The sequence below is a fragment of the Dermochelys coriacea genome, chromosome 8, assembly GCF_009764565.3.
Source record: "Dermochelys coriacea isolate rDerCor1 chromosome 8, rDerCor1.pri.v4, whole genome shotgun sequence".
NCBI lineage: Eukaryota > Metazoa > Chordata > Testudines > Dermochelyidae > Dermochelys > Dermochelys coriacea.
This window is the reverse complement of record NC_050075.1, coordinates 19,162,652-19,301,587: the sequence shown is the minus strand read 5'-3', so window position 1 is coordinate 19,301,587 and position 138,936 is coordinate 19,162,652. Positions and strand designations below refer to the sequence as shown.

Genomic DNA, 138,936 nt, shown 5'->3' with positions numbered 1-138,936 from the left:
ATTGTGTTTGTGTAACTGCTGCATATATTTGTATTGGTTTCAGAGTAGCAGCCGTGTTAGTCTGTATTCGCAAAAAGAAGTACTTGTGGCACCTTAGAGACTAACAAATTTATTTGAGCATAAGCTTTCATTAGCTAAAGCTTACTTCATCGGAAGCTCACGAAAGCTTATGCTCAAATAAATTTGTTAGTCTCTAAGGTGCCACAAGTACTTCTTTTTGCATATATTTGTATTGCAGATAGTGCCTAGAGCAGAGGTGGGCAAACTACAGCCTGCGGGCTGCTTCCAGCCAGTCAGATGTTTTTATCTGGCTTTTGAGCTCCCGCCAGGGAGCGGGATCAGGGGCTGCCTCACTCTGCCCACCCAGCACTGCCCAACCCCTGACTCACAATTCAACCATCTTCCGGCACGCCAAGAGCCACACTGTTCAGGCACGACTTCACCGCATTGTTTTCGGGATTGCAACCCCACCCCTACACGGCAGCAGGCCCAATCCCCTCCCAGTCTCCTACGGCCCCACCCTTGAAAGCCTCGAAACAGCCCAGGGGCCGCACCTGTCCCAGCTAGAGTGCCTCCACCCATGGCTATGCCTGGTATGACCACCTTGGTGTCACTGCCAGCAGGACCCCTAGTAGTCCCCAGTAGTGCCCGCCCCCCCTCCACACCACACCCCATGAGTCCTCTCTCACTGCACCTTGGTAACATTCCTTATAGAGCCCCTCCATTCCCCCCGCTATATCCCATAGAGTCCCACTTCCTCACCTGGCATTCATGGCCTGGCATACAATTTCCATATCCAGAGGTGGCCCTCAGGCCAAAAAATTTGCCCACCCCAGGCCTAGAGGCACCCCATCAGGGATAAGAGCCTCTCTGCTGTAGGCACTGTAATATACACACACAAAAACACTATCCCTGCCCCAAATGTTTACAATCTAAATAAATCCTTAATCATAGAAGCTACCATGGAAGAAAACTCACTCATCAGATCATCAAGTCTGACCCTCTGCCAGTGACAGATATTCTGTATGATGCATGTATTGTTTGTGTGTAAACAGTGGCTATATATGAGACAATCAAGTTTAATTTCAAATCTCTGGTAATCTTGTGTTCATATAAGGGTAAACTGTGGCTTTTGTTCCCCTTCATTTTGAAAATGTCTATCCCCTGAAGCTTTTCATAGGCAAAGAGTGGTCTTTTGCATAACTTTGTAAAATCAAATCTACACTGTGTGTGGGTGCTCCTCATAAAACAAATTTGCCAGTTATCCCATTTATTCAAGGATTTTAGAAATCATTTGTGTTGGGAGATGCAACTGATGAAATAAAAGTTTTTAAAATAGCACGTGGAAAGAATCAAAAAATAATTTAGCAGTAACGATCCAGCAGTGAAGCATTAAGAAGAGATAACTAAAAAGACTTCCTATGGGCCATTTGTGCTAGAAGGCCCATTCTTACCCATATATATCTGTGAATATTTTAGACTTTCAGACAACATAGCAGTACCATTTCAATGGACAAGTTGAGCCATTTTTAGAGTAATTTCAATTCATTGAAGTGAATTTGTTCCCTGGTAAACATTCAGTTAAACAGACATGTCATACTATTAGGATACCAGTTGAATGGATCGTGCAGTGCTTTAAATACAACATACTCCATTTAATCAGGACATCTACCAGGGAACCTGCTTAGTGAGAGTAAATAGCAATGACTGGTGCTTAACTGAGAGAGTACTTTTCAAAAAAAATTCATGTTGGATGCATTTGGCTTGTGCTAAAAGATTAAGTGATACTTAACCATGTGTTGGAGAGGTGTGAAATTGTAGGCTTTTGTACTACAGAGGTTTCCAAAGATAACTCACAAGAGGCAGTACTGGTAATAAATATTCACTGCATTCAATATTTTCTGTCATTTTATTTGGTCCGGTTATTTATTTCCTTCAGTTCTTTCAGCTTTTTTTAACAAAATAATCTCTTCTCTTTTAGAGACAAGTGAATAATAGGCCTGTCCAGATACCTGATGTGTCCTAATTAAATAAATTCTGCTGTGCCATCTAGAAGAGACTGCATGAAAACTAACTTGTGTTCCTTCATTAACAGCAAGTGATCTGAACATACTCTGTTAGGGCAAATGTAGGATATGATCTGCCACTTACTTGTAAGCTTTATACATAGGTTTTTTGAAAATTTTTTCTTTCCTTTGCCAGAATTTATTCAGCTTTGTATCTCGGTTACTAAGATACTAGAAAAATCAGAACCCACCTAGATATATGAGCGGTTAAGTAGAGCCCCTTTCGTTGATCACTTGGAAATGCTAAAATGGAGGGACTAAATTATATCTCTTTCAGGACTAGTGGTTGATTACTTGGTTTTGGATTTTTCTCTCTCTGGCCCCGTTAGCAGTGCAATTATAACTAAGATAGATGACCCATTTACAACAGTTGTCTCTTGACATGGTTACACAGTTACATTGAAAGGTTGATGGAATCTAACCTGTCTCTCTTCAAGATTCAAATCTTGTCCTGTTGAAGCCTTTAGCTCAGTTAAATATATGTGGTTGAACATTATCAACACGACAACTTTTAACTGGGACTTCTGACTTGCTTATAGTTTTATAAAGGGGGCCTTTCTCTCATTTGTGTATTTGATGCAATGCATTCTTTTATTCTGGACCTCTACATTTTCTTTTTTGTTGTATCTATCTATATATAGAGAGAGATTATATTTATATATATATATAATATATAAAAACTGGAAAAAATTCAAATCTATATTCACATTACATGTATTTTGCAGCTATTATTATGCTGAATATTGTACATTCAATGAACACCTCCATTTACGCTTAATAGAGACAGGCTGAAAGAAAATCAACATAACTCCCCTATTCGGAACATGAACTGTGCCATTGCAGTTAGCACATAATGCTAAAGTGGAGTTAAAGCAACATGTGCTCTTAATGTTTACATGACATGATATATGAGTATCATAAATAGTTCTTTTTTAAAAATTACAGTGGGTATAACAGAGTAAGCATTCACATTTACCCTCTGGACATTTGACTCAAATGCTTGATTGGGTCACATAGGAATTAATAATCAAACTCCTTTCTATTCTCATGTCACAAAACTACCACCCAGGGCGGGAACAGAAAAATCTTGCTCACTCCTGGCTGAGTTGTATTGGAGGTCAGGATTGAGATGTGTTGGCAGAGCTCTTTGGGGGCAATATTTGTCCTGTGCCTGACGGCAGACAGACACCACAGTGATGGTTAGCAATAGAATACACTAAAATACTCTCTAAGTACACTCACAACTAGAAAGAAAAAGTCAAAGTTGCATACAGTTTTTACATGCTGAATTGCTACTGAAATTTAGAAGCAATACTGGCTTGTTCATGAGGCCTACTAGAGGGCATCATCTTCCACAAAACTAAGCAAATATGTAGCATACTGATGGTGTATTGTTTTTTCCTCTTAATTAAAAGGGAGGGGTGGCCAATGGAGGAGATATAAAAGAAGCAAAAAGGGGAAACTATGTATTCTCCCCACTGGGTATTTTTTTCCCATATTTACACCAGTAAATGCTGCATTGTAAGCATGTGAGTTACACATGCATCTAGAGCAGTGGTTCTCAACCAGGGGTACATGTACCACTGAGGATATGAAGAAGTCTTCTTGGGGGCACTTCAACTCATCTAGATATTTGCCTAGTTTTATAACAGGCTATACACGAAAAGCACTAGCGAAGTCAGTGCAAACTAAAATTTCATACAAACAATGACTTGTTTATACTGCTCTGTATACTATACACTGTAGTGTAAGAACAATATTTATAATCCTGTTGATTTATTTTATAATTATATGGTAAAAATGAGAAAGAAAGCACACTATTAACTGAAAAATTGCTTAGTATTTTTATGTCTGATTTTGTAAGTAAGTAGTTTTTAAGTGACATGAAACTTGGGGGTACTCAAGACAAATCAGACTCCTGAAAGGGGTACAGTAGTCTGAAAGGTTGAGATCTACTGATCTAGAGATTGACCATACTCTACAGTACTAGAAGCTCTGACTATGTGTGAAAAGATAGCAATGCTACTGAAAAGATACTTTACTGAAGTAATTAAAACCACCTCTCCAACTCCAGGAAAGGACCGATCATTCAGTTGCATCATTAATTTTTCAGGGGCTTAGTTAAGACAATAGCTCTGAAATAAAGGTGCGGTTTTTGTTTTGTTTTTTTTTTACTTTTTCAATTTTTGTTTTAATTACAGTACTGCTATTGGTGATGTCATCTCATGTTTTCCTCTGACCCCCCAAAGGAGTAATCACCACCATCACCCTCCTTAATATAATTTCTTGGTTTGGTTTTGTGCACTGTGTGGTTGCAGACACTATGCCTACAGATGCTGCTGGATGGGCCAGTAACTCCAGAATCATTCTGAAAGTGGGCAAGGCCAGTTCTGGGCATGCTCATTAGCTGTTTGAAGCTACTTGGGTGATCGCTATTGTGGGCAAGCAGCCTGGCAGGACACACTCAGAGTCACTCTCCGAATGTTAGGTTTCAGAGTAGCAGCCATGTTAGTCTGTTAGCAAAAAGAAAAGGAGTACTTGTGGCACCTTAGAGACTAACAAATTTATTAGAGCATAAGCTTTCGTGAGCTACAGCTCACTTCATCGAATGCATCCGATGAAGTGAGCTTTGGCTCACGAAAGCTTATGCTCTAATAAATTTGTTAGTCTCTAAGGTGCCACAAGTACTCCTTTTCTTTCTCCGAATGTTGAACCAGTGGGAACTCAAGGGGAGGTGTTTATAAAGAGGAAAACTGGGAGACAGGCTGAGAATCTCAGCGGTAGGGTGGTTCTGAACAGAATGTATTCTAGGGACTTGGTCAGTTTATTAGATTTAGACTGCAGGCTCCCTCACCCCACTGGGAAAGAAGAAGAGGATTAAAATTGCTGCAAGCTGTGCAAATTGCAGACTGTTCTTGCAGAGACTCAAAGGGAGTTTGAAGGAGAGTGCAGGACTATTGCATGTTTCCCAGACTTTAAGGAGCTTGCATGCCCTACAGATGGTGTGTAGATGCCATTCCACAGAGCCTGAGAAGGATACATTTTCCCAGAGAAGAGCCCACATATATGTATGTGCACATGCATAATTATATTTTGCATTTGAACGTGTGATAGTAACAAGACTAAAACTTGTGGGGGAAGTCATGACAGTGGCTTTAGAAGCATTATTGATAATATTCACATTTGGTTTGAGGGTTATAAGTAAACTTATGGAGTCACATATATCTGCATGGGGAGAGAGAAATTTAGTAAACTTTCTCTTAGAGATTTTATCACTCTCTTTTTATTAGAGATTTAACTCTGTATAATATATAGTCCTGAAAAAGACTGGCGCATACCACAGCAACAAGATGAGCTGAGGTACAGGAAGGGGGAAGAAAAGAGTGTGCCTGATGTTAGCATATTGCCTTCACCAAACTCATTACACAGCCAGATGCAGCATTTACAGGGAAAGCATTTATGGCTTCACTTATATAGTTCTGGGCTGGAGCATGCTCAGTTGCTCACAGTGGGGATGGTGCATATTCAGTTTGGTCAACATTAGAAGCATGCTCACTGAAGGCTGGGTTTTTAGCCGCTAAAATGAAAAGTCTCTACTGAGTATTTGAGAACTACAATTTTTTTTAGAGGTTTATAACTTGGCCATATTTAGGCATATTTTCACGTGGATAGCAGAAGACATATCTCTGACACAACGGTCACCCCATTGTCAAATTTCAAGTCTCTAGTCCACAGCATGGGGGTACTACAGCCATTCAAAGATAAGGTAACTAGAATTTTTTAACATACACAAAACAATGTATGTTTCTCAGGCTTCAATCTTAGAAACAGCTAAACTGTTGTAGCGGCAATTTTCAAAAAACAAAACAAAACATCATCCTGAGGCAGACACCTGCCATGAAAATTTTCAGCCCAAACAGCTAAAATTTGCCAAAGTTGTAAGCAACTGAAAATAAGATCTTATAATATGAAATGTTAGGCAACCTCAATAACAGGTGGCATGACTTTATATTGGAATTGGAAAAGGTTCAGAAAAGGGCAAATGATTAGGGGTATGAAATGGCTTCCGTAGGAGCCGAGATTAATAAGACTGGGACTTTTTAGCTTGAAAAAGGGATGACTAAAGGGGAATATGGTAGAGGTCTATAAAATCATGACGGGTGTGGAGAAAGTAAATAAGGAAGTGTAATTTACTCCTCATATCACAAGAACTAGGGGTCACCAAATGAAATTAATAGGCAGCAGGTTTAAAACAAACAAAAGGAAGGTTTTTTTTCAAACAATGCATAGTCACCCTGTGGAACTTCTTTCCAGGGGATGTTGTGAAGGCCAAGACTATAACAGGGTTCAAAAAAGAATGAGATAAGTTCCTGGAGGATAGGTCCATCAATGGCTATTAGCCAGAATGGAGAGGGATGGTGTCCCTAGCCTCTGTTTGCCAGAAGCTGGGAATGGACGACAGGGGATGGATCATAGATTCATAGATATTAAGGTCAGAAGGGACCATTAGGATCATCTAGTCTGACCTCCTGCACAACGCAGGCCACAGAATCTCACCCTTTCCCTCCTGCGAAAAACCTCTCACCTATGTCTGAGCTATTGAAGTCCTCAAATCTGATGTCAATAGAAAAACTCCCATTGACTTAAATGGAATCTCAAAAGAAGAGCATTCCTTGCTGTGGCTTATGTAGTAGCAGTGTCACCAACTCTTATTGTTAAAATATGATACTGTGTAATTAGGACTTGGCAGGTAAGGAAAGAAAAAAAAACCCCTCATCATTATTTAAAACAGTGGTCACCAACTGGTCGATCACAATCTCCATCTGCACAGTGGGGCTGCCACCAAGACAGGCTCCCGGCCCGCCCCGGCCCCACACCGCTCCCAGAAGCGGCCAGTGCAGCTCCACGGGTGGGCGGAGGCAGGGGTCTCCCTATGCACACTGTTCGTACCTGTAAGCACCACCCCCCGCAGCTCCCACTGGCCAGAGATGGGGAGCTCTGGCCAACGGGAGCTGCAGAGGCACTGCTTGGAGACAGGGGCAGTGCGCCGAGCCAGGTGCCACCTCCCCCACCCCAGGGCCACAAGGGACATGTTGCAGCTTTTCAGGAGCCGTGTGGGGCCAAGGCAGGCAGGGAGCCCGCCTCAGTGGCAGCCACACTGCACCGCTGACCGGGAGCCACTGGAGGTCCATGCAGCCAGGCGGAAGGCCATACCCCAAGCCCCAGCCCTGAGATCCTCCCAGAGCCAGCACCCCAAACCCCCTCCTGCACTCTCAACCCTCTCTTGCACTCCAGCACTGAGCACCTCCAGGAGCCAGCACCCATACTGTCTCCTGCACCCCAATCTCCAGCCCTGACCCCCCTCCCAGCGCCAGCACCCTGAACCACCTCCTGCACCCCTCACCCCCTCCTGCACCTCAGCACCCGCCCCAGGCTCAGCCTAGAGTCCCCTTCCACACTGTGAACCCCTCAGCCCCAGCCCAGAGCCCACACCCCCTCCCGAACCCCAACCCCTTACCCCAGCCCGGTGAAAGTGAGTGAGGGTGGGGGAGAGACAGTGACAGAGAGAGGGGGAGATGGAGAGAGTGGGGCGGGGCTTTAGGGAAGGGCTGGGGCCTCAGGGAAGGGGCGGGGTAAATTCTGGATTACCCTTAAATTCAAAAAGTGATCTTGGGTGTAAAAAGGTTGGAGACCACTGATTTAAAAAATAAATGCATGTCTAAATTTAAAGTCTACACATATATCCTTTGCTGCCTTGGGATCTTAGGGTTTTGGAACAAGTAGTAGTAGTAGTTCACCTTTACATTTTTATTATTAATTCTTCTTTGTTACTGAAAATTCCATTTGAAATTACTTCATAGCCTACAATACAATAATTAAATCATGCCTGTGACTCAAGGCTGGCGAAACCAGATCTAAGTTCCTGTAGTCCATCTTTCCAACGCTGCTGCTGCCGCAGAAGATCAATATTCATGAGAACTACAACCTTTTCAATGAAGTTAGATCATCAAATGAATGATCACTTGATGATTAACTGTTCTGTTCATTCCCTCCGGGGCACTGGCAGAAGACAGGATCCTGGGCTAGATGGACCTTTGGTCTGACCCAGTATGGCCATTCTTATGTTCTTATAACCAGCCCCACCTGTAATTCATTCCCTGAAAAATTTGAATGAACAATTTTCAACTTATGGTTTGTTTGAACATTTCTTCACCATTTATAGTGTACAATTGGTCACTTAAGTCACATAGCACTGTTTCTGCTCTCTGATGGGCTGACTGAAACATGTTAAGCAGAAGAATGTCTAATAGTGAATGTTAAATAGCCATGCAAAAATATTCTCATTCAAGAATTGAAAGCTTTGTTCACATGTGTATATGGGTAGTTGTGTGAAGCACAACTACGCTTCAAATACACATGTAAAAAAAAAAATCTTGTTCCTAAATTGCAAAAGTTGATGGGAAAAGAACATGGTCAAATGGAATAATTATTTAGAATCTGAACAAAGGTTCATGATTATGGTAGCTGTAGTATTTGACCAGCTCGGTACTAAATTCTGTGTACTTAATATGTAAACAGAACATGGCTAGAATTTTCCTGGTAGTTTCCTTTAGCTCTTAGTAATATAAATCTGATTTATTCCATCTTAAATGATAATATATAGTAATTATTTCTTCAGAGGGCAAATGTTCCTAATATATCACTATTATAGAGTTGTTTTCAAAGCAAGAGTAACTATTTAGACAATACCTCCCGCCTACAATGATTGCAAGCTGGAGGCATCCTTATTTGCATGGAAGCATAGTTTGGCCATTCTGCAATTACATTACTTAATTGAATTAAGCTGCTATTTGAGATCAATACTTTTTAAAAATGGGGTCTTCTAGAGAAAATTAATATGCTTCTTGAATACACGGAGCCCTAATACTGCTGTCCTTAGTCACGGCAAATGCCAAAGGATGGCAAAATCAGGCCCCTAGTCAGCATGTGCCAGATTTAAAAACAAAGTTCAGATGGAGTGAAATTAAAAGGAAAATCAGAAGTTGCACCTATACGTTCTGCATGGGCAGGTTGAAACGTGAGGTGTTTGGAAGTATAAAGTGTATTGACTGAGCTATGATAGGGAAAGGACCTAAATAACATGTGCAATAAATAGACCAAATAACTCTAATTGACATTTATTAATGGTATATATCAAATGAAAGGAAACTGAAATAAAACTAAATAGCATGTTGCTTAACAGTGTTTTCGGACTATTTTGTTGCATAAAATGTCTTTCACACATTACATATTGAAAAACAAAACGCAGTGAAATTTCCCTTTAGAAGATCCCTCCAGGGACCTGCAAAACCCTTGTTTCCTAATACAGATAGAGATGGGTCCTAGTTAAAGGTCAAGTTATAGTGCCCTGGAAACCTAAAGGATAATTTAGTGCTCAATGACTGGGGGTCTGCCTCTTGAAAGTGGGGTTGCTAGTGCAGATTTCACTGCCTATACAACATGTTTTCCATTGGAATGCTTAAAATAAGCCTCCTCCCCCCAAAATAATGGTAAATAATCCAAATAAAAGAAAGGCCCAACAGACAAGTGCTTTGCACTTTCACTTCCTCCTATGCAAAGGTGCTACCATCAGTCAAAGTGGATGAATTCTGATTCTGCTGCATTTTGTATCCTTTCTTCACAATTGTTGATGACACAGAAGGTGTTTAATGTGCTACAGCAACATAAAAATAAAAGTATCCTAAATCTTGACGTGTATACGCGTGTACTGGATGATGAAATTTATCGCCAAAGAGAGAGCTGAAACTTGCGCACTGCTACAGCCCCTTTGCATCAAGGTAAGATTTTCTCTAATCTAACTTTCTGTATTTAGTGTAGCTTTGGGAGAAATATGACATAGAATATCAACTTCCTGTTCAACAGACCTGCTCTTCAGGTGTACACTGAGTTGAATCTGTATAATTTTCTGACAAATTATTCTTCACAAATTTTTTCTGCTGTTCATGTGGAAAATCTTATAGTGCTGTGAAAGTGTGCTAGATGCCAGTATGATTTGTCCATTGTTACGATCCAGTTGCAGAACCTTTGTCATTGTTGCTGTCAAAGAACGCAGCTTGTCTTCCTGACCCCATCTAGTGTTTGCAGTGCTGTTAGCTAGAGAAACTGTCTTTTTGCTTGTAAACAGAACAAATCTGAGAGGTATTCATAAACCTGGAATGTTACAGTCATTGTCTAGAATATGGGCCAAATCCTCAGACCCAGTGGTATTGCTTTGTCCCGCACCTGCAGCTGCTGCTCTTGAAGTGTTCAGTTTGCATGGGCCACACAAATAAGCCACTATACAGCCTGTTCACATGAAAAGACAAGACAAAAGATCAAAGTCTGTTAAAACAGTGAAGATATTCCTACCGAAATATGAGGAAGCATTGAGTCCTTCAGATATCTGGGTAGCATGATTATAAGGGATGCTAAACATCGCTTAGGCTACGCCTGCACTTGGACCCAGCAGTGTGATTCCCAGCATGCATAGACATACGCTAACTCATTGAGAGCTAGCTTGCTAAAAATAGTAGTGTAGCTGCAGTTGCATGAGCAGTGGCAAACAGTGGCATAGACTAACTGCCCCAGGGGGTCCAGACAGGTTTGTGTAAGGGCCAGCCAGCCCACCACTCATTGAAGCCCATAGTACCACGGCTACACTACTTTTAGACCACTAGCTCAATGAGAGCTTGTGTAAGTACATCTACATGAGCTGGGAATCACACCCCTAGCTCCAAGTATAGACATAACCCTAGACATCTCACACAGAATTGGACTCACAACTGCTACTCTAATGACATTCAGCCACATTTGGAGAAACAAACGTATTACTCTGAAGTGGAAAATGAAATTGCTGCAGTCTCTTGCCTTCAGCATTTTGATATATGCATGCGAGACATGGGTGTGAAGGAAACAGAGCAGTAAGAGGTTTTTCTGCCTTTTGAACTGAAGTGCCACAAGTGATTGCTCCATGTTACATCATACATAGCTAAGAGGTAATTTCCCAAGTTAACTGGAGTGACATGTGATATCAGGATGATCAGATGAAGAAAACGTCAGTTGGCAGGACACGTGGGTTGGATGAGGAAGATTGCTGCAAGACTTTTGTAGGGGCGGGTGCCAGCCCAGGGGAGGCCACAGAGGGTGTGGTTTGATGATGTGGCTCACTGGCCAGGATGCAGTACAGTACTCTTCTCGAGGCTGTTTGAAGATCACAGAAAATGGAGGAAGATTGCTGAACAATGATTCCATGTGCTGTTTACTGCTCATTGTAATGTGACTTTATGGTGCTTTGCACCATGAGAATAATAGTAATTAATAACAGCCTTTTCAGAGGGCTTGGTAGTGAACCTACCCATGATGGATAATCAAGTTCTACACATTCAAGAACCCCCTTTTCCCACTCCACCCAACTGGTCAGTCAAGCCTTTTCTCCATGTTTTGATGTCTTTATGTGGCTTTTGTGGTCTATTCTTTGCTTCAACCTTGGTCCGGATGGTGTTTGAGGATCTAGTTGGCAGGATTTTAGGTGAGCAAGAAGCAAGAACATACTACGCCCTAGAACATTGTTAAGGATTGAGGGGATCTTTACCTGGTGCCCCCTCTAGAGCAAGGAGCCATCTGGCACTGCCTGAGCCACATGTGGCAGTAGACCCGAAGCCTTAGGACTAAACAGGATAAGGGTTATCCTCAAGGAGACAAATAGTAAGTTGATGGTACAGGTCTCCAAAGTATGATAAGGAAGGGAGACAGCTGGAGGGAGTTTGTGAGGAGAAGGATACAGGAAAGATTAAATTAGTTCACCCCAGCCTACAGTCAACACAGAACACTTCCCAGCCACACACTACACCAACTATTAGATGGAGTGAAGAATGTTCTGTCTCTGTATGCAATGTGTTTTTAGCCATGCTGTTTGAGAACTCATCCAAATAGCAGAACGCCATCACCCATGAAAATGTCTTCTGTCATTCTAATAAATAAAAGAGACAAAGAAATGAAGCCTTCACTTACAGGGATCACTGAGAATGCTACAGGTCCCTAGAAAGTATGACCCTCACAAAAGCAACTCCCTTGAGGGAAAGGCAGTGTCTCTTGAGAATACAGTGCAGGACAAATGGAGGAGGAAAGCAAACCAGACTGACTACTTTTTCAGAGGAAGGCACTGAGATACTTGACTCAAGATTTTTAAATGTATCTCCTTACAGTGCAGACAAGGGGTGCTTTCACCTTGCTTAAATCAGTTAAAATAGGATCTGTGTCTGCAGCTGTAAACCAGCTCTGAGCACATTTTAGGGCTTGTCTACATGCGGATGTTACACTGGATCACTTTGCGCCAAGTGCAACAAATTAACTATATTGAACTGAAGTTCACTCAAACCACTTCGTTATGCTGGCTTGAGGCACTGTCCTTATTAATGATTAAGTCCACAGAGCACTGTGTTTGAGTTAACTGTGTAGCATTCTGAGCATTTATCCCCTGCTGCAATGTTCTACTGCTCAGCTCTAGAGAGCTCTGGGAGTTTTCAGGTAGTGCATTGTGGGTTGTTTGCCAGAATCTGCAGGAATTCTGGGACTTGTGGTCAGACTAACAAACTTCCATGATTCCTCTCCTGGCATCCAATAATTTACCCATATTTTTCCAGTGCCATGTTTGAGCTGCTGTCAGGCAGCATGGAGGACCTACTGCTGAACACCACAGTTGTGACAGTCATTAATACAAATAGGGTGATGCATAGCAGTTGTCAGTTGTGCAACCAGATGGATATGGCTCTGACTTCCAAGGCTGCAGCAATACAGCTACAAGTAGAGGAGGCACAAGAGAATGAAACTGAGCAGTTACTTCTGCCAGGCATTTATCTGGAACAGCTTCACTTGGTGGAGTGCCGCTTCTGGGCTCGGCCAACTAGCAGTGTCTGGTGGGACAGAATAGTGATCAGGGATTTTCCTACACTCCCTCTCTCCACCCCCCGAATTTCCTCAACACCCCCCACCCCGGTGTGGTCAACTAGTGCAGTGTTGCCAATTTAGTCATTGGTTGGAAATTTGAATTGAAATTGAAACATTAATACACACTTCAAAAGCATATACAATGTATGATAAAATACTTGTATCTGGAAAAGTATAATAGGTTTGAAAAGTATGAACAAAGACCAGCTTCTTCACACAGCTGTTGTTTTTATGACAATGTTGGCGCATTATTTTAACAATGTTGGCCAACCTTATAATTTCAAATTATGATTTCTAAGCAAGGTCTGAATGAGCTCTCCCCTGATAGCTAGTGATGAGCCAGGTATGGTGGGGGAAGGCTTCAGGATTAGATGGTATTTACATGAACTCACCTACCCTGCCTAGATATCGAACAGACAGAGCTGTGTTGCTCAAGTGATCAATTTTGGTTGGTGTTGGGAGTTTCTGTACTAAACATTTTTATTATATTATACTTAATTTTTACATAAGCCTGGCCATATTGGGGCAGACCAATGCTCCAGATAGCCCAGTACTCTGTCTTCTGACAGTGGCCAATGCCAGGTGCTTCAAAGGGAATTAACAGAACAGGGCAATTATTGAATGATCCACCCTCTGTCGTCCACTCCCAGCTTCTGGCAAACAGAGGCTCTCAGAGCATGGTGTTGCATCCCTGCCCATCCAGGCTAATAGCCATTGATGGACATAACCTCCATGAGCTTATCTAGTCTTTTTTTGAACCCTGTTCTAGTTTTGGCCTTCACAACATCCCCTGGCAAAAAGTTCCACAGATTGACTCTGTGTTATGTGAAGAAGTACTTCCATTTGTTTGTTTTAAACCTGCTGCCTATTAATTTAATTGGGTGACCCCCTAGTTCTTGTGTTATGTGAAGGAGCTTATTCACTTTCTCCCTACTAGTCAAGCTTTTGTAGACCTCGATCATATCCCCTCTTAGTCTTCTCTTTTCCAAGCTGAACCGTCCCGGTCTTTTTAATCTCTTCTCATATGGAAGCTGTTCCATACCCCTAATCATTTTAGTTGCCTTTCTCTGTACCTTTTCCAATTCTAATATATCCTTTTTGAGATGGGGAGACCAGAACTGCATGCAGTATTCAAGATGTGAGCATACCATGGATTTATATAGTAAAAGTGGAGGAGCTTGGTTTGCCAGACTGATCAGCAAAGCCAGTGCTGACAAACTATGAGAAAAGACTGCAAAACACCATCCTCTGGACTGCATCGACATGCAGAAAGCCTTATAAGCCAGTCATTGTCAAAGCCAATTTTAGAAGTACTTAATGAGGCTGTTAAAAATGCTGGAGACACAACACAGTTTATTCAAATACACATAGCTGTTACATCATACTTTCTCTTTAAGCAAGAGATACCATTATAAACTGGAGGCCAATGTTAAGTGCATGATCATGTGTTCATCCTGAAGTTGGACACTAGTTCCGGCCAAGACTAGCAAATGCTCACTATCATTCTGCAAGAAACTCAACTGACTGATTAGAAGCATGCCATGCAACAGTGAAAGACAGCAGTTGAAAAAGTGAAGAACTCTCTCACCTCATTCAGAAAATGTGCATACATGGCTGATGAATGCACCAATGCAAATGGGTGTCAAGTATTAAGTCACTGCGTATGGTGATCTTGATATCAGTGGTAGGCTAGTAGATGAATTTCTAGATTTCAGGTTATAGAAGACACATTGGCTGCATCTATGACAACCCACATCTTAGAAGAGTTAAATGCTTGTAAATTGAACCCCAAAGAGACAGCTGCTTGTGCATTTGATGGAGCTGCAAACTTCTCTGGAAGACATAGTGGAGTACAAGCTTTGCTCAGAGAAAAGTGTAATTCTGAACTCTCCAATACACACTGCAGAGGCTATCTACTCCAACTAGCACTAGTATGAGCTACAGAATTTTCAAAAGGCATTTAAAAAAACATAAATTTAACATCTTCATTATACTCTTTTTTCAGCAAGACTCCAAAAGGACTGAATTTCTTGGAAAATATAGAAGATACACTGGGACTGAAGTTCAAATTAGTCCAACCTGGAAAACCTGCTGGCTTTCTCATGAGTGATCCTTGGCTGTTGTCTTAAAATTACTTCAACCATTATTATTGGCTTTGGAAAGGATCTACTGAGATGGGACGGATCTAAGTAGTGAGGCTGGTGGACTACTTTTGCTCCTTCGTTCAGAGAAGACAGTTGCCGTTCTTTCCTGTAAGTCTACTGTTGAAACCACCTGGGTCATTAAACAATACCATCCAGGCAACTGCTACAACAGTAGTAGATCTCTGTCCAGCAGTGGAAGCTACACTTGGATCAATCAGAGAGCTATCAATTGAAAATGTACTGGAAGAAGCAAAGACTTCAGTTCAGAAGTTGACTAATTAGGGCACTTGTATTAACTCTTCAAATGAAGAGGACAAGAAGTGTTTGTTAAGCCAGCTGAAAAAGTAAAGTGCACAGACTTGATTCTTATATCTCTGCAACAACAATTTCTGGATTCTATCAACCTCTACGTAGCTTTTACAGATGCCTGTGTTATAAAACACCAACAGTTTGAGTGGAGTGAGGCACTACCTGCAATGGGGCTGCCATGTCATCAGGACAGAATAGAGAATTTGAACACTGGGTGGAATATCATACGATGAACAAATGAAGATTTGACTTCAACTTCTTTATCATCACTAGTGGTTCAACCCAAATTTTGTGCTATGTTTCCTGGGATGAAAGAAGTAGGAATTCATCTCTTTCTACTCCCAGTCACAACAGCTACAGTTGAGCATTCTTTTTCCTCATTGAATAGAATTTTGTGTTCTGAAAGAAGTCACCTGCTGCCTGATCATGAGCATATCATGAAGGACTGGAAGGACTGGACACATGAGAAGCCACCAAAAATGAATGCACTGCATTAGAGAAGTTAATTAACTGAGTTGTGCAAAATTACAACAAGAAACCAAGAAGAATATAGATATAGTGCTTCATAGTAGGTTTGTGTAGTCAACTTTAATTTGTGTGATGATTAAAAAACATGAGTTACATCTAATAAAATAGTCGTGAAACATTTTTCAGTTTTTACCATGGTGCCATACAGCAGCCCACCTTCACCATAATGGTCTCACCGGTCCTCAGCTCCCTCTCCCTCCCCCCATATTTGTGAACACACACACACCCTAATTGCAGTTCTGGGGAAAACACTGATAGTGATTCAGAACTTCAGGATGTGGAAGACTGCCTTCCTAAAGAGCAGTGCAGAGCTCACCTCAGAAGTGATGTGGCAGAACACCATCATGACAGTCACATGTTTTCCCAAAGTGCAGGAAACTATCATTGTCTAGAAGTTCACTACCCCTACCCCTGATTGCTACTGGTCAGTAGCTAACCAGTTTGGTGTTGGTAGATCAACAGTTGAAGCTGTTGTCATGGAGGTTTGTGATGCTATGAGGAGGATGCAGCTGTGCAGGTCATTATGCTTAGCAATGCACAGAAGGTTATTGGTGGCTTTGCACAGATGGGATCCCTGAACTGTGCAAGGGCTATTGATGGGACATATACACTTATTCTTTGTCCCCACACCAGGCCAAAGATTTTATCAACAGGATAGGATATTTTGCCATGATACTGTAAGGCTGTCTTTTCACCAATATTAATCTGGGTGATCTGGCAAGGTCCATGGTGCCAGGATCGTTAAAAATTCAGGCCTGTCTGCTGGAATAAGCAATGGAATTTTTGCTCCCAGGACCACTATGAACATTAATGGAGTTATCATTCCTCCTGTCATTCTAGGAGACCCATCTTACTCTCTGCTTCTCCAGCTCACAAAGCCATACACCGGACACTTGGACAAGAGAAAGGAGCAGTTTAACTATCCCCTGCATAGCTGCAGAATGATTGTGCTATATGCATTTGGAAGACTGAAAGGGAGGTTGGCAGTGCCTCATGACAGGGCTGGATGTTTCTCAGCATTATGTACCTAGCATGACAAGTACTTGCTGTATTTTTCACAACATCTGTGTGAGTGAGGGAGTAATCCTGGAGGCGAGGTGGGAGCAGGGGAAGACTTTCAAAACGCTCTGAATAGCTAGATAGGGTGCCTCTGCAAAATGCCCCAAGTGATGAGGGAAACTGGGTCAGGCAGGCATTGTCCTCCTATGTTAGAGGCCAGGGCAGTTGTGGGTAATGAATGTGCTGTAACCAAGGAAATGACTGAAATGCATTTGTGTATTGATTTTATTAGGAATTAATATGACAGCGGGGATGTTATATAAATGATGGTGGGGAGCTGCTCCTCTGTGAAATTTTTCAGCTGAGTTGTAAAAAAAAAGTATTGAGTTTATAAATAACAGCAGTAATGAAGCTGCTTGAATTTTAAAATAGTAAACAAGAACACAGTGCTAAAGCCAATGCAAATGGGGCATGCTCAGAGTGTGGAGTGCTCACAAAGGCCTGTAAGTGGGGCATTGTAAACTGTTCTCCATCCCCGGGGAGGGAGTAGGCGGGGGGAGGAGAGGGCATGGAGGGAATGCTATGGGAAGGGCCTACTATTTGGTTGATTGAAAGGAAGGTCCCAGTATGGTCTCCATAGTTTGGTAGAATGGGGTGCTGGGCTTGACCTTTGTAGCAAAAGCTGCTGCATTACAGCTGTTTGACTCTGCACCATCTGCATCATGTGTGTCCCTTTCCAGGTCCGTGCACTCCATTTTTGAGTGTTCCAGGAAACCTTCCCTTCACGCCTCTGACTTCCCAACCATCTTGGGCTGCAGTTCTTTGAACATTTCCTATCTTGCCTCTTTTTTTCTTCAGCAGTTTGTCAGCCTCTCAGCAGGTGACAAGTCTCCTATATACCTGGACTGTGGCATTGCAGGTGCTAAGGGAAATCAGAAAAAACACAAGTATGAATTGCCCCAATCCTAGTTTCCATGCCAACAATGATAAAATGTTTCTTTCACCATTCCCATCTTCTCCTCTCACTCTGGGGTTTGCTTCAAGATGGTAAGATGTTTTGCAAATTATTTTCCCCTCGCATAGGCCCCCTGTAAAAAGGCTGGGGGGGGGGTGGGGTAGGCAATGGTGGTGTTAGAGGGTTTATGTGGGCTTGTGATGATTTCTGGTGAGTGGGGGCCTGTGGTTTGAGTGAGTGGAGGGCTGGTGGGTTGCGGCAGCAGAAGGCCGGTTAGTAATTTCATGCTGCTGCAAGAGTGGAAGGGACATGCTAGGTAGATGGGCAGTCTTGAGACAGCTGCACTGCCTTGCAATGTGCATGCCCAAATAGAGCACAATCTTTGCTTTAAGTTCTCCCGCTGAGCCCAAGCATTTCAGACAGCCGTGAGTGCCTGACAATGCCTTAAAATACCTATGCATTTTGAAATGTTTCCAAAGCCTGATTTAGGTAACTTACACACAAAACTTCATTAGCTAAAAGCTGAGGGCACTTATGAAACTGTGAAGACAAATTACTTTTTCTATTACTTTTCTCTTTCAGTTTCTGCTACTACAAGAAACATGCCTGCCATGCAAAGCATTTGATTTGTTAGCCCCTGTGGGGCTTACATCTTGAGCACAGGAAGGGGGTGCATGAGGGATGGACAGAGGAGGGAGTGAGACAAAGCAGCTTGGAGGGAGAGTAGGGTTGGAGGCTGCACATGTGGCTACTGGTGGTAATATTAATACTGCAAGGACATAAAACTTTATAGCTTTAGGTCTCCAGCATGGATGTCATTTTGAGCACCTTGTGGGGAAGAAGTTAAAAGCTGTATAGACGGAGAGAGGCTCCTAGCTCCACCCAACATGGCAATGGACAGTCAGTACCTGGGGACATGTTTCTGAAATCCCCCTATTCAGTTGTCTGTATGGGGTTCTTTTGTATTCTCCAAATCTACCAGGTCATACAGTTCTTGGCTGCCCAGAAAAATGTCCTCTGGTTGGACCCTCTGCTATAAGTGGGGTCAAGGGAGCTTGTTGTGGAGCCTTGGGTGCTTTCTGGAAAATTGTTTACCACATTGTTCTTGGGTGCTGTGGTGGCATTGCTTGCAAAAATGCCAGCAGTGACGCAGTAGGGAATACAACCAAACTCGCTGTGGAGTTACTCCTGTTCCAAGGAGGATGACTTACTGTGGCCTAAAATGCCAAATAATTGGCTTTAAAAATGATTGTTTGGAGATGTAAGGCACAGGAAAGAGAACAAACTGCAGTTACTCCAGTATAACATCCCCTGTCTTGTTTTTCTTATGCACCTTCAGATGTCAGCAGCCTCTGCCTCTCTGGGAATACTTCAGCTGGATATTTCAACTCCCTGTAGACTGTAGCCCTTACTTCAGATCTGGTTACAAAGATGGTAGACTCATGGTTTGATACGCCAGCTTTAGTCAGGAGTAACTGCACTGAAATCAGTGAGGTTACACTAGTATAACCCTAATCAAGCCCTCAACAGATGAGTATTCTGGAGAATAGGTTTTGTTCAGCACTACAGCCTCTGGGATTTTACCCTATGGTTGCTATGAAAGTTGTTAGTTAATATGAATTAATCTATACAAAGGCTTTAAAGTAAAGCTCCATACAAATGCTAAGTGTTGTTAACGGATAAAAGACTGGGTAGAATTTGGGTTCCTGGCTGTCCTTTATATGTTGGTAAATGTGGCAGATGCCGTTCTTCTAATGGCTAGGTTTTTACTGCCAACAGCTAGAAACGTTACTTTTTATGACCTCTGAGTCACAGGTTTTTTGCACCAGAATTCATTCCAAGTCACTAAATCCTGGTTATTCTAAGAAGAATCACAGTGGGGCAAATTGGTTGGCAATGATCCACGTGGACCGTGGGACATACATAAAGACAGAGACAGGAGCCATTACCCAAACGACCCAACAAGCTTTTCTGGTGGAAGCTGTTCTACCCTCAAGGCTGCAGAATTGTCCAATTATAGGCTCTTTATACAAGTCAGAATTTAGCCCTGGATTCCCTTGAACCAGTTTGACGTAAATAAACTTCCCCATCCTGTATATACCTGTCATTATGACTTTATGAAGTACACATAGTGGGTGCTATGTATGCAATAACCAAAAGCCTGGTTTCTCAGGTAAAAATCTGAAGTATGAGCCTTCGCTTTAGAGAAGTAACAATTTTTTAAAAAACGCAAATTGCAATTCTGTCCTGCAAAATGTTATCTTAGGACTGAAAATCCACAACAGGATAAAAGAAATCTCCTATGGCTATGTGCACCAGATGGGTTCAAATTGTAATTGCAATTTATTATGCAAGTTCCAGTTAGCATGATCTCAGTCATTGGATCTGATCTGATTCCCAAGATAGTCAATGGAAATTTTGTCTTTGACTTCAACAGGTGCAGAATCAGGCCTGCAGTATGGCAGTTTCTTATTTTTCCAAAGCCAACTTTGATGGTATATGTTTTAGTAGTTTAGCCATGTGGACTCCATGCTATGGGACTCCTTGAAAAAAAAAGCTCAACTTTTTTTACACCAAAGACCTTTTATTCAAAACAATAGTACTTGGGTCATAATATATTCTGTTACACTGCTGTAAATCCAGAATAATTCCACTGAACTAATTTCTGAATTCCACTGAAATTGGACACTGTCTTTTTAGCTATAAGATTCTTTAGTTTACAGCAAGGGGTTAACAATAGGTATGCACTTAGCTCATGGATGAATTACAAAAAACACATGCTAGACATTAATGCTCACTCACGTACTCTTGATTTAAAGTTTAATTAATTGTGTGCCTTATTTGTCTGTGAATTCTTAGTAAAACTACTTGTAAATGTACCAAGAGTCAGTGTATGAATGAATATTGTATAACATGATGTCAAAAAATCCTTTGCTCAAAAGTAGAGACTGACCTGGACTAGTAAGAGTGCAGTGGTTGCCATCAGAAAGTCAATATTTACCAAGAGATAACCCATGGTGATACCTGAGTTACTGTAAAATATGTCTGTGTTTAAAACAGGCAACAGCTAATGGTGGTGTCTTAGATACCATAATATGGTAGCTGAGTAAATAGGCACTTTTTAATAGCAATCACTGTAGTCACGAAAGAAAAAAACATAGAAAAAGTCTCTATTCAGAATATGACCTTGCATAAATATTACACCCAAAAAACTATATTAAAAAATATTAAAGTTGCAAAGTCAAGCTCTTAAAATTAGGAAATGCCAGCATTAACGCTGTCTGTTCAACATTAATTTAATCCCTTTATGTGTATCTATTATGAAACAGTTACATGATCACATACTTATTTTGTCACAGGACCCTTGCCTCATTTAGTGCCCAGGGAGGGACGGTGTTCGCTGAAAGGATTATTTATTTTTATCCTCATCATTAATGTGTGGCCCCATTAAATATAGTGAGGGACCAACAAGCTACACTGATGTGATTTATTTGCCTAAAAGTTTTCTTAGGACATTATTGTGCCATCTAGTAAATGTTGTGCAGGGTGATGTACAAGTAAATACTGCATAATTCCAAGGCTTTTTGCTAACAAATGTAATAGGTTGGTTTTATTCTAAACTGTACTACTTATAAAGAGAGATTTTCCTGAACAAAAACCCTGATCTGAATCTGACTCGCTCTCCTCACTCAAAGTCTGGAGTTGTTCTGATCCACATCTGAACTTCATAGCTGGCTGGCTCCTGGAGCTGACTCTAATCTTGCTTAGATGGTGTAAATCAGGAATATCGCCACATAAGTGAATGGACTTAGATCAATGTAAGAGCAGTACACTGGAAATCAAAATCATCCCCTATCTTTATAGGATTCGCAAAAAGAAAAGGAGTACTTGTGGCACCTTAGAGACTAACAAATTTATTAGAGCATAAGCTTTCGTGAGTTACAGCTCACTTCACGAAAGCTTATGCTCTAATAAATTTGTTAGTCTCTAAGGTGCCACAAGTACTCCTTTTCTTTTTGCGAATACAGACTAACACGGCTGCTACTCTGAAACCTTTATAGGATGAAACAGAAGAACCTTAAATATAAACTTTGGGGAAGTTTGAATCCAGATTTGGATTTTGCCTGACCCATCCACATTTCCAAGTGTATATGAAACAACAAGGTCCTGACCCTGATCCTCAGTTGTTGCTGAGGGAACATACAGAACATTTGAGGCAGCCTGAGGGCAAAGACTGCCGTTAAGCCACCTGTGAGCTCCCTGAATCCCAGGGCCTGACACAGCAGCTGGGAGCCCTTCATCCCAGTCCCATATGCACAAATATCCCTTTCCAAAAAATACCGTAATCTGGTAATGACACCAAACACTACACTTACTATATTCTTACCGCAGTGTCTGAGACTAGTAATATTGAATATTGTGCTATAGCGGCTTTCAGTGTTTCCCGGTTCGTGATTCCCCTTCCACTTAGCAATAAAGAAGGGCAGGGTATTCATGACCTCCTGATAATTGTTTGCAACTCTCCCCACAGCACTGAGGGTTGTGACCCCTGGTTGAGAACTCATGAGCCTTGTTAAGAAAACCCTTAATTATAAATAAGATCCAGCAGCCTGTAGTACGGGTCCCTGATTTGCACCTTACTTTGGCCAGCACTGTAGAATACAGGGTACTTCCGATTTTACTGAAGTGGAGGTGGCATGTGGGGCTGCCTGCCTTTTGCCAGGGAGAGGAGGTTGGCTGAGGGGGTTTCCTGCGACTGGGGGGGGGCCTATTTCTGATCCTGCTTTCACTCACATCTCCGGGCAGAGGTTCCTTTCAGCAGCATCCGCTGGTTCCCTTGACCGGGGTTCTCTGCTCGGTGTCCCTTTCAGGTTCCCTTTGTTTGACCCTTTGACCTTCACTCCTGTCCCTATTACATTTTTGGTTGTCCCCCGTAACTATTTGAGTTCCTGGACCTTGTGGGTCCTCCTCACAGGCTGGGGGAGGGGTGCCTGCCCACTTCCTGGGACCCACTATGAGGACCCTCTTGCAGCTGTCCAGCCTGACTTTGTTACACTAGATGTCTTACAGGTTGTCTCTCGCTATGGATGTTTCAATAGTTGTGGCTCGGTTCATTGGCTTAATGAAATTGCCAGCTCCTCACCACTCTTCACGTCCTTCCGTTTAACCTTTGCAAGGCTGCCTTTTCCCTCTGGCCTCCTCTGCTGCACCCTCATCACCTGCATTTCCCAATGCAGAACGGCTTGTTGTGGGCAGGCAAATGCCCACTATCCCCTCCTGACGTGAGGGATTCATGCCCTTGACAAGCTCACACCTGCCAGCCCTGCTGACTCAGCTAAGGAAGCTCTCCGAAATGGGACCTTTAGCGTCTATAGGGGGGCCCTGCTTAGCCTAGGGCAAGCTTCGCCCTTTTTGATTAGCTGTAATGGCCACTGAAGTGTTTCTCCCTTGGCTGAAGCAGCTTCTGGGAATAAGCCTCAGTCTCTCCCTGCTCTTCCCTCCCCCATCTCCTCCTTTTCCCTCCATCTTTTATGGCTGTTGCCATGGCGCCTAGAGAGAGCTCAGCGCTGCAGCAGGGGAGGGAGGAGGGAGCAGCAGTGCCTTCTGCAATTCCAGGTTCTCGCTCACTCAGCTCATCACCCTCCTCCTCCTAGGAGGGAGGTGGCTGGCTATTGCTGCTCTGGGTGGGCGGGTGGTTTACATCCTCAGCATCACCAAGCAGAGGGGTGGGCGGGGGGGCGGAGGGAAATCCCAGCAGCTGCTGATGTTGGGCTTTGAAGCAGCCTCAGTAACAGGGAAAATGGATTCAGCTTGCACATCCCTCGCCTTTCAGCATCTTCTCCTGGTTTCGACATGGTGAGCAGCAGAGCCAGCACTGCCTTTATTGCTGTTATTAATGATTGTGGCGGAGGGTCATTATTCTCACGCTGATGATGTATTTTCTGATCTGGTTGCTCTGAGTATCTTTATTATGTCTGTGAAACAATGACTTCCATCTGAGCTATTAGAGAGAGCATGAGGGCGGGAGAGATGGGAGGGATGGGAGGGATGGAGTGAGAGAGCTGGAGATATAGAAAGATGGAGAGAGGAGGAGGGGATGGGCTGATTAGGAGCAGACTTAATAAAACAATATTCCAAGAAGTCATCTTAGCTAACCTCATGCTCTAAATACTCCTCAAATCCCTTTTTTTATTTTTCATCTTCTTCCCTTTGCTGTGACAAAATGGGATGCACTGAAGATGGTTGTTAATCAAAAAAAAAAGGAATGTATTTTTTCACAGGGCTTAGTTTGAGCCTCAGTAACTCCTAGATACTTAGGTTGGGCCTTAGTGAAATAGCATTTGGGGTAGTAAGTGCAGCTAAGCCAAGAGCAGTGTAGAAGGAGCCACTCTGATTAATTTTGTTTGCAGCACAGATTTACCTATTTTGTTTTGCTGTGGCTTTGTGTGAGCTTCCATTTTTAGACTGTCTTTTTAAAAATGTTTCTATATAGATCTTGTTGTTATGGAAGAGGGGTGTGTGTATGTGTATGAATATACTCACACATTGAGCTGCATGTCTTTGTATGTACAGTACATGTGCTGTTTTCACTGCCAGTAACGGAAGAAACATTCCAGTTGGGGTGGTGTAAGATATATTCTTCAGTTATTGAATTATTGTCCCTTGGTTTCATTATGGCACTTAGGATAGACCTATATAATGCATTTGGTCTGTTTTATGGCACTAAATACTAATTTGTGCCTATCTTCATTTGTTTCCATTAATATAAATGGATATAAGATACTGAACATATACCTTATGGCCTAGGGATGGATGCATAGATAGCTCTAGGTATAGATATTAAAAATTTAAATTAAGACCTTGGGAGAAAAAATGTCAAACCATATTTTTAAACCTATGGATTTGCACTCAGAAATGTCCCAGGCACCATTGTACCAGGAAAGGTCAGATTCTCCTTTCTAAATGCCCTGCATTCATTGTGCTAGATTCTGCCTTGATGTACACTCCATGAACTGCTTGAACTCTGGGAAGCATGTTAGTGTCATGTAGGGTCCATTATGTCCAATAATACTGGATTTGATTCTTCAATCCCGGCTCAAGCAAAATTCCCATTGTTCAGGCCTGCTGTTGTGTGTTCATTCCACCAGTGTACAAACACCAGGCCAAAATCAGCTGTGCTCTAAATGTTGACATGATTCTGCCCAAATTCTGATTCCTCTTATGCTGGTGTAAATTCATGGTAATTCCATTGACTTCAATAGGCTTACACCTGGTGTGGGTGAACTCATATGTATATAGTAACGTAGCTTGCAGTGATTTGGCATTGGGACTAAAAAGTGAGTGTCATATAAATGGATCTGGGGACTAAATTCAGCCCTGGCACAAGCAGGTACAATTAAGTCAATGGATGTTGCACCCACTGAGCCAGAATCAATCCCATTTTTAAAGGGGGTGAGTCTGCACCTCTGGTCGATTCACCCTCAGGGGACAGCAGGAGGCATTTCCAATGGAAATGGGCAACTTCATCTCTGTTGGGAAATTCGTGGGAATCCCCCCAGCAGAGGTGTCTGAGCGGAGTTGCTGACTTGATGCATCTGACCAAACCCTTTCCCAGGACAGCCTTGTTGACTTTTGGAACTCCACCACCTATAAGTGGATCCTCTGGAGCTCTCCATCACTGTAACCTCCCTCCTGTTGGACTTGCTGGCTTGGCCATTCTGCGAGGGTCTACACTGGTTGAGGCTGGCCCTGACCTTGGAGTTGAATTTGTCCACTTGCTTTTGCAGTGCCCAACACAACCCTGACTGGGATCTCTAGGTATTATAATACAAACAATAGGTAACTGCCTTTGGCTACGTTTGCCCCAGCATCTTTCAGTGGCCTCTGGTCATATTGTCCTTCTGTTTCCAGTGGTTATTTCTAGCTCAGTAAGCTTTTAACACAGGTCTTCTGTTATCCTACTCTCTTTTGTTTCAGCCTCTACTTAATGGGAAGATAACACTGGTGCAGCACTAGAATGTGGTTGTGCATAACAAACAACAGGCTATTATCATTTATAAATGCATGGTGGAACCATCTTGACCTTTTATTATTATCAAAACTTTAATGCAGCTGGAAAGCGGATGCATAATTTCTCCATTGTTATTACAAAGAATAACTGACTTCATAGTATTCAAGTCAGAGAAACACTGTGTAACTCTACTAACAATATGATGCCAGAGTCATTTTCAGGTTTTGGTTTCTATTACCCATCCTTTGCCTTTTATTCCTTTTATCCAGTTAATATCACAGTTTACAAATGCATAAAAGCTCTCCTCTTACCATAAAAAGATAATAGGCTAGATTCTGATCCTACTAACTCTGATTTAAATCCGGTGTAACTCTAATGAAGTCAATGGATCTAACTCTGATCTCACACTGGTTTCACTCCCAGTATAATGGAGTCACTCCTGATTTACATCAGTGTAAATGAGAGCAGAATCAAGCCTATTAGTGGACCAATGTGGTCCAGTGGTTTAAGCCTAGAAATTAGTAAAAAAGGAAGTTCTAATCCCTGAACTGACACCAGCTCCATCTGTGGCTTTGGTTATATCATGAACTCTGCTGCCTGTGAAATGGGCAGATAACAATGACAAATGTACTGGGAGAACTGCTGTGAGGACTAATCAGCTAGTGTGTACAGAGCAATTGAACACAGAAAGCACAGAAAAGTGCTAACTGTTACAGAGCTTGTGTATTCACCATTTGTTTTACACACTGACATGGGCGTTGATAAAACAATCTTAATTTATTTTGATTTGAATCTAGTTTGATTTGCTTGAAGATAATCTTCCTAGCTGGGGCTAGTACATGGAAAAGTATTCTTCCTGTGACACACTGAGTGTGGAGTGACGTGTCCAGAGCATGCTCTTAAGGGTAACCAATAAACATGTAATTTCAGAGGATGATTCATAAACTGACTCTGCTTAGTTCACCCAGGGGAATGCTGCAGTCTAGCAGATGAAACAGGTGAAATGCATGTGCAGTTTGAACAATGCTGCCGGTCAAGGTTCCTTCCCCACTCTGAACTCTAGGGTACAGATGTGGGGACCCACATGAAAGATCCCCTAAGCTTATTCTTACTAGCTTAGGTTAAAAACTTCTCCCAGGAACAAACTTTTCCTTGTCCTTGAACTGTATGCTGCCACCATCAAGCGTTTTAAACTAAGAACAAAGAAAGAGACCACTTGGAGACATCTTTCCCCAAAATATTCCCCCAGGCCCTATACCCTCTTTTCTGGGGAAGGCTTGATAAGAATCCTCACCAATTTGTACAGGTGAACACAGACCCCAAACCCTTGGATCTTAAGAACAATGAAAAATCAATCAGGTTTTTAAAAGAAGAATTTGAATTAAAGAAAAGATAAAAGAATCACCTCTGTAAAATCAGGATGGTAAATACCTTACAGGGTAATCAGATTCAAAACATAGAGAATCCCTCTAGGCAAAACCTTAAGTTACAAAAAGACACGGCTTATTTTACCAGCCATTAAACAAAAGAAAATCTAATGCATGTTCTAGCTAGATTACTTACTAACTTTACAGGAGTTGTAAGGTTGCATTCTCGATCTGTTCCCAGCAAAAGCATCACACAGACTGACAGAACCCTTTGTTCCGCCCCCTACTCCCCCCTCCAGATTTGAAAGTATCTTGTCCCTTCATTGGTCATTTTGGGTCAGGTGCCAGGGAGGTTACCTTAGCTTCTTAACCCTTTACAGGTGAAAGGGTTTTGCCTCTGGCCAGGAGCGATTTTATAGCATTGTATACAGAATGGTGGGGTACCCTTCCCTTTATATTTATGACACTGCTAAACCTGCATCTGCAGAGGACATGCAGACAATGGGGACCCCAGGCACAGGATGAAATGCTAATGCTATGTTTACTGCATACTTTCCAAAGTCACGTGGTGTGGAGTACTAGCGGCTTTAAGCTGCCAGAGAGCTCTGTGGGAATAACTTGAGAATCAGGATATCTCCATCTTTACAGTCACCCTGGGTGAGGAATAACACCAACTGCCCATCTCTAGCCACTACTTCCCATAATTCCTCCCCAAACACAGCAGTTCCTGACACGTTTCTTGTTCTGCCCCCGGGGTTCTTGGACTTGACCCTTACAACCCCATTGCCCAGCTTGCGGAGGGAGGAGGGAAGGACACAGTGAATCATGGCCTTGCACTTCAGTCAAATAGCTTTGCAGACAAAATCAGATTTGCTCTTGATTCCGAAATGATTAATACGGTTCTCAAAGGAATGAAATAATCTGAACCCACAACTATTGTCTTGTATCAATTTTGAGACAAATCTCGGCCTCTCTTCATTAGCTTTCAAGGCTCCAATTGCAACACAAATCTCATGTTTCTGAGATGTTTCTGCTGCAATGAGGCCCAGGCAGAGATACCATGTATGGAATTCTGCCAGTCCCTGCTGTGAGAGTGGAATGTGGACAGGCCAGGGATATGGAGAAAGTACGGCCTGGGAACAGGAAAGACCCAAATTCACATCTCGGTGGGTTGCATCCTCCTCTTCTTCCATAACGTGTTAGTAGCAGCCACATCCCAGGTTCTAGTGGTCCCTTGTTGTGTGTTAAGGGGAAACACTCATCACGCCAATAGATGTCTTAAAAAAAGCCCTTTTACTCAGGCTTTGCTCCTGGGAACAGAATATGGCCCTTTTGTGACATCACAATCATTTCAATGAGTTTATCTTAAAGTGAGTTGAGATTGGATCCTAGCATGTTGGGGATATTATAATACAAGACACCAGTGAAAAGTCTGATCCTTCAGCACTTACTCTGGCAAAGCCCCATATAAATGCTGGCCTCCTCAGAGACACAGGAAGGGGATAGGGATGTGCGCCTTATAGATTCATAGATTCATAGATACTAAGGTCAGAAGGGACCATTCTGATCATCTAGTCCGACCTCCTGCACAGCGCAGGCCACAGAATCTCACCCACCCACTCCTATGAAAAACCTCACCCATGTCTGAGCTATTGAAGTCCTTAAATCATGGTTCAAAGACTTCAAGGAGCAGAGAAGCCTCCCTCAAGTCAACCATGCCCCATGCTCCAATCTGCCCTGGAGGAAAATTCCTTCCCGACCCCAAATATGGCAATCAGCTAAACCCTGAGCATATGGGCAAGATTCACCAGCCAGATACCCAGGAAAGAATTTTCTATAGTAACTCAGATCCCATCCATCTAATATCCCATCTCAGGGGATTTGGCCTATTTACCCTGCATATTTAAAGATCAATTACTTACCAAAATCCCATTATCCCATCATACCATCTCCTCGGAACTCACTAGCAATGGATGCCCTGGTGCTCCCAGAGACAGAGCTGTGAACAAATTCCTGAAGTTCCCATTGGGTCAGTGCATCTTTTGCATTTCCTCAGCTATTTGGCTCAAGTCTATGTAACCCACTGGTGAGCATGTGTTAAAAGTCCGCCACTGTGCTTGATCCAAGAGGATATGAGTCTGTTACAGTCACAGTTAATGAGACTTTGTTCTTTGGTTCAAGTTGTAGCAGCTCCTGCTTGTTAGCTCTGGATGTCCCCAGTCCTATCTCATAGACTCAGAGACTTTAAGGCCAGAAGGGAACATTTTGCTCATTTAGTCTGACCTCCTGCACATCGCAGGCCACAGACCTTCACCCACCCCCTCCTGTAATAGACCCATAACCACTGGATGTCTTTCTGAAGTCCTCAAATAATGATTTAAATACTTCAAGTTACAGAGAATCCACCATTTACTCTATTTTAAACCAGAAAGTGACCTATGCTGCAGAGAAAGATGAAAAACCACCAGGGTCCTACCAATCTGACCTGGGGAAAAATTCCTTCCCAATCCCAAATATGGTGATCATTTGAACCTGGAGCATGTGGGAAAGACGTACCAGCCAGACACCTGGGAAAGAATTTTCTGTAACTCAGTGCCTTCCTCATCTAGTGCATCATCTCTGGCTGTTGGCGATACTTGCTACTAGCAGTTGCAAATGGGTCACATGCCATTGTAGGCAATCTCCTCTATAAACCTTATCAAATTCAGTCTTGAAAGAAGTTAGATTTTTTGTCTGCATTGCTCCCTTTGGAAGGCTGTTCCCAAACTTCACTCCTCCGATGGTTAGAAACCTTCATCTAATTTCAAGCCTAAACTGCTGATTATCAGTTTATATCCATTTGTTCTTGTGTCAGCATTGGCATTTAACTTGTATAAACTCCTCTCCCTCCCTGGGAGGTGTCCCTCTGATGTATTGATAGAGAGCAATCATATCTCCACTCAGCCTTTGTTTGGTTAGGCTAAACAAGCCAAGCTCCTTGAGATTCCTCACTTTAAGGTACATTTTCCATTCCTCCAATCATCCTAGAAGCCCTTCTCTGCACCTCTTCCAGTTTGAATTCATCTTTCTTAACCATGGGAGACCAGAATTTCACACAGTATTCCAGATGAGGTCTCACCAGTACCTACTGGTAGTACCTCACCTTGGTATGTTGGTGGCTGTCCCATTGACATGCCACAATAACCCCATATTATTTACAAAGAGTTTTAGCACATACTTTTATCTATGGCTGAACTAAATGTTATGCCCCCTCCTCTCACATGGTCTTGACTTGCTGGTGTTCAGCCAGCAAGATGAGAGAGCAGGAGTCATTGCAGAAAAACTAGACTTTTAAGTAAGTCTCCATCTTGTAGAATCTAATCTAAATTGGCATCATAAAATATTTGCATCCAAATGAAAAGCAAAGGGCCATATTACAGCTTCCTTGCAGAGCTTCCATCCTACTTTTAGTTATAATTTTCTATATTAGCATTCATTTTATTGATTGACTTCATTTTTATTTTCTACCTGTCACAATATGCAATTGGAAGGCTCATAGGACCAAAAGAAATTAACATAAAAGATGTGATACTTGTTATTTCAATGACACACGTGGTACACATCTCCTTCATAGTGTTCAGTACAGTAAGAGTTCTTTTGTACAATAAAAGCAAAACTGAAGAGATGAAAGCTAAGTAGCTTGAGAATGCAAACAATAATTTCTCCTTTTTTAGCAAATAATGGAAGGCTGAAGATATTTCTCTCCACAGCAGAAACCATCTATTTGATCATCTCTTGGCTTCATTGTTCACATCTATGCCTTCTGTTGACTTTGTGTAATCCAGAAGTGCACAATGCAAGCTGACCTGTCAATGTTACTTTGATTTCTGCTCACTTTCACATTCTGATTCATGGGCATTCTTTTGCCATATTTGGGTTTCAAGACATATTTCAAGACAAGCAGGAGAATGCTTAAGTCGACAAGGTAATTGTTTTCATTCAACTTAAAACAGAATTCCTTACATCAAAGTACTGGGCCACATTCCAAGATGGTGAAACCACTCTGTCAATTTATACCACCTGAAGATCTGGCTCCATGTTGGTTTTTAACATGTTTATCTTTTACAACTTCGTGGCTGGATTCTCCATGGCGGGGTCCCTTTAGCCAACATTTAAACCTGACAAAGTGGTGATGGAATGCTCAGTACTCAGAATTGTCCAAAAAACTTTCAGACCTCCCCAAAATATGAAATTGGCTTAAAAATCGTGATATTAACAGAAAAATTCATTTTGGATTCTTTCAATTTCTTGAGTACGCTCTCTCAAGTCACATTTTCTGACTTTTCTCCATATCCACTAGGGTTAGAAACATAGTATATTTTTTAATGAAAGCTGAGATTCTCACATAATCACTTGCCTCCAGGAGCTGGATCTTTAAGAAAAACACCAAATATCGCAAGCCTTATGATAAAATCACAGGAGTTGTCAAAACTGAATGCTACCAAATCAGAATTGTGGTATTTTTACACCTATGCAAAGCAGGATTAAATGATGACACAAGGGATAGTGCAGAATTAAGTACACAATTTGGGACCTTGATCTAGCTAACAGCTGGGATAGTCGACTAGTAAAAAAGATGATGTTCAAATCTCTTCATGAATAAAAGCTTTGACCACAGTTCACCACAATTTGCGGAATCATATTTGTTTAATCTATAAGTGTTTCGCTGGTTAATGAAGAATTGAGAGAATATCACAAATCCTCAAATTTTACAAATTTTTTTAATGATTTTTCATTCATCTAAAAAATCGTAACAGAAAATCATTGTAATCCAATCTGGAGCATAAATAAAGCCATGTCATTTAGGTGACCAATTCCCCCCCCCCAAAAAAAGAATAAACCAGTAACAGACACATGGATAAAAGGAACAAATTAATGAATGATCCAGAAGATGAAAATTATTCCTATAAACTGTTTGTCAAATATTTAGAAATAATGAATACATCTGAAAATTGGGTAATCCAAAAGGGGCTATTTTTTTTTACAGATATAACTTTAAATGGAATAATAATTCATCCACCTTTACTGGAGATCATCTGTTGGAAAGGACAGACATTGCATTATGCTAGTTCTTTCCTAAATTTATCATTTACAAAATTGTTTTAGTTCATTTTATAGAAAATAAAATTACTGGCCAAGAGCAATTAAATATTTTGAATTAAAATTATTTAAAGTAACTAAGGGTAAAATGCACATTGCTTTCCATTTTCAATCTGCCTAAGTTGGAGGCCTTCATTTTCCCAAATGAGCTAATATGCTCTAATTTCTGTTTAGTATCCATGCTTCATTACTCAATCTTCATTTTGAACACTAGTGAAATTATGTTTACTATGATTTCCTTGAATGTCTAGGGTAAAGGCTTATGCCTTATGTTACATGGACTGGGGTCAAGAAAGATGTCTTACTGTCACCCTGGAAAGTGAAACTCTAAAGGGGAAAAACGTCTGTGGACAGTTGCATGAGAATCTCAGCTTTGTTTAGAGAGAAATCATAATGAGTGAACAAAATAAAGTGAAAAGTTAAATTTACCTTGAATTGTAAAAGCTTCAAGTTCTTTTGATTGAATGACTGAACCTGTGACAATTTTGTTTGAAAGTCTTTACCACACTTTGTGCTTTCACCTCTTCCTCAGCTAACCTTTGCAGCTGCATGGTCTGACTCTAAAATAGCTGCAGTTGCTAACTTACTGACATAATGGAGGCTGGCTTCTTTTCTGATTTGCCTCAGTTTTACTCTAGTGTAACTCAGAGGTGAAAGGTCCAGTACGGTCCAGTACGGCATACCAGCAAGAGCCAGTACGCTGTGCCGGACTGCACCGGCTTCTCCAGGCTGGCGTTTTAAAGGGCCCGGGGCTCCCCGCAGCAGCTGGAGCCCCGAGCCCTTTAAAGTGCTGCCCGAGCCCCACAGCCGGAGCCCCTGGGGTACTGGCAGCAGGGCTCTGGTGGTGATTTAAAGGGCCCAGAGCTCCGCTGTGGTAGCAGCGGCTGGAGCCTGGGGCCCTTAAAATCATCCCTGAGTCCCGGGGCTCCCAGCTGCCTCTGCAGCTGGTAGCTCTGGTGGTGATTTAAAGGCCCCAGGGCTCCCAGCCGCAGCCGGAGCCCTGGGGCCTTTAAATCTTGATTTAAAGGGCCCAGGTATTTAAAGGCCCCACCTCTTCTGATTGAGGCCACGCCTCTTCCAGTTGAGGCCATGCCCCCCTGCTCAGGACTTTGGAGTACTGGTAAATCCTTTAAGTTACTTCACCTCTGGTGTAACTCCATCCATTGCAATGGAGTTATGCCTGGTTTACACTGCATTGAAAGCAGAGTCAGGCCTAAAGATTCAGATAAAAATATGCTGAATCAAACTCCACAAATGGTGGACAAGCTTTTCTGGTAGTATTAAGGTGAGGTAAAAGCTACTCATGTGAGCAAAGGTTGCAGAATCGGGCCTCACATGTGTGAAAGAAGGGGTAAAGCCCTTATGGTGCTGAGCAATAAGAATGCATAAATAAAATTATAAGACAGTAAAATAAATAATTTAACACCAGGCTACAATTGAATGCTTTGTGCACGGAACATATTGGATCCATGTTCTGAACTAGTACCGTTGGTATTAATTAGCACTAAGCAATAATACTGGGATACAGGACTCCTTGGTTCCATCCCTACTTTGCCACTGATTTGCTAAAATTCACTGAACCACTTTTCTTTAAAATGGATATAATATTCCTTCCCAGATTCATCTCTGTAAGTCTTAACTATTATTTCTAAAATCCTTAGAGGTCCTAGGATCACAGGTGTTAGGTAGAAATTATTATTATAATAATTTCTTTATTTTATTATTGTTATGCATGTATTTGCTTTAGAGTGATGAGGGCCATATAAGAACCTAGACTGATAGCAGACAATTAGCTTCCTATTATTTCTCTGATCCAGGAACATATTTTTTGTTCCTAGGTTACCATACTTTTGTGTCATTCATAGACAAGTCACTCATTTTATATTTGAACTGCTGTTGTATTGATGTTTTCTGCCTCTGGCATTGATCAGAAACAAACTGAATTGTTATTTTTGCATGATCCGCCAGTAAAATCTGCCATACTTTTCATGATTCCTTTTTTAGTAGGAGAAAATATATAATTCCACTATATAATAAAAGCCTCAGTGTCAAATTATTTTTATTAGTCTGGAACTAATTTTAAACATATATAGGAACAGCTAAATTTGCAGACAGTGTTCAGCAATTTATAGCTAAAAGAGTGATTGCATTAATTAGTTAAGCTGTAAAACTTTAACTGTACAATTTAATTTAAAAGAATAGCTAATAAACACTTCACTGGTGCAATTGAATAGTAAGTAGACACCTGTCCAGTTCACTGGTTAGCTTTACTGACCCAGTGACATTAATGCCATATTCACAGGCTTCTCTGTGAGCAGTTCCCTTTTGAATGGCTTCATATATTTTTTGTAGGTCACATCATGACCTACATGTTGCCTCTGTTTTGGAATATATGGTCAGCGTCTGTGATCTGTTTTGTGGCCTGTATTACTACAGGGAACTCAATGAGGGTGTAAATAGCTTCTTTGAATATTGGTATAGATTGATGTACATAAGCTTTGTTCCTATTTAAATTCTTCTGTACATATGTGGGAGACGGGAAGGGGAGTTCTTGCTTCTGATGCAGCTAGCAAGAAAACATACATTATGGGCACATGCAAACTTTGTCTTAACTGCTTTTTAAAATCTGATTTTAGATGCTTTGTCATTACAAGTTTGGACCAGTTTCTCAATGGGAGTAAATACGTGCTGTTCCATAGCTATGCTGATTTATGCCAACTGAGCATTTGACTGGTAATCTGTTTATAAACTGCTCTTGATGACTAATACAAATCATATATTATTATCATCTACATGTTTTTACCTATTTTGTAAATAACACCACATGCTAATAAGGATAAATGATTTGTAAAACCACTTCATGTACCACTTTATATTATTTATTTATTTGTTGACATCCAAATTGTGCTGTTCTTACTCACCCGATCAATGCAATTGAGAGTAAAGGTGGCATAATATGGTACTGGATTTTTCTCTGGTTGGACAATGAAATTGTACAAGTCCCTTAGTTGAGTAAAGACTCCCTACTATCAAATATTTGATGGAGGTCTTTTTCTGAGAGCTGTCTGGTGTTTGAAAAAAGTATTCCCAAAACAATTAAATAACAAAGAAATGAGTAAATCACAGCAATTCAAGAACAGGAAAAAAGACCAATCCAATAAATAATGTGTTCACAACAAATAAATTGACCATTTCTAGTGAATCTGTTCCTTCCAGCATTCACAATGCTTCTCTCAGGTTAGGGTATTCCTACTATAGCATATCTATCAAAATCAGATGTAGACAAAGTAAGAGTATACATGCCCACTATGGACAAGCAACAGGATTTGTTTGACTGAGACTCCCATTATCTTGCTGAGAAAGAGTTAAGTGGCTTTTGCTCTCTCCCTGGACAGGTGGCTCATTTCCTTCTCTAGACATAAAGGACTGGGGATGGCTCCTCGGGGAATGGGTTGCCCTGAAGCAGAAACCGTAAGAGAAACCAAAAATGGGGAGAAGGCTTGAGCTGAACGTCAGTTCTGTTATCGTTTGTTTGTTTCTTCATTAATAAAGCCAAAACCCAGAAAGGGATTAAGTCATTGACTTGGCAGTGTGCGTGTTTGCTTTAGAGCAGTCTAAGAAAGGCACCTGCTGACAGGCGCTATATGACATAAAAAGAAAAGGAGTACCGGTGGCACCTTAGAGACTAACAAATTTATTAGAGCATAAGCTTTCGTGAGCTACATCTCACTTCATCGATGAAGTGAGCTGTAGCTCACGAAAGCTTATGCTCTAATAAATTTGTTAGTCTCTAAGGTGCCACCAGTACTCCTTTTCTTTTTGCGAATACAGACTAACACGGCTACTACTCTGAAATATATGACATAGTAACTAATGATCATTGGGCCAGAGTGCACTCCGAAGAGGGGCCAGAAAACTCCATGATGTCACCTTTGTGGAGATTCCACTGTATCTTTTCATCAGGGATAGGGAACTTGTTTCCCCTTCCCCATGGATGAAACCAGAGGTTCCATACCACAGATCTAGAGGATCCCTTTGGCTGTCCATACAGAACCCTCCACATTAGTTCTGGGCCGCCTTAGAATCTGACCCAGCTCTTGGTTGCCCTTGGAAGCCCTATTTATGGGAATGCTACAGCACGGAGAAGCCTTTGCAGGAACATACTCTGGATGTATTAACTTTCCTACAGCCGCTCTGCTGAGTGCAGGGGTGTCGATAATGTACGTCCCTACAGCCCTCGCCCCAGTCTACTCCTGGCTTTCCACCTCTCTCTATGTGAAGTGCTTTTTAGAGCCTAGGGATAGGGATAGACAGAAGCATTGGATGCCCCTTTTCATGTCGGAAGGGGGAGATCCATGAGCAGAAAGTCCTTTTTGCATGGAACAGTGCTGTTGCTAGAGTTTAGCACGCATGAGAGAAATACGTGGAACCCTAATGTCAAGATCAGCCCAATTAAGTTCAAGTGTCTTCCCAAGTACAGTGTCTTGATAAACTAAGAATGCACCTTCAACAGTACTTACACAAGACAGAGTGATTTCTAAGCCAGCACTTCTTCTCATTTGCATAGTCTTCTTGAAACTCATTGCTGTATTTCTGTCAGGTTTGTGACATTCCAGATGGTGGCCCTCACATTTTCCAGGCCAGAGTGATGTCAGACGGGTGACTGGAATAATGTCTATCAGATCATCCGGTCCCATGGTAAAACCCATGGGAGAAGACGATAGAGGAGAAAATCACCCCAAAGATTCTCTTGAAGGGATCCCCTGCATTGCCCTGTCATCAAGGTTGTCCATAAACTTGGTGGTCCCAGGAGATCCATAGGATGCCAGGGCCACATTTATGAGTGTTCTGTGCCTCCACCATGACTATGCCCTCCAATAAACTCCCACCTTCCTGACAACACAGCTTCAGAGATTCCTCCGGTTTCTGCTGCCCTCAGGATCTCTGCTGGAGGCTATACAGGGCGGATAATACAGTCAGCAGCAGTAATTTTTTTTCTAACACATTTCCACAGGCCTAGAATGAGGGTGATGTGCATCCACCTGGTCCCACCCACGCCCTGACCACTCCTCCTCCATCAGCCCAACCACCAGAAACAGGGAGTACCACATGAGTCCCCTTCCTGTCCTAATCCCGGCTGGACAAACTGGGCCTTGACTGGAGCATTTTAGAAAGACTAACCTAAAAAGTTTGCAAATATTCTCCAAAATTCTTTATAAAATAAATTAATCAACGTTTACTTGATGCCTGTGAATCAGCGAGGAAGGCAGATCAATAAACTCACGACATGATGGATGTGCTCTGCTGTAGCAACACTGAGCTCTCTTGCTGGTTGGTTAGATTAGTCCCATTAACTCTACAGAACCTCAGTGTGGTGACTACACTTTTACTGTGTATTTTAGTTCTAATGAAATTGACTTATAGCACTGGGTAGAGGCAAGCAGGACTGTCACTTTTTTTATTAAAAAAAGCTGGAATATATTTTTTCTTTTGCATTTTTGTGTCACAGCAATGGATAAGTTCCAGCCAACATCCTGTCTTGTCTGGAGTTAGCCTAACAATTATTCACATGCTTCTATAACACCTTTCAGTCAAAGAGGCTGAAAAACAAGATGTGGTTCAACTATAAAAAGGGACTCTGGGGTCAATCTTGCAAACCTTACCCTTGAGAGTTAGACGAATAGATTCTAAGGCCAGAAGTGACCACTGTGATCATCTAGGCTGACCTTCTGCATAACACAGGCCACAGAACTTCTCTGAAATCATTCCAGTTTGAACCAGAGCCTCTCTTTTAGGGGGGAAAAAATCCAATCGTGATTTCAAAATGGCCAGTGATGGAGAATCCACCACAAACCTTGGTAAATTGTTCAATGAGTTCAATGGGACTGCTGATACAAACAAGGATTATGTATTTGAGAAAGGGATGCAGGGAAAGGGATTGCTTCCTAAGAGAAAATCCACTGTCCAAACCCACTGACCTCAACAGGGTTACACAAGTGTGCATGAAGGTAGCATTTACCTTGATTATTTGTGATGATCCTTGATAAGGAAAGACACCAGCTTGGCTCTCAGAGCTTAGGTTGAGTTTGCAGGGCTGGCAGTTAAAAAACCCACCCTGATTTGTAAGGTACTTAACATATAGTCAATGAAAGACAAAAAATCATGGAGCCTTACTATGCCATTGTTATAGTCACATTTCAGATTAGAACAGCACTTCAACCAAGCAAGCATCTAAATACTCTGTAAAAAGGAACATGTGTTTCTATTATACACTATACTACACTTTGGTAGTTTAGATTGAGTTGAAAATCTGGCCCAACATGATTTCACACAAGGAGTCTGGAAACTTTTTATTTCCTTTTTTGTAACCAAGTCACATTTCTATATGTTGAATGGCTGTTGTCCACTTCTCAATGTATCTAATGCTACTGTAACTGCCAGGTGAGGGGAGGGACCTGTGTCCAACATGCCCTCTGAAAAGATGCAGATAACATTTTGGCTGCTGTTTTATCCCCAGAGAATACTATAGTATTGGTTTAGCAGATCCTTACTGAGTTGCTTCTAGTAACACTAATGCTTCTGTCCTCTTTTGACCGTTTCCATGGAGCTAGAAGCAACTTGGAAATTTTGTATTCAAATTTTAGTGCAGGAGTCAATGGTAATCTTGGCATGTGTAGTAGGTCTGTGGCAGGGAATTTGTATTTGAAACTGTCTTCTTTAAACTGAGCCGTGAACTTAGTAAGAAATTAGACTACAGGAAGTTGTGAATTTGAAGGAACATTAAAGCATCTCAAGCACAGAAATGGTGCAATAATAATAATTAATAACCTGAATCTGATGCTAATTAAGATTTTGCATGTTGGGGTGAGAGGTTGTGAAGATATATGTACTGAAGATTTGTATTTCTGCATTAGCTGAGTAAAATATATGTAACTTGTAAACTCATGAACTTGCCCGATTCTGGGTATAATCTCCTTTTAATTCCCTGTCAAAATCAAAATGCAAAACAAATTTGCCAAAATGTTTGCAGACCTTTAGAGTGATAATGGGCTGATTCTGGGGTGACCTTGGGGGACTGATTTATGGCTTCACGCTGAAATTATGAAAGATCATGGCTTTATTAATTATATCCATTAATTGCTTTATCGCATCTTCGGTGGAAGATCAGTGCCAAACCAGTTAATAGTTCTTTGTTCCAATGTTCTGATAGGCTAAAGGCACCATTAAAGACAAACATTATAAGGCAGAGCACATGTGCAGTGGGGTGTAGCACCTAGAGGTTGAATGCAAATCCACGTGAGATTTGGTAGTTTAGATTGAGTTTTGCTTTGGGTTGTGGGTTCATTCAAACCTGACAATCAAATTTAACACTTCTGCCCATCAGTTTTCCAGAGTTCCAGATAGAACCCCATTGTCTTCATGATATATTTGCATTTGAGGCATTGGTTCCAAGAAGAACCTTTCTGTTACTAGTAGAATATTATACGCTGGGGAGGTGTTTATTTTATATACATAGTACTTAGAGCCCAAATGAATATATAACCATAAATCTGAGGTGGGGATTTATATAATGTGTAGGCCCAAATTCATTGATAGTGTAGATTCAGGTAGCACCCCGACTTCAAAAGAGCTGCACAATTGTATGCCAGCAGAGAATTTGGCCCACAAAATGTTTACATTTTAATATTTTTCAACTTATAAAATGATGCACCTCATACCAATGGCTGTAACTGCAGATTGACGTTAACATTTGCAAAGATGTTAACATTTGCAAAGGTGACAAGTGGGTTTATCAAGGATTAACAGCATTTGCAGCATGTAATGTTTAATTTCAGGCCAAATCCTGCAGGCATGGGGGACAACTCGTGCTGAATGTCCTCAGAGTTTTGCCTGAATAAAGTCTCCAGAAGCAAGCACTTAGTTTGCTGGGTGTGACACAGAGATGAGCCTGAACTGCTAAATTTGGATTCTGGACCTGGAATCAAACTTTCCCAAAGATCAGGATGGTGGAGCAGCTTGAATCTGGGAATTTTGGTTTGGATCATTATAAAATCTGGCACTGTTTGGACCCAGGGTTTTGTTTCCGGCATATCTTTTATGGGAGGGTTGCCCAAGCTGAACCATGAATGAACAGCACAATAGAAAGGTTGGTAGGTGGAGTTCTGGGTTAGTGTGTTAGTCATTAGCCTGACAGGAGTTTAAATGCTGGCTCAAGTCCCAAAGGAAAATGAATTTGGTCTCATTACAGTCCCCATTTGTTCCCATTACAAAAAAACACCTCACAATAGTATGAACGTCAATCTGTGCTCCAAAGAGGCCCAGGATTGAAATAACAGGAGGTACAGACTGGGACTGAAGTAATTTGGCAAAGCTGTGTCTGAGGAATCGTGCACAGAGCCTGCCTCCACTATACCTGGCTCATGTCAGTGCCTCCTTTCAGAAGCAGAAAATTAAAATATTACTGAACTGGAGCCTGCTTCTACTGAGCTCAGATGGAGTGAAGTCCCATTTATATGGAAGAAAAATAAAACGCCCCTCCCCAACTTTTAATTGCAATCCAGTTATAGTGCACTTGTTCGGTGAAAATAAAACAAGAAGGTTCCACTGTAATAGACTATAGATCAACAAGCATCAGAAATGCTTATCTAATTGCCTGTCTACCTTAAGAATTTCTAATGCATTCATCACCAGAGTGATTAAGGTGCTGAATTACCCTAAGCAATACTCCTCCTGGAAGTTTGTACCTTTTGCAAGATTAATCAGAAAATGGAGTTACAGTTTCATGTGTACAGTATTTTGTGTATCTAGAAATAATTTGCTGCTTCTGAAGTACTAGGACTGGCTAATTCCAAATCTGTGTAGATTTACCGTTGTGTTACACAGGAAAATACAACAGCAAAAATTAGCAGTGCAACATTGATCTAATTTCCATTAGGAAAAACTTTCACTTTGATTTTCCTGCTAACATTCTTTTTTCCAGTGCAGAAATAGAAGAAAAGCTTAAACCTTGAATGGAAAAAAAATATGGTTACCAAGTGTTTAATGAAAACATCCAGTCTTTGGTGCCCACTGCTTGCATTTCTGCTCTATTGTCCCTTGGTTCAGACATCAGTGCAATTACTGAGCTATTCTCTCCCATTCCCCTGCCTTCTTTGCTTTGTTACCTTCTCACATAGAAACGTTAGAAGGAGGCAGAATTAAAGCAGAAATTAAAAGAATTAAAATTATTTTCCTTAAAATGTTGGGTGCCTTCAAATATACTTATCAGGAAAGAATATGCACATCATGCAGAATTGTATTATGTCATGTTATATCTTTCACTGTTGAAGAAAAGGATTAATACCTTCAGTGAGTTAATACCCTCTAAATACTCTGGAGTAGGGACTGACAATCATGCTGAACTGTGAGATGTGTTTTGTGCTGTTGATATTATATTCCTTCACACAGAAGAGCTGAAACTGGCCTCCTCCTCAATAAATCCTCTGACTCCATCAGAATCTATTTTTTTCCCCTTAGGCCTTACAGTATCAAGCACATTGGTATAAAAAACTAGTAGAATCATGATATACACATTACCCTTGTCCATCACTAGAAGGAGAAAATCAGTATTTGCATAAACACCGCACAATACCATACCAGCCCGAACCTGGAGAAATCTCTGGAATCCAAATGTAGCAAGGCCACCTCAATAACTTTCCCTGAAAACAGGACATTCAAGATAGGACAGTCATCACTGGCAAGGCTGAGCGTGACCCTGAGCATGTTTGACCAGTATTTGTTGTTTGCATTCATGATGTAAGGCACAACAATCCATGTTATTAAATGGGCCCAGCATCCTCCAGCTCATTTTGATCATCCACAAAGGGTATGAGTACATCTTACAGGTGGCTGGGTCAGGTGCAACTCAAAACCTCAGGAAGCAAAAGTGGGGAAGATTAGTCAACATACCTGACATTTCCTCCTTTTATCTCTGACAGTGTTCTCAGGGAAGTGACACGTTCAGCCCAAATCTAAGAAATATGTTAACGCGTCTTCACAACAAAATCCACTCAACTTTGTTAGGATCCTGTGTTTCCCTGAGCCCATGTGATGCCATCTGGCACTCACTGTGACTTTTACCCAACCATAAGACCCTGCCAAAGAAAACTAGATCCAAAATCTAGATAGCAGGAATTTAGAATAGAACTGGTTGGAAATATTCAGATGGGAGTTTTCAGCAGGAAAATAGAGATTTCAGAAATTTAAACATTTGGTGGGTATGTATTGATAAGTCAAAATTTTGATGAAAATATCATCAGAGTGTTCTGTTCTGATAAGGTCAAAGTGCTTCATTTAGACTCTAGTGTTATGACTTTTAATATATTATATTTTATATTAGCCAAAATGCTAAAGTCAAAATGAAGTGCTTCACCCTTATCAAAAATGAAACCTTTGGTTAAGTTCATTTTAATATATAGAAAATAAAAATCTGGGGAAATTTCTTTTTTGTGGGAAATTTCTACTTTTTGTTCTGATTTGGGACCAAAAAGGAAATTTCAAAATGTAGGCATGTCCTAAAGAATGGAAATTCTGTTTTGACTAGCTCTAATTTTGAGGCTTTCATAAAATCCTCTTGGGTTTGATCCCTGCCCTGGAGGGCTTCCTTATTTCTCATGGAGAAAAGGGAAGAGCCCTCAGCAACATTCATTATAAAGGTTTATTTTTGCAAACAATGTTTTCAAAAGCTCAGTTTAAGAAAAGGCCTTAATAAAGAACACTAACATCAGCCTGTGAGAGAGGGTGAAAAGGGGGAAGGGTTGGTCTCTCAGTATTAGTCATCTGCTGAACACATGATGTTGACCAGAACTGCATACTTATGGGGTCAGACCCAGTGGTGTCACAGTATTAGGGCCAATACTAAGGGTAGGTGCTGTACTCCTAAAGGCTGAGAAAGTAATACCTTGAATTTACATAGCCTTATCTGAGGATCTCACCTCATTTTACAAAGGAAGGTACTGTAATATTTTCCCTGTTACAATGGGGACACAGAGAAGTGGCCCGAGCACACTCAGTGAGCCACTGGCAGAGTTGAGAAGAGAATACAAGTCTATTGATTGCCAGCATCTTTGCTCTTACTACTAGAGATGTTACCAAATGTTAAACTGCAGTGCTTTTTGCTCCCTCTCTGATAACCATCCATATGGAAGTGAATTTACTTTTAACATATAGCATAATGCATCCTTATTTCCTAGCCCAACCTTTCTACGCCCAACTCTAGCCTGAGTCATTACTGAGCACATGGTGGCCTCTCTTTTTTATTGTAGTCACTGCACTGCCAGCATCAGGATGGCTTTAATCCAAAAGGCGCTATCATATATAAAAGAGCATGTGGTTCTTTTTTCTATTTAATGTTTAGAGACGCAAAAAGCCACAAAGGCAACTAACCTTCTCGTCTTCCCTCGGGCAACTGGGTGCACTCTCTGGTCAACAAGACCATTTCTCTTGTGTTCTTCTGTGAACAAGCAGCTCTCTCAGAGACACCAGTGAAAGGGCATTTATTTGCTATCAAGTCATTTATTCATTATGTGCATGTCTGAGGCACATTAATGACTGCGAGATATGCCAAGGAAGAGCAGTTAATGGCCAGTGGAGCGATTTATTTTTGTTCTGTGTGTGTGTGCAGATGTGTTTTTAAACCACCATATGCCACTGAGAGCCCTGGGTGGAGGATACATGCTTGTCAAAAGGGCCATATATTTTCTTTTGAGTCTGAAGAGAGGGAGACATGAAGAAGGTATTTATGGGCAAACTGAGACCAGCTATCCATTTCATGTCTGTGGAAGAGCTACATATAAGCTGTCCAACAAGACTCCTTTGTTGGCTAACCTAGACAGTTTCTTTCCACACAAAAAGGCATTTTTATAGTTTCAGGTGAAGGTTGTAGCCATTTAAATGGAGCCCAGCAAAAGGACAATCATTAGCCAATCCGAGCCATTCACATTGGCTGTATATATATGATTCAAAAAAAGAAAAATGTATAGCCCCTGATTACCACCTCCTGCCAATCCCTCCCCCTCCTCTGATGTCTCCGTGCACAGGAGAAAGACAAGAATGTCAAGCAATGCCCATTCTAAACACTGAACTTGTAAAGAGCTGCCACAAATGGCCTAGGAAGTGTCAGGCAGACCAAATCTTAAGAAAATGTAGGGCACAACCATACAACGGCAAGTAAATGGAATGAATGGTCCAGTTTCCATCTTTTCCATCTCCATTACTCTTCACTGGGTGACAACGTAGCAGTAATCCTGATGAACAGAGTGTATGAAGAACGACCCAGCCAATGCCGTGAAAACATCCAGAATAGTGAAGGGGGAACACGAAGAGTTAGATGAACCTTTTTGAACCTAGTAAGAAAAAAAATCACAACCTCCACTTCTATTTCTACCATCTCATCAATGTAGATCACTGATGGCATTTTAGCACCATATGTAGTGGGCCCCCAGAGATCCTAGCTGTTGCGCAGCTGCCCCGCTGCACAGTCTGAGGACCCACAGATCTCCATTTTGTCACAGATATTTTTAATAAAAGTCAGGAACAGGTCACAGCTTCCGTGAATTTTCTTTATTGCTGGGGACTGCTCCCTGACTTTTACTAAAAATATCTGTGAGAAAACTTTAGCCTTATTTATGAGTCATAGATACCCTTTGTAAAAGGTAAGAGCAGCAGGGAAGCAAAGAATGGATGTGCTTGTTTTCTTAGTATTAAAACTGAGAGGAAAAGATCAAAGTACAGCAAGGTCAAAATTACAACTATGTCTTCATCACCTTCATAGCTGATGGAAGAATGGGAAAATGTATTTGTGAACCATCTATTTGACAACTCAAGGGGAAAATGTGTCAAATTATTTGCTGGATCCTATTCAAAAATCTATAGAACTGGATGAAGAGAGGAAAATGTATTCATGATAATGTATTCCAAGAAAAATGCCAAATTAATTGTCTAAATGATTTTGAATGAATAATTCAACCTTCGCTAGCCAATTTCAATGTTGTTGATTGTTGTATTTTATTTTTCATGAACAGAAAGTTTTGCTATGAGATTGGTTATGTATGTGTTAAACTGCCCTCTATTGGGTGAAATCAGAACTGCTCAATTATATGTCACAAATGCTCTTTACTGTAATCAGCTAATGGAAATTCCCCATTAGGTCATAGAATAGAGGACTGGGGAGCTTATCTTTGGCTCTAGAGTTCTATCCCTGCTGCTGCTGCCCTGAAGTTCTGAGTAGTCAAGCTGGACTGCATGGTGACAACTGTGAAATGCATATGGTTTTGTAACAACATTTCACCAAAGGTTGCAGTTGATCCAGAAGCAGCTCAAACTGGTTAGGACTTTGGGATTAGATCCATGTCCTTCAAATAAGTGTCAGAAACAGAAGAGGCAGAAGGGGATGTCAAGAAGGTTCTAAACCTGACACTGGAACTAGCTGTGATATCATCTAAATCATGGGTTTCAGAGTAGCAGCCGTGTTAGTCTGTATTCGCAAAAAGAAAAGGAGTACTTGTGGCACCTTAGAGACTAACAAATTTATTAGAGCATAAGCTTTCATGAGCTACAGCTCAGTTCATCGGATGCATTTGGTGGAAAAAACAGAGGGGAGATTGATATACACACAGAGAGAACATGAAACAATGGGTTTATCATACACACTGTAAGGAGAGTGATCACTTAAGATAAGCCATCACCAGCAGCAGGGGGTGGAAAGGAGGAAAACCTTTCATGGTGACAAGCAAGGTAGGCTATTTCCAGCAGTTAACAAGAATATCAACTCTCAAAAAAACTGCGGAACCACCTGATCAACATCCTCTACAGAAAACAGGGAAAGATTAAGAATGAGCTCTCAAAACTGGATACTCTCATTAAGAACCAACCTTCCACACAAACTTCCTCGTGGCTGGACTTTACAAAAACTAGACAAGCCATTTACAACAAACACTTTTTTTCTCTACAAAAGAAAAAGGACACTAAGCTATCTAAACGACTAAATGCCACAAGGGGCCACAACAGTGGTTCCCGTAACCCACCCAGCAATATTGTTAATCTATCCAACTATACTCTTAGCCCAGCAGAAGAATCTGTCCTATCTCGGGGCCTCTCCTTTTGCCCCTCCACCCCCACGAACATGATACAGTTCTGTGGTGACCTAGAATCCTATTTTCTACGTCTCTGACTCAAGGAATATTTCCAACACACCTCTGACCAACATATTAACCCACAGAGACCTTCCTACCAACACTACAAAAAGAAGGATTCTGGGTGGACTCCTCCTGAAGGTCGAAACAGCAGCCTGGACTTCTACATAGAGTGCTTCCGCCGACGTGCACGACCTGAAATTGTGGAAAAGCAGCATCGCTTGCCCCATAACCTCAGCCATGCAGAACACAATGCCATCCACAGCCTCAGAAACAACTCTGACATCATAATCAAAAAGGCTGACAAAGGAGGTGCTGTCGTCATCATGAATAGGTCGGAGTATGAACAAGAGGCTACTAGGCAGCTCTCCAACACCACTTTCTACAAGCCATTACCCTCTGATCCCACTGAGAGTTACCAGAAGAAACTACAGCATTTGCTCAAGAAACTCCCTGAAAAACCACAAGAACAAATCCGCACAAACACACCCCTAGAACCCCGACCTGGGGTATTCTATCTGCTACCCAAGATCCATAAACCTGGAAATCCTGGACGCCCCATCATCTCAGGCATTGGCACCCTGACAGCAGGATTGTCTGGCTATGTAGACTCCCTCCTCAGGCCCTACGTTACCAGCACTCCCAGCTACCTTCGAGACACCACTGACTTCCTGAGGAAACTACAGTCCATTGGTGATCTTCCTAAAAAAACCATCCTAGCCACTATGGATGTAGAAGCCCTCTACACCAACATTCCACACAAAGATGGACTACAAGCCGTCAGGAACAGTATCCCCGATAATGTCACAGCTAACCTGGTGGCTGAACTTTGTGACTTTGTCCTCACCCATAACTATTTCACATTTGGGGACAATGTATACCTTCAAATCAACGGCACTGCGATGGGTACCCACATGGCCCCACAGTATGCCAACATTTTTATGGCTGACTTAGAACAACGCTTCCTCAGCTCTCGTCCCCTAATGCCCCTACTCTACTTGCGCTACATTGATGACATCTTCATCATCTGGACCCATGGAAAAGACGCCCTTGAGGAATTCCACCATGATTTCAACAATTTCCATCCCACCATCAACCTCAGCCTGGACCAATCCACACAAGAGATCCACTTCCTGGACACTACGGTGCTAATAAGCGATGGTCACATAAACACCACCCTATATCGGAAACCTACTGACCGCTATTCCTACCTACATGCCTCTAGCTTTCATCCAGATCATACCACACGATCCATTGTCTACAGCCAAGCTCTACGATATAACCACATTTGCTCCAACCCCTCAGACAGAGACAAACACCTACAAGATCTCTATCATGCATTCCTACAACTACAATACCCACCTGCTGAAGTGAAGAAACAGATTGACAGAGCCAGAAGAGTACCCAGAAGTCACCTACTACAGGACAGGCCCAACAAAGAAAAGAACAGAACGCCACTAGCCATCACCTTCAGCCCCCAACTAAAACCTCTCCATCGCATCATCAAGGATCTACAACCTATCCTGAAGGACGACCCATCACTCTCACAGATCTTGGGAGACAGGCCAGTCCTTGCTTACAGACAGCCCCCCAATCTGAAGCAAATACTCACCAGCAACCACACACCACACAACAGAACCACTAACCCAGGAACCTATCCTTGCAACTAAGCCCGTTGCAAACTCTGTCAACATATCTATTCAGGGGATACCATCATAGGGCCTAATCACATCAGCCACACTATCAGAGGCTCGTTCACCTGCGCATCTACCAATGTGATATATGCCATCATGTGCCAGCAATGCCCCTCTGCCATGTACATTGGCCAAACTGGACAGTCTCTACGTAAAAGAATGAATGGACACAAATCAGACGTCAAGAATTATAACATTCAAAAACCAGTTGGAGAACACTTCAGTCTCTCTGGTCACTTGATTACAGACCTAAGAGTCAGAGTAGCAGCCGTGTTAGTCTGTATTCGCAAAAAGAAAAGGAGTACTTGTGGCACCTTAGAGACTAACAAATTTATTAAAGCATAAGCTTTCGTGAGCTACAGCTCTCACGAAAGCTTATGCTCTAATAAATTTGTTAGTCTCTAAGGTGCCACAAGTACTCCTTTTCTTTTAGACCTAAGAGTGGCTATCCTTCAACAAAAAAGCTTCAAAAACAGACTCCAACAAGAGACTGCTGAATTGGAATTAATTTGCAAACTGGATACAATTAACTTGAATAGAGACTGGGAATGGATGAGTCATTACACAAAGTAAAACTATTTCCCCATGTTATTTCTCCCCCCCACCCCAGCCCACCCCCCACTGTTCCTCAGATATTCTTGTTAACTGCTGGAAATAGCCTACCTTGCTTGTCACCATGAAAGGTTTTCCTCCTTTCCCGCCCCCTGCTGCTGGTGATGGCTTATCTTAAGTGATCACTCTCCTTACAGTGTGTATGATAAACCCATTGTTTCATGTTCTCTCTGTGTGTATATCAATCTCCCCTCTGTTTTTTCCACCAAATGCATCCGATGAAGTGAGCTGTAGCTCACGAAAGCTTATGCTCTCATCTAAATCATGTAGAGGACTCAGGTAGGTCCTTCTTTTCACACTAGTTCCAAATGTCATGACGGTATCAGATTTAAGGGAGTCACAGTTCAGCTACAGTCATTTTAAAAGAATACTTTTGTCTTTCTTTACATTTAAGTAGGTTGAATGAACAGGTACAGGTAGCAACTCAATTTCACCAGATGTTACAGTCAGATGGCATGTTCCAATTACTCTCTTTTTTGGTATAGTGAATTCTACAGCTACATTCTTGAAATAATCCAGGTTGTTAAACTTTAAGCAGAAATGAACTGGTCAAAAATAAAAGCACCTGAACCAGGAATCTTTTAAGCCTCCTGGGCTTATTTGGGTCTCTTCAGTTGCACGAAGTGAAACATTGTTCATTGCCAGCAAACTAAAGAAATTAAAACACACATTCAAAACAGAAGCAAATCCAACAGTTAACACTTGCTAATGGTGTAGATGCTACTTGGTAAGTGCACATACCACCCACATTGTCTGAATAATAGAACTGAACTCGATTTTCAATCTAAGTTCATGCAACCCCATCTTTAATTTTGTTTTCTACAAATTCTACCATCATTTATATCAAGTAACTCCATGGACTTCAGAAGAGAGACTCTGGTCTTATACTGGTGTAACTGAGATCAGAATCTGGACTTTAATAAGTTAATTAATACAGGGATCATGAAGGATTCCTCCTATATACAGTATTGTGTAATTGGGTCAGGTTTATTTTGAACTGGGCCTTTCCCTGAAGAATCAGGTATCATCTACTGCTAAGGACAGGACACTGACTTGATGGACCAAAATTATAACCCATCTAGGATCTATGTTATCGCCTATTACAAGAGCAATGGCTTAAAACTAAAGATTGGGCTGACAATGGTCTTAACTACCTGTTTTGATAACTGAATCTACAGACTAAATCCTCAGCTGTTGTGAACTGGTGTAGCTTCATTGAAGTCTATTGATTTATACCAGCTAAGGAGCTGCCCATGCATCTTTAGAAATGTGCAAAGAATAAGTAGAGACTCCATGGACCCATGGGGGGAAATCCTACTTCTTGAGGGGTGCAGCATTAGATGATACTTCAGTGACTCAAATATCTCTTCAATGGCAAAAACACTACAAGAGCTTTGTATTTTGCCATGAAAAATAATATTCATCATAGTGTTTTCTACTCATCTTTTTCCTACATGCCCCGGTTTGTTTCTTCAACAATAGAGACCATTACTGGAACAATTCTGTGTGTGTCACTATCAGTCTTACATATTTGCGCCCATATCACAGAGTCAAACTGATGGGAAAAATATCACTTGAAGTTGTCTGTGACAGTCCTGAGACTGGTATCTGGGATCAGCATGAAACATCATCATTGAATATGAGTTGGGTGCACAAGTAGTTTGAGACTTACTGTTGTTCAGTTCAGTGGACTATGCCTAGCCATTAGCATTACCCGCATCCTACTTTTACCTGTGCTGGAAAGAAACTACCTTGCACACTTTGCTATATACCAAGTAAGGGTGGTCAGGCATAAGGTCTGAGAGGAACATTTCCCCGCAATAGTACTTAGCCTTCCTTTTCTAGTTACAGAGAATAGCTCTGATCATGAGCAATACATGAGCCATCCGAGTTCTATTATAAAATAATTGGTATTGTTATTTTCAGGGAGCAGTGAGATAATCAATTATAATCATTTGCGACACTGAAATGCAAAAATGTTTTATTTATTGAGCAATGTTCAAAACAAAGTACTTGAGATATCATCATGTGATCTGTGTAGGATGAGTCCTTGAAAGCCAGGAACTCATCCTATATGGATGTTATTCTTTTTGTTTGTAAGAGTTTACCCTGGTGTCTTTTGAGAATACAACTACTTCGTAGTTCTGTTGCTGCTTGTGTGCGACCTTCCACTTGAGAGGTGGTTGCTGGAGCTTGTGAAGGACTTTGATATGTCTTCTAAAATCAAACTACAGTGTTCGAATACTGCAGCATATTGCTGAATACAATATCTATGTTGAATACTATATACATATATACACACACACATACCCCTTTATATAAATGTAAACACTTTATAAATGTCTAGATGATTTATCATCATTGTCCTAAATACATTTACAATGAATAACTCAAATGGATGAACAGAGCCCCCAGCATAGGATGTATGGCAAAGGTCAGGTCTCAAATGGAGGGAAGTCCACAAAATTTCCTTCTAAACTGATGACATCTCAGTACAGTAATATATATATACAGGGGTGAGATTTATTAGCTCTCTGTCCTCTGTCGTAGGATACTTTGGTATTGTACCTTAGTGGGTCACAGAGTCAACATACAATTGGGGTCCTTTCATAGGAGCTTGAATTCACAGTCCTTCTGTATTTTCTCTGGTCTGATTTCCAATATCTTGTAATCCAAAACATGCCTCCATTTTGGCAGCATTCATAAGCACCTCTATAGTGTCTGTCATTAGGTAAGACCTTGATAGGTGCAGGTCTGCCCTGGGCATTTTTCCTTGGTTGGGATCAGTTTAATGACCGTAGAGTTGATGCACTGGCTTTTTTATTTGTTTTTTTCTCATCGCCTGCCCTTTCCGTTGCCTGCAAGGATAATGTGCTATTAAAATACAAAGGCTGGTTAATACCGGGGCAATTCCAGATGTTTCACCAGTGTAAATGAGATTACAAATCAGCCCTAAACTGCAAAAGTGGATTATTGCTTGTTTGTTTAATCTGGATTTCAACAGAATTAATTTACTGAAAAACCTACTGAGAATGGTTTTCAAAGCATATTGGTTGGCGATTCCTTGTATAAAACTGTGTTATAAACAGAAGGTTGCATGAATCTTTAATGCTTGTGATTAACTACATGGAATGTGCTTTTTAAGCGCCTTTTGCAATACGAGTAAGAAATCATTAAACAACTCGGACGGAATGATTTTGGGGGTTCACTTTAAATGCAGTGCCATGTTCTAGCTGCAAAGAATGCTATCTATGTTACAGAATGTAGAGATTGGTGCCGTTATTTGTCTTCCACAAATACATGTATGTCACAGACACAAGCAGAAATCAATGGGAGATAGGTGCCCAAATATCTTTGAGGATCTGAGAGTTGGGCATTTTACTATAGTGGTGTCCAGCAAATGTGTACAAGGCCACATCCTGCTCTCCTCGTTCCTGAAAAACTCAGGAGTTCTGCCTGATTCAGGACTGCAGGAGTTTTCTGTTTATATTTCACTTCTCTAATGCCATCTCTCCAACGATCCTTCTTAGCTCAGACCCCAAGTTCCTTTCCTATCTGAACCTGAGGAAGAATATGTATTTTGGGAGAAGAATAAGGAGTCCGGATTTGGAGCTCTCCTTTTTCTTCATAACCTGGGATTCAGTAGAGAAATTATGACTAGAATTAGCAAATTGCCTTTTTAAATCTTTGTACATTGATGAGATATTTCCCTTTGTATTTGATAACAGAGAAAACACCTATTTGGCCGGGCTTCTTCATCATTTCCTCTAGCTGTCACTGGGTTTTGTTTTTCTCATTCCGAACTGTTCCTGTTTGTATCCAAACTTAGCCGTCAAAATATGCCTGTGGTTACATGCATCTTCTATAACTGAGCTCCAATGCAGTCAAATTGCAGAAATCTGAATGCTACTGAATAGAGAGCAGAGATGTAATGCAAAGAGATGATTCTCGAAGGCTAGGTGGCCTGTGAGTACCAATGTGCTTTCAGCATACACCACTCACAAAAAAGAAACAAGCGCTTGATATATAGTGAGGTGAGTATGTTTAGTTTAAATTAAAATGCGCTTGTGCTAAATGATGTTTTAGTGGCCCTCCACTGAGAAAGGAAATTAAGATGGGTTATAGTGAGTTTGTCAAGTGCTCATTAGGACTGCTGAAATATATAGACTCAATCTGAGGGAGCTGTGATTTTTCAGGCTCTCTACCCACCATTCACTGTGGTATTTTGGTATGATCTGGGCACCATTTAAAGAACAAGAAGAACATTAATGAATTAACTGACTCATTCTTCAAGGTGATAGGCAGTATAGTTGACTGATATTCTGTGATTGAATGCTATTGTATTAGTCTTCCCCAGATCCCCAGGTTGGTGCTGTAAGCAACGCTGTATATTCACTTAGTCTAGGAGAAAGACTGTTCCCACACAACCCACCCCGCCCCCCCTGAAGTCAATGGCAACATTTCTATGCACCAGTAAATGTACAGAATCAAGTGCCTAATCTAAAAGACATTTGCCAGTTCAAGTTGCCTCATGACATTTCCAGTGGAGATTTTAAACCACCCTTTGACAGCCCAGTGAGCAACTATTAGACTGGTCAAATCTATAGCATAGAAGGAAAGTTGAACCCTTCATTTTTACAATGGCTCAGTGCCAGGTTATTTTGTCCCGCTTTTTCTGTGACTTTGATATACTGGGAATCTTTCATGTTCATTGGCCTTCAAACTAGGCAGCCATTGCATAATTAAGGACACCTTTTCTTCCTGTTTTAGAGAGAGCGCTTTACATCTTTCCCCCTGTAATGAGGCCTGCAGGGAGATAAATTCAAGACAGATTAAATGACTGTATGATGGGTGCAGTAGAGACTAATGCTTTATCCTTTACAAATACAAATAATGTGCATTTCAGCAATCTTATAAATGGATTGGGAGTTTCTGGGGCTAACAGGGGGATCCCTCTTTCTATCATCTCTGAATGTTCTTATTTGGATCAATTAAAATGCTTTGCTAATATACATTTTGGGCAGATTTTAAGATCTTTGTGGCACGGACCTTATCTTTCTATTTGCTCAGACGTATACACCTAGGAAGATATATAAATAAATTATTATCGGAACCTCCTTAAATGTTGGGGAATTGGTGGGGCGTGGGGTTGGAATTCAAACCTGGAACTGAATCCAAATGTCACAGTTTCAGGGTGCTTAATATGTGGATCTGAATTCTTCATCCCAAGCCACTCTCTTTATATATTGGGCTAGACTCATCCATGTATTTTGTCCTCTTTGCATTGCACTGGCAAATAGAGTTGGACAGGGAATTGTTTTCCTATCCTGTGAAAATTTTTGAGATTTTGAAAATTTTTCCCATCTTGAATTGGGATAAAAAGTCAAAATCTTAAAAACAAAATCACAAACTGAAAATATGGGACACCTTTTTTTCGGGGGAAGATCAATTGAAACAGAATGCTTTGATTTTGATCATTTATTTTTTTAACTGAAACTACTTTCAATTTTGAAATAGAGAAATCATTTCAAATTGGAAAACTGACATGTTTCATTAGACAACATTGAAATGAATCATGGTGACAATTTCAAAACTTTTATTCTTTTCAAATTTTTTTCCAGGTCAGAAATTAATTGAAACTGAGCCTTTCCCATGGAAAGTTTTGGTTTTGACAAATTGGCATTTTCTCATTAAAAAAAATACTTTTGTCTAAAAATTCCCAGCCAGCTCTACTGGTGACTGTAATCCCAGTTTGACTTTCTGGATAAACCACGTTTGTGGCTACTTTGTGGCGCCAGAATATCACAAACCCTCTGGAGCATCCAGCCCATTGTTTGTAAGTAGCCTGACTGGGTTGCTTTGGTGGGGTGACTAGTGCTCAGGGCGCGGGCTGCTCCTGCTGACTGACCACTGAACATGGCTTTTATCTCAGATGCCATGGTGATGGAATTCTGGAAAGGAGGATTAAAGGGCCAAATAAAGTGATGCCTTCAAGACAGGACTTGGTCAGATCAGGAAAAGAATCTCCTCTTACCCCAGAACCAACAACAAGAAAAAATAAAGCCAACAAAATATTGACACATAGGATTTTGAACAAGGAACCTAAATGAATCTCACTGGTTTGTTTGATGTTTTGAGTCATCTATATTAATGTTCTAGAGCAATGATCTTCAGACCTCAGTGGCATTACCCAAAAGAGCCACAGAAGGGCAAATTAATTGTTTCATTTGCTACAGTACTATTCATATTTAGCAGTATGACAGGGGAAATATTTCGTTTCTATACATCTATATCTGTATATTATTTTCCCGGCAAATAAGTTAATAACTTAGTGCAAGTTGATAACTTAATTAGTTAATAACTTAGTAAAAGCATCCTGATTGGTTAATAACTTAGATTGGTTAATAATGAAATCACACAGTGTTATAATATCATGTGCTGCAAAGAGCCGCAGAGACACATTAAAGAGCCACTTGGAGCTCATGAGTCACAGTCCGAGTATCACTGCTCTAGAGCATCAGATTATTATTATTTCATATGAGCTTCATTACTGAGTTTGGGAGAAAATCTGTGGTCTGAAACCCAGTTATATTAGCATACACAGATGGATCAGAGTAGTAATCCAGGAAAGTTTATCTGGATCTGCCTTCACAATGATTACTGCTCCTGGAATGCCCCACTCTTGACCTTATTCCTTGAGCACTGTCCATTCCCCAATTCCCTATCCTTCCTCTTTCAATCCTTTCCCCATTTCCCAAAGCAGTCTAAGCATGTTTTAGCCCTGAATAGTAACAGTGGGTCATATCAGACAAAAATGCAATAGCACACCAGGAATGAAACTTAGAGTTGTCTAAAATCCAGAATTTACTATATGCAGTCCAAGATTAAAGGTGAAAACATCTCCAGTGATTATATTAAAGTCTCTCACTCTGCAATGCCTTGCACTATTTGGAATGTAGGAGCTTATCCTTCTAATGGTATACAGACTTCATTACTAGTTCTGTGACAGATTTTAAGATATTGCACCTTAAAAATAAGTCATGGGAGTTAGGCACTGAGGCACTTTTGCAAATCCTACTAGGTGCCAATCTGCAGCTTTAGGTGAAACTCTGGCCCTGAATTCCCTAGATTGTAACTATAAAGGACTCCTATCCTCCGGAGCTCAGGCACAGAGAGGGATGCATCATACACACTGAATAGTGAATGCTTTAATGGATGCTAATATGCACTGATGAGAAAAAGGATATTTAAAGCAATGATTTGTTTAAAGAAAAATATTATAGTTGGGATTTTCAAAGATGCCTAAGGAATGGTGCCCAGATCAATCCCAGTGAATTATTGGGGGAAAGGGGGGAAATCCAGTAACTGGAGGTTGATATACAGTATTCATCTTTTTGGCTCAAATTCTGTTAAAAGTCTAGGCAATGAGAGAGTCACAGGACAGTTGTCTTCTTAGTATGTGTGCATGGCTATTGTGAGCATTTATTTATCATTTTTTAAAAGCTCCACTGAGTTTTTTCCAGTTTAGTTTGACATTAACGTGGATGCTCTCATGGTTTTTCTGTTTATCTGAAATGGAGCAGAAAAATGGAGCTTGGTATTTTGCTTTATTCAGCACTTTTGCAAGTGCTATTTATGAGCAGAGACGTATTGATTGACTGTATTGAGTCTAAACAAATCAACCTAGTAGCATTCAGAGTTAAGTTTAGCTGATCAGATGCTTTGCTTTACCCTAAGGAAAGGCTTATTGTTTGCTGTTACATATTATAGGGTTCTCAATTCAGCCTCCAATTTTGTGGGCACAGTCAGTCCGTCAGTCACATATCTAAAACTGACTATTTGTTCCTGCAGTTGCACATAGGTGCTAAAAAGGGGCTATATTTAAAAATCAGGCCTGTTGTCCTTTTAAAGAAAGAGTTCTTTAGTGAGTCAACTAGTTTTTGGAGATAGCTCTGAGCTAAAAAACTTCAGATCTGAACAACCACAAACTACAACAACCATGGAGCTGAACCCAAAATCTTGCAATTGACTCCTAACACCATAATGGGCCAGACTCTAGTCCTGAATATTACTCAGACTTTGAGATTTCCTAAATCCATATCCAAGTTGGGCTCCAGTCTGTGGCTTGCACCTGTCTTCTTTAGTACAGTCATATGGGTCACTTACAACTCTAAGTTTTCTGAAAACAGCCTGAAACACACAGGTCCGCTCTTGCCTGCAGCTGTTCCATATCAGAGTTTTCTCTGGATTATATTGCGATATCTTTAGAATCAAAGCTGAAAAAAAATTTCTAACAAAAAATTTCACCAGCTCTACTTAACAGTGAGAAATACCTCACTCGTTGAATAGTGTCATTGACATAATATACTTTGGGAATCTGGCCCTCTATGATTGAATCAACATATTTCTATAAACATGCCACTGGTTTATATTGTTATTCCTTGGAATAGTCTTTGTTAGCTGCATCTCTCTCTCTCTCTCTCTCACTAGAGAGCAGGGGGCCAGTGCTAGCAGCACAGTGTTCTGCTTCATCAGCACAAGACCCTGCTTCGGCGCACATTAGGGCTTTCATAGCTCTCTGCAGCCTGACGATTTGGAGATCCAATTAAAGAAGATAATGAGGTGCGCTGGCTTTGGAGGAAGTCGCTGTGCAGAGGTGTTAACTGGCAGCAAGTGGCTGGGAGAGAGGAGATATGGGTGATGAGATGACAATAAACGTGTTTGCGTGATTGGAGGGCTCCCTTCATTTATCCGCAAAACTAAAATCTCCTATAAAGGTTGAAGTGCTCTATGTATAAGCTTGCTTGCTTTAAAAACACTTGGATCCACTGTTCATTAAGATCCACATTTCTCACTAAGGAATGGATCCTGAACAGCATCTTCAATGCATTTAGTGTGATGAGACTTTCATGCAGAAGACACTCACAGTCTTTCTTCCTACTTCTGGGTTCAATTAACTTTTTTTTTCAATTAGAGAAGGGAAAATAATCTTTGTCAATTGCAATGTTAATCACACTCACCTAGCTCAGCTGCAGCCCCTTCTTGCTGTATCTGAAGTTAGGGAGATTGCACAGTCTTGTGCTGCCATCATGTTGGTTTGGATTTTTATTTTATTTTTGCTGAGTTTTTAATACACTTGCTATTTGACAGCTTGGTAGCTTTGAGCATCCTCTGTTTATTCAGAGACCAGGCAAGGAAGTACCTGCTTTCCCTACTGTACTCCCTGCTGGAAAAACCACCAAGGGAAGTTAAAAGGATAGTTTAGTAACCATGACCCATTCAGTCCCCAGTCTGCCTATGCATACTGCTAAGAAGGGAGTCTAATTAATGACAACAGCAGTGATGTTTGTCTTGTGGGTACCTATCCACTAAAGACACAATTGAAATGCTTTCACCTAGGCCACTAAACAAGCCGAACTCGGGCTGGATCTGAGCCTAGACGAGAAGGCCTCTACTGACATTTATCCTGAAGCCATCTGTCTTGTGACAGTAGCCAGCGGCAGATATGGGGGGGCACAAGGTATATTACTCAGCAAGTTGCCTCTTGCATCCTCCTTTGGTCACTTGTCTGTCATTGTCCTGTGCAGGCAGAAATGTCCCAAAACAGCAATATGCAGGAACCACCCATGGCTCTGTGTGCTTCTGGTTGACACAGTCAGACTTTAGCTCTTAGTTAGTAGACATACAGCAGGCCTCCTTGTACATCAGCACAAAGGTGCTCTGCTTCATTTCATATGTGCTGAGTGAGCATATAGGACAAAAACAACGAGGAGTCCAATGGCACCTTAAAGACTAACAGATTTTGTTTTTGTGGATACATACTAACACAGCTACCCGTCTGATACTTGGCATACAGGACAGTGTTTCATATCAATGAGCCACTCAGACCTCTCCCAAAATGCAATTAGATGGGTTTTCCTGGAAAAGAAACATCCTGCTTAACAGATGGTAATTCAAAATGGAGCAACAATGCTACAGTGACCTCTGGATACCGATGGAAACCACTAACACAGAAACGGGTGATCAGAGTCAGTTTGCAGAATGATGTATAGATTCAATTGTATTTTGCTCAAAGCAAAGCCATAGCCTCCCCCTGGCTCCCCCATCCAGAGCATGCATTGAAATCATAAGTGTTTTAGGGCCATATAATTTCCTATGCAGGCTGGGGGATAGGGTGCAACACAGGGTACAGGAAGTGAATTGCCTTCGTATTCTACCTTTTCAAGGCTGTGGATTGTCTCCCCACATAAGGCTGGCCCTCAAATCAGCAGAGTCCACTGAGGTCTATGAGGAATCTGTAGAGGCTCTGGCTCTGCACTAGCTCCCAGCTCCTTGCCTGCCAGGGAGCAGTGCAGGATTCAAATAGCAGTGAGAAAAAGCATATAAGTTCTGAGAAGATCATCACTAACTGAGTCACTAACGTCCCACAGAGGGAGATACAAGATGTGGAAAGGCCCTCACATCTCCATGCAAATAAGGAGAACAATTGCCTGCAGAGGATCTTCTGAGGTTGAGAGTGGAGAGCCAATGCCACGCAAGTGGAGTTCTCCCATTTCATTCCCTTCATTAGGGTTTGCCAGTTTTTCATCCTCTCCACCCAAATTTGGGTGATATGCCCCTTACTCTCTCAACTGTACAAAACCCACTTGTGTGAAAACTCTATAAGTAGGCACAGCCAAGATGGCACAACCAACAGCAACTGACTATACCAACTCACCCATCACAAATTATCACTGACGATAGAACTCAGGACTTTAGCAGCACAGTACAGACTCTACCATTAAGCTAAGGGAGTAATTCCATGATCTAGCAGCAGTAGTAGGCATTTTTTCTGTATGTGCACCAGCCAGCACATTACAAAAACAACAAAGAGCTAAAGTTGGAAAGCCACAGTAAAAAATAATAGAATAGAGCAATTGCCAAACAGAAGAAGAAAAAAGTAAAGAATAGAAATCGGAAGGAAAATAACTAAGGTGGGCGATATCTGTAGAAAGGGAAGAGAACAGAAAATTGCAGGAGGCTGGAGAGAAACTGTCAGTAGATTTGCTCAGCCAGTCATATTTCTCTTTTACATTTAATGCTGAAGATTACAATGTACTTTCATCCAGGCATTTCCTTTTTTATGGCTCACTCTGCTCTGGGAGGTGGCACAGCATTGTCTGCACACTCAGTGCTTGTCATACTATGGGACTAATATTTGCCTCAAACCTCTGGAAACGTGAATAAAAATAAATTTCCCCTGCCTGTTTGTATTATGCAGCTTAATGTGAATTGATCCAGGAAAAGTCTGAGACTTTTAATATACTAGCAATTCTAATTAACTGTAAGTGCAGCCATGATCTCTCACCGATAAATTCACCACGCCTTGTAGAAGTGTGTTAATATGTCTCATAATAAGCACGGCAAATGCTGCAGGGAATTAATTTTGTTTTCCAGGGATGCTAGTGTTACCACAAATCCAGGAATTGCTTTTAGTCTAGCATTTTATGGGTAAATTCTGTGTTAAAACAGAATCTTGCTGCTTGCTGTTGTGTCCAAACTGAATTTATCATGGTTTGAGGAATGGGCTTAATCCTGTAATTTTGGACTGAAATGTCCACACGGGATTTTTGGAAGCACACAAGTATTTCTGTTTTGCTGAGCTGAAATTTCTCATGTCTCCAGAGGGCTCTTGGAGTAATTCCCACTGATTACTGTGATACACACTTGTAGAGGGCACAGCTGATCTATAGCAACTTTCAGTGTTACTGCATGCTCATGGCTGCAGTAGATGTTATTGTTATTAGTCAGTTTCCTTATAGGGATTTGGCAGACCCTTCAATTGCTGGAGATGCTACCGCTATTTAAAACAATGAAATGTTGGTGAGGGTCCCACACTGAAGCTTAGGAGTGTAGTGAAGATTTTTTAACTCCCTTTATTTTATTTGTATAATGGCAACATTATAGTGTGCTGGGTACATTATAGTCAGGGCTATAGACTCAATGTTCTTTAGGCACCTAACTCCTTTTGAGAGTCTGGAGCTAAATCCCTTCCTCAACAAGCTTAAAACCAAGGGTCTGATATTGCATGTTGCTGAGCACTCTCAATTCCCCTTGGCTTATTCTGAGTTGAGGGCATTTAGCATTTTTCAGGAGGTTCTCAGCAATGGGGGGGGAGGGGGATTGGGCCCCAAACACCTCCTTCCCCAACTACAGACTGCAGAGAAAGCACTTCTCAATAATTCAGTTGGCACTGTGTCAAGCCCCCTCACCCATAATTCAGCACAACACATTCCAATGCACCAGGTGCTCTATTCTTTCCTCGCTGTAGAAAGGGGTCAGCAAGGAAGCCTGGGAGAAGCAAGAATTTGGAAATCCTGCGCCTGGAGTTTTTCAGGATATTGGCATGTAATTCAAGTTTAAGGCAGTCAGAGCATTACAACGGAGAGCTGAAAATTCACAGTTCCCTTCCCCCACTCCCATGCAGACAAGAATAGGCCAGTTTGACAGGTAAAAGAACAGCTTCCAAATGAAAGAGTTGACTAATCCTCTTTAGTTACACTGAGTGCCAAAGGAGTCACTTTAAGGCAGCTATTCCACACAAACACCCACACAACATAAATTACACTTCTAATGAACTCTTAATCAAACCTCTTCAATGCACTTATAACTTTGCTCAAGTTAATTCACAAAGCAGGCAATAGTGCCTAGGGGAAGCCATTTGGAATTGCAAATTGCAAAAACGACTTTAGAGTCTCAATGGTAGACTGGCCACCTTGCTGAGGTAATGCATAATATATTCCCTTCTGTTGTGGAAAGCTGCCCCCGTACCCGTGCAAGGCCTCTATGATAGGTAACTACAGAGCATGGTCATTTTGGCCTTTGGAGTCTGATAGCAAGGGGATAATTTCAGGGAGAAGTGGGCAACATGAAATTGTGGCAGCTTATGTGAATGCTTTTCACTTTACAGTAGTTGCCTGATTTTGAAGGCACAGCAATGCACAAGTGCTAATTTCTCAGGCTTGCTTGACAAGGTGTACTGTAGGCGCTGTATGATTATTCTAATTTAAACAACAAATTGATTGTTTCTGTGTAGCTTAATCTGAACATCAGCAATTCAGAAGCATACTGAATTATTATCTTGTGTATAAATAAACAAAGAACCTGATCTAAACGGTATTAAAGCCAATGGAAAATTCCCCTTGACTTTAGTGGGCTTTGAATAAGTACCATAATGAATAGGGCTGTCAAGCGATTAAAAAAATTAATCGTGATTAATCGCGCGATTAAAAAAGTTAATCGCGATTAATCGCACTGTTAAACAATAATAGAATACCATTTATTTAAATATTTTTGGATGTTTTCTACATTTTCAAATATATTGATTTCAATTACAAAACCGAATACAAAGCGTACAGTGCTCACTTTATATTTATGTTTGATTACAAATATTTGCCTATAAAAAACAAAAGAAATAGTATATTTCAATTCATGTAATATAAGTACATTATAGTGCAGTCTCTCTATAATGAAAGTTGAACTTACAAATGTAGAATTATGTACAAAAAATAACTGCTTTCAAAATAAAACAATGTAAAACTTCAGAACCTACAAGTCCACTCAGTCCTACTTCAGCCAGTCGCTCAGACAAATAAGTTTGGTTACAGTTGCAGGAGATAATGCTGCCCGCTTCTTGTTTACAGTGTCACCTGAAAGTGACAACAGGCGTTCGCAGGGCACTGTTGTAACCAGCTTTACAAGATATTTACATGCCAGATGCGCTAAAGATTCATATGTCCCTTTATGCTTCAACCACCATTCCAGGAGACACACGTCCATGCTGATGCCGGGTTCTGCTCGATAATGATCCAAAGCAGAGCAGACCAATGCATGTTCATTTTCTTCATCTGAGTCAGATGCCACCAGCAGAAGGTTGATTTTCTTTTTTGGTGGTTCAGATTCTGTACTTTCTGCATCTGAGTGTTGCTCTTTTAAGACTTCTGAAAGCAAGCTCCACACTTCATCGCTCTCAGATTTTGGATGGCACTACAGATTCTTAAACCTTGGGTCAAGTGCTGTAGCTATTTTTAGAAATCTCACATTGGTACTTTCTTTGCATTTTGTGAAATCTGCAGTGACAGCATTTGTAAATCAAACAACATGTGCTGGGTCATCATCCAAGATTGCTATAACATGAAATATATGGCAGAATGTGGGAAAACAGAGCAGGGGACATACAATACTCTCCAAAGGAGTTCAGTCACAAATTTAATTAATGCACTATTTTTTTAATGAACATCAGCATGGAAGCATGTCCTCTGGAATGGTGGTTGAAGTATGAAGGGGCATATGAATATTTAGCATATCTGGCATGTAAATACCTTGCAGCTCTGGCTACAAAAGGGCCATGCAAACGCCTGTTCTCACTTTCAGGTGACATTGTAAATAAGAAGCAGGCAGCAGTATCTCCCATAAATGGAAATAAACTTTATTGTCTTAGCGATAATCTGAACAAGAAGTAGGACTCAGTGGACTTGTAGGCTCTAAAATTTTACTTTTTTTGTTTTTGTTTTTGAATGCAGTTATGTAACAAAGAAAATCTACATTTGTAAGTTACACTTTCATGATAGAGATTGCACTACAGTACTTGTATGAGGTGATTTGAAAAATACTGTGTTGTAATAGAAATCAATATATTTGAAAATGTAGAAAAATATCCAAAAATATTTAATACATTTCAACTGGTATTCTATTGTTTAACAGAGCGATTAATCGTGATTACTTTTTTTAAACTGAGTTAATCGCGTGAGTTAACTGCGATTAATCGACAGCCCTAATAATGAACCAAACTGCTCTCAATTACCATTGTAAATCTAGAGTCACTTTATTGAAGTCACTGGCCACTCCGCATCCTTCACACTGCTAAACACAGAAGGGATGATTTCCTGGGACATATACAAAGTCAGCCTCACAACATTTCCCAGCCCCTGCCCTTGGAGATCCAGCGGGATCTAATCCTTGAGTTCTATTTCAAGGTTACTTGCTGAGTAACTTTGTGCAAGTCACTTAACCACTCAGTCCCTCAATTTCCCCTCTGTCAAATGAGTAGTCAACCCATGTAAATCTTTAGTTATGGAACCTGAAATCTAACAGAACTCATGTGGTTTAGGGTTTCATTACAAGGTTCACAGTACTTCTGAAGGAATCAAGACCTGATTTTGAGCAATGTGAAACCGATTAATGATTTTTCATGATTCCAGTGTGAAATCAGGTTAAAAACAACTCCACAGTTTCAACTAGTTTTCCCTTCAAAGCAGAACGCAGCAGGATGAAACTGAAGATCAGGTTTGCAAAAACTCCAGTGAACCAACCTCACTGAGTTTCATGTGGCTCTCACAATCATATTTACCCACCTCTCCGTGATTAAATAATGCTTGCAAAGAGCTCTGAGATCCTAGGAAGGAAGGCGTGATAGAAGTACAAATCTGTGGCCAGCTAAGACATTACAGCCCAGATTCATAAAGATACTTAGGTGCCTAATTCCCGTTGAGTTCAATGCACCTAAATATCTTGTGCATGTTGGCTGTTTTTTTGTCACTGTGCTGCACACCAGTACCACTCAGAAGTTCACAAAGGGGATAGATCTCAGAGCCATCTGCTTCAAAAGCACAGAAGAATCTACTATAAACTGTATAGGACCTATGGCTCAAACTGGATTAGTTTTAATTCTATTCTGTAATGGCCAGTAATGAACATATACACTAGTAATTATTCACAGTACTTTTATAATTGGGGCTCAATCCTGCTCCCTTAAAACTCAATGACCGCATTGACGCTAGTTTGAAATGCAATTGGGCTGTACATCTAAATAATAAAGCTGGCATATGAGTCCTTGAAATATCTTACAGCTGATTATTTTTATTTGCATTGTACTGAATAGTCTAAGCTACTGAGAAAATATTTACTAGCATCTTAACTACCGTTCTTTGTATCTCTCTATAAGTCTCTGAAATTATAGGCCATTTTTTTGGAGCAAGAAAATGAAATTTCATCTGGTTGCATGAGAATTCAAAACCTAAAATTTTTTCACTAAAGATAACGAGCTACATTGCCTTTGTTGTGCTATTAATATATACATCTATTGAAAAGAATATGTATTATTGCTCCTTTTATTTGGAGAAATTTATATTTATGGCTAGCTAAGGGATGTTCTCTCCAAAACAATAGTCAGCTGCATTGCTGAAGCATGACCTTGTAGATAAAAGTGATTACAAGTAACAAAATACAGAAGCTTTAATAAAAGAATAAAAAATAATGGCCAGATGTTTCTGTAGGAGGGGAAACTGCTCAGGGTGATAGATTTATAATCAAATTTCTCAAGAATTGTGCACAGTATTACTAAAATTGCCATTTACCCAGTATCCTGAATAAAAACCTGTGTCTATTACTGCTCCTGTTTTTACTGTATTCCTAAAATATTGCTGTTTAGCTAATGGAGACTCATTACTGGTGGAAGCAATGCTTCAGCAATGTAATGGTTCAGCTGGCTTTTGTTAACCCACCTATGTGAACCCACTGCTAAAATGTAATATTTCAGCCTTTGCTAGATGTTAAAAGGTATTTATTCAGGAAATTAAATAAACAGTTTAATGAATGAGGTGTTGGGGAGGGAATGTGAGTATGCTGTAGAAAACACACCCGTACACATGCGGCCATATGATAAAAGGTCCTCAGTTCCCATTTAGGCACCAAAATAAGGACCAGGTCTTCAAAAGTGCACTGGCAATTTTTTTTTTTTTTGGTGCCTAACTGGGAGCTGAGCACTTTTGAAAATTCTGGGCTTATTGTGAAGACATGGGATGAACTAAACAACCATCTTATAGTCACAAATAAATTTATTAGTCTCTAAGGTGCCACAAGTACTCCTTTTCTTTTTGCGAATACAGACTAACACGGCTGCTACTCTGAAACAGTGACAACAGCAACACTGCTCCATGGATCAGCTGTCAGACCAGAGGAGGGAGTCAGCCACCCCTAACCGTACCTAAAAATTGATCTTTTTGGTAACCGTTATGTTTCCCATATAAAAGCCAACCACATCTTTTATTTGTATATGCATGAAAACAATCAACAAAGAAAGAGCAAATGACAATATGAGACAGAGAGAGCAGTGTGAGCCATTGAATTGGCTGACAACATTGCCCTCATTAGCAGATGAGTAGGAAGAGCTGGTCAGAATATGGAGGCTAAGGGAGTTTCAGAGGAAAATTTTGAGTTTTTGGCAAAAAAACAAAACCAAAATATTTTGATTATGAAATGCCACCACAGTGCCTTGTGGAATTGTATTTTGGATGTCTTATGCTCCCATTTTCCTCTCTAGTACTCCCCATCGGTGAATCACGACTATGGTTTAGGCTCCAATTGATCCCTGGCATACAAGAATGTTCTTTAATTTCAATAGTGTTGGAGCCACATACAACACTAGGGTTGAATTTACTTTGCAGAGTTAATTTTCTTTAATGACCTGAAAATGGTTAATCTCTGCTACTTTTTTCAAACGTCCTGCCTGCAACCATCTCAGATGTGTGATGATGGCGGTGCTGTACTTGCAAAATTCCACTAATCTTCTGCTATCTTTCTGGGTGTACAGCAACTTCAGAAACTTTTAGGACATCTTTACTGTTGAATCAACCTCAAGAGAATTACTTGTTATATCCAACTCCTGCTTAGAAACCCATTGGAAAAGTGATACACCCCTTGGAGTGCCCCATCCCCAGCTCTATTTAATTTGGCAAATCGAAAGCTTTTGTTGCAGGCATTTCAGAACAGGCACATGGTAATCAGCATTAGTTTCAATGGGAAACGGATAGGGGCCCTTCAGTGTACAATGTTTACTTTGATGGATGAAGAACAGTTGTGTATTCATGAGTCAACATGCCACTCTTGACATCTGTCTCATCCTTATGTTTTACAGTTTTCTCCTTCTTTTTGTCGCCAGTGAAGGCGCACACAACACTGATCGTCCATTACTGTAACACCATACCCATGTTTTCCCCATTTAGTATCTACAGATCAACTAAAGCATGTGTGTCCTTTAAAGGGCTTTTAATATTGCTAGTCACTTTTGGTTTGATGACATTTACTTTTTCTCAGTATTTTGCATGTGAAACAGAAATAAAATAAAACAGGGAATGATCACTGTGAGATCAATGAATGGATGACACACAGTATTTGCTGGAACAATCCTTCAAACTTATGTCAGAAATTCCCATGCAAAATAATGCACCCCTTACTTATTAATTACTATTTATTATTGTACAGTGTTAGGCACCTCAAAGCACAGCTAGGATGAGAGGATCTTTGCCCTGGAGAGCATACAATCTGATATTGGACATGACAATGCCTATGGGGATAATGAACAGTACAGGAGTTAAGGTGACAAAGGAAAAGAGTCACCAGCAACACTATCACACAGTTACTCAGCTAAGTACATGTACATGACACGGTTGTTCAGCAACAGAGGATTCAATATTTCTACAAAGGTTGAAATAATTGGCTCATATATTGAGGATGGCATGGAGGATGGTGAGTTTTAAGGAAGGATTTGAATGTGAAAATGAAGAGGGGAAAGTACTCAGACATGTATAACATTGGTGTGACGGGTTGAACGCCCCATCCGGGGTGCCACCAGATGTGCTGGGGTCCCACTGGTTCCACCCCTTCCACCAGCCTGGGTTTCCTAGCTGTGCCAGGCCTTCAAGCCTTCTCTAGCACACACACAGGTAGGGCCACACCCCGCTGCAGACACAGACTGAAATAAGCTCTGTGTGGGAAGATTCAGCTCGGGGATTTACCCAGCACTCATGTGCACACCTCCTTTGGAGTGTAAACCCAAAATAATATTGTCTTGCACTGTTTTGAAAGATCTCCACAGCGCAAGCTCATAAAAATTCACCCTCTCCCTCAATGTGGAGAGAGATATGCACAGCTTTTGGGCCTCGCGCCCCAGATATGAATTGCACAAACTGGGTTTTGAAATAAACATGAAATAAGTTTATTAACTACAAAAGGTCAATTTTAAGTGATTATAAGGGGTATCAAACAGAACAAAGCAAATTACTGAGAAAATAAAACAAAACACGCAAACTAAGCTTAATACACTCGAGAAACAGATTACCAAATTTCAGAGTAGCAGCCATGTTAGTCTTTATCCGCAAAAAGAAAAGGAGGACTTGTGGCACCTTAGAGACTAACAAATTTATTTGAGCATAAGCTTTCATGAGCTACAGCTTCATCCGATGAAGTGAGCTGTAGCTCACAAAAGCTTATGCTCAAATAAATTTGTTAGTCTCTAAGGTGTCACAAGTACTCCTTTTCCTTTTGAGGCTAGCAAATGTAATTTCTCACCCTAAATGTTGTTTTAGGCAAGTTCCAGTTATTTCTCTTTACAGACTGGACCCGTCTCAATCTGGACTCAGCCCCCACCTTTCCCTTCAGATGTTTTTAACAATCTTCCTTCTTGGACAGGGAGGCAACAGAGAAGAGTCCTGTTCGCCTTACTCCCCAGCCTTAAATAGAATGTACATAAGGTGGGAACCCTTTGTTTCACATGGAAAAATACCAGCAGTGTCCATGGTGGTACTCCATACCAGGTGACATCATCCGATGCCCCTAAAGGGTCAAAGCAACATCCCAGGAAGCTCCTCAGAATGGTGGGAGATTACTATCTTCAAAGTTCTATTGTCCTTCTTAACTGGCTCATTCAGGCGGATTGCCTACTGTCTGGTGGGTGTTCCCCCAAATACACACACAGTTGTAATTGTTACAAAGTCAATATTCCTAAGCTCAGATACAGAAATGATACATGCATAAAAATTGGATAAACACATTCAGTAGATCATTTTCTTTTCAATGATACCTCACATGACCCATCTTGCATAAAACAAATCTTAGTTATGCCATATTCATATCATAACAATATTTCTATGAAGAATATGGGGTGTAACGTCACCATTAGAGATGGACAGACTTTTAGGAAATATGGATACAAGCTTTAAAGCTCAAGTAATAACTAAAATATAGTGACGGAGGTGGTGGAGAGGAAGTAGATGAACCGGAAAATGGAACACAATTCGTGCAATGGCCCAAGGTCATAAGCAGCAAAATAATACATGATAATTGGAGTGACTGTTGGCAAGAGAGCTATCGAATCATACAAAGAAAAGAAGTCTTTAACCTGGGCAGTGCAGTACATAGTATGAACACTTCAGAGTGCCTGGACAGCTTGGCCTGGGACAAACATCCATTTTCTCAGTGTCTTTGGCTCTAAAGAATCAACAGTGCCTTTCTGATTCAATTTAATCCATCTGCATTGAAACCTAACCCTCTAAGGCTGTCCCACAGGGTTGGATGGTAAAGCTGATAGCACACAGAAGCTTCAATGCTTCCTTGACACAGAGGATGAGGAAGAAGCAAGAGCAAAGGGAGAAGCAAAGAGAGAATTCAGTGCCCTGGGTCAGGAGACAGTAAGTGAATCTGAGAGATACAGCATGATCATGTATGTGCCCATTGGAGCCATTGACCATAGGCTGAGATGGGTCAGAAGTGACACAGAGACTGAGGGCTAAAATCAGAACAAAACAGCAAGAAGGACTTTCCCCTCTGGGGCCCTTCTGGCACATTTCCACAAATGCTTGCCCAGGGTCATCGATCTAGGAGAAGTACTTGGAATTGGTCAAAAAAGGAGAACTGGCTTTATCAAAATCACTTAGCAAAGAAGTCTAATGAGCCCTGAGAAAATGACCCTGACAAAATAAGAAATCAAGGGACTAATGATGACAATTTCCCCGTTTGCAGGATCACTTATGTTTGAAACTGGAGGCTACAAATCCTATATTCTGATTGACTGAGTAGAGTTTGATAAACTCTATTATTTGATGACCTTAAGGACAAGGACAAGGATAAGAACTTTGTTGTGGACACCCATGTGATGTTGTACCCCATGTAATTGCTGGATCCAGACTAGAAGGAAGTCTAGTCTGTAAAAGAAGCTTATTGGAACACCTCCGAGGGTGAGATTTATCTGCATTTAGCTTTTTACTGTATTAGGCTTAGACTTGCATGTTTTTGTTTTATTTTGCCTGGTAATTTACTTTGTTGTGTCTGTTGTTACTTGAAACCACTTAAATCCTATTTTTTATATTTAATAAAATCACTTGTTACTTAATAATTAATTCCTGGGGGAGCAAACAGCTGTGCATCTCTCTCTATCGGTGTGATAGAGGACGAATAATTTATGAGTTTACCCTGTATAAGCTTTATACAGAGTAAAATGGATTTATTTGGGGTTTGGACCCCATTGGGAACTGAGTATCTGGGTGTTGGAGCACTTCTTAAGCTGTCTTCAGTTAAGCCTGCAGCTTTTGGATGACGTGGTTCAGACCTGGGTCTGTGTTTGTAGCAGGCTAGCGTGTCTGGCACAACCAGGCAAGGTACTGAAGTCCCAAGCTGCCAGGGAATCTGGGTTTAGAGGTAGTCTCAGCACATCAGGTGGCAATTCCCAAGGGGGTTTCTGTGATCCAACCCGTCACAACCCAGATATGGACAGGAGAGGAGAGGAGAGGAAAACACAAGAGTGTCTTATTCTTTCTGTTGGTTTGTGCACGTGCGTGCGTGTGCACACGTATACACAAACTCTGCTCCTATCTGCTCTAACACCAGGCGTTATTTATGTATTCTAGTCCTAACACTGTTCCCAATTTGCTGAAATGCTGAGTTGGCATTTTGGCAGGTACTTACTTTCTTTCAGTAATCACAGAAGCACAGAAATTACAGATGAGAAAGATCAGTTAGGTCCCATCTAGTCCTTCACCCATGCAGCAGTGTTGTTTTTACTATACTCTCAAATATGTTGACCAGTCCTGTTTCAAATTACTTACCTGATAGGGGGTCCCCGTCATTCCCACCTGGACACTCTCCCACCATGAGGACCTCTTTCTTGATATGCTTCTTCCTGAATGATCCCTTATGTAAGTACCTGGGAAAGCTGCCAAAGGAAATATCACATCAGTGCAAAAAAGGATTTGGTTGCCCTATTTTTTCATTGGATATTTTTCCCACCTGTCCCCACTCAGCTACTTCTTTTTGCATTCTGCCCTAAGCAGCATTTAAGCCGCATAATGGTAGCGCTCCAGCTGCATGGATCCTACAATGTCTGAAATGAGGCACAATCCCTAATAACAAGAGCTCTCTGGCACACATCAAAACAGAGTAACACCAATTTGTCACTTGAGCCTCAAGCACTTCGATTTTCTATGCACCTCGCAGTGGGCCCCAGTATCCTGGGATACACATCCTGTCATGGCTTCATTGTAATGCTGGTGACACCTCTGAAAGCCCTTTAGAATTGTCATCTCAGCAGAAAGTAATTACCTTGAGTGAAGAAAACACTAAGAGATATTTTGGATGCCTCTGTGCCATTGACTTTACTGCACAATGGCGCCATGATTGGGGGAGGGAGCCATATGTGCATGCAACAGCCTCCTTCCACGTGCACAGCGGGTGATAAAACTTTAAAGACCTTGGGCCTGATTCTATACTCAGTTACACCAGTTTTGTAACATAATTCCAGTGGAGTCACACCAGGGCAAAACATGATAAATCCCATGGTAAATCAGATCCCTTTTTACAAAAGAAGAGAATAATTCAGTTGAAAGCAAGTAATTTGAATATATACTGAGACTTTTACAAGCTTACACAAAGAGGATGCACAAATTGCTTGACTCAAAACATGCTAAGACTCCCTGTGAGGGATGAGCTCACACACCCTGGGGTCCTTTTGCTAAATTTGGGCTATGTACAGAATAACCTTCGATAATTACTTGTAGATTTCAACAGTCACACATTGACAGAGACCCAGATGAGGCCTATTGATAATGCTGTATCTTCTTCAGACCTCAGGTGGTATATCTGTTAAAATTCCACCAGTCCTGCATGAAAAGAGTGTTCTTTTCTTTACAGGTACTCAGTATTACTCAATTAATGTCATCCTGCCAGGCAGGAAATCCTCAAATGGTCAAGCAATTTAAAGGCCCAAGATTACCTGTGACCTCCTTTTTATGTAATTTATATGTATGTCTTGAATAGTTTCCTTTTCCCACTTTAGTTCTACTTCTGATTCTCTGCAGACTTTCAGTTTTCTATTCTTAGAAATGTCCTCAAGGTCAGAATAACACTTTGTACATCACCTTCCCGGTATTGCTTATTTAAAATCAAGTTCCAGGGAAAGCCATTTTTAAAAGGGACTGTCAAAATTCACAGACCCCAAAAATGCCTCCCTCCTTCCCCAATCCACACATTAACCTTCTCAGATCTCACAAGCAAAGCAAGGTCATATTGAGAAGATACGTGGCTGGCACCCTTCCTAGAAAAGTGAGGTGTGTTTTACAAAGCAATGCTGATGATGTGGTAGTTGACACTCTTCTGTCTGAATCGACACTGAACCATTCTCCCAGCACACTGTTAGAGCGGACGGCATTTGTAAAGGCAATCTAAAACCAAGATCTTGACTAACTGTGAACTTTAGCTGCAATTGGATATAGTGTTCTTCTTCAGCTCCTCCCCTTAACTGTTTTGTGGTATTGATGTGTGCTTTTAAACAGCTGCTGTATATCAGATCACAGGTGGCTGCATTTTAGTGATGGATAGCTGGATCCTCCTATGCTTGTAAAGTGTCACTGAGATCCTTTGGGATAAAAGACATTATATATACGTAGATATAGACCCATTGAGCTAAATTGTGAGTTGCCATGTGCAAGTTTACTGGGGGCAGGGAGAGGGGAGACAGTGCTTTCCCTTCTTGTGCACATGACCAAGAGGCTCTTCTGAACCCCCCTTGCCCACAGGCCCCTGATCATGCCAGGAGATACATGCCTGAAACTCCTATTGATCTCCTAGGATGATTGGGCCTCAGGATTGCCTTCTATGATGAGATAACTGGCTCTGTGGCTATGGGGAAAGTGGTGGACGTGATATACCTTGACTTTAGCAAAGCTTTTGATACAATCTCCCACAGTACTCTTGCCAGCAAGTTAAAGAAGTATGGATTGGATGAATAGACTATAAGGTAGATAGAAAGCTGGCTCACCTGGTCGTCCCCTGCTCACTCCATCCCCCCTCCCTCCGCCGCTCACTCTCCCCCACCCTCACTCACTTTCACCAGGCTGGGGCAGAGGGTTGGGTTGCAGGAGGGGGTGCAGGGTGCAGGCTCCGGGAGGGAGTTTGGGTGTGAGAGGAGGTGCGGGGTTGGACTCTGGGAGGGAGTCACACACTGCATCCTTTGAGCTGAAAAATGGGCAATCTCTCTCAGCAGGGAAGTGTCATGTGCACTAGAAATTCAGGTCCGGAATCTCCTCCCACATACACCCAGCGTAGCTCTACCAGTTTTAATGGTGTTATTCCCAGTTTACACTGGTGTAAGTCAGAAGAGACGCAGGCACTCAGATTTTAAAGGTAAAGGTTGCTGTTACTTTAAGGGGAGGGGGCTATATTTGGAGTCCTTCTGCCTTAACCAATTCCATTTAGAAAACAAAACATGTCTTGGGCAGCCACTGAATTACTCGAATGAGAAAATTCTGCTTGTGAAGCAGAATCAATTCCAGGGCCTCGGTCCCTCAGAGTTATGATTGTTTGGCCTTCCACTCCAGGCAGTTCAAGAGGAAAAAAATATGCCTTGTCAAACTGAAGTGCAGATTCCATCCCATTTCCTCTGAAGCCCCCCCGCCCCCCCCACCACCACCACAGCAATATGTTTCTGCAGCCTGGCAGGCAGTGACGATCACCTCCATTTGTTTTGTGTGTAAAAATCACAATGGATGACAAGGCAGCCAAGTGGGACATTCCATTCCAGTGTTTTCAAACTCTCCCTGATGGGCTCATTGTCTGATATTGGCAAGACTGCAGCAATTTGTCAGCCCCTGCACCAGGAGGCAAGAGGACCGAAGCCTTTCACAGACATCTGCAAATGGGATGTGCGTTCCTTTTTGTCCAGATGTTTTCTTCTTTTTAGCATCATTTTGAATGGGGATATTTCATTATCAATCTTAAAAAAGGATCGTTGGGAGACAGATGGCTTTCCCCCCACTTAGCCAGTACTTTTCTTTTATTTGTTGTCTGGAAAACACTGATCCTTGCAAAACCAGCTTTATCACACATATCAGTGTCCTATCATGTAACACCAGATAACAGATCCAAATTCAGGGAAGCTCTTAAGCACATACTTTGAGCACGGGTGTTTTCCTGATAGAGATACTTTCCAGTTGGACCCATAATGAGTGACTATCTTTAAGTCTTAAGCCCTTCCCTCTTCCAACCTAAAAGTTTATATAAACTATCTGACAAAATTTTTGTCTCACATTAATATTTAAGAGTAGCAGCCGTGTTAGTCTGTATTCGCAAAAAGAAAAGGAGTACTTGTGGCACCTTAGAGACTAACAAATTTATTAGAGCATAAGCTTTCGTGAGCTACAGCTCACTTCATCGGATGCATTTGATGGAAAGCTTTTTCCACCAAATGCATCCGATGAAGTGAGTTGTAGCTCACGAAAGCTTATGCTCTAATAAATTTGTTAGTCTCTAAGGTGCCACAAGTACTCCTATTAATATTTAAGAATTCTATACATTCTCAGCCATACAAGGACAGGCATTGGCAGCCAGCAGGCCTACAGAACAGCAATATGCTACATACCAAAGCAGGCATGTGAGAACAGTGAAGTGCTTATAAAATCTTCCCTTATTCTATGTGAAAGCAACTTCATCATGGATTTTGCATCTCCATATATTCTCATGATTTCACAGTTACAAATATCAAGCTATGTTAGGACCTTTTAAATTGCATCTGCAAGACATGCCCAAAGCAACTGCTGTTTGAAAGCCAATTATAGTAGCACTTTTTTCTATTCTCCCACTATTTTATTTTATGTACTTATACATCAAATCCTCCTACATTACAAAAAAGTTCTTAAGATTGTAGTCAAGCATTCCAAAGTTAGGAAATGACAGATTTAAGATTGCCTGTGCAACCTTCATTTGACCTACCTTGTGCATATGCATCATGGTAAAGGCTTTAGTTACATAGCTTCACTCAGAGCACAGAATGGACAGTACTCACTGAGGGTACGTCTACACTGCAAAAAACACCCAACAGCTGTGAGTGGTTAGAGCCCAGGTAAACTGACTCAGGTTCATGGGGCTCATGCTATGGGGCCGGGTTCTGAAACGAGCAAAGGGGTCTCAGAGCCCAAGATCCAGCCCAAGCAGGAATGGCTACACTGCTATTTTTAGACCTGTAGCGCCAGTTGACCCAGGCTCTGAGACTCGCTTCCATGGGGGGAAGGGGGGGAGAACGGAGTATTGCAAAGTAGTATTCAACTTTTTATTTTCTTCTTATGTTCACGGTGTGGCCCCATATCCCATTTATTGCACACTACTCAAACCCTGTTCAAAAGACAGAATTACTCATGGCCTTTTCAATGGCACTCAACACTACAGTATCCAAGTGCTTCCCAAATATTAATGGATTTATTTTCACAACACCCCTGTGAGATTAGGAGGTATTATTATCCCCATTTTACAAAGAAACTGAGGCACAGAGAGATTAAAGCCAAAAATATCCACTGATTTTGGGTTCCCAATCTGAGACACATATAACCTGATTTTTCAGAGCACTTATAGTTATTTGCCACTTCATGTGTCAAAGCTCAGCCTCCACTGACTTCAGTTGCAGTTGTGAGTGGTCAGTACTGCAAATCAGGCTCCAGGGTCTCAAGTCAGACACTCAAAAATGAGGAACACACCATTAGTGATCACCTGTGAAAAGTTTAGCTCAAGTGACTTTCCCAGCATCACACAGGAACTCAGTGGCAAAGGCACAGTTCTCCAGGGCACCATTCAACTTCCCTATGCATGAGACCATCCTTTCTTTTCGTGCATTCCCCTGCCTCATTCACTGCGCAACAAATGAAAACGGGGTCCTACACTGAACATTCTCCTTCAGTACACCACACTGACTCATGAAGTGAGCTGTAGCTCACGAAAGCTTATGCTCAAATAAATTTGTTAGTCTCTAAGGTGCCACAAGTCCTCCTGTTCTTTTCGCTAGAACAGGTTTATCCTGGGCACTTAATGAGCCGGGGCCTGGTAGAGAAGAGGGTATGTGACCATGTCATAATGCATATGCACAAGGGAGTCCAAATAAAGTTTTCACTATTCAGGCTTCTCAGCACAGTCCCAGTCTCCCCCACCAGTCCCATTCTCTTCCTGAACATGTTCCCAATTTCCCAGCCAAACGATTATCAGTTCCCTTCTCCCAGCCCAGCTCCTTGTCCCTGGTCCCCTTACACAGCGAGTCCCAATCCCTGCCTTCCTGGCTCCTCCTCCTCCCATCTGTATCTCTCCTGCTCCCAGCTTTGGGGAAGCTAGTCCATGCACAACTTTTGCTGGGCAGACATACTCTTATTGACAATGAGGGTCTCATCCTTTGCCTTGTAGAACTCCCATTCACTTCAGTCGGTGTTGGGTCAAGTCCTGAATCAGAAACATGTCCTAGCTGGTACAATGGATTATTACAATATCCTTCCTCCTGGAAGCCTGCGTTCAAATACTGCTTGGGACCCATGGAGTTTGATTGCCTTTGTTATATGTGTAAACATAACAAGATCAGAACAGCACTGCAATCTAGTTGTAGTATCAACATATAGGACAGTCTCAAGCTAGTCCCTTGAGGATATGTGTCCATGTCACCAGCACACCATGCAAAGTGAAACAATACATCTTTTTTAGCAGATTCAACTCAGTAGAATCTCACGGGTATTACAGGGCAGGTTCAAGGTACACAGACAGATCTGTATGCTTATGCCTTCATGGTACAAATCCCCTCACTCTACAGCCTTTTGGAACTATTATTTCTGACTGTCTTAATTTCAATAAGCCCATCAGTTCTCCCTACATTTTGTAATAAAAAAGAACTCCAAACAGACAGAGCTAGTTGAAAAATGTTCCACAAAACATTTTTGTCAGAAAATGCAGTTTCATCAAAATGGAAACGTTTTATGGGAACTTGTCAATTTTGACAAAATCTTCAACAGGAAAAAGACAAAACAATTTGTTTAGACTTTTTCATTTTGTTTTCTGTTGTTTAAACATAATATATTAACTATAATTATCATAACATATTAATTATAATTATGTTATATTATTATCAAAATGAAGCAACTCAATATTATCCAAATGAAATATTTTGATGTTTCAGAATTTTTCAATATTTTCATTCCACAGTAAATTTTGAAATTTTGAATTTTCACAAATTTTGAAATGTCAGAATTTCCTGCAGAATGTACATTGCAATTTCCCTCGCTTTATTCATAAATAATACTGTGCCCTTCTCTAATGACCCCTTTAAGATAGAGGATTATTATCACCCCTTCTTACAGATCCAGAAATTCAAGCACAGAGGGTATGTCCATACCCTTCCATCTACTCACAAATTGCGCTAACCTAGAGTTAGGACACACGGGATGGAGAGTCTAAGCCTGAGGATACGCCTATATGGGGATAAAAAACTTCCAGTTAAGGGTCCCAAAGCTCAGGCTCCAGCCCAAGCCTGAATCTAGACAGCAATTTTTAGCCCTTGCAGCCCAAGCCCCATGAGCCCAAGTCAACTGAGCCAGGCCAGCTGCGGTTGTGCCACAGGTATTTTACCCCTTTGTAGACATACCTTTAGTCAAGCCCTGTTCCTTTGCAGTATAGTTGCAGCCCCACTCGATTCGTGCTCTGGGAGTCCACCAAAAGTATCCCAGAATTCCACAGGCCAACTTTCTTTGTCCTCTGGAGAGTCAAGTTTGGTGGACAGTCAAGTTTTCCCTCATTGCACCATGAAGAAAGGACTAGGGCAGCCCCATTTGGGGAAAGTTCTAGGAAGTATGGGATATGGGCAGTTGGACTCGGGCCCACATAACATAGTGTAGACACTAGAGTCCCAGGTTGGGACCCAGGGTTCAACAATTCCTAACCTGGGGTTACAAATTAGTGTGGATGCTCAAGCCATAGGTTAACAAACCCAGAGTCTGTTCACTCAAGTTCTATTAACTCTGGGCTTACATTGCAGTGTAGACATACCAAGAGAGGTTGAACGTCTTACCAAAGGTCACACAGAATACGACTGGCAAAGTCAAGAACAGAATCAATATCACCTGATTCCTGTGCTGTGCTTTAAGCCTACAAAGTTATCCATCCCTCAGTCCTCCCCACAACATAGGGTATAACAAGTGAGGCAAAGAACAAGTCTGACAGCAGCTACAAGTAATGAACCCAAAGCTCCAGGGATAGTCATGTAATTCAAAATATCAAAAGGGAGAGATACTGTAGGCCCAAACTAATCTCTAACTAATTTCCTGCCTTCCTAATGTTCTTATTTCGCTTTCCAATGTCCTTGTAATATTTTTCATATTTGTTTTCCCCCCCTCCAAAACAGCTGCTTCTGCTGGGTTTTTTTCTCTTTAAATACAATGTTGAATGCCAGCAGCTAACTCTCATTAACAGCCTTATAATAACAATCCAGTTGGAATGTGCAAGAGTAGAGAAAGGATTTTTATAAAGAAACCATTCTTTTTCAGTCCTCTATGGGATGGTTCTGAACAGCAGTAAGGAAATAAGGATTTATTTATTTTTTAGATTGAAAGGAATACCCTTTCCATTGTACCGTAGTCATGTCAAGCATTGCTGCGAATTTTGCCAGTTGCTGCTCATTTCGCAATAATTTCCTTTTTTTAGGCACATCTGACATGTTCTAAGTTGGCCTGTGAGAGAGAGAATTTCCTTGTTATTGGTAGATTGCAGCTTTGTTTTGATAGCAAACTGCTCACAATGACAGGCTAATTGCCATTCTGGTCTGTCGGACGAGGAAAAAAGGGTGCCACAAAGACAGCTTGGCAGGCTGCTATTTCACACCCTGAATTATTCCTCCTCCACCATCCAGACTACTTTATGGAGACTACCTGGTGGGGAATAGAATGAATCAGATTTCTTTGGTTAGTGATTATTAGTGCAAGGCCATATGCTTTTACTTTGTGTAAAGCAAAAGGGATTTCTGAGGCTGGGGAAACAGCTGAGCTGTGTGTAGCCAGGTTATTTCAGTGGCCCAATTAACAATGTTAATTTTGACGCAGCATCTCTGAAGAAACAGGACCTTGAAATATTATTTTAAGAAGGGGATTTTATATGCTGCAAATACAGGAAAGTATTTCAGTCTCAGATACGTACGGTGGGGCTTAGCCCTCGGGATATGTGCAGCGCTCCTATGGATATCAAGAGGACAGCTAAGCTTGTAGGGTGAGCATAATATCACGGGCAAACCCAAGATGTTCTGAGTGAAGCACTTCGCTCACACTAATTTAGGCCCCAATCCTGCAAAGATTTCTGTGCATGTTTAAATGTACACATTGTGAATAGTCCATTACTTACCATTGGCGCTATTTGAAAAATGGAATTTCCATCCCAGGGCTTGATTCAGAGTACCATGATGCATTGCCTTTCTGGAAGACTTGCTTTAGTCACATACAAGTTATTGGGCTCCATACAGGATAAAGGGGAAGTTCTATGGCCTGTGTTATGCAGGAGGTCAGACTAGATGATCTAATGGTCCCTTCTGGTCTTAAAACCTTTGAACCAGTGGTGTGTACTAGGGCAGTGAAATGCGAGTGAGGACTTGGGTTCTAGTCTCATCTCTGTCACTGACTCCAATATAACAGTGGACCCACACAGGACAATTTTTTTAAACTTAGTTTCCTAAAGTTAGGCACCTCAATCCATATTCAGGCACCTACTTACATGACCTGATTTCCAGAGGTCCTGAGTACCTGCAGCTACTACTGACTTCTGCAGGAGTTAGGGCTGCTCAGCACCTCTCCAATCACTTATTTCCCCATCTTTGTCCCAAAATGTGGATACTAATTCTTGCCAGTCTCACAAGGCTGTTGTGAAGTTTTGTTAATTGATGTCTGCAAAGGACGTTGAGATTCCCTGATGAAAGGTGCTGTGGCAATATAAAGCATTGCTTGTAAGCTTGTCAGATTTGTTTTATTGGTGATCTCTACAGTAATTCAAGAATTAAAACTGATCAGAAGGCCTGATGGTTTCCATGTGAGGCACAATTAAGGATGTGTGTTGCAACTGGGACCCTTCGTATGCATTATTTATATTAAAATGCTTTACCCTGTAGCTCAGACCTTACATGCAATGTTTCATCCTGCTATCAATGTTGAAACATAGAGCTTGGAATGGAAATGCTGACAGACTTTAACTGGAGAGGGATTCAGGGCTCCACTACAAGAAAAGAGGGCCTAACAGAGGGCCCTGGATTAAACCCTGTGGTACACTTTGGGGTACATTAAAGCACTATATGATAGGCTCATCTGTGGCTATACATTGAGTTCTGCTGAACAGGCAGTCAAGATGATGTCTGAGCTGGTTAATACAAAGTGGTCACCTTACTGAAAACATGAATGAGATCAATGAAAAGAGCAGCACAGACAGGAGTTATGAGCTAATGGGATTTAACAAGTGCTTTAAGTCTTCATTTCAGTCTCCATCCCTGCATGGGATGAATTGAAGCCTGACTCAAAGTTACCTAAGATTTTGTCAAAGTCCAGCTAGCGAGCAACCCAGAAACAAATGTTTCAAGATTTTTGACAAAGGAAGTGTTGGACTGGCCTGTAATTAAGACCTGTCCTATCACATCTTCTTGTAATTGGGTTTGGACAAAGCTTGACTCTTTCTTATTCTTAACCTCGTTCGCATGGATTGAAAGGTGAACACCATCACACAGAGTCCTCTACCTAGCATTATACTATCACACATGTGCTCTCACATTCTTTGGCACAACAGGATGCAAATTTCTCTAAACCGGGTTCTGAATTTGTACTCATTGATTTCATTGGCAGTTTTACCTGAGTAAAAATTGAGCTAGGATTTGTCCCATTCAAAATATTGTACACCTAATTCAATGAGACATTCACAGGCACTAGGTCCAAAACACCAGGCCTTCATTGGGAACATAAAGCTTTATGTTAAAGAATCTCAAAATACTTTGTTATGTTAATTATTTAAGCCTCACAACTAGACTTGGGTGGGAAATGGTTTTCCAGTCCTGTGGATATTTTCAAGAGTTTGAAGCTTTTTCCCATCTTGAATAGGGATGGAAAGGCAAAATCTCAAAAATATTAATGAATCAATTTTTTTTCCATTTCAGGTCAGTTGAAACATTTCATTTCAATAATTTCAGAATGTTTCATTTTGATTTTAACTTTTATTCTTTTTTTAACCTTTCTCCCCCAGTCTTATTAGCTTACATTTTGAAATGAAAAGTCATTCTGAACTTTTCACTTAGAAAATGTCAAAATGAAACATTTTTGACCATTTTGAAATTTTTTTGAGTTGGGAAATTCATCAAGCCCAGCTCAGATTTGCAAAAAGTTTCAGTTTTGACGAATTAGTATTTTTGATGAAAAAATTACTTGTTGAAAAATTCCCAACTAGCTCTATTCACAATGCCCTTGTGAGGCAGGTTATTAATTAATTATTATTATACCCCTTCTACTGATAGGAAAAGCAAGGCATAGAATTAAGTGAACTTTCCAAAATCATACAGTAAAACACTGAGTGGAAGGGATGGGAAAAGAATATAGGAATCATTTATCACAATCCCTGATCTAACCACAAGACCACATTGCCTCTCTTCAGAACTGCCTTTGATCTGGAGAGGCCAGTTTTAACTTGGCTCATGTTACTGTAAGTCTTCTTAAGTGCTACTGCAGACAGACAGTCTAGCCACAAGGTTATCTGCAATATGTATTCAATGGATATTCTTAACTATTTTTGTGGATTAGACTATAGCACAACTCAACACCCTAAATCTGTCTCTGCATTAATAAAACAGTGAAAGTGAAATTCATCAAATGTTTGTATCAGAAATGCTGCTACTTCTCTTTTACAGGCACCGGTAGTTTATTTGTTTATTCTGAACTTCTCTTCTAGCAGAGCATGTGACTATCACAGATTATGTATGCAAGGTCTCTGAAAACTGTCTCTAGGGTGATTAAGACAAGAAAAGGCAATAGGTCGTCACTGAATGCTAAGAATTTTGTGCAGTTCAACTGCTAAGCTACGTGTCTCCATGCCCCAAATATCCATGTCTCCAAAGATATTTCAGGTTTCAGAGTAGCAGCCGTGTTAGTCTGTATTCGCAAAAAGAAAAGGAGTACTTTTGGCACCTTAGAGACTAACAAATTTATTAGAGCATAAGCTTTCGTGAGCTACAGCTCACTTCATCGGATGCATTCGATGAAGTGAGCTGTAGCTCACGAAAGCTTATGCTCTAATAAATTTGTTAGTCTCTAAGGTGCCACAAGTACTCCTTTTCTTTTAAAGATATTTCAGTTGTTCTCCAAAGAAAGGTCCACATTATCAACCAAACTGTTTCCACCACCAGTAGGCATGCCAGCTAAATCAAATTCAGAGTAAGGCTGTAAAGTGGACAGAAGGTGGCTGCTTCCTTTCCCGGGGGTTGTTATTTTTGCTAATATAAATACTATTTTATAGCAAGTAAGGTAGTTTCTGAATGTTATTCTATTGGAGTACTTCTGGAGTTTGAAATCCCAGTTACCACTTATTATAATCATCTGTTTGTAGGGAAAGAAGTGTTTTTAAGTATGTTTTGGTAATATGGGTAATGCACATTTAAATGTAAGAAGTCTGTCTGCCTGTTTGCAATAGATCAGGGCTGTGAGAGGATTCAAAATCATTTTTCTAAGCAGGACACAATCTTGGAGACTTTATAGTTGTTCTTTCTTTGTTGTTTTCCTTGTTGTAAAGTAAAAGACTCCTCTCTGCGAATGCCCACAGACCACTGGCTCAGCAGAGAGGCAGCTGGAGGCCACAACAGATTTTAAAGATGGAGATAAGCAGAAGCATGTTGGAGCCTAAGGCTATGGCTACACTGGAGAGCTTACAGAGGCACAGCTGTACCAATGCAGCTACACTCTTGTCTCTACTGTAGCTGCTCTAAGCCAACAGGAGAGAGCTCTCCCATCGACTTAATTAATCCACCCCCACCGAGCAGCAGTAGCAATGTCAGTGAGAGAAGCTCTCCTGCCGACATAGCGCTGTCCGCACCAGTACTTAGGTCGGTATAACTTATGTTGCTCAGGTAGGTGCCTTACTTACACCCTGAAAGACGTAAGTTATACCAACATAAGTGGTAGTGTAGATATAGCCTCAGATGAAAGGGAGCCGAGAGTGTTATAAGATGAAAGAAAAGGGGTACTTGTGGCACCTTAGAGACTAACAAATTTATCTGAGCTGAAGTGAGCTGAAGTGATCTGTAGCTCACGAAAGCTTAAGCTCAAATAAATTTGTTAATCTCTAAGGTGCCACAAGTCCTCCTTTTCTTTTTGCGGAAACAGACTAACACGGCCACTACTCTGAAACCTGTCACTATAAAATGAAAGGTCTTGGAGAGGCCAGCAACACAATGGGATTCTCTGCAGGAGGTCTGGAAGGAGCACAAAGCATGTTGGAAGAGTCTGGGGCCTGCTACATGTTGAGGGAAGATCAAGAGAGTATAATGGAGCTGGACAGATGAGAGAAGAGAGATAGATTTTTACGCTGGGTCTCCACGTAGCATGTAAAGTTGCAGGTGCAAAACTGCAGGCACTCTTAACTATGCTTACAATTGCACCAGTTTGTAGTAGATACTTCACCTGATTTGTGGGTGCAGAACAAACAATCCCAGAGAACTTTTTATGACCAGTAGTAGACGTAAAATAAAAAGTTAGCAAATTCAGAATACAGTTGAGGAAATTGTGATCTGCTACTGAGTATGGTGTGCGCATACAGACAGACTAAACACATCCAACACATTGTTTTGAATTATATGCTCATCTCGATTTTTAAAGATATAACATCCATCCATCCCAGGATAACAGTCTTTGGAGAGATGATAAAACTGCACATGCAAAAGACCTCAGGACTGTAATAATTCACTGAATATGTCCATTGTGCTGCTAAGAGTTAACACTGAATCCCAAGATGAAATAACATACCCTTTTTGTTACCTTCCTTTCGATAGTCATGTACCTTTCAATCTCTGAAGGTCCACATTTGCCCATTCCAGAGAGAAAGTTATTACTGTGAAAGATCAAAAATAAGCAGTACTTTGCCATCTGGTCATTATTTATTAAGTTTACTGATTCTAGTAAGGATGTTACTAAACCAGTTAGCATAATGCCCATTAAGTCTATTGATTGTTAAGAATCCATAACATGCTACTGATTTTACTAGTGATTATAGTCTTGGGACACAATACTCCACACACCTACTTCATGGCTCAGTGCTTACTGAGCCCCACTGACTTCAGTGGGGATTTCCCACAGTAAGCACTACGCACAATTCTCAGTTAGTGAAGGATACAAATTCAAAGTAACTCTGTGAAGTAACCCTTAATAGAATTTGGCCATAGGAATTGCAATTAGTTAACATGCTTGTAATTTTTGTATTAATGCTGATTATATGAGTGTATTGTATTATTGTTATACTGGGTTTATATCCACTGTCATTGCTTGGTTCTTTTATATCCAGTTCATAATCCATTATGAAACAACCTTATAGACCCATACTATCAAGTAAACTCAGCCCTGTGGCTGGTAATAATGCTAAGACAGCATTTTAAGATTTGTAAGCAAAGTGGCCCAGTGCATTAGCTAAAGCTTCTGTTATCTCAGCAGTTCAGTGTGTCATAGCAGCCTCTGTAAATTGCTTGCTATCCAGATGCTAAACCCATGTTTTTATCTGCATAAAAATATATATAATGCATATTTGATAAACCAATAGGGAGTAAATTACCCCTTTGGAGGAGACTAGGAATTTATTTTGTCATGCCTCATTTTAGATCCTCTCTTTACTTTCACATTTCTAACCTCAAATGGTGCTCCTGTTGCAGTTTAACATGGTTTTTCTTGCTGTGATTCCAGCCTGCTCTATCTTCATACACACCAGCTATCTGGGTAACACTGAGACATTCCATCTGTGTAGCAATGATACATTTAATCATCATGCTTTATGCTTTCAAGCATAAATATACAAAGTATCTCACTCCTCAACTAAAAGCATCCATCTTTTACGGCCTGCTGCCTTGCTATGGGAGGCTGACCTTAAAGTAGCTCAGCACACCACAGGGCTACTACTGCAGGACTGCAGTCGGTGGTGCATGCCATCTGCAGTATTATTAGAGTGTTTGAGTCATGAGATCACTTGCAGCCAGTCAGAACTCAAGTGGGCTCAGAGCCTCTTGTTCCCTCTGCTCATTGGGGTTCTGTAGTATTACAGCCAGTAAAAGTACTTCCTACTGTAACTGTAGTTCAGGTCTTTAAAATAATCACTTCCCTGCAGGGAAGTGTCTCCTGTGAATTTTTAATCTATTTTCTTTCCTGCTTAGCTCAGACACTGTTTTCTTTCTCCAGCTCAAAACCTTGCATGGTTAATCTTGAGAAAATTCAACCTTTGTTTAAACCCAAGCAAGTCTTAAGGCATTAGCATTCATATGTCACAGGCAGTCAGATTTTCACATGCTTAACCATTCCCATCTCCTTCGCCTCATTTTCTGAGTTTGAGCTGGACATTATAATGTCATCCCCGCTGTGCTGCATTACAACACATATGACAAAAATGGGCCACTTATACTATACCGCTTCCAGAGTAGATTTTCTTTCACAATATTCGCCCACTCCTATAACAAACATGAGTCTCAATTTACTGTAATCTTTGGGCTCCACTCTGATCTCAGTCACACCATTGCAGCTCCACTGGAAACAATGCACTGGTGTAACTGAGAGCAAGATTAGACCTTCTGCCTTGCATGGGGATTGTGGAGGAAATACTTGCCGGATTCTGATCTCCGTTACAATAATGTAAATCTAGAGTAACTCTATTGATTTCAAAGGAGTTATAACAGCGTAACTGGGAGCAGTATATGGAAGCTTAGTTAAATGGAATTAAAGAATGACATTTTCATGATATATTTCGCAATATACAAGTGGAAATAAAAATTAATTCAAGGTAACAAGAAAGAATGCTAGTTTGTTCACTGCATGACAAAATTACTAATGTGGATTGGGTTATTTCCCCAAAAGGTGTCAATCACCCTTGGGAATCATAGTCTTTGTCTCTGATCCATCTAGAGCAGTGGGATTACCTGTTCTCCAGTACATACGGGGAAAGTTAACCCTGGTCCTTGAACAGGTGACCAGGAGAAAGGATACACGGTGGAGGATGAGAAACACAGCCAGTACACACACTGTTATGATAGTCCTGGACTTCTCCAGATCACCAACCATGTCAACGTGTATGTTGGTTTTGTGCTGTGAACAATTGTCGTGTAGGAGTTGGAGATGCTAGGGACTTAATGGCCATGGATCTGGCACTGCCAGCATGCCTATGAAGGTAGCTGTCCCAGGTCAGGATTCAGACACTGATTGATAAGGCAATGTGGAGGAAGCTTGTTCCGCTGCTGCCAATGCTGTGCTTATTCTGCACAGAAGACCTCTTTATCCAAGGCTTTGAATCAGTGGCAACCACCAGAACCAGAATTATTTTGAAAAATCTCTCTCTTTGCTCAGCTACAAAAATCCTTAAGAAACAAACTGTCTCCTACTTCTTTGCGGAATGCCCCCTGGAGAAAACAAGAAAGAGGGAGGACATAGCTTTGAAAGGCATTAGGCATGCCAAGCTCACACATAGCGATTTGATTGTGCTAAAATCCCCCTTGCAAGTCTCTGGACAGAGGTCACAGTGTTTGGAAAAATGAACTATTGTCTTAATGTTTTGTAACCATATGAACCGTTGTGATGCCACTGTCCCACTGACAAATAACAGCGTGTCTTATTTCTCGCAGGGCTTCCAAAGCAGCTGAGGACAGGACCTTAAGGAATGTCACACAGTAGGTGCTGAGACAACTTGCACTGAACGGAACAAACAAAGATGGCAGTCCCTGTTTAAAAGGAATTAAACGCATAGACTCTCATTAGGAAGAAACAATGTCAAAAAAAGGACGCAGCAAGGGCGAGAAGCCAGAGGCACTGATTGTTGCCCTGCAGGCTGCCAATGAAGAGCTCAGGACCAAGCTCACAGACATTCAAATCGAGCTGCATCAGGAGAAATCGAAGGTGAGTGAAGAGTCAGTATTAAATGACAGTATCTGCAAAGGAGAAAAAGATCTGGAAAAACTGTATAACAGAAAACCAAGGTGGGCACACATTTTTTTAACCAGAAGACAGGGCCTGATTGTTCTGTACTTACATCATTTTTATCCTGACTTCAATGGAATTACGCTCTGTTTACATGGGGGTAAGTTAAAGGAGGCTCAGGTCTATGAAGAAGAGGATTGTTGACCTCAAGATCCTGGCTATGTTCCAATTAGTTAGATTTATCCTGCCACCCTTAAATTCAGTGTTAGTTCTGTGACTACCATGTTTTTCATTTATCTCTACCTACCGTGTAGTGTTGCTGTGCATTCTTGAAGGACTTATTTTGGCCACTCCAAGAGGGTTGCATTTCACTAGCGAGTGAAGTGCTCCATAAATATATAGTGTGTGATTCTGTGCTGTGCCTCTAAGGCTAGGTGCACTGCATTGTAAACCCAGATCTATAGGACCCAAGCCTGTGGAGTTGGTGTTTCCTAGCCCACACTTTTTGAACTTCTACTCTGCATTGTAAATTGCTAGACACAGGTCTCACAGTCATGCTAGCATCCATGCAGCACTTCAGAGTCCGACCTTTTGACTTGGGCTCAAACCTGAGTCAGAGCCTCAGTTTAATGTGCAGTGTAGACCTACCTTGTGGACCCTACCTTTGAGGGGGGAGGGTCTGCAAGGGGAAGGGTCCCAGAGCTCAGGCTCCAGACTGAGCCAAACATCTACACAGCAATTTTTAGCCCTGAAGCCCAAGCCCCACAAGCCTGAGTCAGTTGACCTGTGCTGGCCACAACCATGCTGCTGATCTTTTATTCAGTGTAGACCCTTCGGGTATGTCTACACTGCAAAAAACTCCAAACCCATGGCAACAAATCTCAGAGCCGTGGCCTACAGATACGGGCTCACGTTACCAGGCTAAAAATAGTAGTGTAGATTTTCCTGCTTGGCCTTTGAAACCTAGCTCCAGCCCAACTGGGAACATCTACACTGCTACTTTCACCCCCATTGCACAAGTCTGAGTCTGTAAACCCAGGCTGAGCCTCTCTGCCCTGGGTCTTTTTCTTGCCATGTGACATACCCTAAGAGGCTGGAGAGATTCCCAGCACTCAGGGTCTAAAGTACAGCAGCCTCCCAGGGATCTCTATGGGTCAGATCTCTTCAGTGCTGTAGGCTGTGGCCCCACTCCAACACGTCTATTGCCTCTTGCCCCAACCCAATAACCTCCTGAGGCCGGCAGGACGTCTTCAGGAAGCAGCTTTACAGCTGACGTCTGCAATGCACTGAGGAAATCCTTCCTTGGCAGAATATGGGGCTTTTAGGACTCTTCATGCCGCTCCAACTGAAAGGAATCGGAATGGGGGTGACGGATCTCACCCACAGTGTAAATTTCTAGCCGTCACTGTGCACTTGCTCTGCAGAGAAGGTGCAGATAGCCCTTCCACCTCCTGCCAGTCATGCTTGCAGAAGTAGATAGTTTCAGGCTGGCAAAACATCATCAAGTTTTGAAGTTGCTTTGCAATGAAATGGGTTTTTTCCACTGCATCACTTCCTGCTTTCTTACTTGTGCTTCTAGTCGGGAGCACATGATATTACACCTGTGCTCTGGAGTCTCCAGTGCATTGCCAGGTGCAAGAGTGTTGCATTTGTCCTATAAAGCCTTATACGGAGAGAGCTAAGTGTCTCCTGGATGCTAATGAGATAGCGGCACTCTTTAGTTTTAACAAGATGTTCTTTATGAGCAGCAAACAACAGAAGTCCCATGTTATAGTTGTTGCTGATTTCCTATCACCGAATCCTGAAGTTATGGCCAATGCTGCCCACATGCTAGCACTCTGAATCTGCCACTGAGCACAGTAGCAGTTTCAAAGGGCAGCACTTACTGTTGTGGTTTTTTCCCCCAGTTGATTGTAATTGAAGCCTGTGATGGAAATTCTTTGATTCCTTCACAAATAAGCATGACCTCAGGAAAACAAACCTAGGCTGGGCTGCTCAGAGCTTCCAAAACTGAACAATAGCAAGTGCTTTAGTTTCCTTCGGGTCTTTTACTATGAAAGGCTTTCTTATCCATATATCAAAGCTAATGGCAATCTCGGAAGCCCATTGGCCGTTGAGTGAAAATCGGTTTCTTTAGTTGTAGCAGAAACAAGATGAAAGAACAAATAGACAGTTTGGAGTTATGTGAAGTGCTGACAATCTGTGGGGGGCTTTCTCCCCTCACTCTCCAGTGAGATTTATAGTCATTAATTGCAACCCATTTTAACATGGCAGTATTCACAAGCAGCCAGGAAACTGACACAGTCATTCTTTTGAATTCATCCTGCATGTCAGACTTTTATAGCAGGCTGATCTCAGAACCTGGAAAGGCACAACGGTTTTTCAAGCCTTGGCACTGATGTCTTAGCAGACAAGCAGGGATTTGCTTCTCTTCTTAGGAACCATAGGCTAGCTGCCAGGAACTTGAAGGAGTAGTGAGTTTCTCTCGTGCTTTCCACTTTGTTTTCTCACTGACCCTCTCTGTCTTTATTTCCACTGTAACCATAGGCTAATAGTACAGTAGCACCACTGTGGTATGCTGTTAGCTATCAGGGAGAGCTGTGAGCACTCAGCCCCTTTGAAAAACAGAGCGCTCGTATTGATGTGCCTAAATACAGAGCTTAGGGCCTAATTTTAAACAGCCAAGTTTGACAACTTTGACCTGGGCTGTTGAAGAGCTTGGTGCCCTAAGAATGAAGTTGAATATGAGTCAACCATGTGATGCAGTTGTGACAAAGGCTAATACCATTCTGGGGTGTATTAACAGGAGGGTCATATGTAAGGAATGGGAGGTAACTGTTCCACTCCGCCTGGCACTGGTGAGGCCTCAGTGGGAGTCCTGTGTCCAGTTCTGAGCACCACACTTTAGGAAAGATCTTGACAAATTGGAGAGATTTCAGAGGAGAGCAACAAAAATGATAAAAAGTTTAGAAAACCTGACCTGAAAGGAAAGGTTAAAAAGAACGGGGCCTGTTTAGCCTTGAGAAAAGAAGACATGATAACAGTCTTCAGATATGTTCAGGGCTGTTATAAAGAGGACTATGATCAATTGTTCTCTAGGTCCACATAAAGTAGGACAAGTAGCAATAGGCTTAATCTGCAGCAAGGGAAATTTATGTTAGCTATTAGGAAAAACTTTCTAACTCTAAGGGTAGTTAAACTCTGGAACAGGCATCGAAGGGAGGCTGTGGAATCCCCATGATTGGAAGTTCAAAGAACAGGTTGGACACCTGTCAGGGATGATCTAGGTTTAGTTGGTCCTGCTTCAGTGCAGGAGGCTGGACTTGATGATACCTCAAGATCCCTTCCAGCCCTACACTTCTATGATTCTATACGTTGCTCATTGGATTTTTTTTTTTAAGAAGCCCTAAGAAACACACTGCTCATTTTTAGGATCTGTCAGAATAACTTTGGTGACCTGAAACTGAAGTGAAACTGCACTTTTAGGACTCTTTTCCCCCTTGGAAATATATTTTGGTTGAGAGTATATCTGAGACCACTTGGGGACAAAATGCAAGAGAAACATGTCACCTCAATGCATATTGCATATGGCATTCTCTAACTTTAGCAAATCCCATCCTTCAAATCAGTTACGATTGTAAGAAGCACCACCCGTGTCTCCTGGAGGGCTTTCAGCTGAGGTAGTATTTTATTAATTATTATCATAATTATTATTGATTTTTTTATCTTTCCTTGTCTTTCTCACTTTAAAGGGTTTGCTCACTCTCTGATTCTTTATGGTATTTTTAAAGGAAATTGCAACGGGAGTTTTTATCATTTTAAAATTCTTCTTTTCTCTTCTTACTGTAAATAATAAGCCTGTCACATTCAATTGTTATTGAAATCTCTTTCTTCATCAAATTGCATTCCTTCATTACATGTTCACAAGAGTTTGATTTGTAGGGTTGCTAACAAGCTCTAAAATGCACATACAAGTTTGTTGGATAAGGTTAGTGAAGATTGTTGGGTTGCTCTATTATTGCAGTCATTGCCCGGGCAAGAGGCTTCAGTCATTTGTTTTAATGAACAGCAGTGAAGCACTTGTGTTGAGAAAAAATATGTAGGGATAAATGCTGAAGTTCTCACTTAGGAAAAACTCCTAATGAGGTCAATGAGACTTTTTGCCTGAGTAAAGACGGGATAAAGTTGAGAAAATGCTTTAGGATGTGGCCCATATTTTGTCAAACTAAGGGTGCAAGAATCGATGAGTGTCTCAGGTGGTTTCCCTCCCAGAGTCGCTGGAGTGTATTTCTGGCAGTTGATTTTCTTTTCTTCTCAACCTGTAGGTCAGCAAACTTGAAAGAGAAAAGATTCAAGAAACTAAGCGGATCAGAGAATTGGAGCAACGCAAGCAAACTGTGCAGATCACTGAACTTAAAGCCAAACTCCATGAGGAGAAAATGAAAGAGCTGCAGGCAGTGCGGGAGAACCTAATCAAACAGCATGAGCAGGAAATTACTCGGACAGTTAAAGTGAGAGACAGTGAAATCCAGCGCCTCAAGTCAGCACTGTATGCTTTGCGGGATGGGAGCAGTGACAAAGTAAGGACAGCGCTGACCATTGAGGCTCGTGAAGAGGCCAGGAAACAGTTTGACTCCGAGCGCCTTAAACTTTTGCAGGAAATTACTGAACTAAAATCTGCCAAAAAGCAGGTGGACGAGGCCCTTACCAACATGATTCAAGCTGATAAGATCAAGGCGGGTGATCTTCGGAGTGAGCATCAGTCCCATCAGGAAGCCATCTCTAAGATCAAATGGGAGAGTGAAAGGGATATTCGCAGACTGGTTAGTAATCTCCCTATGCACCAAACAGCCAGGGTGACTCCTTACAGCCTTGTTGATTTGCCTCTAGTGCTGATAGGTTTCCTGTTCAGTCAGACCCGGGCAGTGCAAATTAGTTTGCAAACAGGTTAAAATATTCCCAGTTACCACATCTCTCTTGGAATTAGGTGAGATGAAGTTGGTGGGAGCTGCTGATGTGAGCTACTACTCACGGGGCTACTGGAACCCAGGAGGAAATATGATAATGGTATATTCTGTAATAAATTGGTAGTTTGTGTGTGTATAAATAGATACGCACACACGCACACACACACCACTGCTTCCCTTTCGGGATGGAATCAGAGCGTCTCCCCACTATGGCCTTATACTACTAACAGGAATTCTCTTTTAGCTCTAGTGATAGGGGCCTGTATTTGGGAAGAAGAAGGCTCTCACTGGACTCACTGCATAAATATTATACCTGCCATCTACAGCAGGAGTCGTCAGTTACTACTGTGCTATCCATGGCCACGCAAAACTTCACCACAGCAGCCGGAATAGGCCCCAGACCCTCCTTCCCCGAAAACACAGGTCCCCAGCACTTGGGTGAAAGGAGAATTTCATTGTGCAGTATAGGGCATAAAACATGCAGATTTGTAGCTTTACAAGGCAGGTAGATGTAACACCTTTGCATCCCAAACGTGGCATAGCTCTTTCTATTAGTCTTTCTATTTCCTCTCTGCTGGCCCATGTGCATTTCTTTTTCAAATGTTCTACGTAGGGGAAAGTGGCGTTCTCCTTCCAGCTTGCAGTGCACCAGAAGTAGCTCTATCACAAAGAACATTGTGGTGATGTTCTTCTCTGCAGTGACTTTGTCTTTCTAGCAATCGGACATAAAATTAAACCACCTGCACTGCAGGTGCTGGGTGTTTTAGCTAGAAGTGGGACTGAATGAAAGCCCTCAGCTGTATATCCCTGAAATCCAAATCCAGCTCAAAAGATTCTGTCTTTGTAGACATGAATGATCCTGATCCTGCCTTAGGGCTAGTTTGTGCCATTGAGTCATTAGACTGTGTAGGAAGCTGTGCAGCCCCAAGGGACAGTTCTGGGATGGATTATGCCTCAGAAGGCACAATTCCCAGGAGAGTGCCAGGAAATGCAAAGGGAATGTGTGGGGATCCCTCTCCACAGCCCTTGTCCTGCCCCTCGCTCCAAACCCCTCAGCCTCTTTTGGGCAAATTACACCCCTGGGGTGCAGAGAGTTCTGTGACTGACTGTTCCTGGTTCTTGCCCAGCGTGTTGACAGAGGGAAAAGGTTTCACGTGCTTTCCTTCTACCAACTTTGTCCCAGTCACCGGTGCTAAGGCCAGGCAGAGTCCGGCACCTAATAGTGGACTGAACAGAACCATTGGATCCCAACACCCCAGAACTTGGTGGGTGATGGAAATCTAGATCCAGATTTTGTTGCTGGGGCCCATCTATAATTGTTAATTCATATGCAACATAAAATCAAATTAATCTTCAGAAGCCAGCAGCATGCAATGTGAAGGTCTCCAGCAAAGAGGAAATACTGGTTTTTGCCACACTGTGGTTTTCTCCAGATATTCCATGAGGTTTCCTACATGTTAATAAATCTCAGGTTTGTATTTTCAGCAGTCAGAGGATTTATCTTGTTGGCTCAGAATACTGGACCATCAATTCCCTCTATCAGAGTCCAAACCTTGTGCCACAGAAGAAGATGGGAACAAAAAGCCCAGGCATCCAGTCAAGTGCACAACACTAAGGAGCTCTTAGATATGCCAGAGATAGGTACTTCATTATTTCATATATATAGAGAGAGAGAGATTCCTCCTAACCTCTGTACTGAGGAGCTTAGATCCCAAAGCCTTAGCTTAGCTGTGTACAATATCTACAATTTTTATTATTGGCCATAAAATTATTATTATTTATTATTATTATTATTAGGGCTGTCAATTGCAGTTAACTCACACGATTAACTCAAAAAAATTAATCACGATTAAAAAAATTAATTGTGATTAATCGCCATTTTAATTACACTGTTAAACAATAGAACACCAATTGAAATATTTTTCTACATTTTCATATGCATTGTATTCTGTGTTGTAATTGAAATCAAAGTGTATATTATTTTTTATTACAAATATTTGCAATCAGATCCCCAAAATCAGGAGACTGGTTTAGTAATCATGAGAGTTTCAAAAGAAAGAATGTTGGGTTCTTTCTGGTTTGCCTTTTGCTTTTTTGAGCCTTTATGGTACTCTTGTGTCATATTTTCAAGCTTTGCTCTGTAATCCTGAGGGCTAGGATCTTCCTTTTTTTCTTAACTGGAAGCTCAAACTCTCACACAATGCCATGCCTCCAGGATGTGTGCTTTAAGATAAACACTAAATAGCATGAGACTCCCAACAAAATTGTGAGAGTTGGTGACACTAATCAACTCAGCTCTGGATGAATATTCTGTGAGTGATATGGTATTTTAAACAGAAAAATGGTCCCTTTTAAAAAGCTCTTGTTTGTATAAGTGCCATGCACTAGGTCAGACTTTGATCTCATTTACGCTAGTGTAAATCCACTGTATCTCCACTGGAATCAACAGGTTTGCATCAGATTGACAAGTGTGTAATAGAGATTAGAATCTGGCCTGGAGTTGCCACCCGTCCGGGTTTTACCTGGACAGTCCAGGTTTTGGTTTCTGTGTCCGAGTACCATCTGGCCCATTAATTTGAAAAATATACTTTTGGGAGGATTTCAGTATGCATGAAAGGCGACAGGATCAGTAAATATCTTTGAGACTGGGCAAAATTCAGCACAGGCAGCATTCTGGTTTTGGGGAAACGACTCATGTAACTTTCACAGATTAACATGCATTTTTTTCCCTGAGTGTTTTACAAATTCTGAGTCACAGAATTTCCTTAGGCTCAATGGCATTTAGCTGGCTCATACCTATCTTTAAAGTTTTCAGGGCTTACGTGCAGTGATCTTATTCTAAACGTTAGTTACACCTTTCTCTTCTAGACTTCCAGTGTAGCTGCCTGGACAGCATCAGTCATCCAGATTCTAGTGAAAGGGATGAGACACTTCAATATGTGCTGGATCTGTCTGGAACATTAGGCAGGAGTGATGCAGCTAATGAAACTTATGGACTTGATTCTCCATTCATTAGAATGACACTGCCAATAGGGAGCAGAGAATGAGGCCCCTAGACTGCAAGTCTACTAAACAGATGGGACAGATCCTCAGCTGATGTAAATCTATGAAGCTGCGTCAATTTACACCAGCTGAGGATCTTACATCTGTGCAAAGTGAGTACACAGACCATATCCTCAGCTGGTGTGAATCAGCATAGCTCCATACCTGGGGATCTAGCCTAATCATATTAATTTTGATTGTTTTACACTTACTTTGAACTGGTACTGGTGCAACACCATCAACTGTGGTCACTCTGGCTGGCGCTTCAGTCTTCCAGAGACTGTGCATGTTTGATGATGATGAAGGTGATAGACTAAATCGTTGGTCTGATTTTCAGAGAAGGTGAGCACCTGCATCTCTTATGAACATCAGCAGGAGGTGAAGGACCTGGGCACCTTTTAAAATCAGTCCATATTTTGTGCATAGATGTCCTTCTATATCATTCAATTTATGGTCTTTGCTCATCATAGACTGACTAATCCAATGCAATAACTATTTGTTTTTTATAATGTTGAGGAAGTGTGTAATCCATGAGTTTGGTGTACTATTTAACAGCAGATACAACGGTGAACAACAACGGTAAGGTGATCTCTCCTTACTCCTGCAGTGCTGACATTCTGTTGGGCTTGTGCAGTAACGTACTTTTATTTCTTAATTAAGATGGATGAAATCAAGGCTAAAGACAGAATCATCTTTTCCTTGGAGAAAGAACTGGAGACCCAGACAGGCTATGTACAGAAGCTCCAGCTGCAGAAGGAGGCTCTGGATGAACAGCTCTTCTTAGTGAAAGAGGCGGAGTGTAACATGAGCAGTCCCAAACGAGAGATCCCAGGAAGAGCCGGAGATGGGTCAGAGCACTGTAGCAGTCCTGTAAGTAGGTTTAAATGTAATCCAAAATACAGACAATGGGCTTTATTTGGATTGCAAAATTATTTTGCCCACTTCCTGCATCATTTTCATGTTGCTATAGTAGTTAAGCCTCACTCTGTGAAGTGTCTTCTAGTGGTAATTCTAATTACAGGAAATAGTTCTTAGCACAGGAAATGTCTACTGGACTAAACTATTCAGGGCCCATTTCTTTACTTACACTTTTGTGTAAAGCAGGTATAAGAAGATAAAGGCAGTTGAGAATGACAGTGTTTTCCTTGCTTTCCAACCTGAGTTTCATTCTGAAATAACCCTCCTAAGTAGCGTTGTTCAAAAAAGAAGGGGGATGAGAGTGTTTCTGAGGAAAATTTATACAAAAATTAAACATTTTTAGTTTTTGTCACAATTTTTATCTGAAATATTTAATTTTTAATCAAAAAACAAAACCAGAATTTTTTATTCCAACAACTGAAAAATGAAAACTTTCATCTGAAAATTGTCAGAAACTGAAAAAAAATCCCATGGAAAAAATGTTCAAGGAAAGCAGGCACTTTCTGAGAAAATTTTAAATCAACAATCTAATTTTCCATCAAAAAAGTTCCAATGGAAAAATGTTGACCAGTTCTGTTCCTCAGTCCAGAAACCCTTTCTATGAAGCTTCCTCCTCAGATATAGCTTTCGAAGTCCAAACGAAGCTGCCTTGAAGGCTCAGTTTTAGACCTATCCAAGTTTCTTCCTTGCAAATGTTTATGTTTCCCTTTGCTTTGAGCAGTTAATGCTTCCTGAGCCAATGAGTTCAGACCAATGACCTGAGCTTGTACCTTATGTGGTCATCAACACCAGTGCATACTGAATGTAAACTGCTACCAGCAGAATGGCATGTCATTTGCACCCACATTGCACATGAGTCAATGATCACACAAGCTGCATTGAATAGTACAGAATGAGGTCCATGCTGTTTTAACTTTTACCCAGCATCCAGGTACTTGTGACAGACATTGTAAATGATGTCAACCTTACAAATGAGTTTCGTTTCATTAGAAAATGATGATGTGTTCGTCTTTTTTGTGAGCATTCCAGTCCATTTGTTTCTTGTCCAATGGACAGTTTCAGAGGACCTAGAAACTAAATTTTCTTTCTTTCAATTTACAGGATTTACGCAGAAATCAGAAGAGAATGGCAGAGCTGAATGCCACTATCCGGAAGTTGGAGGACAGGAACACACTGCTTGTAGATGAACGAAATGAACTGGTGTGTGCTCTTGTCTGTGTCAGATTGGGGAGGCAAGGAGCTGTAAAGAAAGGAAAGGAAAGAAGAGGAGCCTCCAAGAGTGTTAGAGGCAGAGAAAGTTCATGCTATGACCACCCACTATCTCTAGGGCCCAGGGGTATGAGGGGGTTGGAAATGGCATTGTGGTATTGGCTATCCATCAGGAAGGCTCAGCTGCCTCAAGGCCTAAGCCAAAGCCCATTGAAGGCAATGGCAAGAGGCTTGGGATGAGGCCCCAGTCATTAGTCCACCACATTCACTGCCCTCCTGGTATTTGCTGTCTCTTGTGTTTCAGTTTAACACGCTACCGTTCTGTGTATCATGGAATGCCTCAGAAAACACCTCATAAAGCACAACATAGTAGTGCATTACACTTAAACCCACGAGGCAACAGTGGGCAGCCAGGGCCAGCCCCAGCTGCCAACTGAATCCAGCTCCTGCCTCTCCTGGCCCACTCGCCCCAGCCATGGGGCCTCCTCAGAGGGCTCTGTGGATGATGCCAGTCTCGGGCTCAGATCCACAGTTCATAGGGGTCGAGGCTTAATCTGCCACAGTTCAGAGGGTTCTTGAGGAGTTTACCAGGAAATTTCACAGTAAACCTGTCAGCCAATCTTAGATGGATTTCCTGTTTCATTGGTGACGTTTTTTCTAGTTCTGCTACAGATGAACAGCCCATAATCCCTGAACTCCAAGAAGGACACTGTGTCACAATAAATAACTTGGTAAAATAATTAGAGTTATAAATGCAATACTAGTATTTTAAAGATACACATGATATTATATACTATAAAGCTTTTGATTAATATACTCACACCCTTTCTTGGTGACCTGGTGCTAAGAGTCAAAGGACCAGCCTCCCCTCAGGTTCCTTAATTCTTGACTGGGAAGTGCAGAGTTTAGAAGAAGCTAGAGCTAAGAGCTATTGCAGCTAAATTAGAGTTTTACTTAACTAACTGACTTGAAACTTAAAATTAAACTAACAGACAAATAAACTAAGAACGAAGAAGTTTGGAGCTTAGAAACTTAGAGAACAAGCTCCCAAGCACAAAACTTAGAAAAACCTTCAGAAACTTAGAAGCTTACACATTTTTTTGGCAAGGTGGGCCACCCTCTTTTATAGGGCTTGAGCACTCAGGCCCTCCTTCTATGTCCAAACTTAGTTTCCTCACCCACCGAAATGTTGGGGTACACTTACTACATAGGTTGGTATGTTTGTACATATTGATGACATATACATACATATTAATGACATTAGATCATTCTTACATTTGTTATTTTTGTCCTCCCGGTTATTTCCTTGTGGTGTTTACAGAGGATATGAACTTCAGAAAGCCCCCTATGCCAACCTGCTTCAACTCATCCTTTATCTATCTATGTTAAAGATCACAGCCATATATGGACCTTATGCCTTAACTCATCACTATTTACCTAGGTGAAAGGTCCCAGACATTTGTGTGCTAACTTTGCTATCTGGGTGAAAGGTCCCAGACATATGTATGCTAACTTTGCCTTAGCTCAATATACGGAATGTGGCCTGTAGGTCCCTTACATTACAGCCAAACTACTTTAATATAAACCTATAAACCTATTATAATAAAAGAAATAATCAAAGCCATAAGAAAATAAGAAACCTATAAGAAAAGATATATAGGCAAGCAAGCAGGCTAGCCCTAGAGGCTACAACAATAAATTCATTTCTTTATCAGATTGACCCTTAGAACGGGATCGGTGTGCCTTTAATTGAACATCAGTGCTTTTTGACCTTCAGCATTTCTGCAGTTGTGGTAAAAGATTAAGGTTTTGAAAAGCAGTGCTGTTTCCATTATGTTCATCGTGGAAGCAGTAACCATGATTAACTCAGTATGTCTTAATATAGATATCTTGTGTGCCTCGGTGGTATTAATTAATGCTTGTAAATGATGTCTTAACAACAGTAATACAGCAAAATGCATTACTTGTATTGATTTGATTATGTATTTCACTCAAAAACTTGGCTTCTAAAAGATTATACCATTAACATTCACTCTACTTTGCTCTTATGGATACAAACTTTTAAATTTCTGAAGTATTTTTTAATGAGAAAATGCCACTTCTTTGAAAATGACTGTAAACAGACCTTAGATAATGGGCATATTTATTAAATAATACAGTATAACTAAGTACTGTGCCATGAAAGGAAAATGCCCAAAGGACAATGGAAAAGGGACAAGGGGTTTCATGCCTAAAATGGCAACTTGAGATTCCTCCTTCCCTGCCAGAAAGGATTGTTTTGTTTTGTCTTTTTAAACAGGAATTGAGTGTTATTCAGTAGAACTCATCTTGTAAGGAAGGAGGACATTTAAGTGGATAAGAATATAGACATTGAAATATTAGAACACACTACTACCTACAAAAATGCCTTCTTGCTATTAAGCAATGGTTTGATTAAAATAAACCTACTGTTTTATACAAATATGTATATGTTCTGTTGTCCATCAAGAACCCAAGCTATGGATGTGATATTTACTATCAGCATGACTTGGGCCATTCAAGGACCAATCCAACTCTTTCTTTTGGTAAGGAAGTCAGTATGACACAGTTGACAGGTTCTATTCCCAGCTCTGCTTCTGGCCTGCTGGGTGACCTTGGACAAGTCATGTTGTCTCTCTGTGCCTCAGTTTCCCCATGTGTAAAAGGGGGATAAAGATATTGACCTCCTTTGTACAGTGCTTTGAGATCTATGGATGAAAAGTGCTATATGAGAGTTAGATGATATTATTCTGTCAGTTCCGTTTCATACTTTTGTTCATGGCTTTGTTGGGACAATAGTCACCTGGGAAGGAGAGAGACGGCAACAGCCCATAGTGAAGGAAGGAAAATCCATTTTTAACTTGTCATTATTATTACAGTTGAAACGTGTTCGAGAAGCTGAAAAACAATGCAAACCTCTCCTTGAAAGGAACAAGTGCCTCACCAAGAGAAACGATGAACTGATGCAGTCTTTGCAGCGCATGGAGGAGAAACTCAAAGCAATCACTAAAGAAAATGTAGAAATGGTTGGTATTGAACACCAAGCAAAGATCTGTATATACATGCACTTCCACAGGCTTCAACGTGGTCTTTCATAAATTAGATTTACAGGCCTTCACTATGAAAAACAGCTGTGCCTTCAATTCATGTCTTACTGTGACATTTTTCTTCCATCCAGGCCTGGCTGTAAATACTTTATGGAAAGGAAAATATTAAGAGCTATATTTTCAGCCAGCTTCATGTTGGTCTTTGTGTTTGCATTTTTATGTGCACATCTGTGGCAGATAAAGAGCATCATCTGCTTCACAGAACCCCCACACGTCAGGCATTTGGGCAGCCTGGGTGCATGCATCATTTGTGGGCATAACTAAATGCATGTGGAAAAGTGGGTATACAAATGTGATGTCTGGAGCTGTAAACTGCACCACAAATGGGAGGCCTGGAACTGTAAATTTCACCAAAATATTTGTTCTATTGTGTGTGATAGCTTTTTACATGTGGGAAAATCTCTCTTCTTTATAAATCCATTAACATGGAACAGCTGCAGTTTTCAAAAGGGTTATAACACGTCCCCACACTCATTTTGGTGTTGTTTTGGCTTTAACAAAATGCACAAGTAATATCTATGGCTACAGCCAGGAATAATGCAGCTGGGTGCTGAGCAGCCTTGCCCACATAGCATTTGCTAATGTATCTCATCCCTGATTTGTGATTTCCACTGCACGTCGCTTGAGCAGGCTGGTTGCTTTTCCATATGGATCCTGCTCCACTGGTGATTAGGATGAGACTATCAGATTCATTTTAATTTCTTCTGCAAGCAGGGATTTGACATACAGCTTAACAGAGGTTAAAGTTACAGGGTTAATCTATCCTAAAACGGTGTAACAATCCATGTCCTGCAAACAGACAAATCAGTGTTGACACTATAGACATTACATTACTTGTTCTACAGCACTACAGACTTCTACCGCTTCCACTCAAAGAATTCTCCCTCATGCTCTCTGTGCGCCAGTCACTAGAGGGCAACATCATGATATATAGATAGTAGGGCTGTCAATTAATCGCAGTTAATTCATGTGATTAACTCAAAAAAATTAATTGCGATAAAAAAATTAATCACGATTAATCGCATTGTTAAAAAATAGAATACCAATTGAAATGTATTAAATATTTTTGGATGTTTTTCTACATTTTCAAATATATTGATTTCTGTTACAACACAGAATATGAAGTGTACAGGGCTCACTGTATATTATTATTTTTATTACAAATATTTGAACTGTAGAAATGATAAAAAGAAATAGTATTTTTCAATTCACCTCATACAAGTACTGTAGTGCAATCTCTTTATCGTGAAAGTGTAACTTACAAATGTAGATTTTTTTTGTTACATAACATCACTCAAAAGCAAAACAATGTAAAACTTTTGTGCCTACAAGTCCACTCAGTCCTACTTCTTGTTCAGCTAATCGCTGAACAAGTTTGTTTACATTTATGGAAGATAATGCTGCCTGCTTCTTATTTACAATGTCACCTGAAAGTGAAAACAGGCATTCGCATGACACTTTTGTAACTGGTGTTGCAAGATATTTACATGCCAGATATGGTAAACATTCATATGCCCCTTCATGCTTCGGCCACCACTCCAGAGGACATTCTGGATGTTGCTCTTTAAAAAAAAATGTGTTAATTAAATTTGTGACTGAACTCCTTGGGGGACAATTATATGTTCTGTTTTACCTTCTTTGTGTTTTGTCAAATCTGCTGTGAAAGTGTTCTTAAAACAAACGTGCTGGGTCATAATCCGAGACTGCTAGAACATGAAATATATGGCAGAATATGGGGTAAAATAGAACAGGAGACATATAGTTGTCCCCCAGGGAGTTCAGTTACAAATTCAATTAATGCATTTTTTTTTTTAACGAGCATCATCGGCATGGACACATGTCCTCTGGAATGGTGGTTGAAGCAAGAAGGGACATATGAATCTTTAGCTCATCTGGCACATAAATATCTTGCAATGCCGGTTACAACAGTGCCATGTGAACGCCTGTTCTCACTTTCAGGTGACACTGTAAACAAGAAGCAGGCAGCATTATCTCCTGCAAATGCAAACAAACTTGTTTGTGTGAGCGATTGGCTGAAGTAGGACTGAGTGGACTTGTAGGTTCTAAAGTTTTACAATGTTTTATTTTTGAATGCTGTTATTTTTTGTACATAATTTTACATTTGTAAGTTCAACTTTCATGATAATGAGATTGCACTATAGTACTTGCATTAGGTGAATTGAAAAGATACTATTTCTTTTGTTTTTTACAGTGCAAATATTTGTAATCAAAAATAATTATAAAGTGAGTACTGTACACTTTGTATTCTGTGTTGTAATTGAAATCAATATATTTGAAAATGCAGAAAACATCCAAAATTATTTAAATAAATGGTATTCTATTATTAACAGTGCGATTAATCACAATTAATTTTTTTAATCGCATGATTAATCACTATTAATTTTTTTAATCGCTTGACAGCCCTACTACATAGCCTCATGCAGAATAAATTACAGTTTAACTCCCTGACATTCTCTCCTTTTTACAATTAAGGGATGGTAAAGAGTAGTAATGTAATGACAATTTTGAAACTGATGCAGATTTAAAAGAACATGAAAACATTGCCTGATTTTTTTATTCCAAAAGGGGGGACTTTAAAGTACTGACTCTCATTTTATCTTTCTTTATTTCTATCTCTATATATTTTTTGTCTTCTAAACAGAGAGAAAAAATGACTTCACACCCTCCACTGAAGAAATTAAAATCTCTCAATGACTTAGATCAAGCTAACGAAGAGCAAGAAACTGAGTTTTTAAAGCTTCAAGTTATAGAACAACAGAACATAATTGATGAGTTAACAAGGGTATGTCTAGCCCATTAGGAATTAAAAGCAATCATATATAACTGACATCTTCATCTCATAACAGACAGGATTTGAGTGGTAACATTTTAATAATAATAATGCTTTATTATTTCTACGATCTGAATTTTAAAATATAGTCTCACAGTACAATTTTGTGGGTGCAATTATGTGTGGGCACAGTTTGTGTCATTTTGTAGATATGTGTAATCCAGTAATTAGATGTCTAAATGACAATTAGCAGTAAGAAAAAAATAGTTGCAAGAAAGAAGAATGATGTCTTATTCAAAATCAGGTCCCAAGTGTGTTTCACAAAATGATATCCTAAAAATTAACATGATCAGTAATATAGTTCCAGGATTCAATAAAATAGAAAACAGCAAGCCTAAAATATATACAGTAGTTGCAGAATGTCTTATACAATTAGATATATGCAATATGGTACAGAATATAGATGCAGAGTTCTGTATAGGGAACAGAGAAAAAATAAGTTTGCAGCTGAGAAATAAAGTGGCGCAGAAAGAGAGAGGATTGTTCCAGATTTTGGAAACTGAAGAGTGAGAAGACTTTGTACCCCCAGCGGGAAGACTGGTTTTAACTAAGAAACCAGGGGCCTCTTCCCAGTTTTAGTCTTGCCAAAAGGATACATTCTTCATTGCACTGTTCACCCCATCAATAATACTGTACATCTGAATCTTGGGTACATCAGTGAGGTTAAGAAGTGCTGATGTTAGAATCCCCTTAAGAAGCCTCTGATGTGACATAGAAGCAGATGTTGTTAGACAGCCGTTCACTAGTAATTTGGATACAGCTCTTCATGTTAAATGCCCCTTTCCAGGACATTTGCAAGATGATATGAACAAAATCAGATTCCACAGAAATCTGTTGCATCGTCTAAGACTCCTGCTTGGGACACGGACATGAAGTCAACAATAACACAGCCCAATGACTTTGAGATAGACAGATATCAATGATGCATCTGCAGACAAGGCAAATAGTACTTCAAATCTCATGGCCCCATCCTACTCCCCATGATGACCAGGCCCTGTACAAATTGTTTAACAGAAATGACAGCTACACTACATGAATAAATGGCTGGAGCTTCTTTTCAGATGTCATAACTTCTGGTCACCCTTTCAACCTTAAATAGCAGTGTTCTGCACAAAGAACTAGATCCTCGGCTTGTAAAATAAGACTAACTCCATTGAAGTCAATGGAACTATGAAATATTGGATCATATTTATTAACTGTATTTTCCAGGATAGGGAAAAGCTGATTCGTCGCAGGAAGCATAAAAGAAGTTCAAAGCCAATTAAGGTAAGAGGAAAACTACTCTGTCTTACTGTAACAATGCCAGTGGGCTTTTTGGGAAAACAATCTGTGAAAACCTGAGGAAACAGATGATGTTTGGTTGCAGTAAGCTCCCTTAGCAATGGGGTACAAAGGAATCTGAATTTCTTTGGAAAAGCTTTTCAATCCTATTTGTCCTTTAAAATAATAACATAATTATTTACCATCTGCTTTTCTGTAGATACCAATTTCAGGTCCTGTTGGGATCATATTTTTGTCCTGAAAGACTCTTCAGTCTGTTTGCTGCTGTTGGTTAATACTAATACTACAGGGCCAATCCTGAAATCCTTATTCATGCAAAACTCCCATTGACTTTAATATTCTCGTAAACTGAAATCCCTGGCCCTGATCCTAAGCAGCACTCAGCTCAGAAGAGAAGAAGGGTTCAGAGGTCTTAAGTCATTTCTGGTGCTCTGATCTCAGTCTAGTCCAGTCCCTAGAATAATTTAGAACAACCCGAGGGATGAGCTAATTTATGCCAGCTGCCAGTGCTTCCATCAGCTGGATTTATGGAACCCCCAGCCATGTCTCCTGTGCCTTAGAAACTGCTAGGTTAGCTCTGTGCCACTAGAGGACTCTCAAATGGCCAGATTCACCAGGTTAGGGCAACTTTTCTCCACCAGAGTAATGCAAGCCTGTCCTGTCATTCGGCAGAATCAGGCCCAATAAGTCCTATGGTAAATTGAGGTACTGTCACACAATTTCATTAAGGATTTTAAGGTTGCACACAACAGGCAGAACTGAGGCTAAGGAATGAGCCCAACATGTCCCTGTTTAACTTTATTTCTAAATAAGCGACCAGAAATTGTACTGCTCAGTAGGCAAAAAAAAAAAATACACATACACAAGGAATTCTCAGCATCTTCAGTTCATCCCTTCTGCATGACTCAAACAGTGGGGATTATTAGAGGGCTGTAATCTGACAGCATTAGAAGAGAAAAATACTGTAGTGCAACAGTGCATCTTAAATTCTTATTGATCCATCAGTCTGCATAAGTATTCTACTGTGTGCCAAGCATTAAATGCTGAAATCAGTATCCTGAAATCCAAACCTGCTGGTTAAGCAGCTCTACCATCATAGAATGTGAGTCACGGTTTTTCTGTGATGTGTTTAATTCAGTCTAGGTGGCAGGATATTCAATCTTAACCAAAACACTTAGTTTGAAAAGCATTCTCGCTGAGGTAGCAGTTACCACACCAGTTTTACTTTCGTGTAAATCCACTGACTTACTCAAGATATACAGTGAGAGGAGAATCAGGTTCATCATCTCAGTTCTGCACAACAGGACATCTCTGGTATTGTGGCATTGTCCTTGAAGACAGGACTAAAAGATTGTTGCTCTGAACAGCTTTATGTAGTAACAACATATGATTCTATTCCCTTCAAATGAAGGTGGAGGCTTCTCTCTTGGGATATTGATACTCTCTGACGCTACATTGTCTGATAGTTTTAGACTACAGGCCAGATGCTCAACTGATGCGAATGAATTAGCACAACTCCACAGACCTCAATTCGCCAGCTGATTATACGGACCTATGTGTGGTTCCTTTCAGAGGGATCTGGTGTTTGGAAATGCAACTTATGGCTCTTCTTTCATGTCTTGTGGTTCTTTTAAAGTGCCTACCAAAGTGTTTTTGGAACTGGCTAACACTGCCCCATATATAGCCCCATGCTGTTTGCCTCCAAAAGGGGTTCAGAAACCACATGTTCTTCCTGTTTTAGAGACATATAGTGGATACTGTTTTTGGCTACGATGATGACTCCATGGACTCTGAAACCTCATCCATGGCCTCATTCAGAACAGACAGAACCCCAGCAACCCCAGACGATGACCTGGATGAGGTAAGAATTGGCTGCCTCACTATAATTGGAGCTAGATTTTAAAGAGAAATTAGTTCCCAAAACAAGCAGCCAGGGCCTCAAACATTGGATGTACAATGGGTGCTGAGCTCTTCTGTCAATTTGGCCTCAGTTTTAGACATGGAGATCTTGAAAATCTAGCCCTGAGCTTTTTGGAAATCTATCCCCTAGAACCTGCAATAAGAATCACTAAATATGCAAATTATCTGTATTGTTAAGCTTGGGTTTCATTCCTTTTCAATTACGTTGTTGAAAAGTCTTGTAGTTGGTACTAATCTGGCCAACAAGTTCATCAGTCACATCCACCAGGCAGAAAAATGAGCCCTGAATCAGTCCCTCTGGGTAATTCCGCAAGCTTTGCTTTTCCCAGTTCACCTTGAATGTCCATGGCTCAGTACTCCCCCATCAGTTTTTCGGAGTCCACAATTCTCTCCAGGCCCTGGAAGTTCCTTAACTGAGCATTGTATTTCCATTAGTAATGAACCACAGACACACTCACATACTGACACCATGAGCCTCATCAGGGACAGAACACAGGGGCCTTCAGCACCAAAAGCAGAGAATGTACCACCTAAGCTAAAATAGAGGTCGTTTACCTGCCTGGTAGTGGAAGACAGGGAAAAATCCAGTAGAGGAAGCCATGATCCCATGCACAAGCAAGCCCATGCACCACAACATGAATGATGCAGTCATTCCAGAAGGCACCAACAATGGGGCAGTGATTAGTACTTCCTGGGAAAAGGTGCCCAGGTAGAAAAACTTCCTTCAAGCATTGTGCGGCAGGGTGGATGTTGGAGACAACACATTTTTTTTGAATCTGTATGTCTCATTGCTGATGCAAAAGGTAATGACAGGCCTTGAGCCAGAGTCTACTCTCACTTATATCTGTGTCAATCTGGAATAATTCCACAGAAGTTAATGAGCCATATTTAGTACCCAATCCCTCTGGCAAGCGCAAGTCAAACTTGGTGCAGGAGGATAGCAATATAATTTGCCCACACTTCCTGCTCTGCCAGGATGTACAGGCCAGAAAGTAGGAGGGGCTAGCTGGGAAGGAGGCAGGGCCAGAACACCCAGCAGATGTGCTGATTCAGCTGAATAAGCCCCAGCCTTATTCTAACACTATGCTCCGGGACACAAGGCAATGGCAGTCCCCCTCCAGGAGTGAATCTCTTCTCAGATTTAACTGCCCTTTCAGCGCATAGAGTGACAAATTGTATTTTCCTGTGCCTGAACAGGAGAGTCAAACCTTCTTAGTGATGTGGAGTTACTCTGGATTAACACCATTGTCACTGAGAAACATGGTAGAAATCTACAAAGCCTTGTGATCCAAGCAGCCCTGGTCTGTTTTCCTGACAACTTGCTAAATCTGCTATAAAAGTAACTCCAGACCCAGATTAAAAATCCATAAACATTTTCTAAATTCCACACCTTTACCACCACTACAACATGCTCATTACAAATCTATTTTGACTCAAGCACTTTGGTTGATAATACATGGTAAAGTTGAAAACCTACGTTGGCCACAATAAGCCACATTTTAGGCATTTCTCTCCTTTGCAATGCTCCTGTGTCTGCTGCTTGTATAGCATGTTCTTTCTGTTCATACAGAGTTTAGCAGCAGAAGAATCAGAACTGCGATTTCGACAGCTAACAAAGGAATACCAGGCCCTGCAGAGGGCATATGCATTACTGCAGGAGCAGACTGGAGGCATCATAGATGCTGAAAGAGAAGCCAAGGTCAGTCTTTGTCTGGAGGGGTGGGTGCGTGTTTAGCTGCAGCTAGAAGCCAGTGCAGACAAACCTCCCAAAGAGAACATCGAAGTGGCATCTAAGACACGGTTGCTAAATGACAGTTTCACTCATTTTGCAGAGCATATTTAAAGGGGCAACATTATTAAAGATGGACACAATGGATGGACCCATAATATACTATTTATCTGCTGAGCCAGGAAAAATGGGTGATTCTGTACATTGGTACAGACAATTCCCCATTTTGTGCATCAGGGTGCACGTTTTTGCAGGCACAAAGGACACCTGTAGGTTTTTGTGGGTTCAAACATTTCATCTTCTTTTGAACATGCGTTTGAAAGTCTTTAACAGATGGATGTAGTTATTCTGTAAAAGGAGCTAATTATCCTGTTTATATTAAATCTTCCAAGACGAAAAGATTTCCCATCTGTAGTGTGGGGATAATTTCTTTCTCCCACCTTTTTCCTATCTTGTCTATTTAGAACGTAATCTCTTCAGAGCAGGGACTACCTGTTGCTGTGGTTTTGTACATTATCTAGCACAACAGAGCCCTGATCTTGGTTGCTACTACTGTAATACAATGAACAGCAATTATAAGATTTGGGGCCTGATTCTCCACTGCCTCGGCCCTTGTGTCATGATTTATGCCAGTGCAAATCAAGTGTAAAATGGGCATAAAATGCAAACAAGTCAGACTCGTAGTGTTTTACATTCACTTTGTAGGAGACCAGACTACTGTACTCAGTTTCCTATGCATTGAAAATCCAAAAAAATGTATTTTTGCTTGTTCCTATTTAATGGTGTAACTGACTTTAACAGGCACAGGAGCAACTCCAAGCAGAAGTCCAGAGGTATAAAGCAAAAATAGAAGATCTGGAAACAACTTTGGCACAAAAAGGACAGGTAGATGCTTCCTAGTGGGTATTTTCTTTGTTGTTTTGGACTGTAGCTAATCTCTGCTTCTGCTCACATAGGCATGAATGCAGGCCATCAGAGGTCCTGGGTATAGTATCTTGTTTGCTTCATGAGTTTTGCAGGACAGTAGCATAACAAGCAGTTACTACTGTGGAGTACTGATGCTGCCAGGGCTGGGTTTAGAGTTGTTAGTGCTCAGGTGAGGATTAGATTACAGTTGTCCTTCAAGAGACCCTGGAGAATGTTTAGTAGTGGTAGCCACTAGCAAAATAAGTGTTTTGTGATCCCACTCCCGCTCAGAGAAAAGATATCAAAGAACACACATTACATCCTTTCTTGTCATGTTGAGAGGCAGAGACATTATTAACAATACTTCACATTTCTATAACAATTTTTGGGTCTGATTTTATGCTGGTATATCTTCTTCAAAGTCAATGGAGTTACTCCAGATTTATATTGAGGTAACAGAGATCGGATTCTGGCCCTTGATTTTCAGATCTTTACAAAGCCTAATTACAATTTATTTAAAGTCCTTTATAAATACGTATTAATTAAACCTCAAAATCCCAAAGTAGCTGGGGGAGAGGAGGAATCACTTCACCCACCACTAAAATGAAGACTTCTGGGTAGAATTTCACATCTATTTAACACCACATAGGATCACTGAGGACAGGAAATTAACATTGACTATATTTGAAACTTCAGTGGAAATTTAGGTTGGTAGAAGGCTGGGTGGGACAATGAGATTAATACCTGTACTCTTACAAAATGTGCCATAGGAACCATGAGTGCTCATGATCCCATTGTACATCCCAATACTGTAACAGCACGTCTGTGACTCCATCGTGGGGCATTGTTTCTATACTGGCTCAAAGGGAAGGAGCACCACATTCTAATGAAAAGACTTAATGGGTTCAGAAGCTTTCTACTCATTTATAGATTAATATATTGTTATGAACATTCAGCTACTATAGAGTCTACCTCTGTTAGGTAGAAAAAGCCTATCACTGTAATATCCAACACTGCACATTTGTTAATCATGTTCAATTTCATGTGGACTCCCAGGCTAAGCACTGAAATAGTTACCGGATTATTATATAACAGTGTTATTTTACCAAACAGGATTCCCACTGGGTAGAAGATAAACAGCTTTTCATTAAGAGGAACCAGGAGCTTTTGGAAAAGGTAAGCTTTAAGGCCTCAGGTATTAGAGGTTTTTAGGGGGTACAACATACATACACATTGTGGGATGGAGAATTTGGTGCTTATGAATGTATTGAATGGTTTGGACAGACTCTGCTATTCTATTTTTAGGTTTAATCACACAGCTCTTCATATATAGCCCATGTCTGACAGGCACAATCCCTGCAGCAACACCACTACTCCAACGCTGGGACAGGGACTGCCAATCATGTTATATTATGCTAAGTTTTTACCGTTGCTATCTAAGGCTGGAGATTTTGATCCCGTGCTTAAAGTGACAAAACAGTGCTTCTAGAAATAAAAAGCATCCCCTCCTTGTAGCATCAGTACTCTTTACTACGGGATATATATAGGGTAAATTTGTCCAAAATGTCTAAGTGACTTAGGAACCTACATTATTGTCTTTCAATGACACATAGGTTCCTAAATCACTTAAGTGTTTTTGAAAATGTTACTTATAATCTTTTACACTTAGATTTTCAAAAGTAGCGAGGTACGTAATTCCTTTGAAACTTCCAGCCATTGCCTTCAATGAGCTTTATGGAGTTTGTTTTCAAAGTTCATCTGTAAAATAAGTTTGATCAAGGTAAAACAGCAACTTTGGAAACATCTTCCTGTTTGGGGTTTTGCACCGTTTGAACCCGCTTTATTCTTTGAGCTGCCAGTTCCTATCTTTGCATTTTGGTTTGTTTTTGAAACAATCAGTGGTTTTGAAATGGCAGCACAAACCATTAATTCAAATATTTCTACTAGATAGAAAAACTGGAGGCAGACAACAGCCGATTGCAACAGGAGCTGCAGGATGCCAGGGACCAGAATGAACTGCTGGAGTTCCGGAATCTAGAGCTTGAAGTAAGAAACTGTAGTTTCTCATTCTTGAATTAACTGTTTGAGAGGCAGCAGTGTCTGACTTTCGTTAGAGCAGGGGACTGAGAGTCAGGAGACATAGGTTCTAGTCAGAGGTGACATATGGCAGGGGCATGTAGAGTCACATCCCCCCCCCCCGACACCCCACACAGATTTGTTGCTTGGCTTGTACTGAGCAGACTCACATGGACTGAGTGTGCTTAGTAACATCTGCTAAAGCCAGTGCCCTTGCTGTGACCCCACCCCCAAATTGGAGGTATGGTTCTAGTCTTGTCTCTACTTCTGATTCACTGTAACTTAGACTTGTCACTTGACCTCTCTGTGTCTCAGTATCCCAATCTGTAAAATGAGGATAAGGAGATCCCCAGATAAAAGGCATTATACAAAAGCAAATTATTATCATTATTGTTTCATAGATAATAGTGTCAAAACCAGGACAGTGCCTGTGATGTTTTGTTCTGTGCTGGTACAGTGCCTAGCACAATGGTGTCCTGGTCCTTACCTGGCACTACTGCAATACAAATAATAACTAATACAACAACGAGTCTGCAGGCAGAAAGTACCCAGACTAGCCAACCAAGTCCATGCACTGCCATTTTAGAGGCACTATACCCCCCACTCAGGCCATCTCCACTTGCTGATCATCTCTTATTATGACTTTAACAAGAATCACCCAAGTTAATACACTTACTGAAGGGGATACTCTGAACATGGATAAGCCATAAAAGTTCAGGTTCAGTGTCACTCATGGGAAGATGAGGAGGGTGACTCTGAGCCTATTCTGCCCTTTCTATTAGTGTGCCTGGATCTGGGTTTAGTTGAATTTACTCTGCTTTTGGAGTCCAAGAAAAATAATCCTGCCTTGCTTTGATTTTCCAGCCCCATCCCTATTTTATTCTTCTACTGTGGTTTTCAAGTAACATTTAGGGCTTCATTTGCTCACAAATCAGAGCTTGTAGGTATCTCAATCCTTTCCTAACTCCCACAAAGAAGAGTTGTGACAGATCCTTTCTGATAAATCTTACAGACAGCCTCAGCTGTCAGCTGTGTTTCTGTTTGGTATAAAACTAAATTGACAAATGGCTCAATTAAATGTCTCATAAACTAAAATACGTTTGCAAGTTAAATTTGGGGCCTAATCCACTCCCTCCTATGCATGATTGAAAGATTCATAAAAACCAGATAAGACATCTATATAAAATCTTTTTCCTCTTGGCCTGAGTCCCACAGAGCAGGACAAGTATTGCAAAATATGTTCAGTGAATAGTCATACAATTTATTAAATGGATCAATTTGTTGTGTTCATGCTTACTTCGAAATTACTTTCCACAAACATTATAGGGAATGAATATTTGCAGGAACAGTAAATTTTAACAAAATAATGGAGTTTTAATGTGAGTATTCTCACCAGAAACCTGATTCTAGGGCTATGTCTACACAACAGCTGGGAGGGTTCTTCCCAACATGGGTAGACAGACATGCACCAGCTCTACTCAAACTCACTCACTAAAAATAGCAACACAGCCACTGCAGAATCGGGGGTGACTCAGGCCAGTCACCTGAGTATGTACCCAAGGGGTTCAGTGTGTTTGTACTTGGGCAGTTCACCCCAGCTGCTGTCAGGGCTACCGAGAGAACACTGCTGTTTTGAACACGCTAGCTTGAGCAGAGCTAGTGCATATCTGTCTAGCCATGCTGGGAAGCGCCCTTCCAGCTGCAGTGTAAACATATCCTAAAAGTTCCACTCATCTAATCAGAGGATAGAACCATAGCCTGGGATCACATGTCCAACCAAATTAATCAGCACAGCTTGAATTTTGAATATTTTCAGAACCTATAGACCAAGAATTATTCTTGGCAAATAATTTTTTATTACAAATAAATCTAATGAGATAATGAGCTGCTTCCAGACAATTTGAAATCAGAAAAAAGAGACAAAATCCATCAAATACATTATTTGCTGCCAAATATTTGCCTGGGTCTAGAATCCCATACCACTTAGCACACTGCATTTTTTTCAGCCCTTGCTAAATTATAATGCAATTATTTTTGACTTTTTTATGAGGTAAAGAATTGGCACACTGCAAAGCATGATAAACCAGACAGTGAATGTGTTATCTGATCACTCGATGTTCTACATATCTTATTCATTCTAACACATTCTCCTGTGCATTTCCAATATGTTTAAAGGAAAGAGAAAGACGGTCCCCACCATTTAATCTCCAAATCCACCCATTCTCAGATGGTGTAAGTGCTCTGCAGATCTACTGTATGAAGGAAGGTGTCAAGGTATGTTAACATTACTATAGGCAGAGCTTTCAGCTCCATGTTTAAGTAAGGTTGCCCAGCATTTCCCATTATGAGACCATGTTTTCTGTTGTTTATTACTTTGCCAAACTTTAACCATGTGGCCTGAGTATTAAGTAAGAGCTTGTCTACACAGACACATCCAGGAAAATTGATTAAAGATTTGACTTTGAAGTGGGTTAGTTAAACCACATTAAATCCCTCTGTGAATGCGATTATTCAGAATTAAAGTGTCCTTTAATTTAGTATGGTTTATCTTAATTCACTTAATTCTGAATGAGGGTGTTCACATAGGGGTTTAATGTGGTTTAACTAATCCACTTCAAAGTCACCCTTTTCATCAATTTGGATTAGTTTTCCTGGATGTCCCCATGTAGACAAGCTCTAAGAGTTCAAGATGGCTCAGGGGGAATAGGATCTATACCCATATTGGTAATCACTGGTTCAGAGTCAGCTGAAATCAGCAGTGTCTGAAAATCATTAATATCTCGTGGCTGACTATTTGCTATTACAAAATGTTTTGTTGATCTCGGTCCTGTTCCCAGGGGCCAGATACCACCACCATGATTAAACATGCATCTGACACCTTTATGTTTTTCTGTGTTGTAGGATGTCAGCATTCCAGACCTCATAAAGCAGTTAGACATCTTGGGTGACAATGGGGTAAGTCAGAGTCCTGACTAGCTTTCCTGGTAGGCTGATATTTTGTAAAGTATCACCAGTAAAATTGGAGAAAAGTATGACAGTATATTTACCATAAGATTATTTGTTAAAGAGTCAGGTTATAAGGATTATTCTAATAAGGGGTCTTGTTATTCCAGAAGTTAAGGATTTGGGGGAGCTGGGGCATCTGGGTATTGGTAATTGGATATTGAGCCTTTAATCTCTGAGTCACCAAACTGAATGTAGCTCCAGTCTAACTGTTATTGGTATTTGATAGTTATTTGGTAGCCTGTGTGAATTGAATTGGTGGTCTGAGCTGACCACATCTCAATTAGCCTTACGGTACCCCTACTGGCAACTTCAGGAGACAGACCAGGAACTAAATGGGGAGGAATATACATTATCCCATGGACCCTGAGCCTGCCAGAACATGGTGGAGGGTGTGTCAGAGGGCTTTGTAAAGGAGGGTCACAGTGTTGCTGCCTATTTAGTCCTTGCCATATGGATAAACAGACGTCAATTCCCGGGACTGTCAAACTATCCCCTTTTGACAGCACTACAGAAACTGTATAGGAAATTCAAATGAAAGCAAATATCCGTACCTACTCAGCTGTGGACCTCACTCATGCTGGTGTAAATCAGAAGTAACTCCACTAATCCCAACGAAGTTACACCAGTGTAAATTAACCAGTGTAACTGAGGGAAGAATCAGCCCATCCTGTTTATAAGGAGTCTAGTTTTATTCTGCATTTCACATCACATACCTTTGGATTGGAATGTCCAGTCAGTCTGCACAGGTTAGCATTATGCAGAAAGGTCCTCACCTTTCCCAAGGTAGGATAGAATTTGCAAAGGGTCCTTAGGGAGCTAGACACCCAGCTCCTATTGAATTTACATGGGATTTGGACACCTCACTTAGACAGGTTCCTTTGAAGAGCCTAGCTATAAATAATAAATAGTCTGTATACACTGTATTTATTGACACCTGTTAATGTGTTTGTTTGTGTAATGCTCTGTGCAATACACGACAGAGTTCCATGCAAACTGGGGAAAGTGAGAACAGAATGTGGATTTTCTTCTAACAATATAAATATGCTTTTAGAAAACTGCTATGCCTTCCTTAGCTTGGTTTTCTTCTTTTTCACTTTACAGAATTTAAGAAATGAAGAGCAAGTGGCTATAATTCAAGCTAGCACTGTGTTATCCTTGGCAGAAAAGGTACAATTTCTGTGGTGCTTGTCTCTCAAGTATATGCACTATTTAAGGCCTATTCTACAGTAAAAAAGGCTTGCGGGAATACTTTTGCTGGCATAGCTTATACTGTTTCCCCAAAGCCAAAAAGCTATCCCAACAAATGCACTTTATTGCGGGTATAACTGCATCCACACTAGAAAAGGTGCCTGTATAGAACTGGTATAAAAGAATCACATCCGCACTGATATTATCATACCTGAAGAAGTTTCTAGTCTATCTCTATCCTAAGCTATGAATTTAGATCTGTAACAAATGCAGCTTCCACACTAAATGTAAGTAGTGACTGTAAACTTTATAGAGGAAAGTTATGCAAAGCCATCAACCATATATGGTAAAACTAGCAATGGATTGAAAGGCTGAGATTCTCTAAGCCGCCTAAGGGATATAGACACACATTCCCATTGAAGTAAATAGGAAACTGTGTGTCAAAACCTCCTATTTGGTTCTGAAAAATCTCATCTGAAATATTTCTGTTTAAACTGATTTGTTTTTGCAGCTCAGCTAAAAGGGGTGACAAAGGAGAGAGTGGCATAATTTGAGCATAGCCAGCTCTATGCCACTCAGGAGTTCCCCCTATGCCTATGGAATTTCCAAGTAGCTGTTGAAGCCATCTGTAAAGCTGTTTTGTGCCACACCCTTAGTAAGGGGCTCTGGCCTTCTGGTTACTGAAGTCAGGCAAAATAGAGGGGAAGCATTTTGGCGGGGTCCTGTTTGTCATGGGGCACTTTAGTTACAAGTGCTGTAGGTTACAGCTCTGTGTTTTGCACCCTCTAGTGGATCCAGCAGATTGAAGGTGCTGAAGCAGCTCTACACCAGAAGATGATGGAACTGGAAAGTGACATGGTAGGCAAACGTTTTTGATATATATCTATAACAAACCACTGAATATATCAAAATATTTGATGTCTCAGAGAGTCAGAAAAAATAATCTTTTAGCAAATAAAATGAATTATATCTTCTTGATCACCTTGGAGAGTCCTACTACAGGACAGGCCCAACAAAGAAAATAACAGAACGCCACTAGCCATCACCTTCAGCCCCCAACTAAAACCTCTCCAACGCATCATCAAGGATTTACAACCTATCCTGAAGGATGACCCATCACTCTCACAGATCTTGGGAGACAGGCCAGTCCTTGCTTTCAGACAGCCCCCCAACCTGAAGCAAATACTCACCAGCAACCACACACCACACAACAGAACCACTAACCCAGGAACCTATCCTTGCAACAAAGTCCATTGCCAATTGTGTCCACATATCTATTCAGGGGACACCATCATAGGGCCTAATCACATCAGCCACACTATCAGAGGCTCGTTCACCTGCGCATCTACCAATGTGATATATGCCATCATGTGCCAGCAATGCCCCTCTGCCATGTACATTGGTCAAACTGGACAGTCTCTACGTAAAAGAATAAATGGACACAAATCAGATGTCTTCTCCCCCCCGCCCCCCCCACTGGTAATAGCTTATCTTAAGTGATCACTCTCCTTACAGTGTGTATGATAACACCTGTTGTTTCATGTTCTCTGTGTATATAAATCATCTCCCCACTGTATTTTCCACTGAATGCATCCGATGAAGTGAGCTGTAGCTCACGAAAGCTTATGCTCAAATAAATTTGTTAGTCTCTAAGGTGCCACAAGTACTCCTTTTCTTTTTACTATGTTGTTTAAACACACTTTAAATCAAGAGTTATCAATTGTTTTTGCAAAGGTTCAATTTCTTGGTCAAGGTATAGACAAGGTCCAGACTCCAGAGAAAATAATAAATAATTAATAATAAATAATAATAATAATAAGTAAATAAAAGATTTTGAGGTCTGTTCAAAGCACCTGGTGAGCCAGATTTGACCCGTGGTCTGCCTCTTGACTACTCCTGCTTTAAATCCTTAATATTTTAAAGGCAAGGTGTTCATAGTTGAATTGTGCTTAGTATAACTACAGCGAGGTCAGGATTTGGCTTCTCTCTTAGTCTCCTTAAACTAGAGGAAGTAATATACCTAAAAGATGAACAAGTTTACATGGACTGTAAAGTAATCATATGTTCAAATTGTGCTCTTAGTAACACTGGTCTAATTTGAGTAATTCACTGAAGACAACAAAGTCATTCTGGAGTTACTCCAGTATAGACCAGAGCACATTTCTACTCTATTACCTTACCAAAGCAAACATAATTGTTTTTCCTTCAGACTTTATAGATATTAACTTGATATTAACAACCATGCAGAGTCTCCATTACTGACAGATCTCATAAATTTCTGCTCCCATGAGATATCTGTGGTTGATCAAATAATACTTTCCATGGCATGTCAACTAACAAATTCATTTTTTCTGTCAAAATTATTGTTCATTGTAGGAGCAGTTTTGCAAAATAAAAGGTTATTTGGAGGAAGAATTAGACTACAGGAAGCAAGCTCTTGACCAGGCATACATGGTATGTACAAGGAAAATGCTACAGCACGCACCATAATGCGACACAGATTCTGGGGGGAGAGAGAGTTTTGCAAATCCTTCCTAACTTTTTCATAGCTGCCTTCTGCATGCTGCTAAAACCACCACCTTGCAGTCTGCACAGCCTCACATGGTACTGGCCTCTTCACATCATGATAAGCCGGATACTCTAAAGTAGAAACTCTTCCAAGTTAACAGTAGATGTCCTTCATTAGAGTCACCTTGCCCAGTTGGAGTCTTGCAGACAACCAGAACTAGACATGTGCAGGAATATTTAAATATCTCCTTTAGTGAAAGTCAACGTGCAGGGGTGGCCAATCTGTGGCTCATGAGCCACATGCAGCTCTTTTATAGTTAAAATGTGGTTTGCGTAGCCCCCTACGTCCCCATTCTCCATCTACCAGACTGAGTGGGAGCTCGGGATCACTGCCTAGCAGCGGGATGGTGGGGTAGGGGAAGGGGGGTCTCAGGGCTTCAGCAGGAGCAGGGCTGAAGCCCTGAGCCCTGGCAGGTGCACCTAGGTCTCGAACTTCTGAAGATTGTCATATGCAGCTTGGAGGGTCAGTAAGTTTGGCCACCCCTGTCATAGTGAGAAGATAGTATACCAAACTGCAACCAATTTTATTGGAAAATACCAGCCCAGCAAAATCTGTTGTATACAGGGCTTATACCTGCTGAGTGCAACTTTGAAGTGTTTCGTGTATAAGAGGAAAGGATAAAATGATGAGCAGAGAATGCAGGGCTACCTAACCCTGCATTGAACATGTTCATGTATTAGCAAGACTAATAGAGAGAAATCTGTATCCTGGCATGCTGATCTTTCACCCTTATTCCTTTTTAACAGAGATGGTCAAAATGTAAATGTCAATGAAATTTTCCTCAGTATTTTGATTTGTGATTTTAGAAAAAAAATGGTGAAAATGCTCATGAAAATTCCATCCCAGTTTTGACCAACACCATAGCGGTTTGAAACATTTCACAATTATGAATTTCAATGAAAACATTCAATGGACATTTTTTGCCAAAACATTGAAACATATTTGACCAGCTCTGCTTTTTAATCTTGCACACATGTATACCTAAGAAGCTTCTTGTATGTATGTATGTAGACGCCTGAATCTACGAACAGAAAAAATCCCAGCTATATTTAGTACAATGTTCCATCTCTAACCAACTTTTGGTGTTTCATCAACTAGAGAATCCAGGAGCTTGAAGCTACTTTGTACAATGCTTTGCAGCAAGAAACGGTGATAAAGTTTGGGGAACTGCTAAGTGAAAAGCAACAGGAGGAGCTGAGGACAGCCGTAGAAAAGTTAAGACGGCAGATGCTGAGGAAAAGCAGAGAATACGACTGCCAGATTCTTCAGGAGAGGATGGAGCTGCTACAGCAGGCACATCAGGTAGTGTACAAGGACCAAGATCTTAGAACAAATACTAAAACAAAAACATATTGTTTTGAGGGGTAAAAATGCAAATTATGGTCCAATGTTTCTCCCTAGTTTATGAGAGATCCTAGTTCAGTTGGCCTGGTTTTCACTGCTGAGTTGTCCAGGGCATATAAATACCTGCGCTATGCATGTAAATGCAGGTTTCACTATCTTCTTGATGGAGGCTGTGGGAATATTTTGCCTCTTCAGTTCAAAACCTAACAACTCTCTCTTCCTATTTACTGTTTCATGACTCTAGCCTCATAGCACAAATCTCAAACATAAAAGTTATTGGGCTCAATGCAGGAGTGACTGGATGCAATTCTCTGTTATGAAGGTCAGACTGATGATCTAATGGCCCCTTCTGGCCTTAAAATCAAAAGTGATTTTAAACAGTATCCTACGATACGTAACAGTATCAGTGTCAGCTATGAAGAGTGCACAGATAAGACCGACGAGCATAAATGCTGGAACTAGGGGCCACACTCCCTGGTTGAAGTGGTTTCCATTATATACAGGGGTTACAGTTTGGTTCCATGGCTCTCAGCCCCCCCCACAATAAAAATTGTTCCAGCACTTTGATGACTTTCTTCAAATAGGTGGTGAATGGGATTTTCTTTCTAATCTCTTCCGTTCCTCCCCTCCCAAAGTGGGCAGTTGCTAATTAATCTCTCTGGGACATAATCATTGCATTTAACGCCTTTCATTTTCAGAGATCAGTGTGCACTGATGTGGGCATGGCAAATCAAGAGGTGGTGCAGGAGTGGATAACAAAGGATTTTATGCCAATGTAGAACTGGCTGGATTTCTTAGTTGTTCATTTCCAGGATCTTTAAAATTTGCCCCAGCTGGGTAATTTGTTCAGCTGAGCAAAACAGTTAACATTTTCTCTTCTATGCATTCAGAGTCTAGAGTTGGTTTGTTTGCTTTTTATTTTTAGAGGATCCGAGATTTAGAAGATAAAACTGATGTCCAGAAGAGACAGATCAAGGACCTAGAGGAAAAGGTTGGTTGTTTTACAGATTTTAAAAGAATCAGATCAGCTTTATTGAGTCTGAGACAATTTTTTTAGACTAAAAATCATAAAAGTATTTGCTGAACTAACTGAACTATGTTAGTGTCTCTCTTTCCACTTCATTTTCTTTCCATTTTATGTCTTTCATGATATCCAGACAATCTCAGATCTGTTTTTCCCCTTCCTGCAAACTCTCTATTCCCTTTAGGAAAGAATATTTTTCTATAAAATTATAAACATCTTATTTAAAATATGATTATGTAGCAAATGATGTTGAGCCAAATGCTGAGGTCCTTACTCAGTCATTACCTAAGTCTCTTTATATGCAGGCAAAACTCCCATTGAAACCAAGGTGAGTTTTGTCAGCATTAAGAATTGAATGAAACTGAGTTAAGATTTCAAGATTGTGCCTCTTAGTTATACAAGTTTAGGGCCAGATTCTGATACCATTACCCATGTTGAAACCAGTGGGGACTAGAGTAAGATACAACACAATGTGACTACGGGTACCAGAATCCTGCCCCATAACTGAACTGTGACATCAAAAGAAATTGAAGATTTTTTGCTTATTGACTTTGTATATACATTCCTGAAGAGAAATGTAGTGGGCGTAATCACAGGCTCACTGCAGTCAAGGCAACTGAGACCCAAAATGAAGTAGGCAGCCAACTAATTCAAAAGTTGCTAAACGGCTAGAAGATGATCCCACCTCCTGTGCCTGATGATTAAATAAAGTCTATTGTGGATCTGAATGCTCATTTTTGTCTTCACAACTTCCTTTAAACTATGTCTAAAGGAACATGACCAATTTACTTAACAAGCAAAACAAAGCATAATACAGAAAAAATCTCAGGGGCATTGAAACTGTGACAGTAGCCAATTCTTCACCAGAAAACATCTAGTCTAACAGTAATCCAATTAATAATGGAATAAACATATATTTTAACTCCTTAGCTACACACATTCTTCTTTTTCCACTTTGCTGCCAAAGTTTCAGTGATGTTCAGTAGAAATCAAGGGCATATGCAAGAGTATATAATACAATCACAGGCAGAAAATGGATCAAAAATTGGGAGTGTATTACGATGTAACCTTTGACTTAAAAAACAAATCAAAACTTGTGACATGGTTCAATGGAGAACTGTGATGGAAGACATTGGATGGCCACATTTTCAAACCACAAAAATTCTCCTCCCACTAGAAGAGCAAGGATCATGATGGAAGAGATCCAAGAGTCAGTTATTAATAGTTCAGTATGAGGGACATGTCTGATTAAGGTCAGTGTTACATCATGTATCCATGATCTTAGCATGTTTACTACTATGGATAGTGGGCGCCATTTTAGAAACCAGGTGCCAGATGCTCAGTTGGTATAAATCAGCACCAGTTTGTGACTTCAGCGACTCTACTTTGATTTACACCAGCAGAAGATCTAGCCCCGTGTTGCCATGTGGTGTTGGATGCATTCATTTTGCTGATGAGTTAAAAAAAATGATACAGTCTAGTTTTTTCACACCAGGAAGAGGGGTTGATATTTGCAGACACAACTGGAAAACATGTTTTCTGCATGCGTAATTATTTCAGGTCTCATGCTAAACTGAATTTATCATTGTCATATAAATTGCAAAGAGAACTAGCTCTGACCCTTAAGACAGTACAGCAAGATTTTTTTTTACATAATCTTCTTTTTTCTTCTGCAGTTTCTGTTTCTATTCTTGTTCTTCTCTCTTGCCTTTATTCTTTGGCCTTGATGTCAATGTGCCTCTTGGAAAGGTAAGGCTGCTTCACATATTTCCATGAAACTAGTGTTTGTCCCATAGATTCTTATGAAATGAAGGCCAGATCCTCAGTTGGTATAAGTTGATCTGGGTACACTGACTTCAGTGGCGTTATGTCAGTTTACACTAGCTGAGGGTCTGCCTTGAGTTTTTAAACTTAACAGTCTCCAGATCACAGAATGAAGGATGGCAGTCTTGTGCTTAAAGTACAGGACTATCAAGCAGCTATCATGTTTGGTTGCTCTCCATGTCTTTGTTGCCTCCAGACTGGATTACTGCAATGCACTGTTCAGGACACCACCTGAAGAAGTTCAAAGTGGGGCTGCACAGGAAACTTATTTCACCAGTTCCCCATTTCGCACTGCGTTACATAGTTCATTTCAGGTGCAATTCAAGATGCTGGTTATAACTTATAAGCCCTTTATGGCTTGAATCCTGTGTGTCTGAGAAAAGCCTCTCTCAACCTCTGTGTAGCTGAAAGAAGCCTCATGCTCAGCCCTAGCAGCTGAGATCAACTGAGAAGCTCAAGAGAATGGTCCTTATGGCCTGTTCCTGCAATTCCTTGCTCGTGTGAGGAGTGCTAACTCACACAAGGAGCCACATTGACTGGGATTCCCTTTCCATTGGCCAGGCAGAACCCAAATTGGGTGATCTTCAGAGCACATCCCAATCCACAGTATGTTTTTGATAGGTCTGTACCCCTAGCTCTTCCAAACAGTTCCAAACAGACTGTCCCATTTTGGAGTTACCAACATTTTAAATATATTTCCTGTCTCTAGCAAACAGTTTTTTAGGGGATTGCATTGTAGTATCCAGCCACTGACTAGAAGTTCCTGACACAGGACTTCTGAAAGATGACCCAGCACAACAGCTGGGACATGTTTTGAGGTTATTCACAGTCAAGTTGGAAGGGCATGTCGAGTGGGTCCCTCAGGGATCAGTTCTGGGTCCGGTTCTATTCAATATCTTCATCAATGACGTAGATAATGGTATAGAGAGTACACTTATAAAGTTTGCAGATGATACCAAGCTGGGAGGGGTTGCAAGTGCTTTGGAGGATAGGATTAAAATTCAAAATGATCTGGATAAACTGGAGTAATGGTCTGAAGTAAATAGGATGAAATTCAATAAGGACAAATACAAAGTACTCCACTAAGAAGGAACAATCAGTTGCACACATGCAAAATGGGAAAATGACTTCCTAGGAAGGAGTACTGTGGAAAGAGATCTTGGAGTCATTGTGAATCACAAGCTAAATATGAGTCAACAGTGTAACACTATTGCAAAAAAAAGCAAATATTCTGAGATGCATTATCAGGAATGTTGTAAGCAAGACAGGAGAAGTAATTCTTATTATGGAGTATTATGTCTAGTTCTGGGCACCACATTTCAGAAAAGATGTGGACAAATTGGAGAAAGTCCAGGGATGAGCAACAAAAATTATTAAAAGGTCTAGAAAACATGACCTATGAGGGAAGATTGAAAAAATTGGGTTTGTTTAGTCTGGAGAAGAAAAGACTAAGGGAACATGATAACAGTTTTCAAGTACATACAAGGTTGTTACAAGGAGGATGGAGAAAAATTGTTCTTGTTAACCTCTGAGGATAGGACAAGAAGCAATGTGCTTAAATTGCAGCAAGGGCGGTTTAGGTTGGACATTAGGAAAAACTTCCTAACTGTCAGGGTAGTTAAGCACAGGAATAAATTGCCTAGGGAGGTTGTGGAGTCTCTGTCACTGGAGATTTTTAAGAGCAAGTTAGACCCTGCGGGTACACAGCGGTCTTCTAGGGGATACATCAACTCAGCTAGATATTTGCCTAGTTTTACAACAGGCTACATAAAAAACACTAGCAAAGTCAGTGCAAACTAAAATTTCATACTGACAATGACTCATTTATACTGCTCTGTATACTAACTATACACTGAAATGTAAGTACAATATTTATATTCAATTGATTTATTTTATAATTATATGTAATCATTTTTTTTCAGTAGTAGTGTGCAGTGACACTTTTGTATTTTTATGTGTGAGTTTGTAAGCAAGTAGTTTTTAAGTGAGGTGAAATTTGGCTGTACACATGATAAATCAGACTCCTGAAAGGGGTACAGTAGTCTGGAAAGGTTGAGAGCCACTGGTCTAGTCCTGCCTTGAGTGCAGGGAACTGGACTAGATGACCTCTCTAGGTCCCTTCCAATCCTACAGTTCTATGATTCTTTTTGTGCAAGTGCAATTTGCTTCCTCAAAACTTGCACCTGCATTTTCTGCTCCTCTGGGCACAATTCACTTCAGCTATGGATACAAATCTCAGTATTTACACCTCCAGATATGCCACTGCGGGAGTAAACCAGGAGTTAGAGACACCAGCACTCTAATTTTACCAATGCAAATTGCACCCAGGAGAAAGAAAACTTGGTATTAGTTTTTGAAAATGTACCACATAAAGTATACTTCAGGGGCTCAGTTCAGGTAACTATGTTTATAAATGTGTCCTTGAGAGTACATAGCTATGATCAACTTTTTCTCCCTTTCTATTCTGTACACAATATGCCTGTCAGAGTAGCAGCCGTGTTAGTCTGTATTCAGGTACTCCTTTTCTTTTTACAATATGCCTTGATACTGTAGAGACTTGCAGTGTGATGCACCTAACATGATGTGCAAATTGCATTTTGCACCAGTATTAGCACTGATCAGGAAATGTACTTTGTGCCAGCAACATTTTCAATAAAAATCAAAAAGTTTTCATTTGCATTGAAATTTTTGTTCAAAAGTTTTCAGGTTTTTGAAGAAAAAAAATCCAAAAATGTTAAGCCAAAATTTTTCATTTTTTCAACAAAACCCCCCAAATGTCATCAAAATGGCTGACAGACATTTCAACATTGACCCCAAAAAAGCCATTTTTTCATTGAAAAAAACATGTAGAGCTGGTTGAAAATTTTCATTTCAATTAGCACAGGAAAATTCCAGGTCCCAGCTTAGACTGGTTAATGAATATTTTATGAGAATTTATGCATGTTATTAGAGTGCCAGAGAGGAAGGGAGGGGGGATTTTTCAGGTACAGAAATAAGACAGAAAAGCCACAGAATTAGAATTTCAGAGAAGGGCTTTTCAGGAACCGTAGGTGTAAGCCAGCATCTTTAGAAATACACATTCCCTAAATTAGAAAACTGCCTACAGTTTCTAAATGAGATTCCTGACTCCTTATTGTCTGAGAGCCTGTGGAAATATTTTAAACGTGCCCTTTAACACTGAGTGGCTGCCTGCCAGAAGAAACTTGTCAGAGAGTATTTGTATGTCTGGCTTACATGGTGACTTTCAAATTACAGTCTCCTAATTATTTCCAAAACATACTGAAAGTCAGTCTGAATTCCTGCTTCCAGACGTGTCACCTCCTCCCTCTGCTTTAGAGCAGGAGATGAAAGCACAGTCACATGGGAAGAAAAAATCAGGAGCAAAGTTGAGTACATTGTAACCACCATATTCGGTAATTGCCAGAGTGACCTATTTGGAGAGCTTGTCCATCCAGGTAATGTCTGGCTAGAGAAAGCTGATGAAGGTGCTTCAGATTGGAGCTCCTCATTAACAGTCCAGTAAAGACCATGCAGAAGATTATCATTTCTGTTCATTTGCACACAGTCGTCCTTTAACCTGTAAGTGACCAACCTCAGATTTCTAGGACATAATGCAATGTTTCAGAGTAGCAGCCGTGTTAGTCTGTATTCGCAAAAAGAAAAGGAGCACTTGTGGCACCTTAGAGACTAACAAATTTATTAGAGCATAAGCTCCGATGAAGTGAGCTGTAGCTCACGAAAGCTTATGCTCTAATAAATTTGTTAGTCTCTAAGGTGCCACAAGTACTCCTTTTATTAATGGAATGTTTGCTAGATTCAGGCTTGAATTCTCAGATGTACTGAACTCACAGAGCCATGGGACAGTCCAGGGTGACTCTAAACCATTTTTATGCTTCCCCCAATCTAATGGATTGGCTGGAATTATAGTGGGCACCCAGTGTAAATTAGAGCAGCATTAAGGCCAATCTAATTTATATTGGCTGGAACAATTAACTAGGAACCATTCCACTGGATCAGGATCCACCCACCTCTATCCCAACACATCTCTTCCCACACCCTTTAACTGATTTTACAACAAGGCCAAAATTCATCTCTTATTTACACTGGTGTAAATCAACAGTAACTTTATTGAGGTAATCAGAGTTATTCGATGTATAACACCAGTGTAACTACAGCAGAATTTTGCCCAGTGGAATTACTCCTGATTTACAAGGCTGCGATATGAGAATCAGGCTTACATTTCCCTGCCTTAGGGAACTGTAAAAGTCTAGGTATCATTCAGGCCCAGATGCTCAAAGATAAGTGCTAGATTGTCTAATATGATTAGATATCTATGCTCATGTCTTCCTTCTGTTGCTTCTCTCTGTGCCTGAGTGTAGTTACAGGAGCTGTGTCCAGCTGGCAGAATCTAGCATTTCTAGGCTATCCTATCAGATATCTGAAGTTCCATCCAAAGAAGAGACTCGTTCATTTGTTGTTTTTCATGCCGAAAATTAGGATCTCATGCCCATGCCCTGCCTGCCTTCCTATGAGCAGGGAGAGGGATTTAGATCAGTGGGAAGGCGGGCGAAGTGAATTTTACAGCTAAATCTGTGTAGAGAACAGAAAATCTGCCATGACAATAGAAAAATTACAAAAGGACACGGGGATATAAATGCAGAACATACTGAAAGGGCATCTTCCAATTCTGTCTACATCCCATGGGTGCAATTTGCACCAACTCAGTCTACCTCCCCCACCCTGATGTGCTCATTCCTTACTGCAAGCAGGGGAGGTAGCACATGAACATTCTGGGAGAGGTATAGGTAGCCTTGAGAGAGGCATTGGCAAACAATTCTGCATCATCATCAGATGGTAGTATCACTATAGTTGAGTCTAGCATACTATTTAACAGCTGGTTTTCAAAGCTAACATCCATGTGCACATCCAGATTGCCTTGAAATTTGTATTGCCTCATCAGGGCTTAGGGTAGGGTTAGTGGTGCAAATTTTGGGTCATTTGAGTAAGGGGTCCCAAAGTAGTGTCCTAAAAAAGTCATATCACATCAACATTTTATGGTTCTTATAATTTGGTGGGAAGAGCACAGGAAGCAAACGGCTCAGTGTCTTTGCCAATTGCCATAGTATTCCTGGATGCCAGTTTTCTTAGATGCTATAATTTTTAGACTTTAAATAGATCCATTTGTAAAACTTCCTTGAAGTGTAGCTGGAGACCCATTTTATGTTCAAAAAGAGTACATTTTTCCATACCTCTCTTTACAGTTTATCCTCTCCTCTTCCCTTAAGCAGCTGGGGGCATACAGAGCTGAAATTTCAGATGACGATTCATGGCCTCCTAGGGTCAGTACAGCTGTTGCTTTCAGGAACGATGGAGAAAGGGTTACAAAGGAAGTAAATAAAGTGCTTGAATGGGAGAAAAACTGTAGAATCCATTTATGCAAAACTCTCTGGAGTCTGCTGATATGAGATTCCCCTAGTTGGGAGAGTTTGGGAGGAAAAGGTGTGTATGTGCAAGGACATTCAGTTTGCCTGGATTTTGCACCCTGTGAATTTGTTTCAGAATTTAAATGGACCTGAAACCCCAAAGCAAAACTCAGAAGAAAAATGCCAAGTTTTTCCTGGTTTAAGCAAAGCCCATAATCCTTCCCCATCAGTAATAAGCAGGGTGGATGGACTCAAAACTCAGCCCCAGACTTGGTCCTGGTTCATCCAAAACACAGTCCAAGTTCACTTAAAAGTTTCATGAACAAAGGGCTTGGGGGTTGTCCTTTAACCAGGAGAGTTCCACCTGCTTTCATTTCTCTCTCCTTGTAGAAGTTTTAGGCAGCTCTGGTAGAGTGGCCTGGTTTAAGCCCTACTCCACTGAAATCAATTGCAACATTCCCATTGACTTCTAGGGTGTAGAAGTTGGGTTCTAAATCCTTGGCCTTTGGTAGCAGAGGGATATAGCTTGCTGTGTTGAGGAATACCATGTGTTAGATTCTTGACTAAATCCTTTCCAGCAATGGAAAATCTCCAAAACCCTGAGCGTGGGTGGGAGGGAGGGAGTGATGGACAGATAGATGCAATCTCTCCATTTAGCTAATACAGATGTTTTTCTTTTCTATTTTGTAGAGTGCCAGACTACACAGATAAGTCCTTAGAAAGGCAAATGCTTCCAAACCCATGAAGAAGAGAACATTGTTTACACTGATTTAAAAATACAACAACAACCTGTAGCCAAGACTACAACCACCATGTATTTTAAAGCCATTATTCAAGATTTGTTACTTGACAGTTCCTGTCTAAAGCTACAATATATGCTGCATTTAATGAAGTTCTATATGTCAAACTAAGAAAAAAAAGAGGGGGGAGAAACAAACTGTGAACATATTAAAGAAATTTTAAACAGAATCAGCAGATGAAGTACAAATGGGCATTGGGCATGGAACCAAAGTTACAACAGAACAATCTATCCCTGCTGTGCAGGGGGATATTAAATGTAACAATGACACCCCACGGAAAATAAATCAATATTAAAGGGACAAAGCAGGAGAAACGCTTTTCAAAACTGTGAGGGGATACTGACAATAAAATATTCAATTTGAATCATCCGGCTTCCTTACTACAGGGACTCTCTTTCTCTTTTTGGTTTAAACTCAGGAACAATGACAACTGCAATGTGAACAAAAAGAAAAACATACTCTGTTTTGTTTCATGATGGGCGAAACTGGGCATCATGTCGTACGTGGTGGGGATGTTAACATACCACCAGTTAGCAGGGCAGACGAAGGGAAGAATGTGGGTGATGGACCTGATGAGGATTTCTGACAATGCTGTAGCCTTATCTTTCTTATTGATCCCTCCATAAAGAACAGCACGTACATTGCTAGATACTTTTCATACATTTTAAAGACTGACACACTGAAGAAACGACCACACTTGATTTCACAAGTACTCCTAACGTATCTAGGATCACTGGAATGGGACTGAAGAAAGAAATAATGTGTCGGGGGGGAGGGGAAGAATGCCTATGTTATCTGATCCACAGAACATTGATTTCCAAGCTTGTCTAAAATTGAATGCTAATGAACATGTGAAATAGTTACGAATATTTCGGTTTTGTTTGTCAAAGTGATTTTGTCAGCGGGCTTCTTGACAAATGGTGCATGAACCAAAAATAGGTAATAGTTGGGCAAAAGCATCTTAACTAGACACAGGACAAATGTATCACTTGTCATTTATCACAATTAAGGACCGGTAAAAGTAGTTTGCCTTTCAATGCAACACTTATCTCCCTGTTACAATGCACAGGACCTGATCTTACTACCCTTAGGGAATGTCTACACTGCATGCTCTTTACAGTGGTGTGCAGTGTTCATACACTACTGCATGCACCCCTAGCACAGGGTCAATAGCAGTGTAAGTGAGGCATTGCTTAGGCGAGTAAAGATATGCCAGAACTTTAGGGTACGTACCCTACAAGGATCTCTACACACCCAGGCAGCGTCTCCCCATTTACACTCCTATTTTTAGCACTGTAGTGTCCTGCTGCCATCCTGCTGCAGTCTTTCCCTGCCTCAGGCAGGAAAGGCTCTGGCAGGGGAGAGGCAGCGGGAATAGGCCCCTGCAGCTCCCTGTGGTGAGGAGAAGCTCTGACAGCAGAGAGTTGTTGGAGCCTTTCCCCATCCCAGAGAAAGACTCCAGCAGCGAGGGAAGGCTCATGCAGGAGGAGGCATCAGGCTAGCTAACTGTAGTGTGGATGCAGTCTGCTTTTCACTGAGGCATGTAACTACATGCCCGAGTGAGTGTGCCGTGTAGACATATCTGCTTACCTGAATAAGGCTCTTACTCACACATGTAGTCCTATTCATATGGCCAAACCTTGAGAAGTGCTGAACACCTGCAACTCACATGGAGAGTTAAATTCACCCCTTTTGCGGGGGGGGAGGGGGAGCAGAAAGGCAGCATTATCTAATGGCTGGGGCACGGGAGTGGGAATCAGAAAATTTGAATTCTATTCCCCACTCTACCACTGACCTGTATTATGACTGGGACAACTAATGCTATGCCTCTGTTTCCATTCCCCTTTGTTTATCTGTCTATTTCAGTTGGAAGGAATATCTCTTATGATATTTTTGTCTAGTGCCAACATAGTAGGGCCTTGATCTTGGCTGGGGACTCCACATGCTACTGTAATACAAAAAAAAAGATAAGGGCCAGCACACAATCTGTGTATTACTTAAGCCCTCAAAATAGGTCTTAAATTGGACTTAAATAATATCTACTTCTTATACAATGCTTTGCATCAGTAGATCTCTAAGTACTTTTCAAAGGAGGTGAGTATCATTATCATCCCCTTTTTAGAAATGGGGAAACTGAGGCACAGATAGGGTGACTTGCCCCAGGTCATCCAGCTGGCCAGTAGCAGATTTGGGAAGTCCAGAGTCTCAGTCCAGTGTTCTATCCACTTCGCCATGTTGCACAGGTCTTGTGGGCTTCTGCAACATGTGAATTTTGGAGATAGTTTCAGGTACTTGGCAACTCCCAGGGTCTATCCCGTTGGGGCTGCTCACATGTGTAAGCACTATTCATTAGAGTAATTGCAGTATTGTATTCCATTCTACTACAGGGGGCCCATTTGCTTCCTGCATGCCAATTTAGAAGCTATTTGTCAATGGCTTTTTCTCCTTAAAATAATTTAAATTGCAAAACCATGTCATCTTTTTAAGATTCTGTTTTAGCAAAGGAGTCCATTGAATTCTGCATCAGGAATATGTTTGTTACAGGTCAGTAGATGGACATGTTGAAAAAATGCAATTTCACTGCATGTTCTTTGTTCAAAGGAAACCCTGCGGTAGAAGAGTCTATGCAGCAGGTACCATACGTGCTTTCCAGAGGTGCCGCTAGCAGTACAGTATTGTAGCTCCAGAGCCAGAACCATGGAGAGTCTCCCACACAATTATGCCCTGTTTGTATTCTTGAACAATCTTTACAAAATCTTCTCAGTTACAAAAGACAGTTTTCTCTCTGATTCTGTTTCCTCTGTTCTGTGGCAACACAAGTTAATTTCATACCCATTTGTCAAACGGGGTATGTCTGCACTGCAATTAAAAACCTACTGCTGGCCCATGCCAGCTGACTCAGGCTCGTGGGCCTCAGGCTAACGGATTGTTTAATTGCAGTGTAGACGTTTGGGCTTGGGCTGGAGCCCAGGCTCTAGGACTCTGCAAGATCAGAGGGTCCCAGAACTGGGCTGCAGACTGAGCCCAAACATCTACACTGCAGTTAAACAGCCCCTTAGCCCAAAGCCCTTAGCCCGAGTCAGTTGGCACAGGCCAGCTGCCTGTGTCTAACTGCAGTGTAGAACTACCCACAGTGTCCTGTGAAATCTCAGGCCAGGCACTACTGCCAACAGAAATAATAGGCTTTAGTTAAAGATGGCAAATTATGGGCTGGACCCCATCAGCCCACATTCAGGTGAGTAGTCCCAGTAAAGTCAATGGGCCTGCTCACATGAATAAGAGCTACCAGATCCTGCTCTGTATTTTGTGATGTTGCATTACCTCGTGATAACCCGTGGCCTCAGTTTTCTACAAAATGATTTTTTATCTTACCCAAGACCATTTGGTTTCTGTCAGTCAAAGCAAGGGTTTGTAAAGCAGAGAAAAAGTCAGGTTTCAGAATAAACATTCGACTTCCTTTGGGACAGACTTCTCTATTTAGAACTTCTGAAATACACTGCACTTCCCAATGAGTCTTTGGCTCCCTTCTGCACTCAGAAATGCATCTTGTTCCGGTTTTTGTCTTTGATTGGTATGTCTCATCCCTTACAACTGTATTGGCAGAGTTGACAGGTGCCGCATCAGTCATTCATTCTCCTCTTTATCTTTATAAAAGGTTATGCAACCTTTGGGGGGGTGATAAATTTGAAGTTCCATAAATAGAGCATTTTTAAAAAACAATTTAAATGGCACTTGCACACTCAAATCAAGAAGATAGATATCTAACAGCAAAACGAAGCAAGGTGCTGAGTGCTCCTAGCTCCTGTACTGGAGATGATGAGCGTCCTTATAAAAAGTTACTGCAGTTTACTACAGTAATAGTTACTGCCGTATCACTATTGTATGCTATAGCATTTGGACGATTACTGCACCATGCTGTGGTACTTCCTTTTTGTAAGGGCCCGTTGCAGGATTGAGCCCTAAATACCCAATTCTGCATGTGTTATTGCCAGGTGCAAATTTGTTTTATGGTTTATGCAAGCTATTGCATATATGAAATTACAGGAGTAAATTTAGAGGCGGGTGCGGGAGTGTCTTTGAAAATGTAGTGCAATGGGTATTTCCAGGTGAACTGCAGCAAATTCAAACCCCACCTGAGCAGACTTGTTGGAGGTTCACGTCCCTTACCCTTCCTTCAGTGCAATCCATGCAGATGTAATTTATTCATTTACAGTGTACAAAATGGTCTGATTCTGATCTGTTACCGAATATTACCATGTATTTGCTATCTACATGTGTGTTGCTTCAACTTAATACATTGTCTCTGTTTGAAATGTTCATGACTGAATGGATCAAACTCTGTCCTTAGACCAGTGCAACTCCATTGACTTCAGTTGGGTCGAAGAGTTTATATGGGCCTGACATTGCACTATTACAAACCATGTTTAAGGACCAGTCTTGTTCCCACTGAATTCAGTGGCTATACTCCCATTGGCAGCAATGGGAGTAGGTTCAGGCCTTACAATGTAACAAAAAGAAAAGGAGTACTTGTGGCACCTTAGAGACTAACAAATTTATTAGAGCATAAGCTTTCGTGAGCTACAGCTCACTTCATCGGATGCATCCGATGAAGTGAGCTGTAGCTCACGAAAGCTTATGCTCTAATAAATTTGTTAGTCTCTAAGGTGCCACAAGTACTCCTTTTCTTTTTGTGAATACAGACTAACACGGCTGCTACTCTGAAACCTGTCAATGTAACAAAGGGAGTTGGGATCAATCCAGATGGAATTCCCCAGCACTTGAAACCTACTGTAAAAGCTTATGTATTTCAAGACAGTTGTGGTTATTACAACAGGCTATGTGTGTGTGCATGCTCATCCTCTCTCTCTCTCTCTCTCTCTCTCTCTCTCTCTCTCTCTCTCTCACACACACACACACACACACACACACACATTCTCCATCCTTTTTGCTAAGGCTCTGGAGGTGGGATAGATAATCCACAGTCACCTGTATGTGGATTGTGAAAATCCTGCAAGATACCACTTGGAGTGGATTGCCGGATTTCCTCCGGAGACTTGAAAAACAACAACGACATTTACCCCTCCATAGTGTAACACAAACCGTGCCTAATACATGCCCATTGACATCAACTATATAAACTTTCTACATTCAGCTAGATCAAAATGAGTTCACCTTTTAAAATACACACACATACACACACACACTCATATACCTGTATATATATATATATATATATATGTATATATATATATTTATTTGTGTGTTTGTGTATATATGTTTGTTTGTATATATATATTTATATATATACATACACACACACACACACACACACACAAATATATATACACACACACACACACACACACACACACACACACACACACAAACTGTACATATATATATATATCCCCAGTGTATATAGTAGAATGTTGTTATAGCTTACAAAAGTGTACTTCCAATCCTAGGAATGAGGACTCGGGCCAAGGGTTGTTTGGATGACATGGCTGATTAAACTTCTTGAGGTAGGGTTGCCAATTTTGATTGGCTGTATTCCTGGAGGTTTCATCACACAACATAATCTTTAATGAAAGATTAATCTTTAATTCCTGGAGACTCCAGGACTATCCTGAAGGGTTGGCAACCCTACCTTGTGGTTTAATTTTGCATCTCACTGACAATTTGTGTCTTTTTTATGACCACTATCCTGCAGCTTTATTCCTGCTCTCTCCATGTTGTTCCTGAAATTCACTGGGCAAATTATTGAGATGCCTCCCTCAAATTAGCCTTGTACAGCACCCACAAACAAACAAACAAAAGTAGTGAATACCCATGGACTTTCCAAAGGACAAAGGACTTTCCCACACAGTTCAGCAGTATTAATATCAACATGGGTCACAACTCCAAGCTCTCCTTTTGCAATGCTTACAGGATGCATTACTGAGCTTTCCAGTCTCTCGTCCTAAACTCAGTGGGACTATCCTATGAATCAACAAAACTTCCAATTCCACTGCATCCCATGTGGACTGAATTGGCCAGGCCTTCGTTTTCACTGAGTCTACATTCAATAAACTGCCTCATAATCTTTGGCAACCCAATAGGGTTTATTTTCTCTTTCGCATCAGCACCTGTACATATTTTGCTCCTGTTTTTGTGTCTATTCCACAAGAGAACTGTAAATGAATTGGCAGAATGACCCTTTGATAAACTCTGTATATGTATATGTACTATATGTATTAATGTGTAGATGAGAATCCTTATTGTATGTAAAGTTTTATGAATGGTTATTTTTTAATTTATGTATTTAATATAGGATTCAATGACCTCTGGTGTTTTAGTTTGTATAAAAAAATAAAACAGCAACATTTTTAAAAAGCTCAGTTTGCATTCACTGATGTGTTCAGAGACTATTTGGATTCTGTGTGAAGGTGGTATGTAGGGCTGACAGGGACCTCAAGAGGCCATCTAGTCCATCCCTGCCCTGCACAGAGGCAGGATTAAGTATACTTAAACCATCCCTGCTAGGCTTTTGTCCAAACTGTTTGTAAAAACCTCCAGTGATGGGGATTGCACAACCTCCTGAGGTAACTGTCCCGGGACTTAACTATCCGTATAGACTTAGTTAGAAAGTGTTTCCTAATATCCAACTAAGCTGATTACGTCTTGCCCTACCCATGGAGAACAACTGATCTCCATCCTCTTTATAGTAATCTTTTCCCTATTTGAAGACTGTTATGTTGAAGTGGAGAGAGCAGTACACCACAGGTACATACACATGCAGACGCGACTACTATAAGCAGGCAAGGCAGATAATGTCTCGCCATAACATAACATACTCTGAGTTCTGACTTTATGAGAGGCTCCACTCCCCTTTGTAGTGGACTGGAGATACTGGAGCTAACCAATTAAAAAAGGCAGGGTGGGGGGCAATTCACTTCCCCCAATAGCAAGACCGAGTCCAGATTTGCTACCTTTTTGGGGTAAATCCTGCCTCTCCTTCCTGGCTGATACTGAGGAGATGGGCAGAAGGGGGTTGATGATCAGTTTGTTTCTAGAGAATAGCTGCAGGGGAGGGGCGTTATTATGATTGTAGAATCTGGATGCAGTTTTCAAAGGGACCTTACGCATGCTCTCTCCATGCACTCACAACCACCCAATGTTTTCAAGCACTAACTCCTGTCAGTGAACACCCTGTCACCTGCACATAACAGCATCATGCACAGTAAGGTATCTGCTGCTCATAAGTCACAGAAGCGCAAACAGAAGCAGCTGTTTGAAACTGGGGCCCATCCTTATTTTTCTATTATTATTTTGTGCATACACCTCATATGTCAACAATTAAGCCCATTTTATAAACAAATCAAAAAGCAGGGAGCAGTGGAGTAACTCCACCAAATGGGGCTGGAAGAGGCATTTCAAATTCCCATCCACGCAGCACTCCTTTCTTTTGCATATTTCACTTGACAGAATCATCCTCCATAATATGTCAGGTTCCTGTTCACCACAATCCTGATCTAACTTAGCTCTTCACATTGATTGAATCAGCCACAAGCTTCTCAAGTCTCCAGTGGACTATATTTAATAGGTCCATGGAAGTTGATAGACATTATTGTTAACAAAACTTTCCTTCTAAAGAGTAAATTCCATTGTGGCCAAGGTTACTCTTGCAGCCCGGCTTCTATGCAATGTTCTAGACACTGAAATACCCCTGCCTGCATAGCAATGAGTTCCGCAACTTTACTCTGAATGACTACAAAAAAAAACTTGAAATCACAAAGTGCAGCAATCACCCAGTAAGCCAGTGGCCATTACATTGCTAAATCCCTTAGAAGAGAATAAATTCCACACAGTTGTATATGCTCAGGAAGTATAACTTCAGTTTTACTAGATTACATTTTGTGGCAACTTTTTATATCCGCATACATCTATTACATAAGATGTAATTATGTTATGTTATCTCAAAGCGTTTAGCGTTGTGTAAGGTGATAGAATGAAGTATGAAACAAGGGCACTAATTATTTAAATAAGTGATAAAAATGTGGAAAGGAAGTTTGTACATACTCTCTCTCTCCTTTTCTAAGATGCCCAATCCCCAGACAATCCACATGGGCAGGTAGCTGCCTGCACCCTTTAAGAGGTTATTGTCTCAACAGGTGTCATCCTGCTTAAAGGGATGCTGTCAGGTAGCAATGGGCTTAAGCCACTGCATTTGGGCACTGAAGTACAGGATTTTGTCACAAACCACTGTAATGTTGGGGCCAGATGGAAAATGCAAATGCAGATCTGTCTTTGGATTTCAAACATTTCAACGTCCACAGTATTCAGAGATGTTAGGACCTGGATTTTTCATGTATTAGCTTTTTGGTTCTCTCCCTCTCTCAGGTGCTTACAGTTCACCAATCACCATAATATTTAGGCATCATCTTTATCTATTTGTGCCCATTTCTATTTCAAGATTTGCCAAAACCACATTGACTTGCTCACACATTTTCTCTTTGGCAGCCAGAGACTCAGCATCCCAATGAGCTTGAGCATTTAGCGTTTCCTCCAGCATCACAATGCTATCTCTAATTACTACCCCAAATACGACTAAGTTAAACCTCAAGCTAGAGTTCAAATATGCCATATACACCTTTTTTTTTTTGCCTCAGTGCTGATGAAGTTCCTGAGTCTCATCACAAGATGGCAGCATGTTTCTTCCAGACTCCTTCCCCCACCCAGACAAGGGTTGGGTCAGTAGAAAATCTGAGGAAGTCAGTGCAGTTTTCCTTTGTGAGTTTCAGTGCCCCAGTTTCATATATGTTTCCCCAAATCTGTTCCTCCATCATACATACACACAAAAGGGATGTTAATCGGAGAGCAAGAGTCTCACCCTCTCTGCTGCTACACTGGGTCACAACTAAAAAAACTAAAGCCCACTCAATGTACTCGTTTTTAAAATAAATCCCTATGTTTCATCCTGGAGACTGGGCCAGCTAAGCAATGGCAGATGCAGTAAATTAACTTAGAGATCTAACAGACTCAGCATTCACACTCAGCCTTGGAACTAATTACACACGCACACACACCAATTCAGTCTCACTCTTGTGCGGGGTGGCGGGGGCAAAGGATAAGGTCAGTCTGAATCACTCCCTAATTTTCAGCATTTGAAAACACAAGTATTTTTGCCTCTGTTTATAGGCAAAGATTTATTGTGTCTAGCTTTTTTCTCCCTGTGGGGTTCTGTTCGCAGCAGTGATAGGACTTTTCTCAGACTCATTTGCTTGAGCTTCTCATGTACTTTGGGCCAGACTCTGATCTTAGCTGTGTTTTGTGTAAATCTGGAGTAACTCCATGGATTTCAGTTACTTTGGATTTAAACTACTATCAATAACAGCAGAATCTGGCCTGTTCATCTTACAAATATGAAGAGTTGAGCAATTAACATGTAGTTAGTTATCTGTTTAGTGAATTTCCCGTTTGAGTTTGTGAATTGTCTACAAACGGATCACAATTTTCTTTAATGTATTTGTAATGTAAAATTCTTAAAGCCAAAGTATTTCTACAAATGCTTCTTGGCCTGTGGCTTGTTCACAAGCAGTTCATATGAATATTCAATAATCAGCATTATGGCTATTTTGATTGGAGACCTTTGTCAGATGGTATTGTTTCTCTTCCTCACTGGATAAGCATAACTCATAGAATCAAGTTTTGAGTGAATACTCACAAATTAAGAATCTGAAATTCTCTTTCTGTGAATATATACACTAAAAATTAACATTTTTTTTGCAAACATCCCAACCAGTGAACTCATTCTCTAGAATATTCATGAAATATATATGCAGAGGTGGCATTAACATAGCTGAATTTACATACAGTTCAAATGAACCCTGATGGGAAAATGTTTTGCAGTAACTCATCCAGCTCTAAAAATACCTGAACCAAAACCAATATTCATAATGAGGGGAAACAGTTGCATTTTTCTCCAATTCCTGCTGGAGTTCACAAGCCTAAGGTGCAGATCATAATATTTTCCACTATCATTTGCAAGCAGTGGACAAGTACGTTTCATCTGTTACTAATCTTCCAAAAAAGGCAGACATGATTTAGATACTTTAATGCCTTTACCCCCTGCATAGGAACGCCTGTGGAAGTGATATATTGCCCAGCTTAAAGTAAGCATTAGAAATGGTAATAGTGGCATTTTGTTGGCATGTTACTTCTTTCCATGAAGGAGAACAAAGGATGCACTTGTGTTTTTGTTACAGACTATCATTCTGCACCGTTCATGATTAAAACACCCCCTTGGGTTAATGAAAGAACTGGACCAGGTTTGCTGGGAGAAAACAGAGTGAGATTGAGATTTCTTGTGCTGTAGAACATTGCACAAAGCACCAGACATACTGTGATGCTGTCTAATTAAAATATAATCATGCAAATCATTGTTGTTACCACTGCTATATAATTGCAGCGAATCTTATTCAAAATATAACTCATGGCCAGAAAG

At 40.9% G+C, this 138,936-nt stretch overlaps 1 protein-coding gene across 3 annotated transcripts; it reads left to right on the top strand.

Moving 5' to 3' along the window:
• Window positions 1–23,703: 23,703 nt before the first annotated feature.
• JAKMIP2 (janus kinase and microtubule interacting protein 2) lies at window positions 23,704–128,817 on the top strand. Of its 3 annotated transcripts, XM_043490663.1 has the most exons (23): window positions 23,724–23,843; window positions 69,817–70,031; window positions 86,960–87,230; window positions 91,577–92,074; window positions 95,921–96,130; window positions 97,280–97,378; window positions 100,285–100,431; window positions 103,175–103,315; window positions 104,573–104,629; window positions 106,386–106,505; window positions 108,135–108,263; window positions 109,095–109,178; window positions 110,313–110,375; window positions 111,147–111,245; window positions 113,451–113,549; window positions 114,177–114,230; window positions 115,383–115,448; window positions 116,259–116,327; window positions 117,846–117,923; window positions 119,137–119,340; window positions 120,308–120,373; window positions 122,083–122,155; window positions 128,344–128,817. In XM_043490663.1, the coding sequence occupies exons 3-22, from the start codon at window positions 87,102–87,104 to the stop codon at window positions 122,131–122,133; spliced, it is 2,463 nt and encodes an 820-aa protein (XP_043346598.1). In that variant the 5' UTR covers window positions 23,724–23,843; window positions 69,817–70,031; window positions 86,960–87,101; the 3' UTR covers window positions 122,134–122,155; window positions 128,344–128,817. The 3 variants fall into 3 exon arrangements, with proteins under 3 accessions (XP_038270662.1, XP_043346599.1, XP_043346598.1); XM_038414734.2 differs by lacking the exon at window positions 69,817–70,031 and having other exon boundaries at window positions 23,704–23,843; XM_043490664.1 differs by lacking the exons at window positions 69,817–70,031; window positions 122,083–122,155 and having other exon boundaries at window positions 23,704–23,843.
• Window positions 128,818–138,936: the final 10,119 nt, after the last annotated feature.

Bases quoted from the DNA above. Each gene is read 5' to 3' on its own strand.
- JAKMIP2 (XM_038414734.2), top strand. From the start codon at position 87,102: ATGTCAAAAAAAGGACGCAGCAAGGGCGAGAAGCCAGAGGCACTGATT. The intron at 92,075-95,920 runs GTTAGTAATCTC...TTCTTAATTAAG, and splicing joins AAAGGGATATTCGCAGACTG to ATGGATGAAATCAAGGCTAA. The intron at 110,376-111,146 runs GTAAGCTTTAAG...TATTTCTACTAG, and splicing joins ACCAGGAGCTTTTGGAAAAG to ATAGAAAAACTGGAGGCAGA.